We start from the raw sequence: 144,179 nt of genomic DNA on the forward strand, positions 1-144,179 counted from the left end.
GCTATAACTAACACATTAGTAAACCCACTACAATCATGCAGTACAGTGTACAGTCAGCAAGCAGTTACACCGGTGGCAATAAATTAATAAAACCAAAAGCTTACCTTGACTTGGAAGAATTCCAGTGTTGGATAGCCATAGCAAGCTAGGTAACATAGCATCCCTCTCTGATTGAGCCAGGTGTTTGAGTAGGCTAAACTAGCTATCTGCATTTGCTAGCTAAGTAAGGGAAAGTGGGAAAAGAATACAACAAAATATAGCTAGCTTTCTCTCTCGCTCTTGTTTTATCTTCATTTTTGAAGAAATTAATTTGTTAAAAACTGTTCAAACTATTGTCTTTCTCGGAGTCAACTACCCACCACATTTTAAGCTCTGCAGTGCTAGCTAGCTGTAGCTTATGCTTTCCATACTAGAATCCTTCTCTAATCCTTTGATTGGGTGAACAACATGTCAGTTCATGCTGCAAGAGCTCTGATATGTTGGAGGACGTCCTCCGGAAGTTATAATTACTGTATAAGTCTATGGAAGTGGGTGAGAATCATGAGCCTCCTAGGTTTTGTATTGAAGTCAATGTACCCAGAGGAGGACAGAAGGTAGCTGTTCTCCGGCTACAACATGGCTCTACCCTACAGAGTTCTGTTTAGGCTACTGTAGACCTTCATTGCAAAACAGTGTGTTTTAATCAATTATTTGGTGATGTGAATATGTTTAGAATAGTTTTATCTAGAAAGGGAAACTTTTTTTAATGTTTCACTATTTTTATTTTTCACAAATTCACTGAAGAGTATGGTCCCCCTCTTCCTCTCTGAGGAGCCTCCACTGGTGCAGATAATTTGAACTATTGGCCTCACCTAGATTTAATTGGAGCAATAGCACTAATATTTTACCTGACTGCACACTTTGCTGCAGAAATATGGAGATTTAATCATGTGAGATAAAATTGCGCACATCCTGTACAGTACATCTTAGTGGCTCGTAATATTTTCTGGAGTTCTGTACCTTCTAGTTTGATCATTGAAACAATGTGTACTGTGCAGTATGCAGAAACATACTTCCCACCCAGATGGTGTTTTGGTATCAATAGATGTTTTCCTCCGCACAGTGTGCCTTATGCAAAGGTTTACTATGGTGTCAAACTTGTTAAGACCATATGAGGTCCATTTGTGCTTCAAACAGCCCACCTCAGGGTATTCCATATGATGGGGAAAGGAAAGTGGGTGTTGATGAATGGAGTTCACAGATTGAGTATGACGGTTGGAATACAAACAATCCTCAGATGAATTACCTCGCTGATGACTGATGGCATGGCAGAGTCAACATGCAACAGCAACATAGTGTTTCTGGAATGGTGGGCCAGACTCAATTATTCAATTTTTGTAAATTATTTGTTTCCACCACTGTATTTGGTTAGGAACACCACCATTCCAGATAAGCGTGTCTTAGTAGATTGTGGAAACCCATGGTCATTTTAAATGTAAATGTTAATGAATAATAATCAGATATACCATACAAGTAAGTATATTTTCAGTAGGTGGTTATTTTAGTTGTTCAACAGAATTATGGCAAAAACAACATCCCCCAATAGGCCGTAACTGTCCCTGTAAGTAATAACCCTCTATTTGCAGAGAAGGATAGTATTTGCCTCTCATCCAAAGGCCAATAGTGACAGACAATTATGTAGGTTACTATTTCTAATACCAGCAGTCATGTCTAACAGAAGCATGGAGAATGTCTTTGCCTTAGCTCCAGTACCACTGTAGCTGTCAGTCAGCATGGGAAATTACAGCACTCCAGCCTTGGTCTATGTAGTAGAACAGCTCATCACTGTTTGATTCCCCCAACTACTTACGCAGAGGGGGATCAAATGAAATACATGCATGTGACATTCTGCATTCGTCCATGGTCTACTTTTGTAGTTAAACGTGTGTCTAATCAATTTGCACAATAGGAGAGTGTGTAGCTACAGAATACAGTGCTGTCTGAAAGAAAGACAGGATTCAGGAGCAACAGCAGCTAGTCTTATGATAGAGAGGGAGGTAAAGTGACAAGGGCTGTAAAGTAGTATACATTTCTAAAATCCCCCAGGTAAACAACCTCAGAAACCCTGACTATTTTAAGCTTGTGGCAACAATGGCAAGTTGTGTTCCATGCAGAAAATATTTTTTATATGATTTATAACACCTTGCCTTCATCAAGCTAAACATTTGTTTTAGTATAATATTTTACCCTGTAAGCATTCTATGGACAAGGTATGAAAGCAATCCATGCTTTGGTTTAGTTTCCCTGGCACTGTTTCCACATGCTAACGTTTTAGCATTTGTGGCATAAATCCCGCGCATTATGTCCACATAATCAGAAAATTGACTGTGAAGCTCAACAAAGTCACTTATAGATGATTTGAACATGATGTGTGAAAAATGCTATTATCAGTACCATGACTTGAATGGGATTTGTGCCACAAATGCTAAAACATTAGCATGCAGAAAAAGTGCCAGGGAAACTAAACCAAACCATGGATTGCTGTCATACCTTATCCATAGACTGCTTACAGGGTTAGAAAACCAATATGATATTTTGTCATTTGGGCGAACTATCCCTTTAACAGTAGGCCTATTAAAAAATGGCTACTATTCTACTCATTGGATCTTAAGCATACAGCCAAAGCTGTAGTATGGCAGGGACACCTTTGGGATGAATTGGAATGCCGACTGCGAGCCAGGCCTAATCGCCCAACATCAGTGCCCAACCTCACTAACGCTTGTGGCTGAATGGAAGCAAGTCCCCGGAGCAATGTTCCAACATCTTCCCAGAAGAGTGGAGGCTGTTATCGCAGCAAAGGGGGGGACCAACTCCATATTAATGCCCATGATTTTGGTTTTGGAATGAGATGTTTGACGAGCAAGTGTCCACATACTTTTGCACATGTAGTGTATATTCTTCAAGAATCATTGGGTACATTACTTTATAAGTCCAAACATTGATGTAGCAACTGATGATAGACCCTTTAATTCATGAGGAAGTACAGTATATAGCATCATCTAACGCTAAGATACAGGAATCTATACTGTATTAGAACGTATTACCTGGGATTCACCAGGATACTCGTTTTATCATCAGCTCTTTGATGATCCCACAACCTTAAAGCAAAATTGTCATAACAGTTCATCTGGTGGGTTTCCTTTATGGGTAAAAGGAACTGGACAAGTAATCACATTTGTGGAGGCCGCAGAGATGCTATTTACCCTCCATAACCTTTAAACATCCTTCTCAGATAGAATGCAATTATATATATATAGTAATGCATTATTCATAATCTAACAACCATTATGGCAACAGAATTATTCTTTTTTTGGGGGGGGGTCACAGTTGTCTCCCTTAATTATCTTGCTGTGAATAAGCAGCACAGTAGGAATGTTTGCAATGCAGCTTATTGTGTATTATTGTAGGTGGGTGTGGAATAGTCTTATGGGCTGTTTAGCTGTATTATCATATTAAATGAAATGAAAGTAGTGTCATGACACATTATCATTTCAATATGATATATAAGACATAGTGCGAGTTAATGGATAAGATCTTACTTGATTATCATTATTCCTGTTTTATGTGTATTATAAGAACATGAAACCATGATTAATATTGTATTGTAAAAATAGCCCAGTAATTCAAATAGAAGTCCCCTCATCGCCTGTTATTATTAAAGACATTAAGGAACGATTTATTGTTGCTTTTTTTATGGAGCTCTCCTGGGAATTGATCAAGACTGAGCGGGAAACAAGACCTTTTCACAGCTGATTTATAAATCCCCAGGAAGTAATAAAAAGCTGTACACCAAAGCATTTGGATCCAATTATCATTCATAGAATGGTGTTGTTTCCCAATTAAAAGTTGCTCTGCTCCTCTGATGTAGTTTTGAGGAGCTGTACACAAATTTAAATTGGTTAACTAAAGAAAGAGTTGAAAGACTGTTGGTTACTGTTGTAGGGCACATATTCAGAAAGCGTCTCAGAGTAGGAGCGCTGATTTAAGATCAGTTTTGCCTTTTAGATCATAATGATCCTGATAATATGGACTGACGGGACCTACCTGATCATATATCAGTAGTCGTACTCTGAGATACTTTATGAATACTGACGCAGAGACTTACCACATTGGTACTAAGGAGACAACGCCTATGGAACCGGACACATTATACATCATGACACATAACTTGCATATTAATTCACTTATCCGGAATCATTGAACTTTATTTATAAATAAAAATATACACTAGGGAAAATAGTTTCCTTTTTAAACAACTTCATAATTTTTGGGGTTTGTTTTTCTCCAAAAATGTTAATACTTTCCCCCACTTCACTTGTCAGAGCCCAGCGTAAAATGACAGTCAATTCCACAACAAAACGGAACAAGTTCTATAACTCAAATAGCTCTGTATTGTTAGGTTAACCTTTAACGGGATTGAAGAGGACAGATGTTTTACGGGGCTATGGTCTGTTCTGTCTCAGAGAGTTCTGTCTCGAACAGTCTGGACAGTGTGTGACCCTCCGGCTCCCAGTCCTCCAGGTCACTGTAGCTGATCTCTGGGGGCAGGACCTGGGCCAGCCCCAGAGAGCTGACCGACCCCGTGAGAGAGCCACGGCCCTCGTACGAGTAAGTCTGGAGGGAGTCATAGGGCGGCCCGCTGGTGTCCCTGTCAGCTTCCACCACTTTCTGTCTAATGACATGATGCATATCCTCTGTATCCAGCAGAACCAGGGACGGGCTCTGGGGCCCGCAGGCCACCAGCCAACCCTCCGTCCCCGGCCTTACCTCCCGCCGCAGCCTCCTCCGCTCCGCCCCGGCGGGGTTCCGCAGTGCTGCGATGTCAAACGCCTCTGTGTCCTCCTCGCCCCCACCCTCGTCATCGTAGGTGACCACGTTCTCCCGGACGTCCTCCTCAGAGATGATTAACGGCTCCTTCTTGCCCTTTTTGCTCCGCAGGATGACAAATAGCACCACGATGGCTACAGTATAGGACAGAGGAGAGGGGACAAGACCACAGCGACTTACAATATGTCATTACAGGCTCAAAATGCACACCCTATTCTCCAATGCATTGATTTGAGAGTGGAATTGTGGCCTTAGCTGCTGGAAACAAATCAGCCAGAGTTACTCCTCCAGCTGGTGTGAAGCCTTTCATTATCTCTACCTCAAGGCAAGAAGGTCTCTCTCTCTCCCCCTCCCCCAGCTCTGGAGTGTGGCTCTAAGCGGTTGACTAAACACACACAGGCAGGAATATCTCTTCCTACCCATCTCTATCCCTTCCTCTTTCTCTCTCCCTCCCTCTGTCTCTTTCCCCCTTCTCTCCCATCTTCTCTTCCCTACCATGACATCTCCCCCCCTCTCTTGTCTCTTACCCAGCAGGATGATGATGCAGAGCAAAATGGCGATGAAGGCCCCGGTGCTCAGGCCTGCTGTGGAGAGGAAGGCCGGGACTCGGCAGGCCTTCACCCTGCTGCTGCCACCTCCTCCTCTCTGGCAGACACACACCCGGAGGTTCAGGGTGGAGGTGCTGCTCAGGACAGGCTCTCCTCCATCCCTCACAACCACAGGGAGTTGATAGAGATCCTGCTCCGATTGGCTGAACTGACGCCTCCGCGCCACGATGCTGGCAGTGTTGTCTGGAGCAGAATGACAAAGTTTAAAATACACTGAATGTACCGTATAATTGTATTGACAAATAAGTATGGATCCAAACATTACTACAAAATGTGTATTTTCATCATTTTATTTACTTTTCCAAAATATACCATCTAAAGGAACGTTGCCCTGACCTGTTTTCCCCCTGAAATAACATATGCAACCACGGAGAACAGGGAGAACAGAAGACCAGTACAACAAATAACTTGCCCTGAGATATGAGGAGTGTTCTCCAACATTGCAGAGGATGCCCATAGTTCCCCACTGCTATCTATTAGAAAAGACTGGGGACAGATAGCGACGGCCTCTTCAGGCTTTATTAAAACCGGCCAACAGTATTCTATCCAGCCCAGCACGGCTGTTGCCATAGTTTTTCTCATTCTGGAGAGGCTCCAGCAGATTTTCATTTTCACGGCCCAGAGCCACACTTTTGTATGCACAATCACGGCCCTCCTCTTCACAATACAGATTCATTTTCCCCCAGGCGCACAGAGCCATGATAAAGCATGTCACTTGGGATGGTAAGAGACAGGGAAAGAGGGGTGGGGTGGGGGGAGGAGGAGGGGCCAACCTTCTGGATATCAACAAATGTATTCCAACAGAGCGAGCCCATGGGAAGGTGCATTGGAGGAATCGTTCATTTACATAGGATTCCTATTGGCATGCAGGGGCGCTGGCCCACAAGCTTCAAGTCAAAATTCATTACTGTACCTCCTCGCCCACTGAGAGGAAACAGGTAAACAAAAAAGAACCAATATATCTCTCATTCATCCTCCATTTGGGAGACAATAGAATATAAAGCCACCTCCCAGCTTCTTTCTTCCTCCAAATGATTATGATTACAGCAGAGGAAATCATAGATTATTATCTTTCTCTCTAACACATCCTGGAGCGTAAGCTGCTGTAGGTCTGTAAAATTCTACTGCATTCACAAGGCATTTCTGGCAATATCAATCATGACTATCAGTTGGTGAACGTCAGGAAATCATCCAGATTATACCACAGGGCACTGATTATATATTAAATAATTTTGGAAATCAAAACCTTCCAAAAGCAAAACATAACAACCACATCTACTAGATTCCACAGCCTGAGGGAGCAAGAGTATCCTACTACCACCCAATCAGTGCACTGATGCAGCAGTGTTCCTTTTAGCTCTAGCTGAGGAGTACTACCTGGTGCTCCTGTATGTGTAAACATAGGCATAATGCACATCAGTGAAAATGTGGTTTCACTGAACAAGCGCCTGAGGGAAAACAGGGCCAGTCGGGGAGGGGATAAAAGCTAAGTGTTAGGCTATACCACCACCGAGAGCACAGAGCGCTGATACAAAACTCAGTGGAAGCTCACTGCCTCTGTCTGGCATCTTACATGTTTTTGTCATCCGTCTTGGAAGTCTACCTTAATCTCGAGATTTTCCCTGATCTGCCAAAGGAGCTATTGGGTTTTCAGACAAGGGAAAAAATAAAAAAACAGTGTTCTCTCTGAATTCAGCCAAGTAGCCTTAAGCTAATATAAGTGTAACCGATGTGAAATGGCTAGTTAGTTAGCGGTGGTGCGCGCTAATAGCGTTTCAATCGGTGACGTCACTTGCTCTGAGACCTGAAGTGGTTGTTCCCCTTGCATTGCAAGGGCCACGGCTTTTGTGGCGCGATGGGTAACGATGCTTAGTGGGTGTCAAATGTTGATTTGTGCAAGGGTCCCTGGTTCGAGCCCAGGTTGGGGCGAAGAGAGGGACGGAACCTACACTGTTACATAAGGACGAGGAAAATGATTGTCTGTTACCAAGGAAACACCCTTGCAGGTCCTTCCCTTTTATATTAAAATATGTCTCAAAGGAGGAGAAAGTGTAAATGGGGCTGTTAGACAACAAACGCCACTAGATATATTTGTGTTTGTAATGCCACTCCAGAGTATCTGCCACAAATATCTGTCCACACCCAGAATCCCTGGTGGTGGTTGATGTTGTGCACATTTTTTTCATTGCCACACAAAACCACAATAGCCAGCCTACCTTCGTTATCCATCAGGGTGAAATTAGGATTGATTGGAAGGTCAATTGGCAGGGCAAACGAGAATCGTCCATTTGCAAAGTTGTCCTTGTCTGATGGCCTCACTGTCTGGATCACCTGTCAGAGAAGAGGGAGAGGAGTTTGGGGAAGAGAGGGAGAGGGAAATGGGGGTGTGTATGTATGTATGTATGTATGTACAGTATGTATATATATCTATATATAGTACCAGTCAAAAGTTTAGACACACATATTCATTCAAGGGTTTTTCTTTCTTTTTAATATTTTCTACATTGTATAGTAAAGACATCAAAGCTATGAAATAACACATATGGAATCATGTTGTAACCAAAAAAGGTGTTTTAAAAAAAATCTAAATATATTTTATATTTGAGATTCTTCAAAATAGCCTCCCTTTGGCTTGATAACAGCTTTGCACATTCTTGGCATTCTCTCAACCAGCTTCATGAGGTCACCTGGAATGCATTTCAATTAACAGGTGTGCTTTGTTAAAAGTTAATTTGTGGAATTTCTTTCCTTCTTAATGCGTTTGAGCCAGTCAGATGTGTTGTGACAGGGTAGGGGTGGTACACAGAAGATAACCCTATTTGGTAAAAGACCAAGTCCATATTATGGCAAGAACAGCTCAAAAAAGCTATGAGAAATGACAGTCCATCATTACTTTAAGACATGAAGTTCAGCCAATGTGGAACATTTCAAGAACTTTGAAAGTTTCTTCAAGTGCAGTCGCAAAAACCATCAAAAGCTATGATGAAACTGTCTCTCATGAGGACCGCCACACGAAAGGAAAACCCAGAGTTACGTCTGCTGCAGAGGATACGTTCATTAGAGTTACCAGCCTCAGAAATTGCAGCCCAAATAAATGCTTCACAGAGTTCAAGTAACAGACACATCTCAACATCAACTGTTCAGAGGAGACTGCGTGAATCAGGCCTTCGTGGTCGAATTACTGCAAAGAAACCACTACTAAAGGACACAAATAAGAAGAGACTTGCTTGGGTCAAGAAACACGAGCAATGGACATTAGACCAGTGGAAATCTGTCCTTTGGACTGATGAGTCCAAATGGGAGATTTTTGTGAGATGCAGAAAAGGTGAACGGATGATCTCTGCATGTGTGGTTCCCACCGTGAAGCATGGAGGAGGAGGTGTAATTGTGTGGGGGTGCTTTGCTGGTGACACTGTGATTTATTTAGAATTCAAGGCACACTTAACCAGCATGGTTGCATCAGCATTCTGCAGCGATACGCCATCCCATCTGGTTTGTGCTTAGCGGGATTATCATTTGTTTTTCAACAGGACAATGACCCAACACACCTCCAGGCTGTGTAAAGGCTATTTGACCAAGAAGGAGAGTGATAGAGTGCTGCATCACATGACCTGGCCTCCACAATCACCCGACCTCAACCCAATTGAGATGGTTTGGGATGAGTTTGACCGCAGAGTGAAGGAAAAACAGACAACAAGTGCTCAGCATATGTGGGAACTCCTTCAAGACTGTTTGAAAAGCATTCCAGGTGAAGCTGGTTGAGAGAATGCCAAGAGTGCGCAAAGCTGTGCAAAGGGTAGCTACTTTGTAGAATCTCAAATAGAAAATATATTTTGATTTGTTTAACACTTTTGGTTACTGCATGATTCCATATGTGTTATTTCATAGTTTGAAGTCTTCACTATTATTCTACAATGTAGAAAATAGTAAAAATAAAGAAACAACCTTGAATGAGTAGGTGTCTCCAAACTTTTGACTGGTACTGTATATATTATATATATACACATAGTACATTATGTAGTGCTCCACAAGCAGCTAAATATAGTAGGAATAAGTTAAGTAAGTCAACGCACAATATACTTTCGTATTATAGTAAAGACAATCTGACTGGAACACGTCTTTTCCCTCCCTCCCTTTCTGTTAGCCATTCCATTAGGACATGCCATTGTTCCACATGCAGCCTTTTTCCAGGCAGGAGTATAGATCTGAGCTAGGGCATATGACCTGTCTCAAACAGCATTGTCCCTGATGTATTGTCAGTTCATTAAAAAAAACTGGCTTCCGCCAGCAGGTGACCTGAGTGAAAAACTCTCATATGGACAATTCACCAATTATAGTGGTTACCAGGTACATGCACAGATAGGAGTCTACCTGTGCCGAGCACATGCCCCTTTGCCCTCCCACTCGCCAAGTGCCCTTTTAGGTGGTGGTATATATGTATATGTGGACACCTGCTCGTCGAACATCTCATTACAAAATCATGGGCATTAATATGGAGTTGGTCCCCCTTTTGCTGCTATAACAGCCTCCAATCTTCTGGGAAGGCTTTCCACTAGGTGTTGGAATATCGCTGCAGGGACTTGCTTCCATTCACCCACAAGAGCATTAGTGAGGTCAGGCACTAAATTTGGGTGATTAGGCCTGGCTCACAGTCGCCATTCTAATTCATCCCAAAGGTGTTCGATGTGGTTGAGGTCAGTGCTCTGTGCAGGCCACAGCTCCAGAGTCCAATGGCAGTGAGCTTTACACCACTCAAGAAAGACGCTTGGCATTGCGCATCGTGATCTTAGGCTTGTGTGCGGCTGCTCGTCTATGGAAACTAATTTAATGAAACTCCCGACGAACAGTTATTGTGCTGAAATTGCTTCCAGAGGCAGTTTGGAATTTGGTAGTGAGTGTTGCAATCAAGGACTTTTTTTTTTTACGCATTTCAGCACTCGGCGGTCCCGTTCTGTGAGCTTGTGTGAACTACCACTTCGCCGTTGTTGCTTCTAGAAGTTTCGACTTCACAATTACAGCACTTACTGCGATAATGCCTGTGTGTAGCTGGTGTAGAGGAGTCAGGCGTAGGACAGCAGAGATGAGTAATAAACGTAGTTTTACTCAGAATTCACAAAACAAAACACAATAAATCGAGCCCACAATAACGGACCGTATCACAAATAAACAATTACTCACAAACAAACATGGGGGAACAGAGGGTTAAATAATGAACAAGTAATTGGGAAATTGAAACCAGGTGTGTAAGACAAAGACAAAACAAATGGAAAATGAAAAGTGGATCGGCGATGGCTAGAAGGCCGGTGACGTCGACCACCGAACGCCGCCCGAACTAGGAGAGGGACCGACTTCGGTGGAAGTTGTGACAACTTACAGTTGACCCGAGGCAGCTCTAGCAGGGCCGAAATTTGACTGACTTGTTGAATGGTGGAATCCTATGACGGTGCCACGTTGAAAGTCATTGAGTTCTTCATTAAGTCCATTATACTGCTAATGTTTGTCTATGGAGATGGCATGGCTGTGTGCTTGATTTTATACACCTGCCAGCATCGGGTGTGGCTGAAATAGCCGAATCTACTAATTTGAAGGGGTGTCCACATACACTATATATACACAAAAGTATGTTATGAATTGCAGCCTTTTTTTCATTTCAAGCACCTGCCCTCTGAATGGTCTCTGCGCGGCCCAGGTGGCAGTGGTGGAAAAAGTACCCAACTGCCATACTTGAGTAAAAAATGTCTAAAAGTACTTTTCAAGTATCAAAAGTAAATGTCATTTCAAAAATATACATAAGTATCAAAAGTATAAATCATTTCAAATTCCTTTTTTATTTTACGGATAGTCAGGGGCACATTCCAACACTCAGACATCATTTACAAATTAAGCATTTGTTTTTGGTGAATACGCCAGATCAGAGGCAGTACGGATGACCAGGGATCTCTTGACATGTGTGTGAAATTGATCATTTTCCTGTCCTCTTAAGCATTCAACATGTAACGAGTACTTACGGGTGTCAGGGAAAATGTATGGAGTAAAAAGTACATTATTTTTTTAGGAATGTAGTGAAGTAAAAGTAAAACTTGTCAAAAATATAAATTGTAAAGTAAAGTACAGATACCCCCAAAAAACTACTTAAGTAGTACTTTAAAGTATTTTTACACCACTGCCTGGTGGTTAACCACCTGGCTACTGTACCTACACTCCACTGTGCTATAGCATTGTCAGTCTATAAGAAGCATTCCTGAACTTTTGGTAGGATACAATAATACACTAAGCTTTGGAAATACAGAATTAGCTGTCGAGGCAACGATTGTGTGTATCCCTAAAAAAAGTACAATTAGTTCTCAACTAAATTATAATTTACTTCCTTTCGATGAACATAACAGCATAATTTACCATACATCAAGACACATTTCCTGAAAGTTACTTTAATTTAATGTAATTTGTTGCAGTTTCGGAAAAAGAGCCTCGACATCTTAGCATGCATCATCTGTCGCCTTCAGCCAGCTAACTGATTATATGCTGCAGCCTGTTTAGTAATCTTCATTCAAGGGGAAAAATATGAAGAGAGAATGCTATTGCGATGTGAATCTGAGTAGTCGTGGTTTGCTGGACACGGACCAAATTTGAATGAGAGATGATAAACATTTTCTGCAATCTGGCTCTGTTGCGCTTAATGCAGCTCCTCTCTGTTTGTGGAGAAATTGGTACATGCTGAATAATTTATGGGTTCAAGAGGCTGCAAAAGTCTGCAGCACCACAGATAAATCCATTCCTGATGGTGTCAAACACACAACAAAGGCCGAGAGGGTATGTGTGTGTACTGTGTGTGTGTCTGTGCGTGCATGTCTGTGGGAGAATGTGTGTGACTGCATGCATGTGAGTTCGTGATAAGAGGTTTTAAAAGACAACAGTTGAAGAAGGGAGAATATGATCTCACGGGAGAGAAGGTGGGAGAGAGAGGGGGAGTAAAGTGGAAAAGAGCTGAAAAGATGGAGGGAGGTGTGTTTAATGAAAGATACTCACCTGTCCTGCCCTGGAGGTTTCACACACAATGATCTCATCATCTCTTGCTATGTAGGGAGCGTTGTCATTTACATCCAACACCTGGATTGTTATAGGAATATGGCTGACGAGACTCGGATTGTCTGAAAATAACATTTAAAAAAACTGAATTAAATAGAACACTTTTATATTGCATAGCTACTGTATGTATAAAAACATCTAATAACCCCCTATGTAAAACAAATCTAAAAAGCACATCACAAGTTACGTTACAGCCTTATTCTAAAATGGATTAAATAGTTGTTTTCCCTCATCAATCTACACACAATACCTCATACTGACAAAGCAACAAAAAAAAATTTTTTTGCAAATGTATTCAAAATAAAAAACGTATATTCCGTTTACATAAGTATTCAGACCATTTACTCAGTACATTGTTGAAGCATCTTTGGCAGTGAATACAGCCTCGAGTATTCTTGGGTATGACGCTACAAACTGGGCACACCTGTATTTGGGAAGTTTTTCACATTCTTCTCTACAGATCCTCTCAAGCTCTGTCAGGTTGGATGGGGAGCGTCGCTGCACAGCTATTTTCAGGTCTCTCCAGAGATGTTTGATCGGGTTCAAGTCCAGGCTTTGGCTGGGCCACTGAGGGACATTGAGACTTGTCCCGAAGCCACTCCTGCTTTGTCTTGTCTATGTGTTTAGGGTCGTTGTCCTGTTGGAAGGTGAAACTTCGCCCCAGTCTGAGATCCTGAGCGCTCTGGAGCAGGTTTTCATCAAGGATCTCTCTGTACTTTGCTCCGTTCATCTTTCCCTCGATCCTGACTAGTCTCACAGGCCCTGCCGCTAAAAAAACATCCCCACAGCATGATTCTGCCACCACCATGCTTCACCGTAGGAATGGTATTGGCCAGGTGATGAGCGGAGCCTGGTTTCCTCCAGACGTGACACTTGGCATTCAAGCCAAATACTTCAATCTTGGTTTCATCAGACCAGAGAATGTTTCTCATGGTCTGAGAGTCTTTCAGGTGCAAATTCCAAGCAAGCTGTCATTTTCCTTTTCCTGAGGAGTAGCTTCCGTCTGGCCACTCTACCATAAAGGCCTGACTGGTGGAATGCTGCAGTGACAGTTGTCCTTCTAGAAGGTTCTCCCATCTCCACAGAATAAACCTGGTGCTTTGTCAGAGTGACCAACGGGTCACTTCCCTGACCAAGGCCCTTCTCCCCTGATTGCTCAATTTTGGCCGGGTGGCCAGCACTAGGAAGAGTCTTGGTGGTTCCAAACTTCTTCCATTTAAGAATGATGGAGACCACTGTGTTCTTTGGGACCTTCAATAATGCAGACATGTTTTGGTACCCTTCCCCAGATCTGTGCCTATACACAATCCTGTCTCGGAGCGCTACGGACAATTCCTTTGACCTCATGCACTGTCATCTGTGGGACCTTATATAGACAGGTGTATGCCTTTCCAAATCATGTCCAATCAATTGAATTTACCAATGGTGGACTCCAATCTAGTTGTAGAAACATCTCAAGGATGATCAATGGAAACAGGATGTAACTGATCTCAATTTCGATTCTCGTAGCAAAGGGTCTGAATACTGATATAAGTAATGTATTTCAGTTGTGTATTTTTGTACATTTGCAAACATTTCTAAAAACCTGTTTTCGCTTTGTCATTATGGGGTAGTGTGTGTAGATTGATGAGAAAAAAATAATATTTAATCAATTTCAGAATAAGGCTGTAACGCAACAAAATGTGGAAAAGGTGAAGAGGTCTGAAAACTTTGTGAATGGACTGTATATACAATTGAAGTCGTAAGTTTACATATGCCTTAGCCAAATACATTTAAACTCAGTTTTTCACAATTCCTGACATTTAGTCCTAGTACAAATTCCCTGTCTTAGGTCAGTTAGGATCACCACTTTATTTTAAGAATGTGAAATGTCAGATTAATAGTAGAGAGAATGATTTATTTCAGCTTTTATTTCTTTCATCACATTCCCAGTTGGTCAGAAGTTTACATACGCTCAATTAGAAATTGGTAGCATTGCCTTTGAAATTGTTTGACTTGGGTCAAACGTTTCAGGTAGCCTTCCACAAGCGTCCCAGAATACGTTGGGTGAATTTTGGCCCATTCCTCCTGACAGAGCTGGTGTAACTGAGTCAGGTTTGTAGGCCTCCTTGCTCTCACACGCTTTTTCAGTTCTGCCCACACATTTTCTATAGGATTGAGGTCAGAGCTTTGTGATGGCCACTCCAATACCTTGACTTTGTTGTACTTAAGCCATTTTGCCACAATTTTGGAAATATGCTTGGGGTCATTGTCCATTTGGAAGACCCATTTGTGAGCAAGCTTTAACTTCCTGACTGATGTCTTGCGATATCAATATATCCACATCATTTTCCGTCCTCATGATGCCATCTATTTTGTGAAGTGCACCAGTCCCTCCTGCAGCAAAGCACCCCCACAACATGATGCTGCCACCCCCGTGCTTCACGGTTGGGATGGTGTTATTCGACTTGCAAGCCTCCCCCATTTTTCCTCCAAACATAACGATGGTCATTATGGCCAAACAGTTCTATTTTTGTTTCATCAGACCACAGGACATTTCTCCAAAAAGTACAATTCTTGTCCACAAGCTACTTGCAATTGCAAACCGTAGTCTGGCTTTTTAATGGCGGTTTTGGAGCAGTGGCTTCTTCCTTGCTGAGCAGCCTTTCAGGTTATGTCAGTATAGGACTCGTTTTACTGTGAATATAGATACTTTTGTACCTGTTTCCTCCAGCATCTTCACAAGGTCCTTTGCTGTTGTTCTGGGATTGATTTGCACTTTTCACACCAAAGTACGTTCATCTCTAGGAGACGGAACGCGTCTCCTTCCTGAGCGGTATGACAGCTGCGTGGTCCCATGGTGTTTATACTTGCGTACTATTCATTGTACAGATGAATGTGGTACCTTCAGACGTTTGGAAATTGCTCCAAAGGATGAACCAGACTTTTTCTGAGGTCTTGGCTGATTTCTTTTGATTTTCCCATGATGTCAAGCAAAGAGGCACTGAGTTTGAAGGTAGGCCTTGAAATTCATCCACAGGTACACCTCCAATTGACTCAAAATGTGTCAATTAGCCTATCAGAAGCTTCTAAAGCCATGACATCATTTTCTGGAATTTTCCAAGCTGTTTAAAAGGCACAGTCAACTTAGCGTATGTAAACTTCTGACCCACTAGAATTGTGATACAGTGAACTATAAGTGAAATAATCTGTCTGTAAATAATTGTTGGAAAAATGACTTGTGTCATGCACAAAGTAGATGTCCTAACCGACTTGCCAAAACTATAGTTTGTTAACAAGAAATGTGTGGAGTGGTTGAAAAACGAGTTTTAATGACTCCAACCTAAGTGTATGTAAACTTCCGACTTCAACTGTATATTTCTGTCCAGGCACTTTAGCGCATGTGATGTTCGTCCTTCTTTTGTCAGAGTATCTCTCAATCAATTAAGGTTCCATTTCCACTGAGCCTCCATCCATTGGTATATCTCGTGTTTGTCTGTGTCCTGAGGTTCGCCATGTTACCGGGCGACACTTGAAAGGTGACCTGGTCACTTAACTATACTATACTCCCTTTCATCATTGGATAAGAACTGCAAGCTGCCACTTCACATATTGTCACTTGTGGATTACATATACACATCTGATCCACTACCACACAGACTTAAGGGTTCCTTGAGGATCAATGTTATTTGTCACATGTGCCAAATACAGATGCTGACCTCACAGTGAAATGCTTCCTTACAAGCCCTTAACCAACAATGCAGTTTTAAGAAAATAGAGTTAATAAAATATGTACTAAATTAACAAAGGAAAAATAAAATAAATAAATAAAGGAACACAATAAAATAACAATAACGAGGCTATATACAGGGGGTACCGGTACTGTGCGAGGGTACAGGTTAGTCGAGGTAATTTGTACGTGTAGATAGGGGTAAAGTGACTACGCATTGATAATAAACAGCGAGTAGCAGCAGTGTAAAAACAAAGGGGGGGGGGGGGTTCAATGCAAATAGTCCGGGTGGCCATTTGATTCATTATTCAGCATTCTTATGGCTTGGGGGTAGAAGCTGTTAGGGATAGGGGGCAGTATTTGGAAGTTCAGTTGACTGACATGCCTAAAGTAAACTGCCTGTTACTTAGGCCCAGAAGCTAGGATATGCATAGTATTGGATAGAAAACACTCTGACGTTTCTAAAACTGTTAAAATAATGTCTGTGAGTATAACAGAACTGATATGGCAGGCAAAAACCCGAGGAGAGTCCATACAGATTTTTTTGTTGTTGAGGTGACCACCCATTAAAATGCCTGTCTATGGGAAAATCAAAGGAAATCCTCCCAGATTTCAGTTCCTATGGCTTCCACTAGATGTCAACAGTCTTTAGAAAGGGTTTCAGGCTTGTTTTTTGAAAAATGAGCTAGAATTTGTAGTTTTTCAAGGTGGCTCTCATTTTGACTTTAGTCTTGTGGTGTGTGTGGATGAGGGAGCGCACTTCGTTATTTATCTCCGGTATTGAACACACTGTTCTCCGTCTTAAATTGTATCATTTATTTACATATTAGGGTACCTGAGGATTGATTAGAAACATTGTTTGACCTGTTTGGACGAAGTTTATTGGTAACTTTTGGGATTCCTTTGTATGCATTTTGAACGAGTGGAACAGGTGGATTACTGAATCAAACGCGTCAACTAAACTGACTTTTTTTGGAATATAAAGAAGGACTTTATCGAACAAAACAACCATTTGTTATGTAGCTGGGACCCTTGGGATTGCAAACAGAGGAAGATCTTCAAAGGTAAGTGATTTATTTTATCGCTATTTCTGACTTTTGTGACGCCTGCTGGTTTGGAAAATGTTTTTAATGCTTTTGTATGCGGGGCGCTGTCCGCAGATAATCGCATGGTATGCTTTTGCCGTAAAGCCTTTTTGAAATCAGACAAAGTGGCTGGATTAACAAGAAGTTAAGCTTTTAAATGATGTATGACACTTGTATTTTTATGAATGTTTAATATTACGAGTTTTGTATTTTGAATTTTGCGCTCTGCAATTTCACCGGATGTGGTCGAGGTGGGTCGCTAGCGGCACGTCTAGCACAAAGAGGTTTTAAGGAGCCTTTTGGACCTAGACTTGGTGCTCCGGTACCACTTGCCATGCGGTAGCAGAGAAAACAGTCTATGACTTGGGTGACTGGAGTCTTTGACAATTTTGTTACGTACTGGGCCATATGCACTACCCACTATAGCACCTTACGGTCGGATGCTGAGCACTTGCCATACCAGGTGGTGATGCAACTAGTCAAGATGCTCTCGATGGTGCAGCTGTAGAATTTAAAAAAATATATTTTTGTGTACTTTTCCCCCCTTTTTCTCCCCAATTTCGTGATATCCAATTGGTAGTTGTCCCATCGCTGCTCCTGTATGGACTCGGGAGAGGCGAAGAGCCTTGCATCCTCCGAAACATGACCCTGCCAAGCCACACCGCTTCTTGACACACTGCTCGCTTAACCCGGAAGCCAGCCACACCAGTGTGACGGAGGAAACGCCATACAACTGGCGACACGAGTCAGTGTGCATGCGCCCGGCCCGCCACCAGGAGTAATATAACCTAAAACACAAGGTTTTGACTTATATTGGCTTGAAAATCTATGGCAAGACTTGAAAATGGCTGTCTAGCAATGATCAACAACCAACGTGACAGAGATTGAATCATTTTTTAAAGAATAATGTGCAAATATTGTACAATCAGCCGTAATCGCTGCCACAGGTCATTCTAACATGTATTGACTCAGGGGTGTGAATACTTACGTACATTTGATATTTCTGTACTTCATTTTTAATACATTTGCAAAGATTTCTATAACCATGTTTTCACTTTGTCATTATGAGGTATTGTGTATAGATGGGTGAGAGAAAATCTATTTAATGCAGTTTGAATTCAGGCTGTAACACAACAAAATGTGAAATAAGTCAATGGGCACTGTACACTATGCACTATATGTATAGTGTTTATGTAAGTCATGAATCCCTCATTAACATACACCAGTCTCCAGAAAGGTGCGGACTGGTTTTCCCATTAATTATGGTGACTTAACATCATCAGCACAGTGTCAGCTGACATTTATCAATGGCTAGTTCAGTCCATTAGCTGAACAGTATTGTGCGGAAAAGGGTAAAGGAAAGGGTAATTGCTTAGATAAGCATCAGTGGAAAAAGAGACGGAAAAGAAAAATTGATTGACCCGACCACCTTCAGCATCACACTATGATGTTACATGCAGCCCCTGCATCAATCCCAGAAGCCACTGCTGGCTGTTCATTTTAGTGAGCCATGTGTTTAATACTGATACATATTATTAAAGTGACATCGTTAATGCATTCATGCAGGGTCATGAGCATATTTTATCCTCCATTTTGAAAGCCATTATTTGAAAGCGAAATAAGGGAAGATCCTCTGTGTATTATGGTACTTACCAACCTCTGATGCCATCACAGTGATGTTGTGCCAGGCCACATCCTCTCTGTCCAGACTCCGGGTGGTTTTGATCACCCCGTTATTTAAACCAATGGTGAAATACACCTGCTCCTCTTCATTGTGGTCTATAAAATACCTACATGTAGCAGAGGGAACAATTAAAATAGAATTAATTAAGTTATTTGAATTTAATTTAATTGAAAATCAAATGATGCTGTTGAATCTCTCATTCGAAACATATCTGACTTTCAACATGCATAGGTAGAAGCTTTGTGTACCGTCTGCTTCCAACTCACACCCTCAAACACCTAGATCCCCTGAACGCAGCTCACTTTCCAGCTCACACTCTCAAACACCTAGATCCCCTGAACGCAGCTCAATCTCCAGATCCCAATCACCTGAATTCTAATTACCTGTTCACACAACTGGATGTCATTATCACACACTGTTTAGTTCAGTTCTTTGCACCCCATCACTGTGAGGTATTGTTTGTTTTGTGACACGTCTTTCGGAGCCCTGGTTTTCCCGTGATTTACTCCTCCCGTGAATGATAGTTTTTGCCTGCCTCACTAACGACGCCTATTCCCTATTGGATTTCCTGTTATCTTCATATTGTCTGATCTCCCAGACTACGTTACTAGCCTTTTCCCTGCCTGTACTGTTGACCTTTTGGACCCACTGTGTAAGACTTTCTGCCTGCCCCTGGACCCAGCTACCTGCCTCCTCCTGTAGTCCTTTGCAATTAACACCTGCTGAGCCCTTCTCTTGAAACCAGCTCTCTGTCTCCCCTCGTGTTCATTACACTTTGATTCTTGTGATGGTGTTTTAAATGGCCACTAAATGTCAGCCACATGCATGTAATTTACCTTACAGGGCTTTTGGTACTGTCAGGGTCCTGAGCCATCACTGTGCCGACCTCTGTTCCCACGGGGGAGTTCTCGTACACGTCCATGATGTAATAGTCTATGGAAAAGACAGGCGGCTCATCCACGTCTCCAATGATGATCCGGAGGGTGGTGGTGTCTTTGAAGGTGCCCAGGTGGGAGAAGCGTGGGTCCAGGTGTGTGTTCACTCCTTCTATGTGAAGCGTGTGGACTTTCCTCTTCTCATAGTTCAAAGGCTGCGGAGGAAACCGGCAAGCAATCCTCTTTTCAAAGTAGTGCTTTTTTGTCCTGTTTCTGCTAGTATTTCAGAAAGTACATGGTAACAATGGGTACTTACTAATAGTATTTAACATTTGGTAACCTCCTGGCATATTTATTAGGCAATTATTATGTAATTACCATATTATCTGATTTCCCAGGATATCCTTAACTAACCTGTACCCCTGCACATTGACTCGGTACCAGAACTCCCTGTATATAGCCTCGTTATTGTTATTTTATTGTGTTACTTTTTATTTATTTTTTACTTTAGTTAATTTAGCAAATATTTTCTATTTTCTTAAAACTGCATTGTTGGTAAGCATTTCACAGTAAGGTCTACACCCGTTGTATTCAGCGCATGTGACAAATGTATATCTATTTTTAAATGATTTGATATCCATCTTTAAAAGTGGACTATTACATGAACCGTACGCATAGGTGTTGTTGTGATGGAACGAAGGTGAGCATCAGCACTGTACTGTACCAGTCTTAGTGATATGATGCCTTCCCTCTGGTCAGTGTCTGTAGTGATGGAGAACATGGCCTTCCCCTCTGCGTTGGTTATGCTGTACCTCATCTCTGCATTAACGCCCAAATCTTCATCATTGGCTTTGATTTTACCCACAGATTGTCCAATCTGAGCAGACTCTGGAACGTACAGCTGGTAGTTTTCTGGAATGGGATGAGCACATGAATAAGCAAGACGTTATTATCTTAGCATGTACGATAAAGCATTTATGAGTAGATGGAGGAATAATTAGCCTACTGTTTATGCATACCAGCTAGCTGTAAATGTGAATTAATGGGTTAATTAATTCCATTTCCTGCCTGCTTGCAATTCAACGATCATCTACACACTACATCATGTTTGTATCACTTATAGCCACTCCCACATTAGCAAAACATCTATTATAGGCTACAATTTTAGAAGTTGTTTTTAAAAAATAACATTTGGCTGAGCATTACACATCAACAGAATCACTGATTCTATGATTCTATTGATATCGTACATTACTCACAGTACAAGCATCTTTGTGTTTTAAACTCCTATATAGCATTCGATATAGCGCTATAAAAATATTGTGTTTTATTACAGCAGAGAATCAATCTGTAAGGACAAACAGTGAGGTAGAAAAAGAAACAGTAAGACGTCTGTCTACATACTCTGGGGGAATTTAGGAGGATTGTCATTGACGTCTGTCAGTGTGACATTGATGGTGGTGGAGCCTGACAACCCACCCACCGAGCCGGCCATGTCTTTGGCTTGGACCACCACAGAGTAGCGTTCCCTGGCCTCTCTGTCCATGTTGGATAGGGCTGTCCTGATGACACCTGGGTAATGGTAAGACAAGAATGCTCATTATATCACACAAATAACCATAATTAAACATTGTCTGTTAGAGTAGACACTGTATGTCTTGATGATAATAACAATAATCATTTGGTGGGTGCTTATTATATTTGTCCTATTTCACACGTGTATGAATACGCATATATGAATTGTAAATGAGTTTTTTGCATCTCTCCCTGAGACACCCTCAACAGCATCATTCCAATCTTGGATGGATAAGAGGCCGGTCACTTTAATTCAGTTTGAAGGCAGGAAAATACAGTCTGACTTGTTATACAGGAGAAGGAACATTGATTTCTTCAAATTGAGTATCACTTCACGTTAATAAATCATTCATAAAGGGTTTCTAAATTCAGCCATAATTACAACCAGCTTTAAAATAATGTTCGCCAAAACCCCCTAATGTCTCCATCCCCATGCTTCACCCCTGTGCTGGCTCATTACCCCATTTGATATGCTAACACGTAAGCAAGCTTGGCTTGCCCTGCCCCTCTCTGAACTATCAGCTTGCCACCCCCTCCTCTCCTACCTCCTCTCCTACCTCCTCTCCCACCTCCTCTCCCACCTCCTCTCCCTTCAGCTAGACCCGCACCTAAACACCGTGCTCTGGCCAGAGGCACTGCTATGCTGCATTACTCGCTTCACAGCGTTACCATGGAGAATCCCATCTGCCCTAATCTTACCCTGAAGACTGAACAAGGGCTAGAAGGAAAAGAGAACAGATTGACCATACTGTACATTGTGCACCTGTACAAGAGGAAGGCCAAGGGGAAAACAGCCAGGACATAGCTCACTCAGTACTGAAAGCAAGGTGTCCTCGGTGGAACATCGGTTGGAACAACCACCGCTAAACGGAAGAACACAGGGTCTGACATGCAATAGTTAACTGCGGGCGGTGTCACACTGTGGGGGTTAACTAGTTATTCCGGAACACTCAGGCATTTGTCAGTTATTGGGATCCCATGGATTACAGTAAGACGACTCGTCACAAAGAAGGTTATTTCCCAAGCTTTTTGAGATGTGATAACCTTAATTGAAAATACGAGTCAACCCATCCCCCACACATTGAATCAATGAATGTGTGGATTAACCAGTCAGGACATATTGGTTCTGTGCCTTATATGTTTATCAAGATAATTAGTGCAGTATGTCTTGTCAACGAGTACAGTGACATTCAATGAACAGACAAAGAGCAGGATAGGTTTACTCAGAACATACAGTTGAAGGACATAACATTTTAGAGCACCTGCGTGAAATGGCTTCACTCCAATGTATGAAGAGTCCTTGTAACTTATTTGATACTGTAGTGGTTACATCAGTCTGTTTTTACCCTATGTATCCACACTTCAAAAGACCAAGGTTAGCCTACAAGTACATACTTATAGACAAGCTCCCAGTCATTTATTGGGTAAACCATCAACGTTTCGGTATCACTGTGGCTTCTTCAGGGTAATGTCACGAATGCTTGAACCAGGTTATGTAGACAATAGTGAGGGGTGTGTCATAGTCATTAGGGTGATGCTAATGAAAACAATGTAACTGTTAAAAGACAACATTTACAGAATGTTGAATATATTAGGCCATTGTTATCATATTGCAATAATTAGATATTGTACATAGTAATAGCATCAACATACATTATTATTTACATACCAATTATTTAATTTAATATACATATTTCATTGTTTCCATTTCATTTTTGTTACATGTAATCTTTTGGTTCAGCCGTAGTGCATGATAATTGTTGATGATGCTTGTTATGCATTACGCTTTAATCAAAAGATCACATGTTACAAAGAGGAAATGAAATGAAAACAATGTAGCGGTATGATAACAATAGCCTAATATCTTCAACATGCTGTAAACTATTGTCTTACTATGGTGATGAGAATAAAAGAAATGTAACAATGACACACCCCTCATTATTGTCACTGGGTGCACTAATTGCACTGTTTGTCTCCATAACCTGGTTCAAGCATTCATGACATTACCCTGAAGAAGGCACAGTGATGCCGAAACATTTACATTTTTTTAAACTAGGCAAGTCAGTTAAGAACAAATTCTTATTTACAATGACGGCCTACCTCAGCCAAACCCTAACCATGCTGGGCCAATTGTGCGCCGCCCTATTGGACTGCCAATCGCGGCTGGTTGTGATACAGCCTGGAAACAAATCAGGGTCTGTAGTGATGCCTCTAGCACTGAGATGCAGTGTCTTGGATTGCTGAGCCACTCAGGAGCCCATGTTGGTGGTTTACCCAATAAATTACTGGGAGCTTGTAAAAGAGAGTCGCCCACTCTAGAATTTATTTCTATACCATACAGTTTACTCGCCGTTAGTCAGCACCTCTACCAGCGTTTTTGGGGTGTGCGCCAGCTCATGCTTTTTATCAGTATAGTTATAATTTTTTTTTTCACCTTTATTTAACCAGGTAGGCTAGTTGAGAACAAGTTCTCATTTACAACTCCGACCTGGCCAAGATAAAGCAAAGCAGTGTGACACAGACAACAACACAGAGTTACACATGGAGTAAACAATAAACAAGCCAATAACACAATAAACAAGTCAATGACACAGTAGAAATAAAAAGTCTATATACAGTGTGTGCAAAAGGCATGAGGAGGTAGGCAATAAATAGGCCATAGGAGCGAATAATTACAATTTAGCAGATTAACACTGGAGTGATAAATGAGCATATGATGATGTGCAAGTAGAGATACTGGTGTGCAAAAGAGCAGAAAAGTAAATAAAATAAAAACAGTATGGGGATGAGGTAGGTAGATTGGGTGGGCAATTTACAGATGGACTATGTACAGCTGCAGCGATCGGTTAGCTGCTTAGATAGCTGACGTTTAAAGTTGGTGAGGGAAATAAAAGTCTCCAGCTTCAGCGATTTTTGCAATTCGTTCCAGTCACTGGCAGCAGAGAACTGTAATGAAAGGCGGCCAAATGAGGTGTTGGCTTTGGGGATGATCAGTGAGATATACCTGCTGGAACGTGTGCTACGGGTGAGTGTTGTTATCGTGACCAGTGAACTGAGATAAGGCGGAGCTTTACCTAGCATAGACTTATAGATGACCTGGAGCCGGTGGGTCTGGCGACGAATATGTAGCGAGGGCCAGCCGACTAGAGCATACAGGTCGCAGTAGCGGGTGCTATAAGGTGATTTGGTAACAAAACGGATGGCGCTGTGATAGACTGCATCCAGTTTGCTGAGTAGAGTATTGGAAGCTATTTTGTAGATGACATCGCCGAAGTCGAGGATCGGCAGGATAGTCAGTTTTACTAGGGTAAGTTTGGCAGCGTGAGTGAAGGAGGCTTTGTTGCGAAATAGAAAGCCGATTCTAGATTTGATTTTGGATTGGAGATGTTTAATATGAGTCTGGAAAGAGAGTTTACAGTCTAACCAGACACCTAGGTATTCAAAGTTGCCCACATATTCTAGGTCGGAACCGTCCAGGGTGGTGATGCTAGTCGGGCGGGCGGGTGCGGGCAGCGGACGGTTGAAAAGCATGCATTTGGTTTGACTGGCGTTTAAGAGGAGTTGGAGGCCACGAAAGGAGTGTTGTATGGCATTGAAGCTCATTTGGAGGTTAGTTAGCACAGTGTCCAAGGAAGGGCCAGAAGTATACAGAATGGTGTCATCTGCGTAGAGGTGGATCAGGGAATCGACATCAGTGATATACAGAGAAAAGAGTCAGCCCGAGAATTGAACCCTGTGGTACCCCCATAGAGACTGCCAGAGGTCCGGACAACAAGCCTTCCGATTTGACACACTGAACTCTGTCTGCAAAGTAGTTGGTGAACCAGGCGAGGCAGTCATTAGAAAAACCATGGCTATTGAGTCTGCCGATAAGAATACAGTGATTGACAGAGTCGAAAGCCTTGGCAAGGTCGATGAAGACGGCGGCACAGTACTGTCTTTTATCGATGGCGGTTATGATATCGTTTAGTACCTTGAGCGTGGCTGAGGTGCACCTGTGACCGGCTCGGAAACCGTATTGCACAGCGGAGAAGGTACGGTGGGATTCTAAATGGTCAGTGATCTGTTTATTAACTTGGCTTTCGAAGACTTTAGATAGGCAGGGCAGGATGGAAATAGGTCTGTAACAGTTTGGGACTAGGGTGTCACCCCCTTTGAGGAGGGGGATGACCGCGGCAGCTTTCCAATCTTTAGGGATCTCGGACGATACGAAAGAGAGGTTGAACAGGCTGGTAATAGGGGTTGCAACAATGGCCGTGGATAGCTTTAGAAAGAGAGGGTCCAGATTGTCTAGCCAGCTGATTTGTACGGGTCCAGGTTTTGCAGCTCTTTCAGAACATCTGCTATCTGGATTTGGGTGATGGAGAAGCTGGGAGGCTTGGGCAAGTAGGGAGGGGGGGAGCTGTTGGCCGGGGTTGGAGTAGCTAGGAGGAAGGCATGGCCAGTCGTTGAGAAATGCTTATTGAAATTTTCGATTATCATGGATTTATCGGTGGTGACCGTGCAGTGGGCAGTGGGAGGAGGTGCTCTTGTTCTCATTACAGTGTCCCAAAACCTTTTGGAGTTAGAGCTACAGGATGCAAATTTCTGCTTGAAAAAGCTAGCCTTTGCTTTCCTGACTGACTTATACAACCATGAAGGCACTGAAATACAGCCTCCCAAGGTTACAGTTAAATTACTGTATAATGTAAAAAAAAAAAGAAGATGTTTTTAGAAAACCTTGCCAATGCTATGGTGTATCTTATGGGCAACAATTCACAGGGTTGTTTTCCTTTCAGAAACTAAAATACTCTGTTGCTGAATGCTCAACAAATGTCTCCCTGTTCTTTAATGAACAAATTAATGAATGAACAAATGAATGAATGAATGGATGGTGAGAAAACGAGAGAAAGAAAAACATGCTAACAGATAGCTCAACCTGCCAGAACAAATGAATACAGAGAAGTGTTCCGCCCCAGAGAATGTCATAGAGATTGCACCAAACACATTGTGGCCACAAACCACCTGCCTGGACAAGTAAGTTCAGCTGTCAACACACCAAAAGCACAATAATGCTTAAAAGCCTCTCAGTATTCAGCCAGTGGAAGAAGAAAAAAATTGTCTGAACATGAATACACTGAATTTAGCCCGACCAAATAACAGAATTCAGCAAATGGATTATACTCCGCTCTCTCTCCATTCTCATTCTGTCCAGGTTAAGGCATTACCATAGAACCAATTTGTTCAGCTTCCATTCTCATTATATGGGAACAATTAGTGCTGGGAATTGCCAGGGACCTCATGATATGATATTATCACAATGCTTAGGTGCCAATACAATATGTATTGTGATTCTCAGAATTTTATATGTATTGTAACACAATACTGTTATTTTATATGCGATTCCATGGTCCAAACATATTGCTCACCATATGTCTGCTGTAGAGGGACAAGAGAGAGCCATGAGAAAATGAGTTTTGATCAGTCATGAAAATAAAAGTGCTGAAAACAAACTGGCTCCCTATTAAAAATATGATGGAGAACAAGCTATGAAGGAAAAATATGTTTTGGTGCAGGTACCGCCAACTAGCGCAAAAATAATATTGCGATATTGTCAAAACAATATGATACGATATATCATAAAAAATATTATTACGATATGTCAATGTGCTTATCCCCCCCCCGTCACTATGAATAATGTAGTGCCACTGTGACAAGGGATACAAGGCTGTTAGGGCAATGTTGTTGTGTTGTTTGCTTTCCAATTGACCTTGGGATTCCCCAGTCATTTTCCCTCAGCTCTCAGGACCAGCCAGAGTGGGTGATGTGATGTCTTTGACTTTGCTCTTGACCCAGGGACTCTCAAAGGCACAGCCAATACTGTAGTCCATTTGCCTCTCTGAGGCACAGCCAAACTACTGTACTACAAGTCCCTTCTCTGCTCATTTAGCCAAGGCAATTCAGAGTTCAGGCATGTTGTTCATTATACAGTAAGAACAATACCAATGATTGATGCAAAGCTGACATTTGCTAACAAGTATTCTAGTGCAATCTGATAAAATAACGTAATATTACATACAAACTGTCAGGCATTTGCCTGTTGTTCCTTACAGCATCTTCTGGAGATATTTATTTAAAGATCAATATGGCTCAGTATGTTGGCTATAATGCTTTGCCAGATGGCTAGCTTCATTGGAGGGGGTGGGTGGTGAATGAACTACATATTATTAGAGAAGACTGACTGTGAAAATGTAAATATCAATCAAATCCAAAAGGACAGCAGGCAATTCCTTCAATTGATCAAAAGTTAAAAGTTGTATAATCCCTGCTCACTTTAAAATGTATACACGTGTCAGCCTTTCAGTCAGTGGAATGGACGGTATCCCTGACTGCATGAAAACAAACAAAAAACCTATTCTACTTGAAAGGCAAACAGGAAAGTTGCTGTCCTCCGTACTGGCTACCAGTGGTGTAAAGTACTACTAAAGTAGTTTTTTGGGGTATCTGTAATTCATTTTACTATTTATATTTTTGACAACTTTTATTTTTACTTCACTACATTCTTAACGAAAATAAAGTACTTTTTACTCCATACATTGTACCTGACACCCAACAGTACTCATTACATTTTGAATGCTTAGCAGGACAGGAAAATGTCCCAATTCACTCACTTATCAAGAAAACACATTGTCATCCCTTCTGCCTCTGATCTGGTGGACTCACTAAACAAAAAAACATATTTTGTAAATGATGTCTGAGTGTTATATTGTGCCCCTGGCTATCCATACATTTTCCAAACAAGAAAATGGTGCGGCCTGCTTTGCTTAATAGAAGGAATTTTAAATGATTTATACTTATACTTTTACTTTTGATACTTAAGTATATTTTAGCAATTACATTTAGTTTTGATACTTAGGTATATTTAGAACCAAATTATTTTACTCAAGTAGTATTTTACTGTGTGACTTTTACTTTTACTTTTCTATTAAGGTATCTATATTTTTACTCAAGTATGACCATTGGATACTTTTTCCACCACCGCTGTCTATATAACTCCTAACAGGAGTATAATGGAGGAAACACCGGTAGCTTACTGTAATTATGTTAGTCAGATCAGGGATGGGTTATCAATGCCATTAAATGCAGGTCTTATTATGAAATATTCCTCTGGGTCCTTTATTTACACCAGTCAATATTACCTGCCAGACTTTTGTTGTCTATTGGAAGATACAGGTAAACTGTTCATGCTGTTTTAGTATCATATCCTTTCAGGTCTTTTATTCAACCTCCTGATCCATGTCAGATTGATTATGCTAACAATCTAGCTTTTTACAGCTGTATAAGGGTCGATTATACATAAGAAAGGCTTCATATTTAATTTGCATGCTCACTACGTCCAAATATTGCTTTTTGTATGGGTTATGATTAGCTATGTCTGAAAAGGAAGCTTTTTTGTAAATGTTTGTGTGTGTGTGTGTGTGTGTGTGTGTGTGTGTGTGTGTGTGTGTGTGTGTGTGTGTGTGTGTGTGTGTGTGTGTGTGTGTGTGTGTGCATGCATATGTACGTGTGTGCATGTGTGCTTTTGTGCGTGTGAGTGATGATCACTGGTCAGGAGCTGAACACCTCACTCCCTGATCACAGACAGATGATTGTAGTGTAGAGGCAGCTCTGATTCTGCTCTGATTATGGGCTGAGTGACCGGGTCTCCTGCTGATGGGGCCCCAATAAGCTGCTGGAGAGAGGCAGGAACAGCTGGCATGGCCACAATCCAGCCAGGTTTTTCACATCTATGCCTCAAACCAAATCAGGACCACTCACTCAAGTAGCTAAGCAGTGCAACATGGACATCGATAAAACATACTTTTAAGATGATCCAATGACAAAACTAGACCCATCATTGCAGTAATACCAGTGCTTGGTTACATTCATGGCACATGGGGTTGATGTGTGTCGATAGCACTTGAGCATATGTGAGCAGAACATGGCTAGGACTATCATCTTGAGTATTGACAGATGGCATATAATACAGTCTCACTGCTAGATTCACTCTGCCTTCTCAACACACATTGACACATTGACTGTTGAAGCAAAGAAAACAACTTATGTCTATATTTATACCTTGTTCTCTTTAGGTATGCAAATCACTGTAACACACACTTTAGTCATTTAGCAAATGCTCTTTTCCAGAGCAACTTAAAGTAGTAAGTGCATAAATATTTCATACTTGCCCCAAATGGGAATCAAACCCACAACCCTTTCATTGCAAGCACAATGCACTACCAACTGAGCCACATGGGACCCAGGATCAGGATGCACTGCACACAGACACACACCACAGACACACAAACATTTAGCAATTTCTAATCTAACTATTGTTATTACACAGCCTCAGGGATTACATTTCTTTGGTCTCTACTAAGTTAGGTAAATCAGCTTTTAGTTTTTTTACACCCTATTTGTGGAACAATCTTCAAAATGTTCTTCAATTTGATGTTTTGGTGCCTCTAGGGCAATTCAGAAAGCTGATTGAGGACCGTATTACTGACGAATGTGTTTGTTTGTACGACTGTGTTTTCTTTTTGCTTGCATTTCGTATTTGTATTTAGATGTGTGTATTTCTGTATTAACTGTAATTCAGGGCTCATCTGTAAAATAAACATTGATCTCAGTATGACTACCTGATAAAATAAAGGTGAAATAAAACGTTTTAATATTACATTGACTGGAATCCTTTGAAAAGCATCCTCACAGAATATGTGGACACTCCTTCAAATTAGTGGATTTGGTTATTTCAGCCACACCCGTTGCTGACAGGTGTATACAATCGAGAACACAACCATGCAATCTCCATAGACAAACATTGGCAGTAGATAATTCTGTGCGTCCAACGTTTTGGCAACAGTTTGGGGAAGGCCCTTTCCTGTTTCAGCATGACAATGCCCCCGTTCACAAAGCAAGGTCCATACAGAAATAGTTTGTTGAGATCTGTGTGGAAGAACTTGACTGGCCTGCACAGAGCCCTGACTTCAACCCTATCTAATACCTTTGGGGTGAATTGGAATGCCAACTGCAAGTCAGGCCTAATCGCCCAACATCAGCGCCCAACCTCACTAATCCTCTCGTGGCTGAATGGAAGCAAGTCCCCGCAGCAATGTTTCAACATATAGATGTTGTTATAGGAGCAAAGGTGGGACCAACTCCCTATTAATGCCCATGATTTTGGAATAACATGTTCGACAAGCAGGTGTCCATATACTTTTGGTAATGTTGTGTAATTTGTCATGGGTGGATGTTTTTTTTTAAAGTTATTCAAGGCTTTTTTATTTCTCTTATGTCTTCAAAGCAAAGAACAAGATGTCTGAGAGCCTTTATACAATGAGCAGGAGGGGGATTAAGAATGCTAGAATACAGAACAGTTGGCAGGTATCTCTTTTTAAGACCAAGGAACACTATTGCTGTCTTTTTCCTTCGACTGTGTAATTTATTGAACCGATATAGTACCGCAGCCTTCTCTAAAACTAGACCCAATTTGAGCTTATTGCCTCTGTAATCAGCTGTGTCATTAAACATCATCATGAGGCACTTTGGCCCTTTTCACAGTTTAACAGCCTGATTACAACAATCAACATCTAATAAAACATATACTGTAGAACAAAGCTATTTTCACTTGGCAGAAGCAATTGACACATGCAGTGTTATATTGCAGTGAATGTTAAGTAGAAGGAAGGCGTCTCACCGGTTTTTGGATCTACAGAGAAGTAAGGCTGTCCCTGTAGTATGCTATACACAATCTTGGCACTGTTCCCATAGGTGGGGTCGTCTGCGTCTGTGGCTGTGAGCTGAAACACTGATGTGCCTGCATGGAAGGAAAGGTTATATCAGTACTGTATTTCCACACAAAACCCATACAACTACAACCACACAAACTCACAGACAGTACAAGTACAATGTGCCATGATCAATGTAGAAACTACAATGGCATACTGTAGCACAACTCACTATATTGTCAGGGTTTTCTTATAGTAAAACTACGTGCAAATCTAAAAATACCACAGAGAGTTTCTGTATCGCATAAAGTGAGGCCGAAATCTGTTATCGCCCAATTAATCCAAACCCATTTATCAGGACTGTCAAAATCCATTTACAGAGTTGTGCATTAATGCCTGACTGCCTCTGGATGCAGTAGGGATCTGTAGCAATACTGATGACCCAGCTAATGATGTGACTGCTCTCACAGTCAGGGTACAAAGCCAGCTCCCTCCAGCCAGGTGCACCCAGCATTTCAAAAAAAGATGTTGTCAGTATTCTGCCTTACCAACATCGGCCATCTCGGGAACAGCAGCAGCAAAAGGGCCATCTGGAAACTTCGGTGCATTGTCGTTGACATCCTGGACCTTGATAATGAATTCGGACTCAGGCTCTAGAGATCTATTGGTGTAACGATCGATGGCCTGGGCATGTAAGACATAGTGGCCCTTCTTCTCCCGGTCCAGGCTCTTGCTGGCATGGATGTCCCCTGTGACCTCATTGATGACGAATATAGTGCCAGCGCCCTCTCCCGTCAGCAAGTATCTGACGGAGCCGTCTCCTTTGTCTGAGTTGGAGTGCAGCTGGGAAGGAAATTACAGACATTTTACACACAGATATAACAATACTAATTTGAACATAGAAAACTATACCCATGGATTTCAACACCATGGTTGACCATGTGTTGGAACCGGTTCAGGGAACAGAACCAAATACCCGGAAAATAAGGACATTTTTCAATGAACAGAAACGGAACCTGGAACGAAAATGATCAATACTGTTCCGGAACAGAACCATTATTTTAAAAGCATGGGAACCGTTTAATAGCGTTATTTTCCCTAGTCCCATAACAAAACGGAACAAAGCTCTAATGCAAAGCCCTCACTTTGTCACTCAAAAATGTATTCCAGTGTCTGCCTTCTGCAAGCAGAAAATCTTTGCTTGTGTGTTAGGCTACCTGCCCCTCCCCCTCTGAAGCATAGGCTACCGTACCTATCTTAGAAGCTTGGTTCAGAAGATAGAGATTATTTATTAGCTACAGAAGAATGGATAAACTTTTTCAATGCTGGTTAAGGATACTATAGGCATAGTTATCGTATTTCGTTGGATGTATTAACAACAAGAAGGTAAGATGTGTCCCCTGTGACCTCATTAATTCTGGTTCCGCTCTGCACACACAAGCTTGTTAGCTAGCTAGCTCAAAGGACATTCAAATTTCGTCCATAGAAGCCATTCCTCCTAGGTATAATTCTGTGGACCTAATTCAGATAATGCATGTCATAACAAGATGCCCAGTGCTCAACCCTCTCTTGCGCTCTCCCCACCCGCAAAATTACAGTCGCATCTTGCGCCATAGTCCATCATGCATGTAAACAACTAGATTGCCTGCTCTATCTGCACTGATTGGTGAAGTAACTTAATAAGCTAAATGTAAAAAACTTGATTTTACAGGTTAAAAAGGAACAGAAAGGAACGATATAAACAAATACTTTTTTGGGGTTCGAACTGGTTCAGAACTTTATTCTGCTGGTCGGAACAGTGTAACGGGAACAAATATATAGTGGTTCTGTTCAGAATGAAACGATTGGAAAATAATTTTGGTTGCAACCCCTGGGGTTGAGGTCGATTCTAGTTCAGTCACTTCAGGAGAGGAACAAAAATTCTCTCTCTCTCTCTCTCTCTCTCTCTCTCTCTCTCTCTCTGCCCTAGGACTCCTTGCTGTCCACCTGGCCGTGCTGCTGCTCCAGTTTCAACTGTTCTGCCTGCGTTAAACCACCTCAAGTGGCAGTTCAGAATTAATCTCCAATATAAATGTATCTAGGTTTAAAGTGAAAATTAAATTTAGATTAGAGGAACGATTTAATATTACTAGTGTTCATTTAAAACTAGGTTTAACATTTGGTGCAACAAGATGAATAGATAAACCTTGATTTAACCCAGTTTAAGAAATCCATGTTGGTGCAACCCACCCTTAGTGTACAAGCAGCCTGTGTACCTGACTGTTTTTGCATTCACTTAAATCAAAAGCAGACTGGCAGAATTTTTCTTTTTTAATTTCACATAGCTGAATAACGCTATCACTACATGCCATTTTAGTGTTCAGAGGTTAAAAAATCATCTGTTTCTAGTGTAGACATTACTAATTCATACATATCCTGAATGGGAAAGTCTCTGCAATACAGCTGATACAGCTCTCTGGCCTCTAGGTCACCAGGCTGCTCGTTAGGGCGCACACCTGTCACCAGCGGTAGGAGCATAATGACATTCACCTGGACTCCATCACCTCCTTGATTACCTGCCCTTTATGTGTCACTCCCTTTGGTGTCTTACCCAGTCGTCATTGTTCCTGTTTCTGTTCCATGTTGGTGCGCTGTTTGTGTTACATTTATTTATTAAATGTATTCAGTCCCTGAAATTGCTTCTCGATTCGCAGCATACATCGTTACAGAATGACGACTCAACAAAGGGATCGTCATCTTGGTCGGTGTCCTGCGGCTGGAGCCACATGTTGGGGAGGGGGTACTGTCACGTGTGCTCCCTCTCCGGCCTCACCAGGCTGCTCGTTACGGCGCACACCTGTCACCAGCGTTAGGCACATCATGACATTCACCTGGACTCCATCACCTCCTTGATTACCTGCCCTTTATGTGTCACTCCCTTTGGTTTCTTACCCAGTTGTCATTGTTTCTGTTTCTGTTCCATGTCGGTGCGCTGTTTGTGTTACATGTTTGTTTCATTTATTTATTAAATGTATTCACTCCCTGAACTTGCTTCCCGACTCGCAGCGTACATCGTTCCATAAACAAATCATGCATCATTGTTGTTGTGACATATCACATGCAGCCTATGTTATGCAAAGAAAATCCACTCTCTTTTAGCTAGTCTAAATCATTGGGGTGTCATATGATACTGATATATATAAAAATGCTGTGTCAATTCTGATGTAAAACGTTGAAAACAAGAACAAGAAGAACAGTGTTTCTAACTGCCTTGATATTTTGATACTAATGTATCCCCCTTCGTAGCCTAGCAGAACAAAGCCAATGCAATGTGTGAACACTCAAACGGGTTAATCCAGCTCTATCCAGATTAGTTGTGCTACACCGAGTTGCATCATTGCAAATTAAATCTGTTGTACCTTGTTGACGTGTCGTCTGAATATTTCGGGGTTGTGCCTGCGTGCCTGGCACATGGCTTTTTACAAACACTTAACAGGTCAAGTGGCATGGAAGGTCGTTTGAGAGAGGTGTAAAACACCCCCATTAGCTTTAAAATGGAACTGATAGAATATCATAAATATAGCAACCAGAGTATGACTTCTCCATTCATATCAATACACCACTTCTTAAGACCATGGGCTGAATCGCAATAATCACTTGTTATTCACTTGCCCTCATGCATAAAAAAGATGCTGGTCTATGGAAACTCCCTCTAGCCCATGCCTTCACCAATCCAATGCTTTTACATTTTGGGGGAGTAGTGAACAAGTGCACACATCAGGAGGAAGGCTAGATTATTGGGATGCACCCAAGCCTCCATGTTTCCAGACAGCTGTGGTGCTGATGCTGAGGGTGGTTCTGTAAGGATGAAAGTGAATGATGGATAACAAACCATTAAAGAAAAGCTGTGAATCCCTTGACAGCACCAAAGCTGTTGGAGCTGGCTTGCATCATCTGTATAACAACACAACTGGCCAGCCAAGTCAGTTATCCTATTATGAATGCAAGTGTTTGCTCTTCGGCAGAATGCTATTTTCTCTACAGACTCTAAGGGGAAATGTCCTGAATGAAGAATAAAGCCAACAGCTGTTGGCAGTTACAATCATAAAGCTGTATTTTATACATTCCTCAGTGTATGGTTTTTATTGCCTCCACCTTCAACCCTTCAGACACACACACACACACACACACACACACACACACACACACACACACACACACACACACACACACACACACACACACACACACACACACACACACACAGTCTTGTACAACTAACCTTGTGGGGACGCACAATTCAGTCCTGTTCAAATCCTATTTTACCTAACCCCTAACCCTAAACCTAACTCTAACCTGTACCCTTACCCTAACTTTAAACCGAAAATCTAACCTTAACCCTAACCCAAGTTCCTAACACTAACCCTAAAACTAACCCTCTGGTCCCCACAAGTATAGTTAAACACACACACACACACACACACACACACACACACACACACACACACACACACACACACACACACACACACACACACACACACACACACACAGAGCTCTTAATTCTTGGCAGTGAGTGTAATCCCTTAGCAGAGAGCAATTAGCAAAGACAGTGTTCACCTCCACACCGCCTCCCATGTCTGAAGAGGGTACACGCAGCAACCCTGTTTGCTACAGAATCATATGGAGGGTGTCCAAGACCCATAAAGGACCAAATTTACAACATGTGCGTTAAGTAGTGGACTTTATTGTCCTCTTAGGACACTCCAAAACACAGTGTAATAGGCTACGACACAAGAATAAATGTTATTACGTAGTACGCAGTAGGTGTAATATACAGTACATAAGAATCCAAGGCCGATGTCATTCAGTGGAAGTTGGTGGAACTACTGTGATGATAACCTTGGCTTTCTCAGGAAGGTTGGGCTGGCGCAAGCATTTACACTGGCCCAGAATACTGCTCTCACTCACAGAACACGCTGCCTGCAGTGAGGGAGTAGCATTCATTTATCTTTCGCTATGGTGCCTTTATTCACTAGCAGGGTAATGGGAGTACAGCTCATGACTGATGCTTACCCGAGGCCCTGCATTATCAAAGAGATGAAAGGATAAAAAAGAGCCGTGGGGGAAAAAAACCCAAACAGATAAATAGATAAATAAATATATGGAACTATCCACTTTGGTAATATATCACCAGGGGCCGGGTTGCAGAATGGATGCAGAGCAGGATCTGATTTCACGATATGCTGTCCACTTTTTCCATATGGTGAGTTTTTTGTCACTTTTTGTGTAAGAATGAGTTGTGCTTGGTACGCCTTTACTTCATAGAATTTCACATAAGGGAAAATGCTAAACTCAGCAAAAAAAGAAACATCCTTTTTTCAGGATCCTGTCTTTCAAAGATAATTCGTAAAAATCCAAATAACCTCACAGGTCTTCATTGTAAACGGTTTAAACACTGTTTCCCATGCTTCTTCAATAAACCATAAACAATTAATGAACATGCGCCTTTGGAACGGTCATTAAGACACTAACAGCTTACAGACGGTAGGCAATTAAGGTCACAGTTATAAAAACGTAGGACAGTAAAGAGGCCTTTCTACTGACTCTGAAAAACACCAAAATAAAGATTCCCAGGGTCCCTGCTCATCTGCGTGAACATGCCTTAGGCATGCTGCAAGGAGGGATGAGGACTGCAGATGTGGCCAGGGCAATAAATTGCAATGTCCGTACTGTGAGACGCCTAAGACAGCGCTACAGTGAGACAGGATGGACAGCTGATCGTCCTCGCAGTGGCAGACCACATGTAACAACACCTGCACAGGATCGATACATCCGAAAATCACACCTGCGGGACAGGTACAGGATGGCAACAACAACTGCCCGAGATACACCAGGAATGCACAATCCCTCCATCAGTGCTCAGACTGTCCACAATAGGCTGAGAGAGGCTGGACTGAGGGCTTGTAGGCTTGTTGTAAGGCTCTTCACTGACGAGTGGCGGTTTTGTCTCACCAGGGGTGATTCGCGTTTATCGTTGAAGGAATGAGCATCACACCGAGGCCTGTACTCTGGAGCGGGATCGATTTGGAGCTGGAGGGTCCGTCATGGTCTGGGACGGTGTGTCACAGCATCATCGGACTGAGCTTGTTGTCATTGCAGGCAATCTCAACGCTGTGTGTTATAGGGAAGACATCCTCCTCCCTCATGTGGTACCCTTCCTGCAGGCTCATCCTGACATGACCCTCCAGCATGACAATGCCACCAGCCATACTGCTCGTTCTGTGCGTGATTTCCTGCAAGACAGGAATGTCAGTGTTCTGCCATGGCCAGCGAAGAACCCGGATCTCAATCCCATTGAGCACATCTGGGACCTGTTGGATTGGAGGGTGAGGGCTAGGGCCATTCCCCCCAGAAATGTCTGGGAACTTGCAGGTGCCTTGGTGGAAGAGTGGGCTAACATCTCAGAGCAAGAACTGGCAAATCTGGTGCTGTCTATGAGGAGGAGATGCACTGCAGTACTTAATGCAGCTGGTGGCCACACCAGATACTGACAGTTACAGACCCCCCTTTGTTCAGGGACACATTATTCCATTTCTGTTGGTCACATGTCTGTGGAACTTGTTCAGTTTATGTCTCAGTTTCTGAATCTTGTTATGTTCATACAAATATTTACACATATTAAGTTTGCTGAAAATTAACACAGTTGACAATGAAAGGATATTTCTTGTTTTGCTGAGTTTATATCTACCGGGAGGAAAAATAGGCTCAGTTGCTATACTGCAAGATTTCACTGTAAAGTCCCTCTACTACTACATCCAGTTATAGACTTTCACAGGCGTACTGTAGATACTTCCAGTTTTAGAAGCAGTTTTAGAAGCGTTTTTTGGAATAAGAAGTTTGTATGCACAGGGAGGCAATAGCCTAGTTTGCAAACAAAGACTGCATAGCCTACACATTTATTTTGTAGGATTTGATTGAATTACACAATGATGCCATTTAGAATGCACTTAAATAATGACACAAAACTGTCTTCCCATACACTGGCAGCTATCCACTCACTAAATTCCCATGGAGCCCAGTTCACTGGTATAGGCTTGTACAGAGGCTGATAAACTGACTAGCTCCAAGAACCTGCCGACTGATTAAATCAGGAATCTACCCCCTCTGCTAACCACAAATTACATGAGGCACTCTGATGGAAAGGTCAATTTTTATGCTGCAGCAAGAGCTCACTGACAATAATTGTTTTATACCCAGTCTTGGTATTAGTGAAAGAAAGATTTTATGTAATATTTGTCTCTGAGGTCTGATAAGGGATATTTAATCATACTATCTAACTCTACACTTAGAAAAAATGTGCATTCTAGAACCAATAAGGGTTCTTCAGCTGTCCCCATAGGAGAACCCTTTTTGGTTCCAGGTAGAACCCTTTTTGGTTGTATGTAGAATGCTTTCCACAGAGGTTTCTACATGGAACCCAAGAGTTCTATCTAGAACCAAAAAGTGTTTTACCTGGAACCAAAAAGTGTTTGCCTATGGGGACAGCCGAAGAAACCTTTTGGAACAATTTATTCAAAGAGTGTAGTGAGAGGTGATGGCACTGCTGCCTGAGAGACTTGGTAGTACTAACGGTGCGCTACTATATCAACCATCTCTGGCCTCCGCTGCACCAACACCACCTCTACACGTCAATCCCATTGATTGATAAGAGGTTGGGATGTATGTGGACTGGGGCTGTAACCTTGTTATCTAAATCAGAGGAAAGTGTAGTTTCAACACTCAGTGTGCAGTACATGTCTAGCCTATACAGAGAACAGCTAGCTATATATAGTAGGTGTGATGTAGGAGAAGGTTGTATAGCTAATTAGTCACAGCAGAGCAGAGTTGAGAAAATTCAGATACATGTAGCCATTTTTCATCCTTTCATCATGGTGACACATCTGAAGCTGTGAAAAGTATAACACAGTTTTCTAGGTCAGGCCCAAATCGGTGCGCCTGACACCTACTACCATACCCCGTTCAGTATTTTCCAAAATGGCATAGCAGTTCAGATGTGTTTGTCTTTGTCTTGTCGTGTCCGGTGTATATATCTTTTTTTTCTTTGTATACATTTTGTATATATTTTTTTTATTTTTAACCTCAATTTCAACATACTCTCCTGCAACCCGCCTCACCCAATGTGGTATGGATCTGCTATTTTCAATACTTTAGAACCGGAATTCCCAACAGAAGCTAGCCAGCTAATAAGCTAGTAGTCAGTTAGCCAATGCTAGCGTTCATCAGCTAACCATAGCCCGGTCAACTCCTGCCAGTCTGCAAAGCGCGATTCAACCCAGAGCATACCGGACTGCTTTTTCTCCACATCTCCGGATTCCTACCGCAAGCTCTGAACCTTTTCACCTGGACCATCGCAGCTAGCTAGCTGTTATCCGAGTGGCTACCCCTGGCTAATGTCTCTGTCCCGAAGCAAGCACCAGTTAGCCTGGAACTAGCCTCGTGCTAGGCCTATCTCCCGGCTAGCTGAAGAGGTCCATCAGCCACTCCTTGGGCTACAATACCTATATTGCCAAATTGGCCTGGACCCCTTTTACTGCCGACATGGAGCCCTGACGATCCATCACGACTGGTCTGCCGACGTAACCGTCCAAGGGGGCTACAACAGACTCTTCCGTCGCGACATCTCCCTAAGGCCCTTCTGCTAGCCTGCTAGCCCCGGCAAGTTAGCTGTCTGAGTAGCCGTGTCTCCAGCTCGCCAAACTTCCCACTGGTCCCTATGATCACTCGGCTACGCATGCCTCTCCCTAATGTCAATATGCCTTGTCCATTGCTGTTTTGGTTAGTGATTATTGTCTTATTTCCCTGTAGAGCCTCCAGCCCTGCTCAATATGCCTTAGCTAGCCCTTTAGTTCCACCTCCCACACATGTGGTGACCTCACCTGGTTTAAATTATGTTTCTAGAGACAGAACCTCTCTCATCATCACTCAATGCCTAGGTTTACCTCCACTGTACTCAGATCCTACCATACCCTTGTCTGTACAATATGCCTTGACTCTATTCTTCCGTGCCCAGAAACCTGCTCCTTTTACCCTCTGTTCCGAACGCACTAGACGACCAGTTCTTATAGCCTTTAGCCATACCCTTATCCTACTCCTCCTCTGTTCCTCTGGTGATGTAGAGGCTAATCCAGGCCCTGCAGCACCTAAGTCCACTCCCATTCTCCAGGACCTCTCTTTGTTGACTTCTGTAACTGTAAAAGCCTTGGTTTCATGCATGTTAACATTAGAAGCCTCCTCTCTAAGTTTATTTTATTCACTGCTTTAGCACACCCTGCCAACCCAGGACGTCCTAGCCGTGTCTGAATCCTGGCTTAGGAAGGCCACCAAAAATCCAGAAATGTCCATCCCTATCTATAACATTTTCCGACAAGATAGAACTGCCAAAGGGGGCAGAGCTGAAATCTACTTCAGAGATAGCCTGCAGAGGTCTGTGTCCAAACCAGGTCCGTGTCCAAACAATTCGAGTTTCTACTTCTAAAAATCCTTTCCTGAAACAAGTCTCTCACCGTTGCCACTTGTTATAGATCACCTTCTGCCCCCAGCTGTGTCCTGGATACCATATGTGAATTGATTGCCCCCCCATCTATCTTCAGAGCTCGTACTGTTAGGTGACCTAAACTGGGACATGCTTAACACCCCGGCCGTCCTACAATCTAAGCTAGATGCCCTCAATCTCACCCAAATTATCAATGAACCTACAGGTACAACCCCAAGTCCGTAAACACAGGCACACTCATAGATATCATCCTTACCAACCTGCCCTCTAAATACACCTCTGCTGTCTTCAACGAGGATCTCAGAGATCACTGTCTCATTGCCTGCGTCCGTAATGGGTATGCGGTCAAACGACTACCCCTCATCACTGTCAAACGCTCCCTAAAACACTTCAGCGAGCAGGCCTTTCTAATCGACCTGGCCCGTCGGGTATCCTGGAAGGATATTGACATCATTCCGTCAGTAGAGGACGCCTGGTTATTCTTTTAAAAGTGCTTTCCTCACCATTTTAAATAAGCATGCTCCATTCAAAAAATGTAGAACCATGAAAAGATATAACCCTTGGTTCACTCCAGACCTGACTGCCCTTGACCAGCACAAAAACATCCTGTGGCGTACTGCATTAGCATCGAATAGCCCCCGCGATATGCAACTTTTCAGGGACGTTAGGAACCAATATACACAGGCAGTTAGGAAAGCTAAGGCTAGCTTTTCAAACAGAAATTTGCATCGTGTAGCACAAACTCCAAAAAGTTCTGGGACACTGTAAAGTCCATGGAGAATAAGAGCACCTCCTCCCAACTGCTCACTGCACTGAGGCTAGGAAACACTGTCACCACCAATAAATCCACGATAATAGAGAATTTCTACGGCTGGCCATGCTTTCCACCTGGCTAACCCTACCCCGGTCAACAACCCTGCACCCCCCACAGCAACTTGCCCATGCCTCCCCCATTTCTCCTAAAATCTGGACCCCTACAAATCAGCTGGGCTAGACAATCTGGAATCTCTCTTTCTAAAATGATCCGCCGCAATTGTTGCAACCCCTATTACTAGCCTGTTCAACCTCTCTTTCGTATTGGCTGAGATCCCAAAGATTGGAAAGCTGCTGCGGTCATCCCCCTCTTCAAAGAGGGAGACACCTTAGACCCAAACTGTTATAGACGTATATCCATCCTGCCCTGCCTTTCTAAAATCTTAAAAAGCCAAGTTAACAAACAGATCACCGACAAAAATCGAATCCCACCGTACCTTCTCCACTATGCAATCTGGTTTCTGAGCTGGTCATGGGTGCACCTCAGCCATGCTCAAGGTCCTAAACGATATCATAACAGCCATCGATAAAAGACTATACTGTGCAGTCGTATTCATCGACCTGGCCAAGGCTTTCGAATCTGTTAATTACCACATTCTTATTGGCAGACTCAACAGCCTTGGTTTCTCAAAAGATTGCCTTGCTTGGTTCACCAACTACTTCTCAGACAGAGTTCAGTGTGTCAAATTGAAGGGCTTGTTGTCCGGACCTCTGGAAGTCTCTATGGGGGTGCCAGAGGGTTAAATTCTTGGGCCGACTCTTTTCTCTGTATACATCAATGATGTCGCTCTTGCTGCTGGTGATTCTCTGACCCACCTTTACGCAGACGACACCATTCTGTATACTTTTTGCCCTTCTTTGGACACTGTGTTAACTAACCTCCAGACGAGCTTCATTGCCATACAACTCTCCTTCCGTGGCCTCCAACTGCTCTTAAATGCAAGTAAAACTAAATGCACACTCTTCAACCGATCGCTGCCCGCACCTGCCCGCCCGTCCAGCATCACTACTCTGGACGGTTCTGAGTTAGTTGTCCACATATTCTACAAATACCTAGGTGTCTGGTTAGACTGTAAACTCTCCTTCCAGACTCACATTAAGCATCTCCAATCCAAAATTAAATCTAGAATCGGCTTCCTATTTCGCAACAAAGCATCCTTCACTCATGCTGCCAAACATACCATCGTAAAACTGACTATCCTACCGATCCTTGACTTCGGTGATGTCATTTACAAAATAGCCTCCAACACTCTACTCAGGAAATTGGATGTAGTCTATCACAGTGCCATCCGTTTTGTCACCAAAGCCCCATATACTACCCACCACTGCGACCTGTATGCTCTCGTTGGCAGGCCCTCGCTTCATATTCATCTCCAAACCCACTGGCTCCAGGTCATCTATAAGTGTTTGCTAGGTAAAGCCCCGCCTTATCTCAGCTCACTGGTCAGCATAGCAGCCACCCGTAGCACGCGCAACAGCAGGTATATTTCACTGGCCACCCCCAAAGCCAATTCCTTCTTTGGCCGTCTTTCCTTACAGTTCTCTGCTGCCAATGACTGGTACGAATTGCAAAAATCACTGAAGCTGGAGACTCATATCTCCCTCACTAACTTTAAGCATCAGCTGTCAGAGCAGCTCACAGATCGTTGCACCTGTACATAGCCATCTATGAATAGCCCATCCAACTACCTCATCCCCATATTGTTTTTGTTTTTTTGGTCCTTCGCACCCCAGTATCTCTACTTGCACATTCATCTTCCACACATCTATCACTCCAGTGTTTAATTGCTGAATTGTAATTACTTCGCCACTACAGCCTATTTATTGCCTTACCTCCCTAATCTTACCTCATTTGCACACACTGTATATAGATTTGTTCTATTGTGTTATTGACTGTATGTTTGTTTATTCCATGTGTAACTCTGTGTTGTTGTTGTCGTACTGCTTTGCTTTACCTTGGCCAGGTCGCAGTTGTTAATGAGAACTTGTTCTCAACTGGCCTACCTGGTGAAATAAAGGTGAAATAAAAAAAGACACTTCAATCTTTTGTCTTGCATATTTACCCTCTGAATCGCACACATAAAAAAATCCATGCGTCAATTGTCTCAAGGCTTAAAACTCCTTCGGTAACCTGTCTCTTCCCCTTCATCTACACTGATTGAAGTGGATTTAACCAGTGGCCTCAACAAGGGATAATAGCTTTCACCTGGATTCACCTGGTCAGTCTATGTCATGGAAAGGGCAGGTGTCCTTAATGTTTTGAATACTCAGTGTGCCAACAAGAATCAAGCTCATAAATGTAGACTTATATGCTGTTGAAAATGGATACTTGATACTTCATTACCTGCTGTTTTCCTCATGGTCGAATCAATACCAAGATATGTGCCATCTTAGTGGAAGAAGAACACACAATTCAACTATCACAGCATCTTTGAGGAGAGTGAATCACGCACTCAATACCCCCCCCTCAGGGGATGTGTGTGTGTGAGCCATCTCTTACCAGCCTTTCCCTTCCCACATCTCTCACAAGCCCAATTTTAACCCTCACCTTTGGTACATACTGTAGTGTCAATGTCATACAATGTCAGTTTCACAGTGGATTAGTTCCCCCACTACAACTTGTGCATTTCAAGAAGCCTCTGCTACACAATATCAAAAGATGTGGTTCCTGTGGTAAGCTGTATCATAAAGCAGTTAGGTAACACTGTGTCGTGTCTTTGGCATCATTAAAACTGAAGACATATTTATCAAATAACTCTCTCTTATTATTATTACGCGATTAACCTGATTAGTCATGTAACTGTAATTAACTAGGAAGTCAGGGCACCAAGGAAAATATTCAGATTACAAAGTTATCATTTTCCTAATATAACTTTCAGATATTTTAAAATCTGATCAATTAGTCTTCGAATTAGTGAATTATTTTTTACCTCACGCCACTCTCATTCCAAACGTCGTAAATTGTTGGTTATCTGCACGAACCCAGTCTTCACTATGAGTCATCCATACATCAATTGTCTTAAAATCATTTATTTACTAACTAAGTAATTCACAGAATGCATAACAAACAGTAGATACGTTTACAAGGAAATGATAGGAGAATGTGCCCTAGTGGGCTAAACCGGTATGGCGGCTTGTTAGACAAAAGGGGGGGTCAACTGAGAAGGCACTACAGAGTTGATAATTATAACAATTGAAATGCTAATCCTTTGCACATGAACGCTCACTCATTCGGGAACAATTGCAATCAATATATATATTTATGCTCAGTGTGTCATCGGGATCTCTGTTGAAAGGTTTGTTTCTGTTGGAGAGTCTGTCCGCCCTCTCTCTCTCTCTGTCGTGGTTAGAATGGAGAGTTCAGAGTAACATTCATTCATGTCGTTATAGATAGATGTTTTCGGCGGTTGTCGGTCTTCGCGTTCAATGATACCGAATTCCTAGCCGCAGACTAGTAATTCATATCAAAGACTTGTTCTTATTCTCTCGGTATCGATAGTCTAAGAGTTTAACCACGTGGTATGGTTAAAGTTCAGAAAGAGGAATGCATGGTCAAACCTTGGCCCTCTCGTTATCAAGGTAAGCTGGTCTCCAACTGTTAGCCATTTTGTAATTGAGGTCAGCTCAGTCTGGTGATAGAAAACCAAGGTGGGGGTTTTATTCGGGACATAGAAAAAGGCTGTCTCATGACGCCAGGTCCTGTCTGTGTCTCTGGGGGCGTGCCAATGACTTAGTTAAGACTCCAAAGGGAATTGGAGTTTCCTTCATTCAACAGTCCAAAATCACATTACACAATTTCACAAACAGTTCCATCCTTATTCATTCATTTTATACAACCATTTAGATGTAAGTCTCATACCTGAGACTCTTCAATAAACATGATTATGGTAATGTGGCCATATTGTCTCTCATGAGTTTCACAAAATTGTACCAAACGGACCAGTTCATTGCTGGATTCTTCACCAATCTTTTATACCTTCTCCAGAACATAAATGTCATTCGGTTCTCCAGTTCTGTGAGGTGGAAGAACTCATTTGTTCTCTCTATACTGGGGCCGTGAGGAGAGGGTCTCCTCGTAGGAATTTACGACCGTGCTTACAGAGCCTGGTGTCAGAAGTATAGAGGTCGGGGGATGGTGCTCGCAGTGTCCAAAGAGGGCAACGTCATGACATACCCCCCCTGGTGGTTTGGATCTTGTTTATCCTGCAAGTTACAAATCAACATAAAATCATGACCACGTGATGTCCTGTTTGTAGATCATCGTTGCAGTCCCCTCTAGTGGTCGAACTTGGTAGGCTTCTGAAAGTGGAGCAGTCCACCACAAGGATGGGCAGTTGATGTCCGGTCGGTGATCGCCGTTGCGATCCCCTCTGGTGGTTGAACTTGGTAGGCTTCATGGAAGCTGCAAAGTAACCCAGGAAGGGCCAGGGGATGTCCTGGTTGGTGATTGCCGTTGCGGTCTCCCCCTCTCGTGGTTTACCTTGGCAGGCTCTCTGACAGCGGGGCATGCCGCCACAAGGATTGGCCATGGGTGTCCGGATTTGGGATCACCATTCCGGACCCGTTGTCTGGTCATCGTCCAGACTGGAAGATCTGGGCAGTAACTTAGGCAGATGTTAACAACGCACACACACTCATGAAATATATATAATTACATTCATTCCCCAATGAGTGGCGTTATGGCACTAAGTGATGGTTGTATGGGGACTTTGTTTACGGCTCAATCACTTCCTAAGTGTCAAAGGAACTGAACCGAAAAGGAATGAAAGCATAAACAAAAGATATACAAAATTTGTTCTCACACAAAAATCATCTAATTGGACTGTATTCCTTTATACGTCCAATATTCTGGCAAAATGATTATCATGGCATTGTCTCTAATGCCATATCTAGGGTTTTCCTACTTGGTGTGTTGCTTAGGTACTATCCTAAATTGATAACTATATGATAAGTCTACAGCTGTAATGCACTAGTTTTGGGCAGTCTACAGGGATGACCTATGGACTTCTGGGAAGAAAACTGGTGAGTGCTGTAGAGTCAAAGGCCTAGAAGTAAATGTTCAACTTTACTAAGGCTGGTATTTTGCTTGGACCCTTAAGTGATCCTAGCATAAATCCTAATTGGATGTTCCGTTGTGCATGTGCGTTTATGCTTACACAAGCGTGCATGTCAAGAGAAGAAAACCAAGTATCCTGGCAGATTACAACTTGTTCAGAATGAGTCTGATGTAGTGAGGTAATTTTCAGGTCAATGCCAGGAGGTCAGTCATAAATGGTGTCAAGGGAGTCTGTAGTAGTTTTTCTACTAGTCACTATGTCTTCCACTATTGTAGTGGCGATAGGTATGAAGTCTATTTCATAGCTATGTTATCCACGGAGGAGCTAACCTCACGACGGAAAAACTCTTTAAGTATTGGACCAGTCGTACGTGGTGTGATCATGGTTTATGACTTCTAATAATTTTCCTCCTGAATGGAGGATTCTATTTATTAGTGACATGTGTGTTAACCATTGGAAGAGTGCACTGGAGATTCCCTTCCACGTGTTGCACTCTGAGTGACTCCTATGTCGCTGTTGTCAAGGGTAATTTGATTGGTTAGGTCTCTAACCTTCTTATTGATTATAGCTGGGCTGACTGTTGCTGGTATTGGTACTGGTACTGAAGGCGACCAGTTATCCTACCGATTTATTCTGAAATATTATACTACCGGAACACATGATTGGAGCATTTTACCAGTTGTATTGTAGTTGAACCTACACAAGGAATGATTATTGTTGCCATTTGTTTTGGAGGTGGACAAGTCCACTGGACTTCCTTTACGACCAGTGTAGTACACCTCAGTACTATCTTAGATGTGTTCTAAGATAATCCCCATCTAGGGGCCTGTCTGCTCCTCACTGTTCTCATAGGGGAGTTTACAACTAGATTTGATTTATGCTCTGGCGGCCTCGTGCGGTGTTGTCCATAGTCTCGACCCCCCCACCGGCCTTGATGAAGGTGGGATACATGTTCGACAGAAACATTTGTTTGAATGGTAACAGCTCTTCCATTCCTGTTTCAGTGAGTAGGCCAAAGTAAGCTGAACGAAGCCTATGATAGTAAGCTTGTGGGTGTTCGTTCCGAGCCTGTTTGACGTGTTAGCAAGTGAGCTATCGTGTTTGCGAGTCGCAGAACCACTGAATTCTAATTTCAAAGCTGTGGCAAGTTTAGCGTAGTCATTTAGCACGTGTTGCTGTTGTAGACGAATGAACCTTGTCACGTGTCTATTTGACGTTCGCTTCAACAGGTAAACCCTGTCAGAACCCGTAGCGTTCAGGTAGCCATCCAACGCATCCTCTATGTCAGCTAGGAATGTCTCAGCATCGTTTGGCTGACCTGGAACGGGGTCAAAGGTGGGGAAATTCTTGACGGATTTGTATTCCGCGCCAAGCGGGCGGAGAGGGTTGGCTTCATCCTGTGGAGCGATTGGGGCTGAAAGGCCAAGAGGAGAAGCCAAGCCTTGTTGTTGTTGGCCAAGAGGCGCCATATTACTCAGTGCCGAATGGCCAAGAGGAGAAGACTGAGGGACACCTGAGGGAGGCAAGGTCTGAAACCTATCGTCTTTACTCCTGTGAGTACAGGGTTCCGGTTGCTTGGATGGGTAGTTGCGCTGTAGAGCGTGACCATTCTGGATTTCCTCCAGATGGTACCTAAGGGTGGTATTCTGCTGCATTGCAGAGTCCACTCGAGCGCTTAGAGTACTGATTTTGGACACGTGAGTGTCGCACTTGCTCCTTTCGGTCTCAAACCTATCTGTCATGGTTTGCAGATAGAGGTCTTGAGTACGGAGCAAGAGATTCAGTGATGAGATTTCCTCCGCTTGCTTAGAAATCAATATTTCCATCCTCATCACCTGAGTTCTCTCATCATTCATTTGGTCAGCGACTTCAATAAGTTCTGCTGATTTGTCCTCCAACTTTGTCATTGTGTTCATTAACTGATCGTCTTTGGTCTGCAGCGCTTTGAGGAGAACCGTGTTATTTTGAGTAACATTCAACAAAACAGCATGCATGTTATCAAGATGAGAGCTCCTGTTTGTAGGTAACTCTTCAGATTTATCTAGTTTGGCATGGACATCATCGTATTTAGTTTTGGCTAAATCGAGTTGTTCCTGTAGCATATGATTTTGTTCCTGTAGAAGACGATTTTGTTGAAGAGCTTGTGCTTGTTCATCGTCATACGTTTTTGCAATTACATTTAATTGTTCAGTTTTTATGCGCAATTCCATAGCTAGCAGAATGTTTCCCTTTTCTGCATTTGTCATTGGTTTCCCGGTTCTCTCCACCTGTCCCTTTATGTCTACCATTACCTGCTCGTGCTTCAGCTGTGCACTGCGGTATTGGACGGATGCCAATCTCGGATGGCAAGACATCAGGGCTAGACTGGAGAGAACCTTTACGAGGCCTGCACCTGATGGTTGATTTTGGAAAGCGTTGTTGTCTGCTTTTCCACTAATGGCATAATTAGGGTTGGTATCGCTGCTGAGGTCAGAGATCAATCCATTTACTGGTGGAGGTTCACTAATTAGCGGGTGAGTGGGGACTACCCCCTCTGATAGCTTGCACATTATTAGAACATTTGAAAGGAAAAATGTTTTTCCTAATTTTCCGAAGTTTGGTTTTGGAATATGTTGGGAGCTGCAAAGACGATTTTAATCTATTTATAGACGTTAATGAACCATCAGTACTGTACAGTACTGTGGGAGTTGGACGTGAATGAATTTGCAAAAGCAAATTGAAATAATCAATGATAATGATTAATCATACCTGGATAGGCTATCTGGGAATTAAACTTTAAATTAACCTGGGAAGTTGGTTCATCTAGGTTACTATTGCAAAGTTTAAGATGTCTCATTTAATTGGAAGAACCTAGAAAGGTATGTTCGACAATTTAAATAAAAAAATTGGATGAGACGATGATACCCAAACAATTGAGATTGCTGGATTATCATAAAAGTAATGTTAGGTACATTCACCACGATGGTACACTTTCCCCTCCGGCCACAGCCATATGGGATTCACTCCCGTCAGTAATGGGTTTTACTGAATGTGCTTTGCTAAAGCAGATTTTACTGATTAATCTATTTATGATAAATCAAACTTGTATAGGCTATCTGGGAATTAAACTTTCAATTAACCTGAGAGCTTTGCTTCATCTAAGTTAAATGTGGAAAAAGTTCATCTTGTCTCATTGTAGAAGCCCAATCAATTTGGATATTATTTAAAAGAGCCACATATAAAGTAAATCTGGCAATTTCACTTGTTAGTTAAATTGAATGAGACGTCGATATCTAGTCAATTGCGATTGGCTGAATATCTTACCGTGATCCACGTTTGGATTTCCCCTACTTTTCCCAAGAGATGTACTGGCGATTCTTCACCACCAGTGACGCAGAATGCTGAAATCAAACGGAAATACAAAGGGCGGGACTTCCGTCGCACCAGGCGGAGGAATTTAAACGGGTCACAGGAAGAGGAAAATGTTCCCCCTTTTGTTAGCTTAGCATCACGTGCAAGCTAATCCTACTTTGTTCAGAAATCTCACTTCCAAGCACAAAATAGGGTCCTCTCACCATGGAAAGGGTGGGTTTAATAGTGACGTCTCACATTAACCCATTCGGCATACATTGCTAGCGTTATGTTGACCAGAGCGACACGGTACATAAATACAGATACGCCTGTGGTCTGCCCACACTGTCTTAGTGCGGTAGGCGGATAGAATACTTCGGCCCGGTCACCGAACAGATATCTCCTAATTTCTAACCTTACTGGCTCTATACCCTTGCTCTAGAAGTTAATATTGACCGACAGAAATAGTACCGTTTGGCCTAACGGACTAAATCTGGAATTTATCCCTCATTGCTATCGACACACGACCGGAGGCACTCTCAAAATAGCTTGTTCCAATGGGAATACACACACAACCAATTTGTATAGAAAGCGGTCTGTTTGTACAATTCTGTTTGCAAAATTGATATATAGAATTCCACAGCAAAGTCCAATTCTATCTTAGATTCCTCGCATGGGGGCGTCATAAATGTCGTGTCTTTGGCATCATTAAAACTGAAGACATATTTATCAAATAACTCTGTCATTATTATTACGCGATTAACCTGATTAATCATGTAACTGTAATTAACTAGGAAGTCGGGGCACCAAGGAAAATATTCAGATTACAAAGTTATCATTTTCCTAATATAACTTTCAGATATTTTAATATCTGATCAATTAGTCTTTGAATGAATGAAATATTATTTACCTCACACCAGTCTCATTCCAAACGTTGTAAATTGTTGGTTATCTGCACGAACCCAGTCTTCACTATGAGTCATCCATACATCAATTGTCTTAAAATCATTTGTTTACTAACTACCGTAAATTCCGGTCTCTAAACCGCAACTTTTTTCCCAGGCTATGAACCTCGCGGCTTAAACAATGACGCGGCTAATATATGGATTTTTCCAGCTTTACATTTTTTTTCTTCCAAAAAAACTAATTCTGTGACGTGCTCAGTTTTTTGGCGGCATGAAGCTTTCATTAGACCAATGAAATTGCCGAACGGGTTAAGGTCAAACAACTTTTTTGTTTACTGTTTAGATTAAATCGAGCGCTCTCAAACTTCCCATCATTCTGATTACGGTAGTCATTTTGTCACCCTCATCATGACAAAGACACAGAGAAATGCATATGATGCAGCTTTCAAGTTGAAGGCGATTGATCTGGCTGTTGGAAAAGGAAATAGAGCTGCTGCACGGGAGCTTGGTCTTAATGAGTCAATGATAAGACGTTGGAAACAGCAGGGTGAGGAATTGACTCAGTGCAAAAAGACAACTAAAGCTTACTGCTAATTTAAAAATGTTTGTTACAAGCCGTGTTTCGTTAAAGCCTATTTATTTTTGTTACAAGCCGTGTTTCGTTAAAGCCTGTGTAAAGTTTATTTGTTTCAATGTACCGGTAGGCACCTGCGGCTTATAGACATGTGCGGCTTATTTATGTTCAAAATAATATATATTTTTTAAATTCAGTGGGTGCGGCTTATATTCAGGTGCGCTTAATAGTCCGGAAATTACGGTAAGTAATTCACAGAAATGCATAACAAACAGTAGATATGTTTACAAGGAAATGATAGGAGAATGTGCCCTAGTGGGCTAAACCGGTATGGCGGGTTGTTAGACAAAAGGGGGGATCAACTGAGAAGGCACTACAGAGTTGATAATTATAACAATTGAAATGCTTATCCTTTAAAACATGAACGCTCACTCATTCGGAACAATTGCAATCAATATATATATATTTACGCTCAGTGTGTCGTCGGGATCTCTGTTGAAAAGTTTGTTTCTGTTGGAGTTTGTTTCTGTCTGTCCGCCCTCTCTCTCTCTCTCTGTCGTGGTTAGAATGGAGAGTTCAGAGTAACATTCATTCATGTCGTTATAGAATAGATGTTTTCGGCGGTTGTCGGTCTTCGCGTTCAATGACACCGAATTCCTAGCCGCAGACTAGTAATTCATATCAAAGACTTGTTCTTATTCTCTCGGTATCGACAGTCTAAGAGTTTAACCACGTGGTATGGTTAAAGTTCAGAAAGAGGAATGCATGGTCAAACCTTGGCCCTCTCGTTATCGAGGTAAGCTGGTCTCCAACGTTTAGCCATCTCGTAATTGAGGTAAGCTCGGTCTGGTGATAGAAAACCAAGGTGGGGGTTTTATTCGGGACATAGAAAAAGGCTGTCTCATGACGCCAGGTCCTGTCTGTGTCCCTGGGTGCGTGCCAAGGGCTTAGTTAAGACTCCAAAGGGAATTGGAGTTTCCTTCATTAAACAGTCCAAAATCACATTACACAATTTCACAAACAGTTCCATCCTCATTAATTCATTTTATACAACCATTTAGATGTAAGTCTCATACCTGAGACTCTTCTATAAACATGATTATGGTAATGTGGCCGTATTGTCTCTCATGAGTTTAACAAAATTGTACCAAACTGACCAGTTCATTGCTGGATTCTTCACCGATCTTTTATACCTTCTCCAGAACATAAATGTCATTCGGTTCTCCAGTTCTGTGAGGTGTAAGAACTCCTTTGTTCTCTCTATACTTGGGCCATAAGGAGGGTCTCCTCGTAGGAATTTACGACCACTGTTACAGAGCTTGGTGTCAGAAGTATAGAGGTCGGGGGGATGGTGCTCGCAGTGTCCAAAGAGGGCAACGTCATGACAACTGCTTTCAGCTCATAATATTGCCATGTTTACATATTCAATAAGAATGAATCATCCTGACCATGACCATACAAACAATTGATCAAATGTATCCCCCAAAAATGTAGTCTTCATTCAAATTCATACAGAAAATTATTTATTTAGATACCTTCTTCAGGTTGTATCGTTGTATAATAGGTTTACCAATTTGGGTTATTTATCATATAAAGTAGAAATATATGTTTTTTTTGCTGAAAGTAAGCTCAAAATCTTTTCCAAAAGAAAGAAAAGTGCTCGAAACTTTCATGAACGTACGGCTCAAATAACCTGGTACAAAATTGCTCTCAAATGACTATTACTGTGCACCCCCAGGCGCAGTGACAATCATCAACTTTGTATCATGCAAAAACACCTACAGACTGCAATATGTAGGCTTACTGTTTTCTTCTCAGCATGCAAATACCTCACATCAAAAGAACGGCATTAAAGGTGAACATGAATAGCATACCTTTCCAACATGCTGTGCTTCCGGTCCAATATGTTCTTCTAAAACGAAGAACTGGTTCCATATCCAGCCCCTCTTGGGCCGGTGGTGCACGTCTGTCTCTCCGTCTGGGTGTTTGGTTTGGTTACTGGGTGCTCTGACGTTGGGCCTGAGCTGGGACGTCCCATAGCTCTTCTGGATAAAGCACAGGCAGATCAGCAAAGGGCAGAGGCAGGCTGTGGTAGCAGGAATTCTCATGGTAGAGAACGTATGCTTCTCTAAGTCCTCCACTGTACCTTAGGCACACAGTGTACCCAGAGGCCACAACGACGTCTCAATAGTAAGACAGTACTAGGTGTAGATAAAACCAGTCCAGAGGTTTCTCTTAAATTCCATGGTTTATTTCAGTCTGTCCATTAGGGAGTAGAACCAAGGTCCATTTCCATGTCGGATGGAGGCGGAGGGGAGAGGCCGGTTGTTAATTTGCTTAAAGGATTCTCAGAAGATTTCACCAGTGGTCTGGTCTGAGCAGGTTGCCATGCTGTTTCCCCTTGAAAGATAAGAAGAAAGAACATTAAGGAAACACAGATAATGAGTCATGTTTTTCTTTCTGTGAAATCCCCCGATGCAATTTGATGGAACGGGTACTCTGAAATTACACGTTGACTCATTTTTAAAAGCACAATGTTCTTTCCTGACGAAAACTGTCATTTTGACTTGTTTTCTGAGAGGCAATTTCCGCTGTGTGCATGAATTGAGTATTTCCGTCCACTTCGGATGCAAACCAGAGGATTTAAAAACTACATTGCTGAGTCTGAGCTCAAAAGGCTAAGTCGTCTTTGACATAACTCACAACTGAAAGACATTCAATTTAACATGGTTTCATGAAAACAGGAGAGCCATAACTGTACCTCCATAGGCCATAATAGCATTTTGGGGACATTCTTTTGTGCGTTCTTTGTCAGTCTATCACAATGATAAGCTGCTTTTGATCATGTGATTCTCACAATCTATTACACTGTTACAGAATGTGTGTCACTTGGTAAACACCCTCACACAAGCAGAGCAGTGGTTCTATCTTCCAGTTTCTGTCAATATTGTACTTGAAACACTTTTGAATAATTCAGTTCTTTGGATATTCTATGAGAAAACAATAAAAAACCTTTAATCACTGTTTTTAAAAAGGATACTGCCATGGCATGTGAGAAGACGTGTTATCCATCTACTACTCAGCAAAGCAGTGGAGGCTGGTGGTAGGAGCTATAGGAGGACAGGCTCATTGTAATGGCTGGAATGGAATAAATGTAATGGAATCAAACATGTGGTTACATATGTTTAATGTGTTTGATACCGTTCCAATAATTCCAATCCAGCCATCACAGCTTCCTTTAACCCCTCCCACCATCCTCCACTGCAGCAAAGCATTTTGTGTTTTCCTTTCCTTTTGATAAGACCAATATCTCAATATACAGTTAACATATTTGTCATACAAAAGGGCCGAAACTCTGAGTGATGTTTCAAGTGTTTATTCAGCAAAGATGTACTAGCTGAATACATCCATTCTATACAGTGCAGTGTCCACTTTCACCCTTAGCTCTCTCCCTCTCCCTTCCACAAAGGTCCCAGACCTCCGGGACGTATGTCAAATGTTTATCTGTTCACACAAAAAAAGGAGGAGAGAGTAGAGACGTTGAGAGTGTCGAGCACAAAACTCTGAGTCACATGCAAAAAAAAGAAAAAGACTTGGAGATAATTGGTTACAGTAATCAAATTCAACATATCACAACAGCTTGAGTGTAGACTTTCAATAAACCGGTAGACCATACTTGGCTAAGCTTCCAGGTGATGAACTTAACCATTTCATCAGTGTTGTTGACATGAGACCACAGATACAAGTAGCTTGTTAGAGGCTGGAGTGTACAACAGGTCCTTCTCTCTCGACCTTGGAGGAAACCCTCCCTAACTTAGACTCAATAGATTCTTACCAAGATTTAATCCATTTCAGAAACCACCCGCAAGATGACCCCCTATTCTATGATAACACCCCCCTTGGCAGTATAACTTAATATTACCTCTGAATAATAAAAGAAATCTGAACAAATATAATTAATTACCCACGCCGAATTAGAATTACAACCCTTAATAAATTCATGAGGAAATAATTTTTCATCCATAAAGGAATTCAAGGAATAATCAAATAGACTAGATAGAGGTTTCTCTCACACCTCTCATATGCTGTTGTGAGTAATGCACCCGCCCCTCCCATTGTGATTTCTTAATCGTTCAGGGGCAGCACTCTGTCTCTCCTTCTTGCCTGTCCAAAGAGGAATTAAAACTATTGCTAAATTATCCAACCCAAATTTAGAATGACAGTCCCTTATCCCCATGCACAACATCTCAATCTCCTTATATACATCTGGTATTCCCAGAGCGGGGGCTTCGCACAGCGCTTGTTTTAACTTGACACTCCAGTCTACTGGGTCATGTCCCTGCTTCCCCCCTTCCGTCAAAACATTCAACTTCGTAGCCATTGATGAGAATGACTGAATAAAACTACGGATGTAGCCAAATACTGTAGACCCAGTTCTTAATTTAACTGTCACACAGCCGAAATCAATGAACCCCATGAAAGGGTGCTTCACGTTGAGTTTATCATTCGATTTAGCCCTAACAGACACTATAGCAGAACATATATTTACAAGACGGGAGACATTTATCCTGCTAACGTTAACATAAACTTTATTCATGTTATAGTTCTATCATTCTTTTTTCTCAGTATGGTCCCCATTTGTCCTTGTTTTATATTGTCGTGAGTGGTATCGGTATCTCAATGCATTTTTTGAAGTGTAGATTACTATACATTTCCCAGTGTGAGGACCCCCACAATCAACCCAATACCCCAGATAAACTATTTTGGCAATTCCAAATCAATTAAGGGCAAGGTTGAGCCCCCCCCCCACATTCTTCTGATAGCTTTACAGTTTATAGTCACAATGGCACACATGTAACTCATGCCTGTCAAACTGGGTGGCCCTTGATGATGTCCCAGTATCTGGGGGATAGTCAGATTTTCTCAACCAGACAAATCTCTCACCTTAGCCGCCACAACCATCCTTTACTGTCAATTCTGTCTCGCCCATTTTTTTTTATTAGTGCCCCAGCAGCATGAGAGAAGTTTAGAAGTGATCTCTCTCCATGCTCACTCCACGTGCTCGGTCTCAGGACTCATGCCGCACTCCTGATAGAAAAGGCAGTTGATATATGTTTGAATGCTGTACACAGGTTGCTGGCTCGGTCTCAGGTAGAAGTGCTGAGGGACAGGGCTGCAGTGGACGCCATTGCCGCCATTACTTCAGCCGGTTATAAGGGCTCACACTGATTTCAGTCAAATTATCCCTTCCATGCATCTCGATTCCATCCAGGGTCACAATCGCCATAACCTCGAGAGAAGAAAGACCAGAACAACAGTTAAGGGCATTTCTGATTCAAGAATTCAACTATTCTTCAACCGACTATTCACTGTATGACTAATTTTTACATTTTCCAACATTATTAATACAAAAGTGAATACTAAAACACTTTTGAAACCATTTTGCAGGTTGGCTTATACTTCCCTATCATATTTGGCGATCTCACCGTGGAGATACAGGGTCAGGGATTTAGAGGGCTCACCTTGGTGAGAAATCTTAACCGTACAGCTGTCACGTCCTGACCATAGTAAGATGTGATTTTCTATGGTAGAGTAGGTCAGGGCATGACAGGGGGTGTTTTGTGTTTTTCTATGTTTTCTATTTCTATGTTTAAGTTCTAGTTTTTCTATTTCTATGTTTTTTTGGGGGGGGGGGTTGATCTCCAATTGGAGGCAGCTGGTCCTTGTTACCTCTAATTGGAGATCATATTTAAGTAGGGGTTTTTCTTCCTGGGTTTTGTGGGTTACTATCATTTGAGTAGTGTTTGTTTCTCTCTGCGTCACGGTTTGTTGTTTTGTAAATTCAATTATTTATGTTTTGCAAAGTTTCACGGATTTAATAAAATATGGAACTACAACCACGCTGCACTTTGGTCCGATCCTTTCGACAGCCGTGACAACAGCAGACCCAATCTGGTGAGATTTGTATTGAAGCAAAGACAGTAAACAAACAAAACAACAACAGCAAGACACTTCTTCATAATTATCAGCATTTACATATTATATTTACATTTCACCCAGTGTCTATAATCTTTTTAGTGAGGGTGATCAGGCCTCCCCAGAAAGTCACAACAGAGGCCCACAACATTAAATTAGTCTGTTCTTTCCCTTTTTTTCCCCTGTACTTCAGACTTATTGTTACAAACATACTCTGTACCAGGTACTATTTTCTACATTGTAGAATAATAGTGAAGACATCAAAACTATGAAAGAACACATATGGAATCATCTAGTAATCAAAGTTTAAAAAAAATCAAAATATATTTTATATTTGAGATTCTTCAAAGTAGCCACTCTCTGTCTTGAGAGTTTTGAACACTCTTGGCATTCTCTCAACCAGCTTCATGAGGTAGTCTCCTGGAACGCATTTCAATTAACAGGTGTGCATTGTTAAGTTATTTTGTGGAATTTCTTTCCTTTTTAATGCGTTTGAGCCAAGCAGTGTTGTAGTGAAGAGAAAGCCCTATTTGGTAAAAGACCAAGTCTACATTACGGCAAGAACATCTCAAATAAGCAAAGAGAAATGACAGTCCATCATTACTTTAAGACATGAAGGTCAGTCAATCCGGAAAATGTCAAGAACTTTGACATTTCTTTCAAGTGCAGTCGCAAAAACCATCAAGCGCTATGATGAAACTGGCTCTCATGAGGACCGTCACAAGACAGGAAGACCCAGAGTTACCTCTGCTGCAGAGGATAAGTTCATTCGAGTTACCAGCCTCAGAAATTGCATCCCAAATAAATTCTTCAGAGTTTAAGTAACAAATAGATCTCAACATCAACTGTTCAGATGAGACTGCGTGAATCATGCCTTCATGGTTGAATTGCTGCAAAGAAACCACTAGAGACAAGAGACTTGCTTGGGCCAAGAAACACGAACAATGGACGTTAGACCGGTGGAAATCTGTCCTTTGGTCTGATGAGTAGGTGAATGGATGATCTCTGCATGTATGGTTCCCACCATGAAGCAGAGGAGGTGGTGTGATGGTGTGGGGGGTGCTTTGCTGGTGACGCTGTCAGGGAGGGCTATTTGCCCAAGAAGAAGAGTGATAGAGTGCTGCATCAGATGACCTGGCCTCCACAGTCACCCGACCTCAACCAAATTGAGATGGTTTGGGATTAGTTGGAACGCAGAGTGAAGGAAAAGCAGCCAACAAGTGCTCAGCATATGTGGGAACTCCTTCAAGACTGTTGAAAAGCTTTCCAGGTTATGCTGGTTGAGAAAATGCCAAGAGTGTGCAAAGCTGTCATCATGGAAAAGGGTGCCTACTTTGAAGAATCTAAAATCTCAAATGCATTTTGATTTGTGTAACACTTTTTGGTTACTACATGATTCCATATGTGTTATTTCATAGTTTTGATGTCTTCACTATTATTCTACAATGTAGAACATAGTAAAAATAAAGAAAAACCCTTGAATGAGTAGGTGTGTCCAAACCTTTGACTAGTACTGTATGTGCAACCAAAATTCAGTCACTAGATACTAGAACATTTTATTTGTGTCCTTTAAGGTGCATCCTTTCTCACCCATGAATAACCAACTAAATCCAAATAAAAAGACCACACACAATAAATCAGACATGGTATTAACACTGCTAACAAATGTTCCCTTTGTAAATTGGTGTGTTGTGTGGATGCAGTTGTGGGTGGGGGGATAAAACGTAGGGGCAAAAAACGAATTTGGGAGCTCCCTTAACGGCCGGATTTGGGTACCTTTACACTTGTAGAATTTCACTAACTGCTCTCACAAGACAGCAGGCTTCAGGAAGTATTTCAAAGGGAGAGATAAATAATCATTGTTAAACTCTTGATAGGGGACACCCCATCCTCTCTTGGAAAATAAAATAAACATTTTGTTACTTTTCCTTATGCTAAATCTTAAATCATTCCTAGAAGTGTAAAATCAGTCCTAAAAATGTAGTATTAGGTACTACTCGGCCTATGTACAGTACCTTCCTCTATTTTCCAATCAAGCTGATTGCATCTTGGCAGGAAGCCTTTATGAAACCCACTCTTTTTGTTTCACAGCCCTTTTATTTGAATCTTCATAATTTAAATTTTGGTTTCACGTAATAGTTTCACGTAATAGGAACATATTATTTTATATGAAATGACTGTCTTATGTAAATCACTGGTGTTATTCAAACTCTATTTCAGGTGACATTTGTGCAGAGATGAGGACGGAGTCAGGCGCAAGACATAGAACTGAATAAAATAATGTACTTTACTCTGGAAAATAATCAGCCGAATAAATCCACGCAGGGATAACAAAACCCTAACACAAAAGACTAACACAAAACCAGGAAACATTCACGCACAAAACATAATGAGAACCAGAGGGTTAAATAGGGAAATAAAATAACGTAATGGGAACCAGGTGTGAACAATCAAGACATAACAAATGGAAAAAGAAACGTGGATCGGTGGCAGCTAGAAAGCTGGCGACGACGACCGCCGAACGCCGCCCGAACAAGGAGAGGCACCAACTTCGGCAGAAGTTGTGACACTGTCTAATTTGAGAAATAATAATTAGAATTAAATGATTCATACCTCTGTTCCAATTTTTCTACTGTCTCTTATAGCCTGTTTATGTTCACAACACAAAGGGCACATCTTATCTTTAACCCAAACACCAGATGTGCTGGGGAGGGGCAATAATGGTGAGCTCGGATTTAATATCAGTCCCTAAACTCCATCCCTCTGTTCACTTAGGAGCATATCAAACAATAGAACGCAGATGATGTCAACGCTCGTATTTATCATGTGACCTTGTATTGAGAACCTTAGCTTCAAATTGCTAAGATATTGTATCATTAGAGTGTTGACTGAAAGCTACTAGTAACATACTATTATGAACTATACTGGCAATTCTCATTACAATACCATGAATCTTTCCATTTTACTTTCCATGTCCTTCCTTTCTACTCAGAATACACTTTCTTTATGTTACTTTCACTAGTCTACATGTCTGGTTCCGTCAACTCAGACTCTTCCACTATTCCCAAAATGAAAGCTCTCTCAATCCCTATCACCCAGTACATTTCTCTTCCACTCTAACACTTGTTTTACTAGGTGAAACAATGTTTTAATTACAGACAAAACATGATAACTTCTAATCACAGGGAGGCAACTGTCCCCCCTTTATTTTCTCGTTATTGGAAGGCATCGTTTGTATTTTAGTCTACCCTAAAGTTTTTACTGTATATATTTATTACCAATCTCCATTGGATATTCAGCATTTGCGTCACACTCATTAATGTCTATTATTTTGAGATAAATGTTATGTACCCAAATTATAAAATACATCAGCCAGATACCAATGCTAACCAAATTAAAATGTACTGTATCGATTGAACTACTCTTTGCAGCTTTCTGCATCGTTTCCTATTTTGTTTTAGTCTCTTTTATCTCTTGGGTGAAGTGGTGTGTTGTTTTAATTGAGGACTGTTGTTTAACAACAAAAAAATTCTCAAAAAACTACTTCTCAAAGGTTTAATGTATAGGTTCAATGAACTGAATAGTCACCACATCTACACAATGTCTCTCATCCCATCGTATTCATAAATTGGAACCCACATTCTTTACTCCTTTTTCTAAAACAATTATATGTTAATTTCAAATTGTGGGTTATATTGTGCTGGTTTTATAGTGTATCCTTTGATAATACTTTGATCGTTGCTCACTAACTGTGTTTTTTGATTCATTAATTAATTTAGGAATATTTTGTATATGCACAATTCCCACTCCAGAACCATACGTTGTTAAGTTCTAAATAAACAGGCTACTTCACCCCCCCCCCCCGCCCACAACGGCACATACCAAAACCACCGCCTACATTTTTATGTAGGGATCTACGCTGAGTGAACAAAATATTAGGAACACTTGCTCTTTCCATGACATTGACTGACCAGGTGAATGTAGGTAAAAGCTATGATCCCTTATTGACGTCACCTGTTAAATCCACTTCAATCAGTGTATATGAAGGGGAGGAGACAGGTTAAAGAATGATTTTTAAGCCTTGAAACACTTGAGACATGGATTGATTGTGTGTGTGCCATTCAGAGGAAGAATGGGCAAGACAAAATATCTATGATGCATCCACTGGTCACACACAACTGGGATTTTCCTAAATGTCCATATTGAATTCGCTTAAAAATGTGAAACTTCACTCTTAGCAGATACTTTGATTCAGCAGTCTCAAGGCTCATGACGGGTTAATAGTGGAGTAATATTTGATATGTGCATATTATATTGCATCATCGCACCTCACATGCGATGATGGAATTAGCCCATTAAATTAATTATCTGACTACATAGTATAACTAGCAATATGCAAGAGACTATGTAAACCATGTGCAATCAAGTATTATGTGTTTAGCTGACTAAGATTAAAGGATGGTCATGAGAATGGAATTCAAGTGTATTAGTTAGTTACAAGGCCATATAGACATTAACAAAGAATTATTCTCGGCATATAGAAAGGTCGCCCTTCCCAGCAGTCAAATGACCTAGTGGCCTCATGGGTGGAATGTTATAAATATTTTTCATAATTTCATAATCAACATTATAAAAAACAAAAACACTGAAAATCTTCTGTGATGTACACTGAGCAAAAATATAAATGCAACATATAAAGTGTTGGTCCCATGTTTCATAAACTGAAATATGTTCCATATGCACAAAAAGGTATTTCTCTCAAATTTTGTGCACACATTTGTTTACATCCCTGTTAGTGATCATTTCTCCTTTGCCAAGATAATCCATCCACCTGACAGGTGTGGCATATCAAGAAGCTAATTAAACAGCATGATCATTACACAGGTGCACCTTGTGCCGGGGACAATAAAAGGCCACTCTAAAATGTGCAGATGTCACAACGCTACCACAGATGTCTCAAGTTTTGAGGTAGTGTGCAATTGGCAGGCTGACTGCAGGAATGTCTACAAGAGCTGTTGCCAGAGAATTTAGTGTTCCTTTCTCAACAATAACCCGTCTCCAACGTAAGACCTTTAAACAGGTCAACATTCACAAGGCCGCAAGGCCAGACAGATTACCAAGATAATCCGAGCATTCGCTGACCAACTGGCAAGTGTCTTCACAGACATTTTCAACCTCTCCCTGTCTGAGTCAATAATACCAACATGTTTCAAGCAGACCACCATAGTCCCTGTGCCCAAGAACACTAAGGTAGCCTGCCTAAATGACTACCGACCCGTAGCACTCACGTCTGTAGCCATGAAGTGCTTTGAAAGGCTGGTCATGGGTCACATCAACACCATTATCCCAGAAACCCTAAACCAACTCCAATTTGCATACCGCCCCAACAGATCCACAGATGATGCATCTGTATTGCACTCCACACTGTCCTTTCACACCTGGACAAAAGGAACACCTATGTAAGAATGCTTCATTGACTATAGCTCAGTGTTCAACACCATAGTGCCCTTAAAGCTTATCACTAAGCTAAGAACCCTGGGACTAAACACCTCCCTCTGCAACTGGATCCTGGACTTCCTGATGGGCCGCCCACAAGTGGTAAGGGTCGGTAACAACACATCCGCCACGCTGATCCTCAACACGGGGGCCCCTAAGGGTGCGTGCTCAGTCCCCTCCTGTACTCCCTGTTCACTCATGAATGCACGGCCAGGCATGACCAACACCATCATTAAGTTTGCCAATGACACAACAGTGGTAGGCCTGATCACCGACAACGATGAGACAGCCTATAGGGAGGAGGTCAGAGACCTGGCCGTGTGGTGCCAGGACAACAACCACTTCCTCAACATGATCAAGACAAAGGAGATGATTGTGGACTACAGGAAAAGGAGGACCGAGCACGCCCCATTCTCAGAGAGAGCCTTGCGGCCTCCGACCGCAAGGCACTACAGAGGGTAGTCTGTACGGCTCAGTACTTCACTGGGGCCAAGCTTCCTGCCATCCAGGGCCTCTATACCAGGCGGTGTCAGAAGAAGGCCCTAAAAATTCAGCTATCCTAGTCATAGACTTTTCTTTCTGCGACCGCACAGCAAGCGGTACCGGAGCGCCTAGTTCAGAAGACTAATGTAGGTCTTCTGAACAGCTTCTACCCACAAGCCATAAGACTTCTGAACATGCAATCAAATGGCTACCCAGACTATATGCATTGCCCCCCCTCCTCTTTTACACTGCTGCTGCTACGCTCTTATCTATGCATAGTCACTTTACTAACTCTACCTACATGTACATATTACCCCAACTACCTCGACGAAATGGTGCCCCCGCACATTGACTCTGTACTGGTACTCCCTGTATATAGCCTCACTATTGTTATTTTACTGCTGCTCTTTAATTATTTGTAACTTTTTTTTGCTATTTTTCTTAAAACTGCATTGTTTGTTAAGGGCTTGTAAGTAAGCATGTCACAGTAAGGTCTACGTATTCAGCGCATGTGAGAAAGAACATTTTTATTCGATTTTTCGATTTTTAGAATTTGGCAGTACATCCAACCGGCTTCACTACTGCAGACCATGCGTACAGTGTCGTGTGGGTGAGCGGCATGCTGACGTCTACGTTGTGAACAGAGTGCCCAATGGTGGCAGTGGGGTTATGGTATGGGCATAAGCTACGAACAAGGAAAACAATAGCATTTTATCGATGGCAATTTGAATGCACAGAGAATTTCAGCATGATAATTCATGGTCCTATGTCGCAAGGATCTGTTCACAACTCCTGGAAGCTGGAAATGTCCCAGTTCTTCCGTGGCCTGTATACTCACCAGACATGTCACACATTGAGCATGTTTGGGATGCTCTGGATCAAAGCGTACGACAGCGTGTTCCTTGTTCCAGCGTGTTCCGATATCCAGCAACTTCCCACAGCCATTGAAGAGGATTGGACAATATTCCACATGCCACAATCAACATCCTGATCAACTCTAAGCGAGAAGATGTGTCACGTTGGCATGAAGAGTTCTGGGAGACAGGCGCAGGAATGCGTAATCGTTTTTTTTATTAAGCCACAAATTACAGCGTGCCGTGTAAAGGCACGGTGACGAAGACCAAACAAACACGTACACGAAACACAGGTTGAAACCCAAACATAAGAATGAGGAGTACCTCGGATAAATACACACGCGCACAATGATTAACACACGGGACGAGACCCGTAATAATCTGCGCAATCGACAAGGGCACGAAAGCCCAAAACACACAGCACAGGTACTCGCACGTACCAACGGACATTGTAACAATAATCGACAAGACCATGGTGAACAAAGGGCACATATATACAAATACAATCAGTGGGAATAGGGTCCAGGTGTGCACAATGAAAGTTCCGTAGGGACAAGATGTGTTGCACTGCATGAGGCAAATTAAATCCATAGATTAGGGCCTAATGAATTCATTTCACTTGGCTGATTTCCTTAAGAACTGTAACTCAGTAAAAGCTTAGAAATGATTGCATATTTTGCTTTGATATTTTTCTTCAGTACATATAAAGTATAATATTGGGATGCAAACTCAAATTGTAATACATTCCAATACATTCTGACATGGTACAGGTATGTTATGTTTTTAAGCCCATAAACATGTGTGAAGTGTATAATTTTGTTTCAAAGTAGATCTGTTTAAGACCACCAAAAAAACACTCTGTGTGACCCTGATTTAGCCCACTGCAGTACAATATTAACTTACAAGACAAAGAATGAACAAAGAAATGCCTACTAGGCCAAAGGCCTAGAAGCCTAGGAAATGAGAATTGATCATACAACCTTCCTCCATGGACTGGAAACAGGATAAGAGAAATAACAAAGGCATTTAATTCCATTTATAGCATCTGACGGTGTAACCTTTCAACCCAAAACCAACCACCATAACCTGACCATCAAGGCCCAATCTCCACAGGGTGACACAGCATCTAAGAGCTTGTGTGGGGGATGAGACCAAGGTAAATTAGACTTCTGAGAGGACCATAACATAGTTATTTTGAGTTCACCCTGTACATTAACACAGAGATCAGAGATAGCATCGGAGTTATCCTCATTGAGCAAGATTGAGGTAGATACCAAACATGGATACAATAACATTATTCTATCACTCAATAGTCAGTCCTCTGAATACCGTAACAGAGAGATACATTTTGGCCCCTCAGAGGGGGAAGGGCAGACTAGTCCTTGGGCATTGTCCTTTGTGCTTTCCTTGTGTTCCTGGACCATTTGCCATTTGCTGTCCCGATTTCCGCCGAAGTCGGTCCCTCCCCTTGTTCGGGCGGCGTTCGGCGGTCGATATCACCAGCCTTCTAGCCATCGCCGATCCACTTTTCATTTTCCATTTGTTTTGTCTTTGTTTTACACACCTGGTTTCACTTCCCCAATTACGTGTTCATTATTTAACCCTCTGTTCCCCCATGTTTTTTTGTGAGTGATTGTTTGTATGTTATACGGTACGTTATGTGGGCTTGCTTTATTGTATTGTATTTGCCTATTTTGAGTAAATTACGTTTATTTACTCATATCTGCTGTCCTGTGCCTGACTCCTCTACACAAGCTACACACAGACCTCATTACAGAATCACTCACCTAAACGAATGGAGTAAGCAGGAGCAGATGCCTTCCCTGTGGCGGTAGAAGAGCGCGTCCAGCAGCACGCGACCATTTTGCAACGTCTGGGCACCGCCATGTATCGTGTGCTGCAGACGATGGATCGTTGGGAGAGAGGAGGAGGATTTCCAGCGCCTCCACCAGCCCCAGTATTGTTGACCTCACTGTCCACCCCTCCTTCACCCAGTCCCAGCCGGATTTGGCTCGCGCTCCCGAGGGAGTATGATGGGACAACTGCCGGATGCCAGGGATTCCTACTACAGCAGGAGCTCTACCTGGCGACCGTCCACCCGGCTCCTTCGGGACATGAGAGCGTGTCCGCCCTCGTCTCCTGCCTCTCAGGAAAAACCCTGGAGTGGGCCGAAGCCGTATGGAATGAAGGAGACGCGGCGTTGGACCATTACGCAGAGTTCACTCGCCGCTTTCGGGCAGTTTTCGACCACCCGCCTGAGGGTCGAGCGGCGGGTGAACGACTGTTCCACCTGAGGCAGGGGACGAGGAGCACGCAGGATTTTGCATTGGTCTTCCGGACCCTGGCCGCCAGCGCGGGATGGAACGACAGGGCCCTGATCGATCACTAGCGGTGCAGTCTGCTCGAGGACGTCAGTCGGGAGTCACCACCCTCACGTTGGACCAGCTGGTGGAACTGTCCATCTGGCTGGACAACCTGCTGACTGCCCGAGGACGTCCTGATCGGGGCCTGTCAGTTCCATCCCGCAGCACCTCCGCTCCGACGCCCATGGAGCTGGGAGGTGCTGCACTTTGGGCGACCAGAGGAGGGGCCATTCCCTGCACCATCTGTGGCCGCAGAGGGCACACTGCTGGTCGGTGCTGGGGGGATTCCTCAGGGAGTCGAGGCAGCATGCAGGGCACTATCGTGTCACCCCAGGTGAGTCGGCACCAGGCTCACCCAGAGCCCCCTGTTGCTCACATGTATGTGTTTATCAAATTTCCTAAGTTTTCCCGCATGCCCAGAATAAGGCTCTCGTAGATTCAGGCGCAGCTGGGAATTTTATTGACTGTTCTTTTGCCCATAGTTGAGGGATTCCCCTGGTTCCTGTGGCTATGCCCTTCCCTGTGCACACCCTAGATAGTCAACCATTAGGGTCAGGACTGATTAGGGAGGCCACCGCTCCACTAGTCATGGTTACACAGGAGGGTCACAAGGGGTCTCTTTCTTATTGATACTCCTGCGTTTCCCGTGGTGCTGGGCCTACCCTGGTTGGCCTGTCATGACCCCACTATTTCGTGGGAACAGAGGGCTCTCAAGGGGTGGTCACGAGAGTGCTCAGGGAGGTGTGTAGGGGTTTCCATCGGTGTGACTACGGTGGGAAGTCCAGACTAGGTCTCCACCGTGTGCATCCCCTCAGAATATGCTGATTTGGCTCTCGCCTTCTGTAAGAAGAAGGCGACTCAATTATCACCTCATCGACGGGGGGATTGTGCGATTAATCTCCTGGTAGACGCAGCACTTCTCAGGAGTCACGTGTATCCTCTGTCACAGGAGGAGACGGCGGCTATGAAAACATATGTCTCCGAATCCCTGGGGCAGGGATACATCCGGCCCTCCACTTCACCTGCCTCCTCGAGTTTATTTTTTGTGAAGAAGAAGGATGGAGGTCTGCACCCGTGTATTGACTATCGGGGTATCAATCAGATAACTGTGAGGTACAGCTACCCACTGCCTTTTATCGCCAGTGCGATTGAGTCAATGCATGGGGCGCGCTTCTTCACAAAATTGGATCTCAGGAGCGCTTACAAACTGGTGCGTATCCGGGAGGGGGACGAGTGGAAGACGGCATTTAGTACCACCTCAGGGCACTATGAGTACCTCATCATGCCGTATGGGTTGATGAATGCTCCATCAGTCTTCCAGGCCTTTGTTGACAAGATTTTCCGGGACCTGCACGGGCAGGGTGTAGTGGTGTATATCGATGACATTCTGATATACTCCGCTACACGTGCCGAGCATGTATCCCTGGTGCGCAGGGTGCTTGGTAGACTGTTGGAGCATGACCTGTACGTCAAGGCTGAGAAATGTCTGTTCTTCCAACAGTCCGTCTCCTTCCTAGGGTACCGCATTTCCACTTCAGGGGTGGAGATGGAGAGTGACCGCATTTCAGCTGTGTGTAATTAGCCGACTCCCACCATGGTAAAGGAAGTGCAGCGGTTTCTAGGGTTTGCCAACTACTACCGGAGGTTTATCCGGGGTTTTGGTCAGGTAGCGGCTCCCATTACCTCACTGCTGAAGGGGGGACCGGTGCGACTGCAGTGGTCGGCTGAGGCGGACAGGGCTTTTGGTCACCTGAAGGCTCTGTTTACCTTCGGCTCCTGTGCTAGCTCATCCGGATCGCTCTTTGGCGTTTATAGTGGAGGTGGACGCGTCCGAGGCTGGGATCGGAGCCGTGCTCTCTCAGCGCTCGGGCACGCCACTGAAGCTCCGCCCCTGTGCTTTCTTTTCAAAGAAGCTCAGCCCTGTGGAGCGTAACTATGATGTGGGGGACCCGGAGCTGTTGGCTGTTGTCAAGGCTCTGAAGGCGTGGAGACATTGGCTTGAGGGGGCTAAACACCCTTTTCTCATATGGACTGACCACCGCAATCTGGCGTACATCCAGGTGGCAAGGAGACTGAAACCTCGTCAGGCAAGGTGGGCCATGTTCTTTACTTGTTTTGTTTTCACTCTGTCCTACCGACCAGGTTCCCAGAACGCTAAGGCAGATGCACTGTCCCGGATGTATGACACAGAGGAGCGGTCCATGGATCATACTCCCATACTTCCGGCCTCTTGCCTGGTGGCACGGGTGGTGTGGGAGTTGGACGTGGACATCGAGCGGGCGTTACAAACAGAGCCCACTCCCCCAGTGTCCAGCTGGGCGTCTGTACGTTCCGTCTGCTGTCCGCGACCGTTTGATCTATTGGGCCCACACATCACCCTCCTCTGGTCATCCTGGCATCGGTCGGACGGTGCGTTGCCTTAGAGGGAAGTACTGGTGGTCCACCTTGGCCAAGGACGTGAGGGTTTATGTTTCCTCCTGCTCGGTGTGCGCCCAGTGCAAGGCTCCCAGGCACCTGCCCAGAGGGAAGTTACAACCCCTCCCCGTTCCACAACGGCCGTGGTCGCACCTGTCGGTGGATTTCCTGACGGATCTTCCTCCCTCATAGGGCAACACCACGATCCTGGATCGGTTTTCTAAGTCCTGCTGTCTCCTCCCTTTGCCCGGTCTCCCTACGGCCCTACAGACTGCAGAGGCCCTGTTCACTCACGTCTTCCGGCACTACGGGGTGCCTGAGGACATAGTCTCTGATCGGGGTTCCCAGTTCACGTCCAGATTATGGAGGGTGTTCATGGAACGTCTGGGGGTCTCGGTCAGCCTCACCTCAGGTTTTCACCCCGAGAGTAACGGGCAGGTGGAGAGAGTAAACCAGAATGTGGGTAGGTTTCTGCGGTCATATTGCCAGGACCGGCCAGGGGAGTGGGCAGCGTTCATCCCCTGTGCAGAGATGGCCCAAAACTCACTCCGCCACTCCTCCACTAACCTCTCCCCTTTCCAGTGCGTACTGGGGTATCAGCCGGTTCTGGCACCTTGGCATCAGAGCCAGATCAAAGCTCTTGCGGCGGACGAATGGTTTAAGCGCTCGGAGGAGACCTGGGACGCTGCTCATGTGCATCTGCAATGGGCCGTGAGGCGACAGAAGGCGAGCGCCGACCGCCACCACAGTGGCTGGCTCTTGACCCGAAACCTGCCTCTCCGCCTGCTGGAAGCTGGGTCCGCGGGGCCATTCAAAGTCCCGAGGAGACTTAACGAGGTATGCTAGAGGTTTACAGCTTCCCCCAGATTACCGTATTAATCCCTTGTTCCATGTGTCTCTCCTCAGGCCGGTGGTGGCTGGTCCACTCCAGGAGTCTGAGGTGCTGGAGGTTCCTCCACCCCCTCTGGACATCGAGGGGGTCCCGGCGTATGCTGTTCAAGCCATCCTACATTTTTCTTTTTTTTTGTCATTTAGCAGACACTCTTATCCAGAGTGACTTACAGTAGTGAATGCATACATTTCATACAATTTCATACATTTTTTTTTCTGTGCTGGCCCCCCGTGGGAATCGAACCCACAACCCTGGTGTTGCAAACACCATGCTCTACCAACTGAGCTACAGGGAAGGCTAGACTCGAGGCGTCGGGCGAGGGGCCTTCAGTACCTCGTGGACTTGGAGGGGTATGATCCGGAGGAGAGATGCTGGGTGCCGGTGGAGGACGTCCTGGACCCTTCGTTGCTGCGGGAGTTCCACCGTCTCCACCCGGATCGCCCTGCGCCTCGTCCTCCAGGTCGTCCCCGATGACGGTGTCGGCGCGCTACTGGAGCCGCGCGTCAAGGGAGGGGTACTGTCACTACTTCCGCCAAAGTCGGTCCCTCTCCTTGTTCGGGCGGCGTTTGGCGGTCGACATCACCGGCCTTCTAGCCATCGCCGATCCACTTTTCATTTTCCATTTGTTTTGTCTTTGTTTTACACACCTGGTTTCACTTCCCCAATTACTTGTTCATTATTTAACCCTCTGTTCCCCCATGTTTTTTTGTATGTTATACGGTCCGTTATGTGGGCTTTCTTTATTGTATTTGCCTATTTTGAGTAAATTACGTTTATTTACTCATATCTGCTGTCCTGTGCCTGACTCCTCTACACAAGCTACACACAGACATCATTACATTTGCCATGAAGCTCATTTGCCATGAAGCTCCAGGTGACAGAGAGCACATAAATTACAGTTGGTAAGAATTGGTAAGAAACAGAATTGGTAACAAACAAGCTTACCTTTAATTTTTGCCCAGCCTCTTCTAGTACCGATTGTCCTCCAAAATATGTTCCTTAAGTGTGAATTCCTGTTCGGGATGCCAATTTATAATAACAATATCTTAATACGCAATAAACATATTTATCAATCAAAAGAGCCCAAACTCAGAGTGAAGTTGAAAATGTTTACTCAGCGAAGATGTACCAGCTGAATGCATACATTCAATACAGCACAGTGTTCACGTATACCCTTAGCGCTCACCCCTCCCTTCCACAAAGATGTACTTCAGTACTTTTCCATCACTCAGGACTTCTCCGTGCTCCTCCTGTCATATCTCAGGACTTCTTATCAGTCAGGAGACACTTTGAGTTATTTGAAGTACACATTATTCCTACAGTCCACTACAGTCCATACACAAAGAGCTTAAACCTAATACTACGTTCAGTCTGTTAATACTAAGATGATATGATATAAAACAGAAAATATATAAAAGGGTAATATAAAACAGTAATTTACAATCTCTCACTTTTCTAGGGCTTGATTGGTAACTCAACTGTGTTATTTTCTGATGCATTTCCAAAAACCTTCCAAATAAACCAGTCAGCAGAGTGCCAGCCATGCACCAATAAACAATTTGCAAGTGATAAATGTTTAATGTGAGGCATCATAGAGGCTTGTCTGAGGATGCTATTGTTATGTCTTCCTTGTTTCTCTGTCTACATTGCAATAAGCCAAATTGAGATGTCAAAGATAAATAAAAACAGATTGAGAAGCAAAGTTAACTGTGTGACCATCCTTTGAAATGATTTATGGCTTAGCAAGTATTTGGATATTCTTCTTTGAAAATACTAACCCATTCATAGACACTAACTACCTTTAGCGCCTATTGACGATAGTATCTTCTGGCCAGGGGAGTTTTGTTGAGTCCGACGCTCGTTCGGAATGTTAAAACACATCACTTGCAGAATATTTTTGGAAACATAATAATCATTTTCAAAAGGTTAAATGACTACACACCTTTACAGGGTTAGGGTTAATATTCCCACACGGCAATATCTCCATGTTACACTGCTTGTTTACAGAAGACAGAAGGAATAAATAAGTGGCCACCTTTGATAATAAGTTATGTAACGTGCTCCAAACACCTGTGTGTAAGCGTAACAGGGGACTTATAGTAAGTGTCTCTTTTTCATTTGGAAGATTATTTCTCACCGATATGAAATATTAAGAGGTATATCAGCATATGTTTCGAAATCCGTTTAGCAAGCGATGATTATTGATGTTTATACACGTTAAAACACAGCGTCAAGATTGTAATTCAACGTAGCTAGCCATGGGCGAACTTAACCTCTGAAAACCCTACGGATAAGAAGGGTTATGAGTAGTTGAATATTGGAATGTATTTGGAAATAAACTTGGAAAGTATTTAAATATTAAAATACTCCATGCTTTTGAACCCAGATCTGTATTTGGAAATAAGTATTTGAAAATCGTTTTGGATATTCATAGGAAGTTTTTGAAAATAGAAGTAGCTGATTTGCCAAATTATTTGAAAATACTGAAATAGACAGAAAATAAGTATTTAAATAACAAATACCTAAATACGGATTTATTTGAACCCAGGTCTGCTTTACTTAAGTGTTTGTATGTTTTTCTACAATACCACCCACCCACCATACATCCAGTATAGTATTGTAGATACAAATTAGGACTTCTCTGTGATGGGAAGTGAAGAGTGAAAAGCAGGTATAGGTGCACTGCTATATAACATTCCTAGCCTTCACAAATGCATGATCCCATTCCCAATAAACACACCAGCAGCAGTCCATGTCTATAAAATGTCCATGTTATGAATGACTGCTGTCTTCATTTTAATTACTGCAATTATAATAATACATTTGACAGTTCTGCTACTCATGCCTTATCTTTACATTAGGTTACATTTTAAGCGTAATTTATCCAGTGAGCATGAAATGAGCACTAGTGGGTCAGTGATAGTGCCTTTCGATCAGAGGAGGCTCCTCAGAGGAGGAAGGGGAGGACCATCCTCCTCTGTGAATTTCATAAAAATAAAAATAGTGAAACATTAAGAAAGTTATCCTTTTTAGATAAAACTATACTAAGTATATTCACGTAACCAAATAATTGATTAATACACACTGTTATGGAATGAAGGTTTATAGTAGCCTCAACAGCACCATGGTGTAGCTGGATGAAAGCTAGTTTCCATCCTCCTCTGGGTACATTGACTTCAATACAAAACCTAGGAGGCTCATGGTTCTCACCCCCTTCCATAGACTTACACAGTAATTAAGAAAACTTCCGGAGGACATCCTCCAACCTATCAGAGCACTTGCAGAATGAACTGACATGTTGTCCACCCAATCAAATGATCAGAGAATGAATCTAGTACTGAAAGCATAAGCTACAGCTAGCTAGCACTGCAGTGCATAACATGTGGTGAGTAGTTGAGAGAGAAAGACAATAGATGAACAGTTTATTATTAAGGCGCAAGTGAGAGAGAAAGAGAGAGAGAGAGCTACATGTTGTTGTATTTTTTCACTTTCACTTGGCTAGCGACTGCAGCGAGCTAGTTTAGCCTACTCAAACAACTGGCTCAAACAGCAAGGGATGCTATAGCTGGCTGACTATGGCTATCCGTCACTGGAACTCTTCCAAGTCAAGGAAAGCTTTTGTTTTAATTAATGCCACCGGAGCCCGCCAGTGTAATTGCTAAACTGCTTGCTGGCTGTACACTGTACTGCATGATTGTAGCGGGTTTACTAACGCGTTAGTTCTAGTAGCTATGTTGACTATGACGTTAGCTAATATGGTGAAAACGATGTAGGCTGTGTGTAGTGGTTATCGGTTATGATATGAAGGTTTGGAAAGGTATTTTCGCCTGGTCACAGACAGTTGATGCATTGTGCATTGAAGTCCACAAGCGAAGGGAAAAGGTGAGAGGAGGAGAACGTGTAGATGCTAGAAGGAATTATACAAGCAAAGTGATCATGCTATTTGTATGTAGCTGCTATGAAAGTTAACTGTGTTTGGGTGTGAACAGAGGTGTATTCACATTTTAGCCGATTGTGTTGAAAAACGTTTCTTAAACGGAAGCAAATGGGAATGAAACGGGGATAAACATACCTGAATTCATACAATAGAAACACTTGTTTGCAACTGTTGGACCAATGATTACACCCTAGATCAGCTAGATGCAGGCAAGAGTGTGTATGGCGGTATTGAATGTGTCACTGTCTGTCACCTTGATTACAAAAAATGTTCCTCTCGACCTGTGCACCTACGTTGTAAACTTCATTCATTGGCTAGGTTGTAGCAACCTCATAATGGGTATAGGGAAAATTAGAGTATCATGTAACAGCCTAAATCTATCTGTGTTACATTGAGATGGTTGAATGGAATATAAATGATAGTCGCCCAATATGCTTTAATAGAAATAAGGCCATGCTCATTAGAAAAATTATCATCCTCCCTTGTCTGCTTTCCATGTTACTTGGATGTACTATACCAAGCACGTAAATTACAGTATCTGTGTTTTGCAAGTACTGCATTCATAAATTATGTAGATACAGCTTTTAATTTTCTAATCATTAAATACAGAAAACATTTCATTTCAACTTGGCACACCATTAGGTTGATGTACATATCAATCAATAATTTTCTATGTGTGGGGCTTCATGCGTCAAGAGTCAGCGTTGTTTTAAGGGCTCATTATGGGCACAGTATCACCTGAATTGCTCCACAATCTCTTCTTATGTGATTATTTACATTTATCAACATCCACAATCATAGATCTTCTGACATCCAGGTAGCATTTGCTCTATGAGATTATAGCCATAGGAAATTATTGCTATAAGCAGTAGGTTCACGTAGGATATTCCTGTCACGACTTCCGCCGAAGTCGGCTCCTCTTCTTGTTCGGGCGGCGTTCGGGCGGTCGACGTCACCGTCTTTCTAGCCATCGCCTCTCCATTTTTCATGTATCCATTTGTTTTGTCTTGTTCTCTGCACACCTGGTTTTCATTCCCCAATCACACTACATGTATTTATTCCTCTGTTCCCCCTCATGTCTTTGTGTAAGATTGTTTGTGTGTTACGTGTTTTTGTACGCACTAAGCTTGCGTACGTTTTCTCTCATGTTATTTCACGAAGCCAGGTTATATACATTTGATGGTTGTGACTATTTTTGCGCTTTTTACACTTTGCCTTGTTGGTTGGAGGTTTATAGACACAGCTGCGTCCCTCTGTATATTCTCTCCTGCAGAAATAAAGTGTGCGCCTGTTCACAATTCTCTGCTCTCCTGCACCTGACTTCAGCACAAGTACGCAGACGCCTGACAATTCACTCTATCGCTACATCCCTCAACATGGTTTTGTTTATTAAGAATGACAGCAGAAATGCATGTAGCTATAAATAACAGTCAGTGAGATATAGTGGATATTGCTCTGCGGGTTCTCTCTCTGTAGTAAATTTCAAAGGAAATATATAACTTATACCATGAAAACACCCACATCTGTGTTGTACGGTATAGCTAAACATGCTTCCAGGCTATCAGCGTATAAATCAAATATCCAATGTTTCCAAGGTAAATTGATTGTCCTTGTATGAATTACAAGGGTGTTACAACTATTTGTTCTGGGTAGTTGAGGGCCACTCAACAAATGAACAATTGATAAGTATTTAATGTTGCTAATTGGAGAGAAAAACTATGTGGACCTTGAGACCACATCTGAGGCCTTGACTTACATTATGACCAGTTGTGTACTGTAGTTTAGACCCATGCATATGCCTCCCATTCTCCCCTGCACTAAGTTTAGGAGTCATGTTGGTAAAACTTGTTTTACATAATTAGCCATGCTGTACAGTTTAGCCAAGCTGTAGCCTGTCTCTAGCAAGCTTGCTTGCCGGCTAAATTAGCTTTTAGCTTGAAACCTATGAAAATTGTGCTTTTAGCATGCAGCGTAATCTTACCCTAGAATTTACATTATGCCAAGCCAGCACAATACAGTTAGATTTATGCTAGAGAAATTCAATTACTGGTCACTGCACTACAGTGTCTATGTCTTTTGAGAAGGCTGGCCTTACACTTCACTATCAAGTCACTAGCTAACACAGCTTTGGGCATGTCCCTCAACACTAGGCTACTGGGGGATACACCAGATAGCTAGGCTTCAACCTCACATACATAAACTCAACGTGCTACTTCTATGCTACCAAGCTTGGACCCTTGCATTGCTGGAAGTCCAGGAGTAGGCTAGCTGAGACTTCTCAACTCCACAATATATACATCACATCTCAATGGAATTGAGTGGCGACAAGTTTGGCATTTCCAGCCCTCCGTTGAATTTCGTAATCCTAATGAGGCCCTCGAGCCAAAAGGTTTGCCCACGCCTGCTGTCAGTGTAGCTTTATTCACATTTACATTTTATATTATGAAGTCTATACTACAGGTCTTTTCGACACCACGGTCTGTCATGTTCTGTTCATCAGGCCATTTGCTAACAAATCTGCTAACAACTGCACTCAGCCAAGACACAATTTCTAAAATGCTGCATCCTGCTTGGTGTTTGACAACAATGACATTTATGTAGACAATGCATTAGCTATCTTTACTGACAACACATACACTATATATACAAAAGTATGTGGACACCCCTTAAAATTAGTTGATTCGGCTATTTCAGCCACACTGGTTGCTGACAGGTGTGTAAAATCGAGCACACAGCCATGTAATCTCCATAGACAAACATTGGCAGTAGAATGGCCTCACAGAAGAGCTCACTGACTTTCAACATGGCACCGTCATAGGATGCCACTTTTCCAACAAGCCAGTTCGTCTAATTTCTGCCCTGCTACAGCTTCCCCGGTCAACTGTAAGTGCTGTTATTGTGAATTGGAAATGTCTAGGAGCGGCAATGGCTCAGCCGTGAAGTGGTAGGCCACACATGCTCACAGAACAGGACTGCGCTGAAGCACGTAAAACTCATCAGTCCTCGGTTGCAACACTCACTACCGAGTTCCAAACTGCCTCTGGAAGCAACATCAGCACAAGAACTGTTCGTCGGGAGCTTCATGAAATGGGTTTCAATGGCCGAGCAGCCGAACACAAGTCTAAGATCACCATGCGCAATGCCAAGCGTCAGCTGGAGTGGTGTAAAGCTCACTGCCATTGGACTTTGGAGCAGTGGAAACACGTTCTCTGGAGTGATAAATCACACTTCACCATCTGGCAGTCCGATGGACGAATCTGGGTTTGGCGGATGTCAGGAGAACGGTGCTTGCCCCAATGCATAGTTCAAACTGTTAAGTTTGGTGGATAAGGAATAATGGTCTGGGGCTGTTTTTCATGGTTTGGGCTATGCCCCTTAGTTCCAGTGAAGGGAAATCTTAACGCTACAGCGTACAATGCCATTCTAGATGATGCTGTGCTTACAGCTTTGTGGCAACAGTTTGGGGAAGGCCATTTCCTGTTTCAGCATGACAATGCCCCAATGCACAAAGCAAGGTACTGTACATACAGAAATGGTTTGTCGAGATCGGTGTGGACAGAGCCTTGACAACCCTATCGAACACATTTGGGATGGATTGTAATGCCGACTGCGACCCAGGCCTAATCGTTTAACATCAGTGCCCGACCTCACTAATGCTCTTGTGACTGAATGGAAGCAAGTCCCCGCAGCAATGTTCCAACATCTAGTGGACAGCCTTCCAAGAAGAGTGGAGGCTGTTATAGCAGCAAAGGGGGGACCAACTCCATATTAATGACCATGATTTTGGAATGAGATGTTTGACAAACAGGTATCCACATACTTTTGGTCATCTAGTGTAGCAGGTTACAGTGAGAGTAAAACATTATGGGACCACCATGAATTCCCCACATAATGGTCAAATGGGATTAGCCCAGACATGTCTTTCATAAGACTCAACTCCCAGTGTTTGAGATCTGCAAAACCTAGCAGGTGGTTTTTGCTCTCCACAAAGAATCTCACGTGACTTTGCTTCCGGTAGAGGAAAGGAGGAAAGACCACCCCATGTGGTGTTTTAGTAAGGCTCAGGAGATGATGGTGAGAATGATTGCTCATTACTTATTATAGGATTAGCAGTGGCCAGAGAATGACTCAAGGGAGGGATTGACGTGAGTCTGGCACATTGAAATCCCCACTGCATAAAGAATTAGTGAAGAGGTATCTAGCTAGCCCATTTAGTTTTAAACCTCCCCCCTCTGGATCAAATGGAACTCAGGAGAATTGCTTTGGCATTTCAAATGGAGGGAATTATACATACATTTAGCATGGATCTGTCTAATCATAAAGTAATGAGCAGCAGCTGACAAATGCACTGCATTACATTTTAGAATAGAATTCTATACAAATCAGCACTTGCAGAAACTACAGCTCTTCCTCTACTTATTAGGTAGACATTTCTTGCAGAAACACCACATATTTTCCAGTTCTTCAGCCAGCTACACCTAGTGAGGCACTAACATACAATAGCTAATTGCTAGACTGCAGTGAACTGAACTTGTTTCTACAGGATTTCACTCTCCTGTTTAGTTCCATCTTAGAGCTGGAGCTATGAGTGGCTATGAGAGGTCCAATTGTAATTTGATAGATACATACATTGGTGATAATAAAAGAACAACACTGCTCATTAAAGCTCAAACAATAAAACCATTTAACATGTGGTGGCAGGGCTTTCGCAGTCCCCTGGCCATATAGAGAGGCTCTAAAGTACCGTGAATGAAACATAAATTAACTCACACTTTTTCACATCAGCAGTGCTCACCACAGGCAAAAGCAGCTTCAGAAGATCCAACAGCAGAGGTAGTAGCAGCACAAACAGTGAACCCCATCTGTCTACTGGAGCTCAGTGGTGTCATCTCCCAATCCGCCAGGTTGCTGCAGCTCTGGGGTGGGGCTCTACAGTAAGTGGCTGACTTTTTTCTTGTTCTCTCTCTCTCTCTCTCTCTCTCTCTCCCTCTCTCCAGATGTTGATCATCCTTAAATCTTCCCCAAATTGGATACCAGCCCTTTTGTGTGTATTTAATTAGTATTTGCGAGTTTACAGTGACTTTTTTTTACTCATCCTTGTTTTCTTAATTGATTTGTTATAGACTCCTCCCCCTCTGCTCAGAATGACTCCCTGCATGCTTTCGTCTAACCTCTCTGTCGCCTGCACAGGACTGGATGCCACAGATGCTTGATGATAACAGACAATGAGGAACGACTGTCAAATGAACAAACAAACAAACAAACGTACCAGCGGCAGATGAGCAACTGATGTATGGTTGGCATGAATGCTTGTGAACCAGATATTGTTTTATTAAACACTTAACCTGTATAATCTTGTCTGTGTGGCAGGCTGGGATCTCAAAGAAACCTGTTTTTGACACTTGGCGTAGTCAGCAGTATCCCAGCACCCAACACACTTTTAATTTGCTGTTACTCTGTTCTTTATTTTTTCTTTATTTTACTTGTATTATTTATCCTGATTCGTAATGTCTTTTTTATTTTTGTTTTTACCTTTATTTAACTAGGCAAGTCAGTTAAGAACACATTCTTATTTTCAATGACAGCCAAGGAACAGTGGGTTAACTGCCTTGTTCAGGGGCAGAGCAACAGATTTTTACCTTGTCAGCTCAGGGATTTGATCTTGCAACCATTCTAACCACTAGGCTACCTGCCTTCATGTACATATCTACCTCAAACACCTCTTACCTCTGCACATTGATCTGGTACTGGTACTCCCTGTTCTGTATATAGCTTCATTCTTGTGTATTTCATTTTATTGTTATTTTACTTATTTTATTTTTCAATTCTGCTTTGTTGGGAAGGGCTCGTAAACATAAAGTCTACACCAGTTGTATTCGGCGCATGTGTAAAATACAATTTGATTCAGAATTTGATTTGATTTAGATTTCTAGATGCCTGGTAGCAGTATTTTAGGCCTAAGCAAAACTAATTGTAGGCGTATTTTAGTGGAGGGAAATGTCAGCGGTGCTAACCAGTTATTTGTGAATTTTAATAAACCTTTTTTGTGTGATATTCTTAGTTTGAATTGCAGTAACTATTGTGCTTAATTGTACTATGTGTGATCGCTTTTGGTTTCCTTTTCTCTTTGTGTTTTATAATTTATTTATTTTCTTCTCCTTTTTGTCTGGTCTCCTTGGAGACTGACTTAACCCTGGCTGGGCGCACCTGTGTGCAATCACTTTAACGAGCAATGGATTGCTGAAAAGGGAGCAGAGAGCTCAGTTCCAAAGGCGCTACTACTGTGGAAACACAACTGCCACAGAGCTGCAGCTGCTGCCATGGAGCTCTTCTCCCACCATTACAGCTGCCTGGACCCAGAGGGAGAGCACAGAGCTGGACTGAAAGATGTGCTACGACGCAGAGATGCTGCTGCAAAGCACGTCACTTTCCAGATGGGGACGAACGATTACCTGTATGAGTGAGACTGAATGATAAGGCGAGAATGGCCTACTCCTTACCCTTGCTCTCTTCCACTCATCTGTGTGTTCAGTATCCATTGAAGTGGCGGGCGGCCAAATTCAGCATTGGTGTGGGAGTTGGGCGGCAGTGGCAATGCCCAAATGGACCCGTACCGAGCCACGACAACAATGCCGCCTACCAGGACAAATGGACTGTTTTGATTGTACTGTACTATCTGTTGGCCTTTGTCTTGTAAATGTTTTGGGTGGTTCTGTGTTGTGTTGCCTGTAATATAATGTGAATGTCCAGTCAGTACTTTTCTAGATAAGTTATTTTAATGCACGCCTCACCAGAATGCCTCAACAAAGCTGCTCTACGAAATCCCAAAACACTGTTGTGCAATACTGACAATTCCCCCTTTAACTTTAACACACGTTTTACTTTTAACACCTTCTACAAGTTAGTGTAACCATAATGAAAACAACCATACTTCAGAATAGCGATAAACATAAACAATGTTACAGTAAAGGTTTTTCAAAGAACACTAAAGCAACGCAACATTTCAACGCCCCCCCCCCCCCGACAGTCTATTGACCTGTAGTGTCTCTTTCCAATGTCTCTTGGTTTCTATAGTTGTTCTTTACAGGTACAGTACAGTCTGACAACTGGTTTGTTAACCCTACCAGACCTGGTAAGTAACAGTTCTTGACCACTAGTCTGTGCTCTCACTCAAGGTAGGTGAAACAGTCTCTTGTTGACCATTGTCTGAAAGTACACTATTTTATTTTCTTTCAGGAGAGGCAGGTGTAATGCCTTTAGTTGGGGTAGGCACTGCCTGGAGGTGGCGACGGTTACGTAGTGTTCCTCCTTTCTGCATCTCGATGTCGTAAGACCTGGTTGTGGTGCTTTCACCTGTTACCATTGCAGGTGTAGTCCACTCTTTTTGGTGATCGAGCATAGTGAGCATGGTTTCTCCCGGCAGTAGCAACAGTAATGGTCTCGCTTGTCACGACTTCCGCCGAAGTCGGTCCCTCTCCTTGTTCGGGCGGCGATCGACGTCACCGGCCTTCTAGCCATCGCCGATCCACTTTTCATTTTCCATTTGTTTTGTCTTTGTCTTCCACACCTGGTTTCAATTCCCCAGTTACTTGTTCATTATTTAACCCTCTGTTCCCCCATGTTTGTTTGAGTAATTGTTCATTGTAAATCGGTCCATTATTGTGGGCTCGCTATATTGCTTTGTGTTTGTGTAGTTTGAGTAAAGTACGTTGATTACTCATATCTGCTGTCCTGCGCCTGACTCTCCACACCAGCTACACACAGGACCATTACAGAATTACTCACCAGAAATGGAGTCATCAGGAGCAGACGGCCCCCCTTTCTCGGTCGAAGAGCGCGTCCAGCAGCATGCGACCTTGTTACGTCTGGGCACCGCCATGGATCGCGTGCTGCAGACGATGGATTGATGGGAGAGAGAAGGAGGTTTTCCAACGCCTCCACCAGCCCCACTACAGCAGGCTCCACGGTCCACCCCTCCTTCACCCGGTCCCAGAGGGATTCGGCTCGCACTCCCGAGGGAGTATGATGGGACGGCTACCGGATGCCAGGGGTTCCTCCTCCAGCTGCAGCTTTACCTGGCGACCGTCCACCCGGCTCCTTCGGGACGTGAGAGCGTGTCAGCCCTCGTCTCCTGCCTCTCACGCAAAGCCCTGGAGTGGGCCAACGTCATATGGAATGCGGGAGACGCAGCGTTGGACCATTACACAGAGTTCACCCGCCGCTTTCGGACAGTGTTCGACCACCCGCCTGAGGGTCGAGCGGCAGGTGAACATCTGTTCCACCTGAGGCAGGGGACGAGGAGCGCGCAGGATTTCGCTTTGGACTTACGGACCCTGGCCGCCAGCGCGGGATGGAACGACAGGGCCTTGATTGATCACTACCGGTGCAGTCTGCACGAGGATGTCCGTCGGGAGTTGGCCTGCCGAGACACCACCCTCACGTTGGACCAGCTGGTGGACTTGTCCATCTGACTGGACAACCTGCTGGCCACCCGCGGACGTCCGAATCGGGGCCCGTCACTTCCATCCCCCAGCAGCGCTTAGGGTGACCGGAGGAGGGGTCATTCCCTGTAGCCGCAGAGGGCACACTGCTGTTCGGTGCTGGGGGGGTTCCTAAGGGAGTGGAGGCAGCAGTAAGGGCATTATCGTGTCACCCCAGGTGAATCAGCACCAGGCTCACCCAGAGCCCCCTGTTGCACACATGTATGTGTTTATTACATTTCCTGAGTTTTCCCCGGATTCCCAGCATAAGGCGCTCATAGATTCAGACGCAGCTGGGAATTTTATTGACCGTTCATTTGCCCATAGTTTAGGGATCCCCCTTGTTCCTGTGGCTATGCCCTTCCCTGTGCACACCCTAGATAGTCGACAATTATGGTCAGGGCTGATTAGGGAGGCCACCGCTCCACTAGTCATGGTTACGCAGGAGGGTCACAAGGAGAGAATCAGTCTCTTCCTTATTGATTCTCCTGCGTTTTCCGTGGTGCTGGGCCTACCCTGGTTGGCCTGTCATGACCCCACTATTTTGTGACAACAGAGGGCTCTCAAGGGGTGGTCACGAGAGTGCTCAGGGAGGTGTGTAGGGGTTTCCATCGGTGCGACTATGGTGGAAAGTCCAGACCAGGTCTCCACCGTGTGCATCCCCTCAGAAGATGCCGATTAGGCTCTCGCCTTCTGTAAGAACAAATTCTTATTTTCAATGACAGCCTAGGAACAGTGGTTTAACTGCCTTGTTAAGGGGCAGAACGACAGATTTTTACCTTGTCAGCTCAGGGATTCGATCTTGCAACCTTTCAGTTACTAGTTCAATACTCTAACCACTAGGCTACCTGCCGCTCCAGTTGTGTAGCCGTGTTTGCCTGAGGACACACTTCTCTGTTCAACTTTAGTTCGGTTAACTCAATCTTCTGCGGGACTCTTTTTATTCACTCGTTGTGCTCCTCCGTGGTATTCGCATATACCAAAATGTCATCCATAAAAACGGAGACTCCCTCAAGGCCTTGCAATGTCTCCATTTTCCTTTGGAAGAATTCTGGAGAGCTCGAGATCCCAAACGGAAGACAGCGGAAACAGTACCTGGTGTAATAAAGGTTGTCAACTTTCTGTCACAGGGTAGGGGTATTTGCCAAAATCCACTTGCTGCATCCAATGTTGAGAATACTTTGGCTCCACTCAGCTTTGCGAGTATCTCTTCATAGGTGGGTAAGATAAATCGATCTCTTATATCGCTTCATTAATCTTCTTCAAACCCACACATACACACTTTCCCAACAAACTTCCAAGATGGCGTAGCAGTGGGATGTCTGTTTTGATTGTCTTCTCCCGTCCCTTGTATATACCGTTTTTTTTCTCGTATATATTTTTTATCTCATTTTCCATCTTCGGACTGAACATACTCTCCTGCAACCTGCCTCACCCAATGTGGTATGGATCTGCAATTGTTTACACTTTAGAACCGGAACCCCCTTGAGTAGCTAGCCAGTTAACTAACTAGTAGTCAGTTAGCCACTGCGAGCGGTCATCACCATTAACTCGGACATCTGCCAGCCTCAGCCCGGTCAACTCCTGCCAGCCTGCACAGCACGATATCAACCCAGAGCATATCGGACTGCTTTTCTCTACCACATCTCCGGATTCCTACCACAAGCTTTGAACCTTTACTACGGATCGTCACCGCTAGTTAGCTGCTATCCGAGTGGCTACTCCTGGCTAACGTCTCTGTCCCGAAGCAAGCACCAGTTAGCCTGGAGCTAGCCTCGAACTAGGCCCATCTCCTGGTGAGATCCATCAAGCAATTCCTGGGCTTCAATTACCTCTTTTGCCAATTGGCCTGGACCCTTTGCTGCCGACACGGAGCCTCGCCGATCCATCACGACTGGTCTACTGACGTAACCGTCCGAGGGGGTTTCTGTCCCGACGCAAGCACCAGCTAGCCTCGAGCTAGGCCAATCTCCCGGCTAGCCGAAGAAATCCATCAGATAATTCCTGGGCTTCAATACCTCTTCTGTCAATTGGCCTGGACCCTTTGCTGCCGACACAGAGCCCCGCCGATCCATCACGACTGGTTTGCCGACATAACCATTCAATGGGGTTTCAACAGGCTCTCCTGTTGCGACGTCACCCTGAGGCCCATCTGCTAGCCTGCTGCTAGCCCCAGCCTGCTAGCTGTCTGAATCGCCATGCCTCCAGCTTGACTAGCTACTCACTGGACCCTATGATCACTCGGCTACACGTGTAATTTTTGTCTCATTTTACTGTAGAGCCTCCAGCCCTGCTCAATATTCCTTAGCTAGCCCTTATGTTCCACCCCCCACACATGCAGTGACTGAATCTGGCTTAAATGGTGCCTCTAGAGACACAACCTCTCTTATCGTCACTCAAAGCCTAGGCTTACCTCCACTGTACTCACATCCTACCATACCCTTGTCTGTACATTTGCCTTGAATCTATTCTTCCGCGCCCAGAAATCTGCTCCTTTTACACTCTGTTCCGAACGCACTAGACGACCAGTTCTTTTAGGCTTTAGCCGTACTCTTATCCTACTCCTCCTCTGTTCCTTTGGTGAGGTAGAGGTTAACCCAGGCCCTGTAGCCCGCAACATCACTCCCATTCCCCAAGTGCTCTCATTTGTTGACTTCTGTAACCGTGAACACTTTGGTTTCATGCATGTTAACTTTTTATGGATAGGGGGCAGTATTTTCACTGCCGGATAAAAAAACGTACCCGATTTAATCTGATTATTACTCCTGCCCAGAAACTAGAATATGCATATAATTATTAGCTGTGGATAGAAAACACTCCAAAGTTTCTAAAACTGTTTGAATGGTGTCTGTGAGTATAACAGACCTCATTTGGCAGGCCAAAACCTGAGAAGATTCCAAACAGGAAGCGCCCTCTCTGACCATTTCTTGGCCTTCTTGATCATCTCTATCCAAAACAGGGGATCTCTGCTGTAAAGTGACATTTTCTAACGCTCCCATAGGCTCTCAAAAGGCGCCAGAATGGTGAATGATGACTCTGCAGGCCATGGCTGAAAAACAGTAGCGCATTTGGATAGTGGTCGATCTGAGAACAATGAGACTGGGGGCGCGTGCACGAGCCGACACCATGTTTTTATTTTTTCGTCTTTGAACGAAAACAGGGTTTCCCGGTCGGAATATTATCACTTTTTTACGAGAAAAATCGCATAAAAATTGATTTTAAACAGCGTTTGACATGCTTCGAAGTACGGTAATGGAATATTTTGAAATTTGTCACGAAACGCGCCGGGCGCGTCACCCTTCTTTACCCTTCGGATAGTGTCTTGAACGCACAAACAAAACGCCGCTATTTGGATATAACTATGGATCATTTGGAACCAAACCAACAAGTCCTGGGAGTGCATTCTGACGAAGAACAGCAGAGGTAATCCAATTTATCTTATAGTAAATCTGAGTTTGGTGAGGGCCAAACTTGGTGGGTGTGGCGAGCTAGCCCGTGATGGCGAGCTATCTACTCAGAATATTGCAAAATGTGCTTTCACCGAAAAGCTATTTTAAAATCGGACACCTTGATTGCATAAAGGAGTTCTGTATCTATAATTCTTAAAATAATTGTTATGTTTTTGTGAACGTTTATCGTGAGTAATTTAGTAAATTCACCGGATGTTTCGGTGGGTATGCTAGTTCTGAACGTCACATGCTAATGTAAAAAGCTGTTTTTTGATATAAATATGAACTTGATTGAACAAAACATGCATGTATTGTATAACATAATGTCCTAGGAGTGTCATCTGATGAAGATCATCAAAGGTTAGTGCTGCATTTAGCTGTGTTTTTGGTTTTTGTGACATTATATGCTAGCTTGAAAAATGGGTGTCTGATTATTTCTGGCTGGGTACTCTACTGACCTAATCTAATGTTTTGCTTTTGCTGTAAAGCCTTTTTGAAATCGGACAGTGTGGTTAGATAAAAAAGAGTCTTGTCTTTAAAATGGTGTAAAATAGTCATATGTTTGAAAAATTGAAGTTTTCGGACTTTCGAGGACTTTGTATTTCGCGCCACGCCCATCATTGGATATTGGAGCAGGTGTTCCGCTAGCGGAACGTCTAGATGTAAGAGGTTTTAATTAACATCAGAAGCCTAAGTTTGTTTTATACACTGCTTTAGCACACTCCGCCAACCTGGATGTCCTAGCCATGTCTGAATCCTGGCTTAGGAAGGCCATCAAAAATCCTGAAATTTCCATCCCTAACTATAACATTTTCCGACAAGATATAACTGCCAAAGGGGGCGGAGTTAGCCTGCAGAGTTAGCCTGCAGGTCTGTGCCCAAAAACATCGAGCTTCTACATCTAAAAATCCACCTTTCCAGAAACAGGTTTCTCAGCTGTGAAACCAGCTGTGCCCTGGACACCATATGTGAATTGATCGTCCCCCATCTATCTTCAGAGTTTGTACTGTTAGGTGACCTAAACAGGGACATGCTTAACACCCCGACCGTCCTACAATCTAAGCTAGATGCCCTCAATCTCACACAAATTATCAATGAACCTACCAGGTACAAACCTAATCCGTAACCATGGGCACCCTCTTAGATATCATCCTGACCAACTTGCCCTCTAAATACACATCTGCTGTCTTCAACCAGGATCTCAGCGATCACTGCTTCATTGCCTGCATGCGTAATGGGTCCGTGGTCAAACGACCACCCCTCATCACTGTCAAACACTCCCTAAAACACTTCAGCGAGCAGGCCTTTCTAATCAACCTGGCCCATCGGGTATCCTGGAAGGATATTGACCTCATCCCGTCAGTAGAGGATGCCTGGTTGCTCTTCAAAGGTGCTTTCCTCTCCATCTTAAATAAGCATGCTCCATTTAAAAAATGTACAACCATGAACAGATATAGCCCATGGTTCTCCCCAGACTTGGCTGCCCTTGTCCAACACAAAAACATCCTGTGGTGAACTCCATTAGCATCGAATAGCCCCCACGATATGCAACTTTTTAGGAAGTCCAGAACCAATATACCCAGTCAGTTAAGAAAGCTAAGGCTAGCTTATTCAAACAGAAATTTGCTTTCTGATTCCAAAATGTTTTGGGACACTGTAAAGTCCATGGAGAATACGAGCACCTCCTCCCAGCTGCCCACTGCACTGGGGGATAGGAAACACTTTCACCACCGATAAATCTACGGTAATTGATCATTTCAATAAGCATTTTTCTACGGCTGGCCACTCTTTCCACCTGGCAACCCCTATGCCGGCCAAAATCTCAGCACCCCCTGCAGCAACTTGCCCGCCTCTTTCACCCAAATCCAGACAGCTGATGTTCTGAATGAACTGCAAAATCTGGATCCCGACAAATCAGCTAGGCTAGACAATCTGCACCCTCTTTCTAAAATGATCTGCCTAAATTGTTGCAACTGCTTTTACTAGCCTATTCAACCTTCTCTTTCGTATCGGCTGAGATCCCAAAGATTGGAAAGCTGCCCCTATTCAAAGGGGGAGACACCTTTGACCCAAACTGTTAAAGATGTATATCCATCCTGCCCTGCCTTTCTAAAATCTTCAAAAGCCAAGTTAATAAACAGATCACCAACCATTTCGAATCCCAACGTACCTTCTCCACTATGCAATCTGGTTTCCGAGCTGTTCATGGGTGCACCTCAGCCATGCTCAAGGTCCTAAACGATATCATAACAGCCATCGATAAAAGACAATACTGTGCAGCCATCTTCATCGAACTGGCCAAGGCTTTCGACTCTGTCAATCACCGCATTCTTATTGGCAGACTCAACAGCCTTGGCTTCTCAAATGACTGCCTCGCGTGGTTCACTAACTACTTCTCAGAGAGAATTCAGTGTGTCAAATCGGAGGGCCTGTTGTCCGGACCTCTGGCAGTCCCTATGGCGGTGGCACAGGGTTCATTTCTCAGGCCGACTCTTTTCTTTGTGTGTATCAATGATGTCACTCTTGCTGCTGGTGATTCTCTGATCCACCTCTACGCAGATGACACCATTCTGTATACATCTGGCCTTTCTTTGGACACGGTGCTAACAAACCTCCAAACGAGCTTCAACGCCATACAACACTCCTTCCGTGCATGCTTTTCAACCGATTGCTTCCCGCACCCTCCCGCCCGACTAGCATCACTACTCTGGACGGTTTTGACCTAGAATATGTGGACAACTACAAATACCTACAGTTGAAGTCGGAAGTTTACATAGGTTTACTTAGGTTGGAGTCATTAAAACTCATTTTTCAACCACTCCACAAATTTAGGGCATCTAATTTGTGCATGAGACAAGTAATTTTTCCAACAATTGTTTACAGACATATTATTTAACTTATAATTCACCTTATCACAATTCCATTGGGTCAGAAGTTTACATACACTAAGCTGACTGCCTTTAAACAGCTTGGAAAATTCCAGAAAATGATGGCTTTTGAAGCTTCTGATAGGCTAATTGACATCATTAGAGTCAATTGGAGGTGTACCTGTGGATGTATTTCAAGGCCTACCTTCAAACTCAGTGCCTCTTTGCTTGACATCATGGGAAAATCAAAAGAAATCAGCCAAGACCTCAGAAAAATTAATTGTAGACCTCCAAGTCTGGTTCATCCTTGAGCAATTTTCAAATGCCTGAAGGTACCATGTTCATCTGTACAAACGATAGTACGCAAGTATAAACACCATGGGACCACGCAGCTGTCACACCGCTCAGGAAGTCTCCTAGAGATGAACGTACTTTGTTGCGAAAGTGGAAATCAATCCCAGAACAACAGCAAAGGACCTTGTGAAAAAGCTGGAGGAAACAGGTACAAAAGTATCTATATCCACAGTAAAATAAGTCCTATATCGACATAACCTGATAGGTCGCTCAGCACGGAAGAAGACACTGCTTCAAAACCGCCATAAAGCCAGACTACGGTTTGCAACTGCACATGGGGAAAAATATCATACTTTTTGGAGAAATGTCCTCTGGTTTGATGAAACAAAAATAGAACTGTTTGGCCATAATTACCATCGTTATCTTTGGAGGAAAAATGGGGAGGCTTGCAAGCTGAAGAAGTAGTGATGATTCACCGGAAGTTTTGGGGGAAATACATTTTCTTAATCTAACTTATCTAACTTTATGCTATCGCTGTAAAGCCTTTTTGAAATCAGACAACGTGGTTGGATTAAGGAGAGGTTTATCTTTCAAATGGTGTAAAATAGTTGATTGTTTGAGAAATTGAAATTATTAGATTTTTGCTATCTTGTCAAGCAATCCCGTTACCGGGATGAGAACGGGAAGGGGGTTCCCTAGATGTTTTAAATGGGTCTTCCAAATGAACAATGACCCCAAGCATACTTCCAAAGTTGTGGCAAAATGGCTTAAGGACAACAAAGTCATGGTATTGGAGTGGCCATCACAAAGCCCTGACCTCAATCCCATAGAAAATGTGTGGGCAGAACTGAAAAAGCATGTGCGAGCAAGGAGGCCTACAAACCTGACTCAGTTATACCTGCTCTGTCAGGAAGAATGGGCCAAAATTCACCCAACTTATTGTGGGAAGCTTGTGGAAGGCTACCCAAAACGTTTGTCCCAAGTTAAACAATTTAAAGGCAATGCCACCAAATACTAATTGAGTGTATGTAAAATTCTGACCCACTGGGAATGTGATGATCATTCTCTCTACTATTATTCTGACATTTCACATTCTTAAAATAAAGTGGTGATCCTAACTGACCTAAGACAGGGAATTTTTACTAGGATTAAATGTCAGAAATTGTGATAAACTGAGTTTAAATGTAGTTGGCTAAGGTATATGTAAACTTCCGACTTCAACTGTAGGTGTCTGGTTAGACTGTAAACTCTCCTTCCAGACTCGCATTAAGCATCTCCAGTCCAAAATTAAATCTAGAATCGGCTTCCTATTTTGCAACAAAGCCTCCTTCACTCATGCCGCCAAACATACCCTCGTAAAACTGACTATCATACTGATCCTTGACTTCGGAGATGTCATTTACAAAATAGCCCCCAACACTCTACTCAGCAAACTGGATTTAGTCTATCACAGTGCCATCCGTTTTGTCACCAAAGCCCCGTATACTACCCAGCACTGCGACCTGTATGCTCTCGTTGGCTGGCCCTCACTACATATTCCTCGCCAAACCCACTTTCTCCAGGTCATCTATAAGTCTTTGCTCGGCAAAGCCCCGCCTTATCTCAGCTCACTGGTCACCATAGCAACACCCACCCGTAGCACGCGCTCCAGCAGGTATATTGCACTGGTCATCCCCAAAGCCAACACTTCCTTTGGCCGCCTTTTCTTCCAGTTCTCTGCTGCCAATGACTGGACCAAATTGCAAAAATCTCTGAAGCTAGAGTCTTATATCTCCCTCTCTAACTTTAAGCATCAGCTGTCAGAGCAGCTTACCGATCACTGTACCTGTACACAGCCAATCTGTAAATAGCACAACTGACTACCTCATCCCCATATTATTACTTACCCTCTTGCTCTTTTGCACCCCAGTATCTCTACTTGCACATCATCATCTGCACATCTATCACTCTGGTATTAATGCTAAATTGTAATTATTTTCTCCTCTATGGCCTATTTATTGCCTAACTCCCTACTCTTCTACATTAGCACACACTGTACATAGATATTTATTTTGTGTTATTGACTGTACGTTCGTTTGTGTAACTCTGTTGTTTTTGTCACACTGCTTTGCTTTATCTTGGCCAGGTCGCCGTTGTAAATGAGAACTTGCTCTCAACTGGCCTACCTGGTTAAATAAAGGTGAAATAAATAAAATAAATATATATATATATATTTCTTTAGACAGGCACCATGGGTGCACACCAATCTTTTGGTTGTCACCTTCTCCACAATGTCATTTTCCTCCATCCTGCACAACTCCTCTTTCACCTTCTGCATAAGGGGTTTTGAAATTCGGTGCACTGCGTGCACTGCTTATGACTGTTCTCTTTCAGTTGTATTTTCACTGGTTCTGTGTTGAGCAAGCCATGTTCTCCTAATGCGTCATAAACCTATTTGATGCGTTTCACCAGGCAAATCTTGGCTGCTGTTGACCGGCTGAGTTAGTTGTTCACAAACGGTCCCTGAACACATACTGGGAAGGAGTAGTGCTTTTCTTTGTATATGGTGGTCGCTTGAAATTGCTCTGAACAATTCAACTAGCCCCTGGGACTTCAGAGTAATGGTAGACGGCTGGAATGAGCATGTCAAATGTTTCTTCGCACATAACACTAGCGTCTGTTCCAGCACAAATTTTTCATTTTCAGGTGTTGCACCACTGAGAAATTGCACTGTCCGTTGGTCATCACGCCTATCGGCATTGCTAACGGATGCCAAAAAATATGCTTGGTCGTAATATTCTGTATCTTCACTAACCAATTTTGTGGCACATTCTTTCCCAATATCCTGTATATGACACTTGTTTGCATGTTGACTTGAAAGCTGGACATCTCCTGCTTTTTATGTTGCATTTTCCAACACAGGGTTGCATTTTCCTTCTGCACGCTCGGTGTCCCTTAAATCTCTGTTTTCATTGCATTTTATGCGCCATTTTGCCCCCTTGTGATCTCCTGCACATCACGCAGCTTCTCCCTGCTGGCTTAGTTGCATGCTAACTTCCTCCAACAGACTTTTTGTACAATAGTTGCTAACGTGAGATCTGCAGTTTGTGAGACGGTCCTTTATCCAGTATGCCCATGACAATTTGGTCCCGAATATGCTCATCTCTATTCGCACCAGTCACAATGCTCTGAAAGCATGTAAAGAGGTCTGATAAATGCCTCTGTACTCATTGATTAAAAACAGGCACGTTCTTGAATTAACATTCTGTTTGTGGAGAAAAAAGTTGTCATTATAATTCCTTATGCCAATTTCAAAGTCTTCTTTCTCATCCTCCGATGCAAAGATGAATGATTTGAAAATGTTCTTTGCCTCGCTGCCCATGGAATATAAGGGAATGACCTGCACATTGCCATCTTCCTGATCCAATTTGGACACGGTTCTGAATCTCATAACCTTGTTTCCAACCTGTCCATTCTGTCGGTTTATCAAAGCTAAAGTTTTGCGGTGGGTCAAACTTCGCCATAGTCAACTTTCTTAGTAGGATGTGAGCCTGTCATCCCGCTTCTGACACCATGTAATATAATGTGAATGTCCAGTCAGGAGTACCTTTTCTAGGTAAGTTGTTTTAATGCTTCACCAGAATGCCTCAAGATAACTGACATACTGCTTTAAGACATCCCGTAACACTGTCGTGAATACTATGACATTGCCCTGAAGTCCTTTTTATATACAGTAATTTCGTTTCAACAAAAACCTTGTCTGTGTGGTGGCCTGGGACATTTAAAACCTGATTGGCACATACAGTCATCTCAGCATTTTCCTTAAATGTTTTACTTTCGCACACAATCTCTTTTTCTCTCTGTCAGCTGCATAAGGGACAAACTCAACGCAGAGGGCTGAATTCACTTTAAGTCGAGTGTCGCTCCTAAAGGAATCCTAATAAATAATATAAGACTGACGAGAGTGAGGGAAGAGTGATGTGACATAAAAAATAAAGGCTAGGAAGTGTTGCGCCTACTATTGTGGAAGAAAGCAGATACATTTGTATGATACAACAAAGGGTTTATGGGTGGAAAGAGGTTTACATGCTAGAGCCCCAAAGTCATTAAACCTTCAGTTGACTCATGCCATCCATCACTGATCCCGATCATCATTGATTTTGACAAACAAATCGGTCAATCTGTGCGGCCCTCTGACATTCAAAATCCTGATGAGGCCCGCGAGCCAAAAGGTTTACCTCTGCTGTAACTGCAGCTTTATATTTTGAAGTTTATACTGTAGGTCTTCAAGACCAAGGTCTGTCATGTTCTGTTCATCTGGCCATTTGCTAATACATCTAACAATTGCAATCAAGAAACACTTTCTTGAATGCTACATCCTGCTTGGCAATAATGACATTTTGAGATTTCGGGAGACATTGCATTCGCTATCTTTACTGGCAACACATACTGTCACTGGTTATAGTGGGAGTAAAACATTATGGGACCACCATGGATCCACCACGATGGTCGAATGGGATTAACCCAGAAATGTCTTTCATAAAACTCATCTCCCAGGGTTTGAGATCTACAAAACCTAGCAGGTGATTTTTGTTCCCCACAAATAATCTCATTTGACTTTGCTTCCAGTTTCCTCTTCCCTCTGTGGAGACTGGAGTGAGAGGAAAGGAAGAAAGACCACCCCTTGTTTTAGTAAGGCTCAGGAGCTGAGGGTGAGAATGAATGCTCATTACAGGATTAGCAGAGTCCAGAGAATGACTCAAGGGAAGAATTGACGTGGGTCTGGCACATTGACATCTCCACTGCATAAAGCATTAGTGAATAGGTATCTAGCTAGCAGAGACGGGCTGTCCCAGTAAGTCTTAAACCTTCCCCTTCTAGATTAAACGGAACTCAGGAGAATTGCTTTGGCCTTTCAATGGAGGGAATTATACATACATTTAGCAAGCATCTCTCCAATCATAAAGTAATGAGCAGCAGCTGAGAAATGCATTTTAAAATAGCAGCTTACATACACGCTTATGTATTCTATACAAATCAGCACTTGCAGAAACTACAATTCTTCCTCTACACGTTAAGTGGATATTTTTTGCAGAACCACCACATCTTTTCCAGGTCTTTAGCCAGCTACACCTTGTGAGGCACTAACATATCCAATTGCTAGACTGCAGTGAATTGATCATGGAGCAGTGAAATTGTTTCCACAGGGTTCCACTCTCCTGTTTAGTTCTATCTTAGAGCTGGAGCAATGAGTGGCTAGGAGAGGTCCAATGGTAATGTGATAGATACCTTGGTGATAATAAAAAGGACACCACTGCTCATTAAAGCTCAAACAATAAAACCATTGAAAATGTGGCGTCAGGGCTCTTGCTTTAGCACACCCCTGGCCGTATAAAGAGGCTCTAAAGCAGCGTGAATAAAACAAATTAACTTGCACTTATTCACAGCAGCAGTGCTCACCACAGGCAAAAGCAGCTTCAGAGGATCCAGCAGCAGAGGCAGCAGGAGAAGAAGCAAAAACAGTAGCAGATGTGAAGGCTATGACAACAGAGATGGATTGAAAGTGCTGAACAATTTCCCTTTACCTTTCCTCTCCAAACAGATGATAAGGTGTGTGAACAGTGAGCTGTGATCAGACTCTCCCTCTTCATTTTGCTTCCCACCCCATCTGTCAACTGCTGCTCCCAATCCACCTCAGTGGAGTCATCTCCCAAATCCGCCAGGTTGCTGCCTTACTTGTCTGCTGCAGCTCTGGAGTGGGCTTCTGATTGGCTGACTAAACACACTCACTCTCGCTCTCTCTCTCTCTCTCTCTCTACATCTGCTGCATCAGTGACTAAGGTGGAACAAGCTCAAAGCAGAGGGTTGAATATGCTTTAAGGTGAGTGTTGCTCCTAAAGGAATCCTAATGAATAATATAAGACAGAGTGAATGGGAGGGAGGGAAGAGTGATGTGCAGCAAAGATCGTGAAGCCCCTCCAGACCATAGGGCATTTTTAACTGAGATGAAAGCGAATGTGTCGGCACATAAAAAAATAAAGGAGAGGAAGGTTTGCGCATAGTATCGTGGAAGAAAGCAAAGAGATGAGAATGTGATAAAACAAAGGGCTTATGGGAGGAAAACTAGGTTTACATACCAGAGCCCCAAAGTCATCAAACCTTCACAGTTGACTCCCATGTCATCCATCATCTATGCCCGGTATCCACCCACATCTTCAAAGAATAGGGAGGTGATTTATCTTTTCAGACTCATTTATTTATTTACCTCTGCCAACATTACGAGTGGCCCTGTTGGTGGGCCCCAGGTTGAGTTATGTAACACTGTAGGGGAGACCGGGGTTGGTTGTCACACTGTTTACTCTTGTGTGTATTTCTCAGCACCAGTGTAACTTACAAGACTATTTTCAATATTAGGAGAAATACCAAGAAATACTCCAACATGGCGTTATAAGCCATCAAATACAATCTGTCCACTTGTGACAACCAGCCCAATCGCGGGGTTGGATATCACACAGTGCGTTGTTGGTTGTCACAATGTTTATTAGTAACTTATTACTTTTGTAACAGGAAATGAATCAATAAAGTATACAATGTTTAGAAATAGCTTTTCTCTGACAAAAAGCAGCATTTTATGCCGTGAGAATAAATTTGTGTGTTTGCACACACACATACTATTCAACAAACATAATTGTTCATGGATACTCCCATAATTCAAAGATTTACAAAGAAAATACAGAGATTTTTATTTTTACCTTCACCTATGAAAAGCACACTGAGTGTACAAAGCATTAAGGACACCTGCTCTTTCCATGACATAGACTGACCAGGTAAATCCAGTTGAAAGCTATGATCCCTTATTGATGTCACTTGTTAAATCCACTTCAATCAGTGTAGATTAAGGGGAGGAGACAGGTTAAAGAAGGATTTTTGTGTATGTGTGCCACTCAATATTAGGAAGGTGTCCTTAAATTCCCCTCACCTCAATGTTTTGTCATGCTGACATGAATTGACCAGGTGGATGAGTTATTTCAAAGAATTCACAGATTTTAGTCATGCTCGAAAATATTTCATCCACGATGATGAGGCGTTAGGCTGTAACTGCAACAAATAATTGAATGAGAGGGTTATACTATTGGGAGGCCCTTTTTAAAAGCATTTTCAATGTATGGGGATACTGTATGGCATCTACATCAGCATATCACAAAGCATGATTGCTCATCAAATAAATCAATGTTTAATGCAAACTGGTTTAGCCAAGCCCTTGAGACAGTAATTCCTTTAAAATAAGTGGACCTGACAAGGTCCTATTATTCAATATCTTAATTCAGCATCAGTGTTACATGGTGTCAGGGAGTATTTTTCCTAAGAGGAAGACATCAATTACATTAACTGACTTAAATATCACAATTTCAAATAATTTGAATTTGACGAGACAAGTTACAGAAATTTCGAAAAGAGAGAGTGTATGTAATATCTTCCAAATGGAACATTGGAACTATAATACGTGATATTTGCACTGTATGGCCCATAGTTTTCCTGATCTCATAGTCAGCAAAAAAAAACTCCTGGCCTTGGTTATTATATGCAATACGCCCGTGTCTCCATACCATGGTTCATGTCTTATTTGTCTAAACTTTGACAAGGGTTTTAGTAATTTAAATGAATGCATTACAATGGGTTTAGTGATGAAAGCCTTCCCTCATGCTCATTTTCCATCCATAAATGTGCTCTCTTTCCAGGCAGCCAGGCAGCTAGGCAGCTGGCAATTTAGAAGAGGAGGGCATGCACATGGTGGAGCCTTCTCTTATCTTTTGAAATTGTGAATAAATGTCACATTGCAATTCCACAGTTGGGCATTAGTCAAAGATGACGAATGGGCACTGATACTAGTCATTTATTTTCATGGCTGTGGTAGTGGTGGTGTGTGACTGAGATTACAAAAGGGGTGGCATTAATCTAGGTGAGGCAGTCACTTTAGTGGGCCAGAACTACTGCAAGGTCAACATCATGGGACGCTCATGCATGCAGGGGTTCAAGAAGGCACAAGCTGGGCTCTGATATAGGGGGCTACAAGAAAATCATATCTACTATATTGAGTTCATAGTATAGCACTAATAACCGTTATTTGAATGGCAAAGTTGAGCAGGGCAATATATTATTAAATCTTGGAACTCTATTTGATTCTCTACAAAGTTTAAAGGAGAGCAACTCATTTTCCTCTCCCTGTGTTAACATACTAACATATCTCCGGATAAACATTTACTACAGTATCTTAGAACATAATCTATCTGACGGGTCATTGTAATGTTAAAATTGTTCCAATTTACCCTTCCCATGAGATAGGTTGTCGTCTGAGATCATTTCTCTCTCTCTCTCTATTTCAAGCTAAACTAGGAAACGGCATCAGGCATTTGATGGAAACTTCTTTTAAAGTTTCTTTCTTCTCCTCCACTGATTCTGAGCACTTGAGTGTGCCACTTACATCACATAGAGTTCCCATCGTAACTTCCCTCTCTTTCTTCTTCACTCAACTTCGTATGCTTTGTACTTCTCTTTGCACATAAAAGTGTGCTCGCTCTAGGTTTCTCCTCAGGAGCTAGCTACCAACTTATAACCCTTCCGAATCCACCAAACTGCTCTCAACATTTGGGGACTGTTATACTATTTCCAATTTCCTGTCACCCTACATTCCCTCATCCTCTGACACTGGGGTGTCAGATAAATTAGGAATGGAGCAATGGAGCCTTGCAGAGACTTGACAGTCTTCTATCTCATCAGCTTGTTATTTCTGTGGCCACATTTTCATCGCTGTCTGGGATCACCGGTATAGGTCCATCAAATATTCCTGTGGACATTCTCAGTGACAGGGCGCCTTTCTGAGTAAGTGATAGAGTGGCTAAAGAGCAGATAACTGGCAGGCGGCATCAGCATCAATCTGTTGTTATTCTGACTGGGTGCCTGGGAAGCTGTGGGTGTAGTGGTGCTGAAGCAAGGGAGTTATTTTTTTATCTTCCTGTTGCTCTATTCTCAATGTGTTCTCACAGAATGACCTGATGTCTGTTTGGTTTTGTTAGAGTTTGTTTTGGAGTTTGATGGGTGGCTGTGTTAGTTTTGTTAGACCTGTCTAAAAACATGAGTACTAATCCACATCATTCTAGTAAAAATCATTCCACTAGATGTGTCAAGACGTGCCATAGGGAGATAAGTCATAGTTTTGGGACTATGTGAATGGAATATAATCATGTATACCTCTATACACATGCATTTATATGCTAGTAACCGACACACAATTCGACAATGAAGCTTTCCTTGAAACATCCAAGTCGAATATGATGCACTATGCATTCAAGTTGCACACAGTATCTATTCTTAGACCACACCACCGTTGGTTTATCCTAGGGAATGGGAAACGTGTCTTACATAAACACCATTTTGGATTGTTGCTGAAATGACCCGATTGGTTTGGGATTGTCTGTTGTGTAAATGTTACCTCTGCAAATTCTTACTTTTGCTGAGCACACTCCTGGTAGACCATAATTGCCTGGAATACTCTGGAGAGCATGCCTTAAAATAATATAGGAATGCCAGTGGAGCTGCCAAAGCTGGACAGAAACAGGGCAGCCAAAGTAACAGGTCATATACCAACTACAGCAGTACGATAAATAATATTAAGTACAAAATTGCATATATTGGTATCTGTCAATATCAAAATGGTCTTCCAATTTTTGTAACATATCCCATAACAGCACATAATAGATATCAACTGTATGGCAGACCTTTCATGTTATGACTGATAAGTCTGACAATTATCCACACGTCATGATGTTAACATGAAAGTGTTATGAAAGTGTCTAGCAATTATCCCCAATGCAATTACCTTCGGTCATTAGGATTTGGGGCTTGAGTACAATGCCAGTCTGAGCCTCATCACACATAGTCATTACTCAACTGCAGACCCTGATGAGACAGTGCTGTAAAGATGGATGTCTGCATATCAGCATACTGTAATATTGAGATGTCCACGTTTGTGTTTGTGCCTTAGCCTACCCTCTCCTGAAGGACAGCTTCTGAACTACTTTGTGAGCTAAATGACAGTGGAATTGTCCCCATTATAAACATATTTAAAGAACAGCTGCTGTTCTTTAAGGGATACTTCGGGATTTTGGCAATGAATCCTTTTATCTACTTCCCCAGAGTCAGATTAACTTTTTTATTTCTCTGTGTTCAGTATGAAGGAAGTTAAAGGTAGTTATGCGAGCCAATGCTAACTAGCGTTAGCGCAATGACTGGAAGTCTATGGGTATCCGCTAGAAACTACCTTTAACTTTCTTGATACTGGACACAGAGACATACATATTGTATCCACTAGTTCAGCTGGGGAAGTAGATAAAGGGCCTCATTGCCAAAATCCCAAAGAAACCCTTCAACAAAAAGACAGCTGCTTGATGGGTTCTGGAGAGAAGATGGGACTCTTTAGTGAGAGACAGCTGATAAAAGGTAAGATTGAACCAAACCTGATAAGACGGGAGATGAAAGCTGTTGAGATGCTAATCTCCCAAAATGTGCAAAACTAGTTTATTATGGTGGGTATTTCTCTGGACTGCCAGTCAGTTGCTAGAGTTCCTCCTCAGATGTCAGAGGGAGATTTACACTCTAAGCTGTCATGCTGAGAAGCTGCAACTGAAGTCAAATAAAAACCACATGAGATCAAACCCACAGCACTTTTAATGGTGGACAACTGCATTAACAGTCAGTTAGGTCAGGTCAGAGAATCATCACTATTTGAATACTTTTTGAATATTCAATGAGGGGTGTTGACATCAACCGCCTGTGTTCAATGGAGAGTGAGATGCTAGCCACATGAATATGCATAGACGTCTCGAACTTCAACAGGGACAACTCCGATATAAAGTGTTTTTTCTTAAAGGTTTCTGGGATGTCACATGTTCTACTTATATCAGTACACTAGTAACAACCTAATCATTATGAAACTTCCATTAGATCAAATAAGCCTCACATATCAAAATATAAATATTTGTTTTAATCATGACTAAATTCAACACTCTCTTATTGCCCCCCATATAAAAAATCCTCATTCACTTAACAATGAATGATCTGCTTAACGTGGATAGATTTTGGGCAGAGTAAAAACCCTCACGCTTCGCCTCTTCCTCTCTGGGTATACTGCCTTATGCTGTGTGAAAAGCGATTCACAAGCCAGCTGCAGCTGTCAGTGCTAGTGCATCCACTCTAAGAACCTCAACAGACAGAGGATCACTCCATACCTGTTTGGAATAGAGGTTATTGATGCCCCAATGAGTCATACCTGGCTGTACCATTAACACTTAGGATACACTTTATTCTGAGGTATAGTATTTCCAGGATATTGCTGAGAAACTAAGTAAGCATAATTAAATGTTGCCTATATATATTCACCAATTATTTTGTGTTTTCACACTGTGAATGAAGGTCCACACATGCATACATTATAATGAAATACATAAGTGTGTAGTACACCACCCTGCCAATACACACACATGCCTGGTCGCACGCATGTGCACATACACGCACACATACACACCTATCGACAGCCTCAGAACCTTGAAGTTATCCAGCCATGCAAACTGAAACTGAATTATGTGAGCTATCCGCCCTTACCCTCTGATGTTTCTTTTTGATGTGCTCCTCACTAGTCTGTCAGTTCATGTAAATGGCTGTTTTCACTTCAATTGCTTCATCACTAAAGACCCTCATTGTGCACAGATTGTACACAGCATTTCTAAATACTTTTTACTGCCTCTTCTGAATTTCTCTCTTACGTGTTATTGTCAGTCTTTTCCACTGCATCCTCTGTACATTCCATGCCTATCCGGTGTATGTGACAATAAAACATATTGTTTCTCCTCTCAATGTCTCTTATAAGACAACACAACAAAAGCCATCCCTTATGAGTGAAAATTCCCTCAGCCGGAAATAGCTCTCTTGACAGTCACACACAAAGCATTCTTTAAAAGTAACTGAAAACAACATTTTCTATCAACTAGAACATCTCAGGAGTGTTCCGCCCTACCTGTTTCACTTTAATTGAAATCTCATGGCTCCATCTCAAAGGCGCGTGACTCAGGTACAGAAACCACATGCAGAGAGAGGAATGCAATGCACACGCTGCATTCCGGATGCTATAAAGAATGAACAAATCCAGAGCTCCAGTCACCCACGAGACCTAGGGATGTGCATTGTCTTCATTTGAGCACCGCCACAAACAGGAAAAAATGTCCATTATAAGAAAATGTTTAAATATACAGGGGAAAAGAAGAGTATGACAGCACATGACTCTGGCAGTCTGCTCTCTCCCCCTCTTGCTCTTGGTTCTCCTCTTTCTCACTCTCTTTCTTTCTCCGTCGCCCCCCCTCTCTCCTCTCTATTGCTCTATTTTTCTCTCTCTCTGTCCCTCTCTCTAACCCCCCCTCTCTCTCTCACACGCACACACACACACACACACACACACACACACTCAGACTCTGCTGTGTTCTTGCACTCCCACTACTGTTGTGTAATCAATTGGGTCTGATGGAAAATACTGTTTTTTTAATCGCTTTGGTGCAATTTTCACAAGTATGTGGTACATTTTCACAACTCAGTACAAAACTGAAAATAGATCATCAAAAAGGCAGTTGACTAAGTACAACACATAAAACATACAGTCATCTAGAAATACTGTACATGTTTCACATTGCCGTACATGTTTGTATGATGTAATTGTCCTTCACAATGCAATGCACACATTTCTTTTGATTTGATTCTCTTCTCCTTTGTTAAAAGACATTTTACTATTACTTAAGCCGACTGCTGTTAATTGATGATCACTTAAACATTTGGTAAACCTAGAGATTTCACATGTAAACTGCTTTGTCTACTACAAACTTTGAGAACTACACTGAACAAAAATATAAACTCAACATATAAAGTTTTGGTCCCATATGTCCTATTTTCCATACACACAAAAAGCTTATTTTACATCCATGTTAGTGAACATTTCTCCTTTGCCAAGATAATCCATTAAACAGCATGATCCTTACACAGGTGCACCTTGTGCTGGGAACAATAAAAGGCCACTCTAAAATGTTCAGTTTTATCACACAACACAATGGCAACAATCACGGTTTCAACTGTACCGGACAGATGGCAGACATGGCGATGTGTGGGTGGGTGGTTTGCTGGTGTCAACGTTGTGAACAGAGTTCCCAATGGTGGTGGTGGGGTTATGGTATGGTTAGGCATAAGCTACGGACAACAAACACAATTGCATTATATCAATGACAATTTAAATGCGCAGAGATACCGTGACGAGATCCTGAGGACCATTGTCGTGCCTTTCATTTCCTGGCCATCACCTCATGTTGCATGGCCCCATGTTACAAGGATCTGCACAGAATTCCTGGAAGCTGAACATTTTCCAGTTCTTCCATGTCCTGCATACTCACCAGTCACCCATTGAGCATGTTTGGGATGTTCTGGATCTAAGTGTACGACAGCATGTTCCAGTTCCCGCAACTTCGCACAGCCATTGAAGAGGAGTGGGACAACATTCCACTGACCAAAGTCAACAGCCTGATCACTTCTATGCAAAGGAGATGTGTCGCGCTGCATGAGGCAAATGGTGGTTACACCACATACTGACTGGTTTTCTGATCTGCGCACCTACCTTTTATGTTTATTTAAAAATTCCCCTTTTTCTCCCTAATTGGTAGTTACAGTCTTGTCCCATCGCTGCAACTCCCCTACAGACTCGGGAGAGGCGAAGGTCAAGAGCCATGCGTCCTCCAAAACACAACCCTGCAAAGCCTCACTGCTTCTTGACACACTGCTCGCTTAACCCTGAAGCCAGCCGCATCAATGTGTCGGAGGAAACATTGTCCAGATGGCGACCGTAGTTAGCTTGCAGGTTCCTGGCCCACCACAAGGAGTTGATAGAGCACAATGGGACAAGGCAATCCCGGCCAAACCCTCCCCTAACCTGGACGACGCTAGGCCAATTGTGCGCCACCTCATGGGTCTCGCGGTCATTGCCGGCTGTGACACAGCCTGGGATCGATCCCGGGTCTGTAGTGACTCCTCAAGCAATGCGATGCAGTGCCTTAGACCGCTGTGCCACTCGGGAGGCTCACCCTACCTTTTCTTTTAAGGTATCTGTGACCAATCATGTTAAATCCATAGATAGGGCCTAATGAATTTATTTCAATAGACTGATTTTCTTATATGGATTGTAACTCAGTAAAATATTTGAAATTGTTGCATGTTGCGTTTATATTTTTGTTCAGTGTACCTAATGAAAATGTATGTCTGTAAAGTAGAAACATAAAAAGTATAATGTACAGTACCAGTCAAAAGTTTGGACACACCTACTCATTCAAGGGTTTTTCTTTATTTGTATTATTATTCTACAATGTATAAAATACTACAAATAAAGAAAAACCGTTGAATGAGTAGGTATGTCCAAACTTTTGACTGGTGCTGTATGTCAGATATGGCTTTTCCCCAGGTGCATGAACAATGAAAATATTTACTGCAATTCTGATGCAGACTACTGGCTGCTAAACATTGTTTCTTTCATTTCTTTCACTTGATTACAGTGTGAAAGATTATAACACCTTTGATCACACCTGGAATAGAAACGATGGAAATGTGATGTTCACTCATTTTTTATGAGTAGTGCCTAATGTGAAAACGGTGTGATGTACTGTAATTAATAGTACTGTAGCATACTACATTCAAAAGGCAATTTTGGAACATGTTTTGCTATTGGATGAAATGGTTTTTAAAATGAGAAGATATAATAACATTATGTTGTGTTTTGTGATTAAACCAATGTACTCATTATATTTCACATCAAACGTATATTTTGGATCAAAGGTTGTGTGGTGAAAGATGTCTACAAACAAAATCAATGCACAATTAAAGGTTGTGAATGTACTATTTGTACTAAGAGTTTTTTTTTTATTCATCACATACTTGTGAAAATTGTACCAAAGCGAATAAAAGAACTGTAATAGGACTCAATTTAACAAGAAAATCAATATGAGGCTGCTGCTACTGTACTGATTGGATTACATTACACCAATTAGAAATTTGGCAGAGACGTTTGGCACACCCCCTCACCCCCACCCCCAAAAAACCTGCACCATGTATACCATTGAGACCGCCCAAATTTATGCATATGAGCTTCTAGAAAAATCTATTTAAAATGCAAAGGGTGTGAAGGGGACTGACTGGCACCTTCCTTAGGGAATACTGTAGTCCTCCCTAGGGAAAATAGTCTTGAAATCCTTCACCGTTTGATACAAAACAGAATGTAACTCCCCACTGTGTGCCTTCAGGTCATTTCGAAATTTAGACAAATATAACAATAAGCCCATACAAACATTGATGCGCCTCACGTTCTTCATAATTGTTTACCCATGAACAAGCTAAAGGTGTCTGAAAACAGCAGGAGTAAAACACATTACTATGACTGTCTCCGGTTTGTTTTCGCTTGGTCTGACTTCCTCTGCTACCTCCATGAATACATAACGAATCAAAAGAAGGCACAGCAATACATTTTCTAAATCCTGTTTCTCAAACTGAGGGGGCTTTATCATTTGCCCTTTTTTGTCTCGACAAAGTACATTACTTTCCCCTGGAAGCTAAAACTACAAATTATATACTTCACTTGGGAAGAAGAATGGGGAAAGGACTTTAATGGGGGTATAGGCTACTGTGTATGTGTACTGTAGCATATGCTCATCTAAAAGCACTTAATCAATGTCTTGTCTGGGTCATTATTTTTGTTCAAAAATCTAATACAGTAGAGTAACAGGATTTGACCTGAATCATTATTACATGAAATCTCTGAAAATAACCTTGAAGGAGTATTAAAGGGTTCTTCAGTTTATAATAGCATTAACAATAAAAAATACTTACAGCACTAAGACATTATGCAACTGTTCATATATTTAAGGCTACAGTATTTCCAGATATTTTATCAGATAGTGAATTATCCATGTGTAAATGAAGTATTAAAAAGTAGGAACCCCAAGAGATACACAGCTTTTCCCCCCAATGAACCTTATATCTCAAAGCTATAAACTGAGTCAACATGCAACAATCGTCTTCACAAGATAACTGAGACATTAAGATGTCAAGATTCAGCCCCTGCTTTCCATAATTATTCTTATTGAGCTGCGTAGTTAAAAGAAGAATTCTGATGTTGTGCTCGTTATGCATTGGAAATGACAGTTTGCCAACAAGTGGACAAAATAAGTGGTTTTGTGGAGAAAGAGAACGAAAGCACACACGTAATTAGCATCTTGGAGGATGCATCAAAGAGGACCTTTTTATGATCTATCTATTTCAACATAGAGATGGGGATTCCTCAGAAAATGCAATTTCAACTGCCTGAATAAAACAAAGTAATTCTAGACCTCTGCTGGTGGTTATAGTGTTGGGTAAAAAGAGATTTTCTTAAATAGCCACAATCAATGTCTGCACGGAATTAGAATGGCCAAGTTAGGCCCCAGCATGTGAGCAAGGAACATAATATTGTGCAGTGGGGGGTATCGGTAGTTTAGCAGCCTGATGATGATGTCTTCATCCATGTTCTCACTTCCAGAGGTGTGGGTGCCTCTGGCCTGGGGGCTGTGGGTTACTGCTGTATATGTGAATAACATAGCAATGATTTAGTATGATGACATGTTGATTAGGGTCAACATGTATGTCATGTTGCTCTCTGGGAGTAGAATAAATACGCCGTGTGTGGATATTGGATTTTTGTTGAGCCACACACTTACAAATCATCCATATTGCTTTACCAGTACAATAAAAAAGGTATTACCGTAAATCTTTTTATGTCACCTTCAAGGTGCGACAATAAACTGAGTGTACAAAACATTAAGAACACCTTCTCTTTCCGTGACATAGACTGACCAGGTGAATCAAGGTGAAAGCTATGATCCCTTATTGATGTCACTTGTTAACTCCATGAATCAGTGTAGATGAAGGGGAGGAAACAGGTTAAAGAAGGATTTTTAAGCCTTGAGACAATTGAGACATAGATTGTGTATGTGTGTCATTCAGAGGGTGAATAGGCAAGACAAAAGATTTAAGTTCCTTTGAACAGGGTAAAGGAGCACCGGTTTGAGTGTGTCAAGAACTGCAACACTGCTGGGTTTTCACACTCAATAGTTTCCTTTGTGTATCAAGAATGGTCCACTGCCCAAAGGACATCCAGTCAACTTGACACAACTGTGGGAAGCATTGGAGTCAACATGGGTCAGCACTCCTGTGGAACGCTTTTGACACCTTGTCCATGCACAGACAAATGGAGGCTGTTCTGAGGGCTTAAGAGGGTGCAACTTAATATTAGGAAGGTGTTCCTAATGTGTTGTACACTCAGTGTAGGTTAACAATATATTTGCTTACTTCAACAAATAAAACACACGCTAAAACAATTAACTGTTTATCACTTGCCTACTCAAGGAGTGTGTGTTTAGTATTATAACATAGGAGATATGAATCAAAACTCAAAAGGAAACATGATGTTCTTTGTTAATACATGCATTTAGGTAGATCAACATAGGCCTACATTGAACATGTTAAACATATTGTAGATGAACAAAGCAAATAATGCACTGAAACTGTCTGAGCTTACTCTGCTGACTTGCTGTAAAGTAAACGTATGAGATGTAAACATCTGACTGCTTAATGCAGTTTGTGTGTGGTTAAGTCGAAAGCTTTTTATTTCTCCAGATAGTCTTATCCTCATGGTCTTTAACATAATTAATGCAAGAATTGCATTACAATAAAAGATGCCACTGCAGTTGACATTTAAAAATCACTTGACATTTCATTTGACAAGAATAGAAGGGGATGAAAACGTGTAGCTCCTCACTGACGCACAAGACAAACAAGTCACATTGGTTGGGTCTTGTTTTCGATAGAAACTATTTGCCTATTGTGATTAGCAATACCGTCAATTCGAGCTTGGTCATCAGAATCCAAGGATAAGAGTTTTTCACAATTGCATGCTTTTGAAGGTTTATTGTCTAAAGGCCAAGTTTAGCACAATTGTGTGAGTGCAGCTGGCCTATGTGAGGATGGTTGAGAGGGGATCTTTTAAATATACTTTTTTTTAAAGACATTTTGTAGATTCTGGTTATTCGGACAAAAATGTTTAGTTACATACAAACAGAGCAGTTCCTGAGGCACTGAGAGGTTTATCAAGTTTATTTTAATAAAACATTTCAAATGTTCTGCCTTCTAAATAAACAACAATAACAACCACCACAAAATATGATTAAAACTGAACTGAAACGCTTGATTTTATTCCCATTGTCTTTAAAAACAAATCTACCATAAAAGTAACACATTAGTCTTTTCTGCTTTTCTTGTCCTCACTCTCGGCTTTCCTCCACTTCCGCCACGGGAGGATCTGCTTTGTCTAATATCCCCGCTACAGTTTTAAAGGGCGGCCCCCACTCGCTGAGGTATTTGAAATCTTCTCCACCATCTGCCATCCACGACTCGATGGAGCTTAGCGACTCGCCCACCGACCCATCCCCCTCGTAGGCATACGTGACCAGTGAGTCATACGGCGGAGCAGAGAAACCCAGGTGGTTCTCCTGGAGATGCTGGTGGATGTAGTCCCTGATGATGTCCGCGCTGCCCTCTGTGGTGGGGGTCGACTCATTGATCTCAGTTTGGGCGGTGACCTCTGACCCTGTGCCCCAGCGGAGCATTTTTTCCTTGATGGCTTTGGTGTTTCTCAGAGTGCCCATGTCGAAGGCGTGGGTGTCCTCCTCGCCGCCCCCCTCGTCATCGTAGTGGATCACGTTGTCCCGGATGTCCTCCTTGGACGACATCAACGTCTCCCTCTTCTTCTGCCGTCTCAGGCCGACATAGAGTGCAAAGATCGCTACAACATAAAAGAACCAAGCACACACAGTGTGTTATCTTTTACATACATAGATGTACTGCAGTGAAAATATACATTAATGTGCATTTCAAGAGCCTTTCAAGGTACTGTAGGAGGGTATGGGAAAAGAGACAGTGGGATGTCATGTGTTAGGAGCCATTAGCTAATTTCCTTATTTCTCCGGACATTCTTTTTTTCAGCAGGAGAACTTCAAATAATCACAGCCTGAGGCCAGCCGTGATCCATTTCTGACATGCTATCTGTCACTATTGTAGTACTGAGACAGGATGAAAGGCTGTTTCACCTGGCTTTCATCTCCCCCTCCCTCCCCTTTTCCTCTTTCCCAATGGCAGACAGTAGAGACTACAGCACAGCAGCCTACTCTATACTACTGAAGTGCTCACTGTGTTATGCAACAGCAAGAGACTATACTTTAGTAAGAAAAAGTAGGGGGGAATGGCCAGACCAAGATAAGTGAGCTAAATCGACCTATAAGTATGATTATGATTATGGGACTGTTTCAAGGGCCGTTTTTCAAATTGTGACGTCAATTTAATGAAGTTACTGTAAGTTAGGACTTCAGCTCCCTCTAGTGTAAAATGATACACTTTAACATTCTCATTATTTGCATTTACAGAGTCTATACTTTGAAATTAATACTTGGGGTAATCATTATTACTCCCATTCTCAAGGTGTCAGATGAAAAGTTCAGAAATACTCTGCTTGTGCACCAGGATTGCAGTCTGAATGATAGACAAGACTTACCCAGGAGTATGACCATGCACAGTAAAATGGCCATCACTGCCCAGGTGCTGAGGCCCATTGGTAGGAAGACTGCCTCTGCCGTGCAGGACAGGAGTGACCCGTCAGTCACACAGGCACACACTCGGACAGTGAGGGTGCCGGTGCTGCTCTGGGCTGGATACCCATTGTCCTCCACCACCACAGGTATCACATAGTACTCCTGGACCCGCCTCTGGAACCCTACACGCTTGGTCACTATCCCCGCCGTGTTGTCTGGAAACCAAATTACACAATCATTAACCCGACATGTCTCAAATCAATCAATAAATCCATCCTGGAACCCTAGACATCTGGTCACTATTCCCGCAGTGTTGTCTGGAAACCAAATGACAACCATTAACCCAACCTGGCTGAAACCCCACACGTCCATTAACGATTAACTCTAAATATCTGACTGAAATCCTATACGTCTGTCTGGTCACGATCCCCGCAGTGTTGTCTGAAAACCAAATGAGAGACCATCAGAGAGTGTTCACTTGTAATGCAACTGAGAGTACATACATGCAGTACGTCCTTAGTTCTTATTTAATCCTCTTCATTCCAGGAGGAATATAGGGACCTGTACTAAAGATCTACATCGCTGCCGGTCTTGGGCTACATGCATTTGCTGATGTCTAAGCCCGACCTTTATCAAGCCCAATTTTTCTTCAGGGGAGATCTTGAATTGTATCTGAAATGTCACTTTTACCGCTTTTGCTTTTCGGCTTATTTGAAATAAGGTGAAGGTGTGTACTTAGAATGTACAACAGAAAACAAATAGGGCCAGCAGCACAATGCACGGCTCTGAGAAACAAACACAGGCCTGCCGTTTTTACGGCTATAAAGAGATGAAGTGTCGAGATGTGCCCTGCCTCCTCTCCTCTCCTCTCCTCTCCAGCACCAGGATAGTGGTTGTGAACTGACTCTGTACAGCCTTCCCTCTGCCTGGCTGGACAAAGATCTCACTTGACAAGTAGGAGCCATTAAAGCACACCTTGTGCCTGTTTTCTGCGATTGCCATGAGCGCTGCTGTCCCTCTGAATCAAGCCTGATATTTATGCGTTATTGTGTTAGAAAAATACTAACAGAGGTTGGTGAGATGGTAAGGCTCTAGGGCAGGGGTGTCAAACTCATCTTGCCCTGGGGGCCGCATTCGGTCTTCAGTGAGGTCCGGAGGGCCGCATTGAAAATGTGTTGTATTTCCTCTACATCAAAATTGGAAAATAATTGTTCTCTATCCATCGTTCTGGGAATTTTCTATGTTTAGGTTTCATTCTGGTGATTATTAGCAAGCTGGGTACAATCTACAAAAGTTTCAATTTGATTTGAGTCATTTTAAAGTATACTGAGTTCATTTAATTTTTTACTCAAACCACACACGGGCCTGATCGGAACCCTCGTGGGCCGGATGTATGCACCCTGGCATCAGTGGCGTAGTGCAGTTTTGAAAAAAGAAAATGTCAAGCTATTTTACACATATTGCCATGAGGCTGAGAGAAAATGTTGTTGTTTTAGAGATCATTTCCTAGGAGGGTGGGGGGCTTGTGGGGGCTGCATTGCCTGATATCCCCTGGGTCGTGACAAAAACTCTAAACAATACCAATTGTTTGTGGATATTGTAGGGAGCTAGTATCAAGAAAACAGATTTGCAGTGAGTCACTGGCACTGCATCATAATAGATAGTCTCTGTATAATATTATTGTATAAAGACCCTTTCCACCAAAATATCCTTATTGAACGTGCCACAACTATTATATTTCCCCTCTCTCTCCACTTCTCTCTCTTGCTCGCTCTCTCTCTCTGAATTTCCCTCTCTCCCCTTTACTCTCTCTCCATCTCTCTTGATCTCTTTTCTGGAGGGAAAAAATATGGCTTACTTCCAAAGTCTCGCACGGTGAAATTCCTGTTTCTGATTTCCCTAGGGGACTTGAAGAAGAACCTCTGTCCAACAGCGGGAAGATCCTTGTCCGTAGCACTGATGGTCTGAATTACCTGGCAAAGCACAAAGAGCTTTCAACTTTAGGTGTAGAGCCAAGTGGAGAAACTATTCATCAGAATTATTCTCTTTCATTCTCTCTCACACACGCACGTGCACACACACGCACTCCACGTACGCGCACACACACACGCACTCCACGCGCGCACGCACACAGCCTTTCTCACAGTGGAACTGTACTTGCCTGGCCTACTTCTGCATTTTCACAGACAAAAGTGTCAAAGGGAACGGCAAGCTCCGGAGGGAACTCGTTGACATCCAGCACATTGACTGTGACTGTGACCTTGTTGGATAGGAGAGGGTTGTCTGCAGAATTGAAGAAAAGAGTAATCATACAACACATAATAAATACACCATGCACATAGTGGACCTCAGTGAGCATCACAAATGAGTGAGCAATGCAAAAGCCCTTTCTCTTGTCATGTCTGAACTGCTTTTTCAAACAAACAGTATTGTGGTTTATTGGGCACATGTTAATTCTAGCTTGATAAAATATGCAACAGTGACACTATCTGTTTGCATTTGGAATTGCATGCCTCATTCAATCAATATGAAATTGACAATGAAATGACAATGAAATAACAATACTTAAAAGTCATTGAAAAATAGAAAAAAAATAATAGAAAAACAAATGGCAGCACAGACAAATTATAAGATATTAATAATATGTGTTGATTGTATTGGGTGATTTGCTTATCATGCTAATTATTTTTTTCCAATTGAAAAGCTTCCCATATAAAAAGCCACCCTTTCAGTGGAGAAATAGCATTAGTTCATATAATCTGTCAGTCTGGATTACAATGAGTAGAAGTCAATTCCACTAGATGGTGCCAAAAGAATGGAACATTGTGTGTCTAGGTGAACTGCAAACTGCAAACTCCGTCCAAGTTATTTGCTCCAGGACGAGTATTAACAACGCGTCTTAGAGAAGTACTGATCTAGGATCAGGGCCCTCCTCTTGTTCATGATGATTTAAAAGGAAAAAAAGTATCTTATATCAACACTTCTACTCTGAGAGTCTTTGTGAATACGGCCGCAGGCGGATAAAAACAGTTTTTAGAAATGTTTGCAAATGTATTAAAATAAAAAAACTGATATCACATTAACATAAGTATTTAGACATTTTACTCAGTACTTTGTTGAAGCACCTTTGATAGCGATTACAGCCTAAAGTCTTCTTGGGTATGATGCTACAAATTTGGCACACCTGTGCTTGGGGAGTTTCTCCCATTCTTCTCTGCAGATCCCCTCAAGCTCTGTCAGGTTGGATGGGGAGCGTTGCTGCACAGCTATTTTCAGGTCTCTCCAGAGATGTTTGGTCGGGTTCAAGACTAGGTTCTGGCTGGGCTATTCAGAGACTTGTCCCAAAGCCACTCCTGCGTTGTCTTGGCTGTGTGTTTAGGGTAGTTGTCCTGTTAGAAGGTGAACCTTCACCCCAGTCTGAGATCCTGAGCGGTCTGGAGCAGGTTTTCATCAAGGATCGCTCTGTACTTTGCTCCGTTCATCTTTCTCTCAATCCTGACTAGTCTCCCAGTCCCTGCCGCTGAAAAACATCCCCCAGCATGATGGTGCCACCACCAGGCTTAAGGATGATGCCAGGTTTCCTCCAGATGTGACGCTTGGCATTCAGGCCAAAGAGTTCTATCTTGGTTTCATCAGACCAGAGAATCTTGTTTCATCTGAGCTCAATTTCGTGCCTTTTACTGAGGACTGGCTTCTGTCTGGCCACTCTACCATAAAGGTCTGATTGGTGGAGTGCTGCAGAGATGGTTGTCTTTCTAGAAGGTTCTCCCATCTCCACAGAGGAACTCTGGAGCTCTGTCAGAGTGACCATTGAGTTCTTGGTCACCTCCCTTAGCAAGGCCCTTCTTCCCCCGATTGCTCAGGTTGGCCAGGCGGCCAGCTCTAGGAAGAGTCTTGGTGGTTCCCAACTTCTTCCATTTAAGAATGATGGAGGCCACTGTGTTCTTGCGACCTTCAATGCTTCAGAAATCTTTTGGTACCCTTCCCCAGATATGTGCCTCGACACAATCCTGTCTCTGAGCTCTATGGACAATTCCTTCAACCTCATGGCTTGGTTTTTGCTCTGACATGCACTCTCAACTGTGGGACCTTATATAGACAGGTGTGTGTCTTTCCAAATCATGTCCAATCAAATGAATTTACCACAGGTGGACTCCAATCAAGGTGTAGAAACATCTCAAGGATGATCAATGGAAACAGGATGCATCTGAGCTCAATTTCGTGTTTTATAGCAAAGGGTGTGTAGACTGACAAGAAATAATGAATATTTAATCCATTTTAGAATAAGGATGTAACGTAACAAAATGTGGAAAAGTCAAGGGGTCTAATTACTTTCCAAATGCATTGTATATTAACCAGAGAGGAGGCTGGTGGAAGGAGTTATAGGAGGACTGGCTCATTGTAATGGCTGGAATGGAATAAATTAATGTTACCAAACACATCAAGCACATGGAAACAACATGTTTGACTCCATTCCATTAATTCCATTCCAGCCATTACAGTGAGCCTGTCCTCCTATAGCTCCTCCCACCAGCCTCCTCTAATAGTAATATATTATATATACATATTAACTCTTTGTCCCAATACTTACTAACTTTAGTGGCCACTACAGAGATATTGTGCTGCCTATTACTCTCTCTGTCCAACATCTCGTTGGTGGAGATGGTCCCTTCCACAGTATCAATGTCAAAGCAGCTGTCCACAGGCCTCTTCCACTCAATAGAGTACCTACAAAACATGCAGAAAACATCTAATAAACATATACATATGATTCCTTCAACCTCACATGGCATCTCTCAATCAAGACTTACAGCTGAACTATTCTTGCCATACCTTCTCTACGTAATAGATCTATAGCTATAGATACATATTTTATTGGTCCCCAAGGAGAAATGTCAGAACGATCAATCAAATAAAGACCAAGGCTATGACAGAAAACATTACGCAGAAGAATAACCATTTTCTTTTCATGTAGAGACAAAGGATTTGTCCCAAATGTCATGCTATTCCCTATGCACTGCACTTCTTTTGACCAGGGCCTGGTCAATAGAATTGCACTACATAGGGAATAGGAAGCCATTTGGGATGCAGCCTGGTTGTGTTCTGATCAGTGTTTTAGTACGTTTAAGTGTTCTATATCCAAAAAGAACGATGACAAATGTAATGCTCTAAAATATTAAGCAGCCATCACGAAGACTGCCTTTCAAGCAAGGTGAATTACTGCCTATTCCATTTGTAGTAAGCCATGAAATATTCATAGACAACAAAAAACACACAGCTGGGCTACAAAGTATTTTGATGGTCTTGTGCAAGACATGTCCTGTGTCGCACATTCCCGCTCTCAACACTAAGAGAGTGGAAGTCAACTGTACTTGAAAAACATTTGAAAGATGAAGACAAACAACAGGCCAAATGTGATAGTAGATGTCAGTGTTGATTTATACCTCTGAAGAGCAGAGCGACAGGTGGGTTTTGTTGCCGTTTAAGATGTCAGAGATAGGTGCCCAAATGTAAAGTAACTCAGCCCATGATGGACCCGTTCCTCAACCCCAGCCTTGATGGATCTCACCTTTAAGTAAACATTCAGTAGGCAAATAAAACGTATTATATACAGTACCAGTCAAAAGTTTGGACACACCTACTCATTCAAGGGTTTTCTTTATTTTGACTATTTTCTACATTGTAGAATAATAGTGAAGACATCAAAACTATGAAATAACACATATGGAATCATGTAGTAACCAAAGAATTGTTAAACAAATCAAAATATATTTTATATTTGACATACTTCAAAGTAGCCACCCTTTGCCTGGATGACAGCATCGCACACTCTTGGCATTCTCTCAACCAGCTTCATGAGGTAGTCACCTGGAATGCATTACAATTAAAAGGTGTGCCTTGTGAAAAGTTAATTTGTGGAATTTATTTTCTTCTCAATGCGTTTGAGCCAATCAGTTGTGTTGTGACAAGGTAGGGGTGGTATACAGAAGATAGCCCTATTTGGTAAAAGACGAAGTCCATATTATGGCAAGAACAGCTCAAATAAGCAAAGAGAAACGACAGTCCATCATTACTTTAAGACATGAAGGTCAGTCAATCCGGAAAATTTGAAGAACTTTGAAAGTTTCTTCAAGTGCAGTCGCAAACACCATCAAGTGCTATGATGAAACTGTCTCTCATGAGGACCACCACAGGAAAGGAAGACCTAGAGGTACGTACCTCTGCTGCAGATGATAAGTTCATTAGAGTTAACAGACACATCTCAACATCAACTGTTCAGAGGAGACCACGTGAATCAGGCCTTCATGGTCGAATTGCTGCAAAGAAACCACTATTAAAGGACACCAATAAGAAGAAGAGACTTGCTTGGGGCAAGAAACACGAGCAATGGACATTAGACCGGTGGTAATCTGTCCTTTGGTCTGCTGAGTCAAAATGTGAGATTATTGGTTCCAACCGCTGTGTCTCAGAGTAGGTGAACGGATGCTCCGCATGTGTGGTTCCCACCGTGAAGGATGGAGGACGAGGTGTGATGGTGTGGGGGTGCTTTACTGGTTACACTGTCTGTGATTTATTTAGAATTCAAGGCATACTTAACCAGCATGGCTACCACAGCATTCTGCAGAAATACGCCATCCCATCTGGTTTGCGCTTAGTGGTACTATCATTTGTTTTTTAGCAGGACAATGACCCAACACACCTCCAGGCTGTGTAAGGGCTATTTGACCAAGAAGGAGAGTGATGGAGTGCTGCATCAGATGACCCGGCCTCCACAATCACCTGACCTCAACCAAATTGAGATGGTTTGGGATGAGTTGGACCGCAGAGTGAAGGAAAAGCAGCCAACAAGTGCTCACCATATGTGGGAACTCCTTCAAGACTGTTGGGAAAGCATTCCAGGTGAAGCTGGTTTAGAGAATGCCAAGAGTGTGTAAAGTTTTCATCAAGGCAAAGGGTGGCTACTTTGAAGAATCTCAAATCTAAAATATATTTTGAATTGTTTAACACTTTTTTGGTTACTACATGATTCCATATGAGTTATTTCATAGTTTTGATATCTTCACTGCTATTCTACAATATAGAAAATAGTAAAAATAAAGAAAAATCATTGAATGAGTAGGTGTGTCCAAACTTTTGACTGGTACTGTATATATAATGTATAAATGTATGCATGATGACAAACCTAACTGCACTGCTGCTTGCGTCTAGGTCCTGTGCAGTAACTGATCCAATAATTGTGCCCACAGGAGTATCCTCATACACATCTATGGTGTAAGAGGTCTTAGTGAACACAGGGGGTTCGTCCACATCCAGCACATTGACCTTGACTGTGGCAGTGTCTTTGAAAGGGCCCAGGTGGAGGAACCGGGGGTCCAGGTGAGCGTTGGAGGCCTCCACTTTAAAGGTATACGACTTTTTGCTTTCGTAGTCGAGATGCTGAAACATAATGAGTGAAGGAGTAATCAGCAAAGTGAAATGCATTTATTATTCAGAAATATCAATCAACATAGAATGGTTGAATTAACACCTTCAAAAAAGCAAACATTTTACATGAACACTGAATATACTGTGCAATGGTCAAATATAAAGCTTAGGGGGACATACTTGTCTTGGTTCAGTTTGTTAACACCTCTGTTCAGTTTAGTATGCTCAATAGACACGGAAGTCAAGCACTTTGATATGGAAATGTCACCATTAACTGCACCAACCAAGATTGATTAATCTAAAATTAACCAAAAGGGTTGGTTTCCATGTGCTTTTACCAAAACAGATTCATGCTCTTCGGTGTCTCAGCCTTTAAGCAATTTGAGACTTGAAAAGTGAGTGCTTTGGTTTGAGAAAAAGCTTTCTAACCCTATGTTACAGTCTTACATTATCTCAGCTGGGTCCCTAGTTTGTGCTTGCAGCTAAACAGTTCTCACTGTCAACACACACACTGCAGTCCCTGTCTGAGGCACATGCATGCAAACATCTGGTCATCTGTGAAAATGGCAGCCAGCCTGCTGACTAGATAACAACCAGACAGACAACAGGACTGGGCCGGTGATGCAGGAGGACAGACACCACAGCATGTGTGCTATCCCATCCCAAAAGCGCCGTTCAGTGTTACATGCAGGGAACATAATTCCTGCAACACTGCATACATGTAAATTAGCAGGGAAAATATAAATGATCTGGAAATTGAACCCACCCTTTGTTAGTTTGGGTATCCTCCTACTCTACCTTCCACCACAAATCCGCAACCTGGTGAAATGTCTTATCATCGGCACAGAGGTGTCAATTACAGTATTTGTAGCAGGAGGCTCCTGCTGTTTTCACTTTGCCCTCCTGTGTGCCTGACTCACCTCCCTTGTCTCATCATCTAGGAGATCAATGGGATAGCAAAGCGCCTCGACCTACTACTTAAAATGAGGGGGGAGACTTTTTAAATTCACTGATAATCCACATGGTAGTAACAACTTTTGTAATATACCAGAGCTCAGCTTGGAAAGAGATCATATTATCGCAAATCAATCAAAAGAGGTTGATAGTCTAACGTATAAAGGTTGGAACCTTACAGATAATAACTAGTGGAGTCTTGAAGCATATCTTAGATTAGGTTGTGCTTTCAGACCGAAACTAAATCCAGCAAACTGTCCAATGTAGAAAGACCCTGATATCTTGACACATAAATACATGTAGAGGGCATTCAAATCCCACAGACGGTTTACCTACCATTTCACTATAATCTTTTATTTTGACCGATTATCCCTTGAACCCATTATTCCAAATCCTCTTATCACACTGTGGCAAACCTTTGCTGAGCCCTCCCTAAGTCAGAGATGGGAGTAAAATAACCTGTCTCAGCAATTTTCTATACTTTCCTCCAACACCTGGGCTTTCACAGTGGGTGGTCAGGTGCTGTTATAGCAAATGTACACACATCAGGTATATGGTTTGTCATTTTGGGCTACTTGTCAGGACCTTGTAGATGTCTTACAGTTAGAGAGTGGGAGCAATAGACAGAGCAATAAGACGGATGGCTGTGATACAAAGAGCTACAAAATGATGGCCCTATAATAATTTCAATTTCAGAAGGCAACGGTGCATTTATATATAATTCCCACTATGTATTTGCAAGAAAGTGCCGAATGCTTTGAAGTTTCATTGTCACACAAATGCAAGTGGCACTTCGGGAAACTTCTATCTAACCAAGGATGTCCTCCAGATACAGAAAACACAGTATTTGCGAGGTAACTCACATAGCTGCAAGATACAGACCCCATCTGTGAACAAGTAATAATATCATCCCAGACCAAACGAGAGGTGCACTCAAACCCAGTACAAAAGCTTTTGGTGCAACTATCCATTTATGTGAAGATAAGAGTTTGGAAGTCTGTGGGTCACAGAGAGAAGAGCTGCTGTAAAGAGGATGTCTGAAGGGATTCCTGCTTGTCACATCCCATCAGGAGGTGTGTTTTCTGATCCTAGCCTTGGAGGCATTTATTTATTCATGTCAGCTAAATCCAAAAACATTGCCCACTGGGCACACACTTGTTGAATCAACATTGTTTCCATGCAATTTCAATGAAATGATGTTGAACCAATGTGGAATAGACATTGACATGACGTCCGTGCCCAGTGGATGGGCACTCTCCTGCGAAAAATATCACAAAACTGTTTTAGACTTCCAGAAAATAGGGATCATCAAGTTCTCCATACTTCCTCCTGGTTAGGTTCTGAGGGTGGTTTGTAGCTGTGATAAGAGGAGGTATGCAGAAATAATCTATTAATATTCCAAGGCCCAAGTAGTACATTCTTTTAATCATCTAAGTGAGCAGCATTGCTCTTGGTGAAGGGTTGTGAATTCCTACCTTTCTAAGGACTATGATTCCCTCCTGACTGTGCCCATTGGAAGTGATGTCAAACATGTTGCCTTCATCACCAGGAACTATAGAATATTCCACCTCTGCATTCTTCCCAGAGTCCAGGTCATGAGCTCTGATCTTCCCTACTGCTGAGCCCACAGACGATGATTCTGGGACCCTGAGGTGGAGAATACCTGCCGTAAAATAAAGACGGACAAGAAAGTTTAAAATACAATCTGTCATTGGCTGATTATTGTATGTGTCAAGTCCCGGCGGTAGTGTTAAGTAAGGACAACAGACTCACATTATCCTCTGTGCAGTTATCACTTCTCTGGTCATTTTAAACAATTGATTATGTATAGACAGTGCATAACCTCATTGTAATTGATTTACACTAATTAACACGAATTAATCATTAGATTAACATAAAATTGCCTAGAGATATAAGGTGACATTCAGCACACACAATTTACACAGGCATTCAACGTTCATACTAGTTAGACTTACTAGATTTATTGGCTAACAGCAAACAAAACTGTTGTCATTTAAATGCAATGTGGCACACTTTTTGAAAACCTGGGGGGGTTGTCGTTGACGTCGCTGAGGGTGATGTTGATGGTGGTTGTTCCGGCTAGTCCCCCCAGCTGCCCGCCCATATCCTTGGCCTGAATAAGGACTTGGTACAGCTCCTTCATTTCACGGTCCATGTTGGGTAAAGCAGTCCTTATCACCCCTGTTCAAGGTCACAGAAACAAACAGGGAAGTTGTAAGTGTGTGTGAGGGAGAGAGAGAGAGAGGCAGAGAGAGAGAGAGGGACCACAGGGGTAGAAAGAGAGATGAGTTGTGACTATAAGAGATCATATCCTCTTTGATGTTACTGGAGAGAATTAAGAAGAGGGGGATTTTGTGTGAATAGTGAATAGAAGATGTGTGAATAGCGAATAGAAGATGTGTGAATAGTGAATAGAAGATGTGTGAATAGTGAATAGAAGATGTGTGAATAGTGAATAGAAGATGTGTGAATAGTGAATAGAAGATGTGTGAATAGTGAATAGAAGATGTGTGAATAGTGAATAGAAGATGTGTGAATAGTGAATAGAAGATGTGTGAATAGTGAATAGAAGATGTGTGAATAGTGAATTGAAGATGTGTGAATAGTGAATAGAAGATGTGTGAATAGTGAATAGAAGATGTGTGAATAGTGAATAGAAGATGTGTGAATAGTGAATAGAAGATGTGTGAATAGTGAATTGAAGATGTGTGAATAGTGAATAGAAGATGTGTGAATAGTAAATTGAAGATGTGTGAATAGTGAATAGAAGATGTGTGAATAGTGAATAGAAGATGTGTGAATAGTGAATAGAAGATGTGTGAATAGTGAATTGAAGATGTGTGAATAGTGAATAGAAGATGTGTGAATAGTGAATAGAAGATGTGTGAATAGTGAATAGAAGATGTGTGAATAGTGAATTGAAGGTGTGTGAATAGTGAATTGAAGATGTGTGAATAGTGAATTGAAGATGTGTGAATAGTGAATTGAAGATGTGTGAATAGTGAATTGAAGATGTGTGAATAGTGAATAGAAGATGTGTGAATAGTGAATAGAAGCTGTGTGAATAGTGAATTGAAGATGTGTGAATAGTGAATAGAAGATGTGTGAATAGCGTTTGATCAGGAGTCAGTCCATCGTACAGGTACAACGGGGTCACAAGTTGCCACCGACAATGAGTAAAAAGGTAAAGGAATTGAACTGTTGTCAAGCAGGGTGTTTCCCTATACTCTCAGTTCAACTTTATCTGCACAAAAGGCTATATCAGGGTACACTATATATACAAAAGTATGTGGACACCCCTTCAAATTAGTGGATTTGGCTAATTCAGCCACACCCGTTGCTGACAGGTGTATAAAACCGAGCACACGGTTTGCTCGGTCTCCATAGTCAAACATTGGCTGTAGAATGGGCTTACTGAAGAGCTCAGTGACTTTCAAAGTGGTACCGTCATAGGATGCCACCTTACCAACAAGTCAGTTCGTCAAATTTGTGCCCTGCTAGAGCTGCCCTGGTAAACTGTGAGTGCTGTTATTGTGAAGTGGAAACATTTAGGAGCAACAACGGCTCAGCGGGCCACACAAGATCACAGAATGGGACTGCCAAGTGCTGAAGCACGTTGCGTGTAAAAATCGTCTGTCCTCTTTGCAACACTCACTACTGAGTTCCAAACGGCCTCTGGAATGATGAAGAGCACAAGCACTGTTCATTGGGAGCTTCATGAAATGGGTTTCCATGGCCAAGCAGCCGCACACAAGCCTAAGATTACCATGCACAATGCCAAGCATCGGCTGGAGTGGTGTAAAGTTTGCCGCCATTGTACTCTGGAGCAGTGGAAACTCGTTCCCTGGAGTGATGAATCACTTAGTGTATAAGAACTTGACAGGCCTGCACAGAGCTCTGACCTCAACTCTTTCGAACACCTTTGGGTTGAATTGGAACGCCGACTGCGAGCCAGGTCTAACCACCCAACATAAGTGCCCAACCTCACTAATGCTCTTGCGGCTGAATGGAAGCAAGTCCCTGCAGCAATGTTGCAACATCTAGTGGAAAGCCTTCCAAAAAGTGTGGAGGCTGTTATAGCAGCAAAGGGGGGACCAACTCCATATTAATGGCCATGATTTTGGAACGAGATGTTCGATGAACCGGTGCGCCATACTTTTGGCCATGTAGTGTATCTACAAAAATCAAATACATCAAAATAAGATATTGCAGTGGTCAGGGCTCTAAAGTGTGACCAATTTGGTCGGACATTTTTGTATATTGCTGTGCAACCTGGAGTTTTAATTTAACACCAGTGGTACAGCTTTACATTTTGCCATTGTAAAAGCCAGTTACACATTTGGTTTTCAAATCTCTCCATGTGACATTGTGGATGTGCCTTGATTTGAACTGTGTTGTGATCTCACCAGTTTTGGAGTCGACTGAAAAGTAAGGCTGTCCATGTAGGATACTGTACACGATCCGTGCACTATTCCCATAGGTGGGGTCGTCAGTGTCTGTGGCAGTCACCTGCATAACAAAAGTACCTGTGTGTCAGACAGAGACAAAGGGAAGGAAATTGTTAGAAGTACTGTTCTTTTTGTGACTTCAAGCATTACGTTTTAAGAATATTCGTATGGTTTTGGAGTTATCAAGAAAAATGTAATGACATAATTTGACACATTCTGGCATGCATAGCCTATAGGATTTCTGATGTAATTCAAAGCAAGACAATTTAGCTGGACTTTTTGGATGAATGCTGGTATCTGAAGCTTTCACATGGTTTAAACGTTATGAGAATTAAGAGATTATGGCGTTAAAACCTCATCGTTAACTTTAAGTAATTGTATTTACCAGACAGATGGAATGGCCTAGCCGCTCCATCCCTAATTTAACCTTCTTATGTAAATCAATGCGTAGGCCTTGTCTATTCATTTCACCCTGTAGGCTAAATAATGTATTTATCATTCATTGACACTTTTCTAAGACCTTACCCAATACTTTACAGCACAGTGTTTTGTTAAATTACATGGGTTCAGTTCGCTACTATTACCGAAATGCAAGTGTTGTTTTGTGTCATACTAACATTTAGCCATTTCGCTCCTTAGAATGTGTTTCTTTCATTGTTCCATGTCATTCATCTGTTGCATTTTCCTGTGTATGCAGTGTTCATGACCTCATGAACATTTGTAAACACTTAAGAGGTATATGTTGTCTTTATTGAATCTCGTTTTTCTTTTGTTTGTGTTCCCTCACTTCCATCGACTGGTCGTGTGCTCTCTGTATTGGTGCCAGTATTTGAGGCGAGAGGGGCGCGAATGTGAAATACCTGTGTGTAATGTTTTGTTGGGTTTAGCTGGTTATGGGCAGAGCCTGGTACCCCACCTGTGCTCAGTGATCGAGGTAGGAGAACCTGCTTAGGCCTTACTTCGATTTGATATGAATTCAGGGGAGTCATTTGAGGCCTAGTTAAAAGTAGTACATCGTTAGCAATGTTGTTGAGTTGACTTAATGTTTTGTTATTCATCTCCGGTTGCAGTTTAGGTCTTTAAACAACTGCTCATTTCATTATGTTCAGCATGCGATGCACGCGTTTAGAAAACGGTGTGGTTTGTTCAAGATGACCAACATTGGGTGAGTCCACTGCAATTTACTGAAAATGAATGTTGCTGGCTTTTAATGTGTTTTTTGTGGCAAATAGTGTACTTTATTCCCTTCAACTGCAAAAACATTTAGAACGGAAAACATCAAGGCCACCTGCCTGCAATGACATTAAACCGACCTATGCCGGTCTCAATCATATGATTCTATGAAGATGAAATCATAGAAAGTATAACTAGGCCTGTACAGTAGTCCTACAGGAAACCCGTCAAATATCATAGTGTGGCGCACTGTCCAACATTGTCATAGTAGCTTTACCCCCATATGGATTTGTACAAGCCAAAAAATACAGTATAGGTGCCTTTCTTACCTCCTGGTGACATCTCTGGGACACTGGCTGTATATGGACCCTCTAGAAACTTTGGTTCATTGTCATTTATGTCTTGAACTTTTATGATGAATTCAGACTCAGGCTCCAGAGGCCTGCCTGTGTGCATGTCCATAGCCTGAGCTCGTAATGTGTAGTAAGACTTCTCCTCTCTGTCCAAACCCATCAAGGCATGGATGTCGCCCGTCGTCTGGTCTATGGTGAAGATGGTGCCTGCTCCTTCTCCTGAGAGAGTGTACTTCACCTCACTGTCATCCCTGTCCAGGTCTGTGTGAAGCTTAATAGAGAAAACATGTTGCATTTGTCAATTAATCAAAGTATGTATATATATACTAGGCCTAGTTATTTATGTGACTTTAGTTGTATTCACATTTCCCCAACCTTCTCCATGAGCTAGATTTCAGCCATGTCACAACTGTGTTGTACCGCTGTTATTCAACATTATGTTATTCATGTAAGTGAGGAATCTCAGGGTAATTTACTCCCCTAGAGATGATATAATTAGACCATTAGTAATTACTGTGCTTGTTTGATGGATGACAACAAGATGCATAGGGGGACTGAGTTTTCTTGCTGAGCTGTGTCTATTTCCTGCTCCTACTCCTTCCTTTTAACTGTCACTTACTTTATGAAAATGCTGAGAACATGTTCTGCCATTGATAGATACATAATGGGGCAGAGCACAGTTCCCTCGAGTTAATAAATACATCCTTTAGTTGACCTGCGGCTAGGCTATCCTATAAAGGGATTCATTACTTGGCTGGATAGTTTTACATACAGACATAGGATGCCACCTTTTCAACGCGTCAGCTTGTCACATTTCTGCCCTGCTAGAGCTGCCCTGGTCAACTGTAAGTGCTGTTATTGTGAAGTGGAAACATTTGGGAGCAACAACGGCTCAGCCGCGAAGTGGTAGGCCACACAAGCTAACAGAACGGGACCGCCGAGTGCTGAAGCGCGTAGCAGGTAAAAATTGTCTTTCCTCGTTTGCAACACTCACTACCGAGTTCCCAACTGACTCTAGAAGCAAAGTCAGGACAAGAACTGTTTGCCGGGGGCTTCATGAAATGGGTTTCCATGGTCAACAGCCGTGTGCACACAAGCCTAAGATCACCATGTGACTAAGATCACCATTTGACTAAGATCACCATGTGCAATGCCAAGCGTCAGCTGGAGTGGTGTAAAGGTCGCTGACATTGGACTATGGAGCAGTGGAAACACATTCGCTGGAAAGATGTATCACGCTTCACCATCTGGCTTCGGTGGATCCAGGAGAACGCTACCTGCCCGAATGCATAGTGCCAAATGTAAAGTTTGGTGGAGGAGAAATAATGGTCTTGGGCTGTTTTTCATGGTTTGGGCGAGGCCCCTTTGTTCCAGTGAAGGAAAATCTTAATGCTACAGCATACAATGACATTCTAGATGGTTCTCAAATCAAATGTTATTTGTCACATGCGCCGAATACAACAAGTGTAGACTTTACCGTGAAATGCTTACTTACAAGCCCTTAACCAACAGTGCAGTTCAGAAGAAGAAAATATTTACCAAGTAGAATAAAATAAAAAGTAATAATAAAAGTAACACAATAAAAATAACAATAACGAGGCTAGATATAGTGGGCACCAATACAGAGTCAGTGTGTGGGGGTACAGGCTTGTTGAGGTAATCTGTACATGTAGGTGGGGGCAAAGTGACTATGCATACAGTAGGTAACACACAGCGATTGTACAAAAGGGAGGGGGGGGGGGGGTCACAGTAATTTGTCCGGTGGCGATGTTATGAATTGTTCAGCAGTCTTATGGCTTGAGGGTAGAAGCTGTTGAGGAGCCTTTTGGTCCTAGACTTGACGCTCCGGTACCGCTTGCCATGCGGTAGCAGAGAAGACAGTCTATGACTTGGGTGACTGGAGTCTGACAATTTTATGGGCTTTCCTCTGACAGCGCCTATTGTATAGGTCCTGGATGGCAGGAAGCTTGGCCCCAGTCATGTATTGGGCCGTTAGCACTACCCTCTGTTGCTCCTTATGGTCAGATGCCGAGCAGTTGCCATACCAGGCGGTGATGCAACCTGTCAGGATGCTCTCAATGGTGCAGCTGTAGAACCTTTTGAGGATCTGGGGACCCATGACAAATCTTTTCAGTCTCCTGAGGGGGAAAAGGTTTTGTCATGCCCTCGTCACGACTGTCTTGGTATGTTTGGACCATGATAGTTCGTTGGTGATATGGACACCATGGAACTTGAAACTCTTGACCCGCTCCACTACAGCCCCGTCGATGTGAATCGGGGCCTGTTCGGCCCGACTTTTGTGCTTCCAACTTTGTGACAACAGTTTGGGGAAGACCCTTTCCTGTTTCAGCATGACAATGCCCCTGTGCACAAAGCGAGGTCCATACAGAGATAAAACATCGGTGTGGAAAAACCTGACTGGCCAGCACTTAGCCCTGACCTCAACCCTATCTAACACTTTTGGGATAAATTGGAATGCCGACTGTGAGCCAGGCCTAATCGCCTAACATTAGTGCCCGACCTCACTAATGCTCTTGTGGCTGAATGGAAGCAAGTCCCCGCAACAATGTTCCAACATCTAGTGTGAAGCCTTCCCAGAAGAGTGTTATAACAGCAAAGGGGGAACCGACTCCATATTAATGCCCATGAGTTTGGAATGAGATGTTCGATGAGCAGGTGTCTACATACTTTTGGTCATGTAGTGTATTTACATACTTGGCCTACTGCCATAATCAGTTTAATATTGAATTATTAGTGTGCATGTAAATATACTCATTGTAAAGGAGCATGAAAGATGCGATGCATTGTGCCAGTGTCCAGCACATACAGTTGAAGTCAGATGTTTACATACACTTAGGTTGGAGTCATTAAAACTAGTTTTTAAACCACTCCACAAACGTCTTGTTAACAAACCATTGTTTTGGCAAGTCAGTTAGGACATGTACTTTGTGCATGACACAAGTACATTTTCCATCAATTGTTTACTGACAGATTATTTAACTTATAGTTCACTGTATCACAATTCCAGTGAGTAGGAAGTATACATACACTAAGTTGACTGTGCCTTTAAACAGCTTGGAAAATTCCAGAAAAGATGTCATGGCTTTAGAAGCTTCTGTTAGGCTAATTGACATCATTTGAGTAAATTGGAGGTGTACCTGTGGATGTATTTTAAGGCCTACCTTCAAACTCAGTGCCTCTTTGCTTGACATCATGGGAAAATCAAAAGAAATCAGCCAAGACCTCAGAAAAAAAATTGTAGACCTCCACAAGTCTGGTTCATCCTTGGGAGCAATTTCCAAACGCCTGAAGGTACCATGTTTATCTGTACAAACAATAGTACGCAAGATTAAACATCATGGGACCACGCAACCGTCATATCGCTCAGGAAGGAGACGTGTTCTATCTCCTAGAGATGAACGTACTTTGGTGTGAAAAGTGCAAATCAATCCCAGAACAACAGCAAAGGACCATGTGAAGATGCTGGAGGAAACAGGTACAAAAGTATCAATAACCACAGTAAAACGAGTCCTATACCGACATAACCTGAAAGGCCGCTCAGCAAGGAAGAAGCCACTGCTCCAAAACTGCCATAAAAAAGCCAGAGTACAGTTTGCAACTGCACATGGGGACAAAGATCATACTTTTTGGAGAAATGTCCTCTGGTTTGGTGAAACAAAAATAGAACTGTTAGGGCATAATGACTTTCGTTATGTTTGGAGGAAAAAGGGGGAGGCTTGCAAGCAGAAGAACACCGTCCCAACCGTGAAGCACGGGGGTGGCAGCATCATGTTGTGGGGGTGCTTTGCTGCAGGAGCGACTGGTGCACTTCACAAAATAGATGGCATCCTGAGGGAGGAAATTTATATGGACATATTGAAGCAACATCTCAAGACATCAGTCAGGAAGTTAAAGCTTGGTCGCAAATGGGTCTTCCAAGTGGACAATGACCCAAAGCATACTTCCAAAGTTGTGGCAAAATGGCTTAAGGACAAGTCCAGGTATTGGAGTGGCCATCACAAATCCCTGACCTCAATCCCATAGAAAATGTGTTTGCCCCAAGTTAAACAATTTAAATGCAATGCTACCAAATACTAAATGAGTGTATGTAAACTTCTGACCCACTGGGAATGTGATGAAATAATTAAAAGCTGAAATATATAATTCTCTCTACTATTATTCTGACATTTCACATTCTTAAAATAAAGTGGTGATCCTAATTGACCTAAGAAAGGGAATTTTTACTCAGAATAATTGTCAGGAATTGTGAAAAACTGAGTTTAAATGTATTTGGCTAAGGTGTATGTAAACTTCCGACTTCAACTGTAAGTCCAAACATTGATTTTAATTTATGTGAATGACGGAATCTGCAGGAAGCAGTGCAACAGCTAGATTAAGGATTCAAGTTCTCTGTTAGTGTTTTTACTTTGTAATTTACATTGCATGGAGGTTGTGACATTCCTGCATTTCTAACAACTGCATACTAGAGAATAAAGAATACTTGTCATATTACATAATCAAGTAGATTTGCTGTCACCTCTTGACAGAAGGAAATGCAACCTGTATTCAAAGTTTAAAAAGGATCTAAAGTTTGTAATTTCCACTTTAAAATATCAGACTTGGTTTGCCCTAACAAAAAAATGTATCAACCCCTATAAACAATGTCTGTTAATTATAATCCACATAATAATTCACATTTCCTGTTGCCGCACGATCATTTTCCTAATGTAGCAAATTAAGATCCTACATCTGTAGCAGATAATCCATGAGCCACAACAACAGAGCAATAAAATGCCCCACTCTTTTCGCTAAATGGCACTCTATTCCCTATATAGTGCATTACTTTTGACCAGTACCCTATGGGCCCTGGTCAGAAGTAATGCACTATATAGGGAATAGAGTGCCATTTTGGACATAACCACTGTGATTCAGTTTCAGTATGCAGGGGACCATAAAACCTTTTCCATGAGATTAATGGTTTAATTATAAAGTCACTGAATTGAATGTAATTAAATCAGAGGGAGAAATCTCAAGACACATTTGCTCATCACATTCTTTTATGTCCATTTACTGTCTGATGTACCTAACGCATTCAGCAGGCGGAACACGATTTTTTGGACAGTGAGTTTGGATATAATGAGTTTTAAAGTGAATCAAAAATTGAGGCCATTTGTGGTAAAAACAATGAGACCTCCACAGGAATAATGTCTGGTTTAAAATAAATCGGGAGGAAATACATATTTGAATAGAATTATTAGAAGTATCCATCCAGTGCTTTTATGCAGAGGAATAGCTTGTGCCCTGAGTACAAATCAGTGTTGGGATGGAGTAACTGTCGGGCATTAGCGCGGTTATAGAATAGAATGTGGTGTTGATATTTAGCCGAATCCATACATTCTGATGCATAATGTGGTTATTTGAGTGTCTGAAAGTCACGCACAGGGGCACCTGTAAGATAAATGAATGTGTCATTGTAAAAGGTTATCCAGCAATAAGGAATAGGGGGCAAAGGGGTGATATATTCTCCTTCAAAAGGGCATGAGAGGTGTGCTCTTTTCATGATTAAAACAAATGATGATCAGTTTATCATCTCCTGCAGCAATGGATAGTCATGGACATGGGCAAAACTTTTGTTTTAGAAGTGCGGGGGGACATATATTTTTAGAATTATTATAATTTTTTTTATCCAGTCGGAAAACACTCCAAACAGCCTACCCGACCGCTCGGAAGCGTCTGCATGGTCCTAAAGCACACGGTCGCCTTGTTTTGTCTCACATTCCAATTATAAAACTGGGGGAATACTTGGGGGGGGGGGGGGTGCATGCCCCCATCTCCAGTGAAAGTTGCCCCCTGGTCATGGAGGCCTGTGGTGCTGCATACATATACTTAAATGCTAAATGATACGATAGCTGAAGTAAAATGTTGTAGTTTAAACTGAGAAGTGGCTGTCCTTGAGAGACTCAACCAGCATGCTATAATGATTATAAGCACTACAGACAATTTAACCCAGTGATTTAGACTAGAGAGAAGCTTAGTGTGTTTTAGCTGAGACCAGACTAGCCCACTAGCCCAGTCTTCCTTGCAGATGGCCTTTGCTCAGTATGGAGGCCAAAAGTAGATTGTTTAATTGTACAGAGTACAGTTGCACATAGTTGTCTTCCTCTAAAGCTTGCTGAATGTCAGATGCAGGAGCATAAGGTAAACTGGTGTTTAAATGTGGGTCTTTCACTCTGCTGCTCAGCTGTGTCTGTCTGCCTCTACGGTTGCATAATGCATGGGGACAAACCCAGCAGAGGAGCTTTTGGCAATGTGGAACAGTGGTGCAGCCATTTTCTTTTTAAAATGTTCACAAAATGTTATGGAAGAAAATGCTTGTTTTCCTGTTTTGCCAGCAAAGCTGTGGTCATTACCTGTTGGTAAATACAAAGTTGTCCATTTTGTATCTGTTTATAAATAATAGTATTGCCTCGCTAAATCTCAATACAAAGGTGATATTTAGAAACAATAACCAAAGCAATGGCTGAGAAAAGTCTTCATGTGCAAATTATCATTATATACAATAATATGCCTCCATAGAGTTATGGATGCCATTAGACAGCACTCCCTAGCTGAATGCGAATCCATGGGAGAATCTCAATTGCATACTCCTTGCGTCCTCTCGTCTTGCATCCTTCTCAAACCCATTGGTCTCTCTCCCCTCTGACCTTCTCCTCCAATGGGTTTAGAGAAGGAGGCGAGGCAAGAGGAGTATGCAATTAAGATTCTCCCAATGACCTGGCAGTCACACTGTTTCCAAGCCAGATTTGATCTATGTTCCCATTTCCAAAAATATAGCTCACAGTGATAATCAAGGTCCTGATCCTTCACACTGTCCCCTATTAACTGGCAGCAGATTAATCTGTGGTCTCGGGGCTGGCCATGCACGGCTCGATGCTGTCGTCCTCATGCTCAACACAGAAACTGAGTATGTCCCAAATGGCACCCTTTTCTATGTATGGTGCACTGCTTTTGACATGAGCCCTATGGGCCGCCCTGGTCTAAGGGAGTGCCCTATGTAGGAAATAGGGTGCCATTTGGGGGACACACACTGTGAGGAGTGAATCACTCAGTAATTTTAAAGCAGCAGCGGTAGCATCAGTTTGACAATGTGTCCCATCCCTCCTTTCTCAGCCAACGGAAACACATCCAGCGGGACCGTGCGTACTGAGAAAGGCCGTAGTAGATTGCCTTGGCATCAGCAGCTGACAAGTCAATCTAAAACATTATCCCATTTGAGCTGGAAGTGCCAGATTCCAGGATGGTTCTTAATGCCTCTTGAAATTTGATTTAGAATGGCACAAAACACTCTTTAACCTCCTTTGTGTGTGGATAATTAGAGATGATACTGAGAAAATTGCAAAAGTCACAGCCAGAACCGATCAAGTAGCCCAAGCAATTAGATGTGATTTGTGTCGTGCTGCTTATTGGTATATTCTTTATGTCTTAACGAACAGATGCCCAAGCCTTTGAACTCCTCTTCTGTTTGATTTTTTACCTCAAACTCTCATCAGAGGAGTGAAGGCAGAGGTTAAACAGAGGTGTACAGTTGAAGTCGGAAGTACATAGACCTTACCCAAATACATTTAAACTCAGTTTTTCACAATTCCTGACATTTAATCCTAATAAAGATTCCCTGACTTAGGTCAGTTAGGATCACCACTTTATTTTAAGAATGTGAAATGTCAGAATAATAGTAGAGAGAATGATTTATTTCAGCTTTTATTTCTTTCATCACATTCCCAGTGAGACAGAAGTTTACATACACTCAATTAGTATTTGGTAGCATTGCATTTAAATTGTTCAACTTGGGTCAATCGTTTCGGGTAGCCTTCCACAAGCTTCCCACAATAAGTTGGGTGAATTGTGGCCCATTCCTCCTGACAGAGCAGGTGTAACTGAGTCAGGTTTGTAGGCCTCCTTGCTCGCAAACGCTTTTTCAGTTCTGCCCACACATTTTCTATAGGATTGAGGTCAGGGCCACTCCAATACCTGGACTTTGTTGTCCTTAAGCCATTTTGCCACAACTTTGGAAGTATGCTTGGGGTCATTGTCCATTTGGAAGGCCCATTTGCGACCAAGCTTTAACTTCCTGACTGATGACTTGAGATGTTGCTTCAATACATCCACATAATTTTCCTTCCTCATGAGGCCATCTATTTTGTGAAGTGCACCAGTCCCTCCTTCAGCAAAGCACTCCCACAACATGACGCTGCAACCCCCGTGCTTCACGGTTAGGATGGTGTTCTTCGGCTTGCAAGCCTCCCTGTTTTTCCTCCAAACATAACGATGGTCATTATGACCAAACAGTTCTTTTTTTGTTTCATCTGACCAGAGGACATTTCTCCAAAAAGTACGATCTTTGTCCCCATGTGCATCTTTGTCCCCATGTGCAGTTGCAAACCATAGTCTGGCTTTTTCATGGCGGTTTTGGAGCAGTGGCTTCTTCCTTGCTGAACGGCCTTTCAGGTTATGTCGGTATAGGACTCGTTTCACTGTGGATATAGATACTTTTGTACTGGTTTCCTCCAGCATCTTCACATGGTCCTTTGCTGTTGTTCTGGGATTTATTTGCACTTGTCGCACCAAAGTACGTTCATCTCTAGGAGACAGAACATGTCTCCTTCCTGAGCGGTATGACAGCTGTGTGCTCCCATATTGTTTATACTTGCGCACTATTGTTTGTACAGATGAACGTGGTACCTTCAGGCATTTGGAAATTGCTCTCAAGGATGAACCAGACTTGTGGAGGTCTACAAAAGGTCTTGGTTGATTTCTTTTGATTTTCCCATGATGTCAAGCAAAGAGGCACTGAGTTTGAAGTTAGGCCTTGAAATTCTTCCACAGGTACACCTCCAATTGACTCAAGTTATGTCAATTAGCCTATCAGAAGCTTCTAAAGCCATGACATCATTTTTTGGAATCTTCCAAGCTGTTTAAAGGCACAGTCAACTTAGTGAATGTAAACTTCTGACCCACTGGAATTGTGATACAGTGAATTATAAGTTAAATAATATGTCTGTAAACAATTGTTGGAAAAATGACTTGTGTCATGCACAAAGTACATGTCCTAACCCACTTGCCAAAACTATAGTTTGTTAACAAGAAATTTGTGGAGTGGTTGGAAAACTAGTTTTAATGACTCCAACCTAAGTGTATGTAAACTTCTGACTTCAACTGTATATTGATCAGTCTTAGAGAACCAGTACCCTAAAATGATGGTGCCTTACCTTCCCAACGTACTGTGGTTCAGATCCCATATATTCCTCCAGTACAAAGAACTGGTTCCACACCCATCCTCGCTTCACCCTCTGAACCACTGACACCCCATGTCTCCTCAGTCCCAGTCCTGCCATGCCCCTCAGGTGGTGCTCTCTTCCCATCCTGCTTTGGGGTGGAGAGTGAAGGGGAGCCAGGAAGCCTTTGTCCAAGAGAAACCAAAAGACCAGCAGGAGACCGTTCCTTGTGATCATTGGCAATCTGGGCAGTGGAGGATCTCTGTTGAATTCCAGTGAGAGACTGTGAGTTAGACAATAACAACTGGGTTGTAGACCCAAGGAAGAAGGGGATTGGGGGATGTTGTGGTGACATTGTTAGATTTGCCTCCAGGATCTTTGGTTTCTCACTCAACTAGTCCTCATTGACCTTAGTCTGCTGGTGGAAAGAGGAGTGACATGGTCTTACTTTACACTGCATTTAAGTAGTTACAAGGCAACATGGAAAGTAATCTCATCCACCAACTGACTCTCTCTGTCAAACCTGTCTCTCAGTCTATGCAGTAATAGAGCCTAGGATGAGGCTACATAATACATTGTAATACATTGTTATAAGCAGCAGTACTTCAAACAGTCCTCTCTCATAACTGCCCGATCAGCAACTCATCAACATTATTAACAAAATCTGTTCAGGCTGTGTCTACTCCGATTTATTTCATAATTGAGGTCATAATACACTTTATATGTTTGTCTAGTCAAGCTTGACAATATCTTACTGGAGGGATTTTACGGATCATGATTCAGTGAAAACGAAACATGAGCAAATTGGTCCTCAGGAGTGCATTTAACTCTGCAAGTCAGGCAATGTGAATTTAGTGGAGCAGGAGCAAACATCAAACACAGTCGCACACACAGAGGAAAGGTAGATCAGATAAAAGAAAGAGACTCCCTGTGCACGGTTAGATACACACAAGAATACAATTATTGTGCATAGTCAGATTAACATAAAAGTTTGTTTAAAATGTTTAAATGCTTCGCAAAAATAATGATTTCCCTTTTCATCTTGTTTGCATGGACTCATCTGAAATCAGGCTACCTGATGGAACTTTTGTAAATGCAGAAAACTAGCAATCAAAATAAACATCCTACCACAGTGGCCATGTTATTTTTGCGAAACCTATTTGATTCTAAGTTCGGACATATAAAGTTTGAATGTGAAAACATTTTGTAAGATGATGCGTACTTTCAGTTTTTCCGAACTCACTTCACTCGCGCATAAGAGGAAGCCTTGCACTACTGGTGCTGGCACATGCCCAGATCAAATACACCGCTGGAACGCCAATTAAGCGGTGTATTTGATCTGCACATGTCTTAGTAATACAAAAGATTGCTCAGAAAACCAGGTGTTTTAATCGGCATATGCTTACTTCGATTTTGATCTGGAGGAAGCAGTGCAAAAGCTAGATGTCAAGGATTCAGGTTCTCTGTTAGTGGTTTGAATTTGTAATTTACTTTGCATGGAGTATGTGACATTCCTGCATATCTAACAACAACTGCATACTAGAGAATAGAGAATACTTTTCATATTGCATAATCAAGTAGAATTCTTGTCACCTCTCCACTTACATACAAATGCAGGATCTTAATTTGATCACTCTTTTGTTGATGAGAAATGCAAACTTGTGGTGTATTCAAAAAGCGTTCTAAAGTTTGTAATTTCCACTTAAAAATTTCAGACCTGATTTGCCCCAACATAAAATGTATCAACCACCCTGCAAAAAAGAATACATGAGTTATAATCCACATAATAATTAATAATTCCTATTGCTGCAGGATTATTTTCCTGCTGTAGCAAACTGGCTCAAATTAAAATCCTACATCTGTACTTTGTAGTCACCCTCAGACATTCTACACTAGTGTTAGTTGTTTACAGTGCAGTGTTTGCATGCATAGTACTGAATGATAGGTACTGTATAGGCCCACATTCACTGATCCCGCCCCTCATCCCTCTTTACTTCAATCCTTCCCCCTCCAAATCTGCTTCAACAGATCGGTTTATTTTTAGCATCAGGTTTATACAAATTTACAGTACAGTTTCTCTCCTTCATTGTGCTCCCAATCTGAATGCATTCTTCCTGTGTTGTCTGTTGAAAGGCGATGGTAGGCTACACTCCTTGGTTGACAGGTTATTGTGCATCCATTGCTGTATTCTCTGAGGGCTAAACCCCCGCCATTCTTATCCCAAGATTGAACAAAATGTCCTTGTGTCGTGTCGCACTCGACTATTCCATATCCCAGTTTCCTAAGTTTAGTGGTCACCGAATGATGACCACAAAAAATAAATTGGGGCGGTATGTATCCTAGTGGTTAGAGCGTTGGGCCAGTAACCAAAAGGTTGCTGGAACAAATCCCTGAGCTGACAAGGTAAAAATGTGTCGTTCTGTCCCTGAACAAGGCATTTAATCCACTGATCCCCGGTAGGCCGTCATTGTAAATAAGAATTTGTTCTTAACTGTCTTGCCTGGTTACATTTTTTAAAACTGACTCATGACATGTGTTGGAGGACCTTGTTGAATATAGTACCTGCATCCATATGACTTTTTTATTGTTGTGTCCTATAAACTATTGTTTGTCCTAATCAGCAGGCCATCATCAGTCATCAGTGTTATTTTACAGTTAATGTGAGATGTGTCCTGTAGTGTCTGCCCTCAGAGCAGAAGGCCTTATGGGAACAGACTAGTTTGTGTATTGCGGGAGCCTGCACTGCACTAATACTGGCCAACGAGGGCTCAACCAACCCCCTTACTGCACAAACATGTGACTTAACAGAAAGCCACCCCTAATCCAACAGAATTATCCTTAAACTCCCAGACAATGTCAGACTGGGTTAGATTGAGGTCTCCAGAACTGTTTCTTGAAAGATGTGTTGATAGATCCTACAGCATCCCGTGAGAAAGGCAGAAGGCAAAAATTTTGTACTGGCTGAACTATATTGCATTTAATACATGTAAAAGACAGACTTGTAGTTTTTGTATGTGCATCCTTTCTCTACATTGAGAGATGTGTTAAAACTTTTAGATAAAAATGAAGAACAAGTTCGCAACGACAGGCGTACAAGAACACAGATAATTACAAAGCTTAAACTATCACTCACAATGGCTTTTTTCTAGGAGACATCTTTGTGCTGTATAACACAATTTCATGTAATTTTGTTGCTGCATCAATATTCCGAGACAAAGGAAATGGTTTTGCTCGACTGCAATTTTGTTACATAAGAGCCCGTTTGTCATATGAAGTAGAACCCAATATGAACCAGCATAGCCTAGACGAACAGTGTTTGCGGTAGTGCACCAACATATGAACCTCAGGCTTGTATGTACTATACAGTAGCCTCTGAGCATAATCATATCTTTAAGTCATGGCCAAAGGCACAAACATCACCAGAGGCATGAAGGGATGGTCTGAGATGCCCTTATGGTACATTAAACAATCTGTACTGTATGTTCCTATATAATTATCACACATACACACATACATGTACACACACTCCTTGACTTACATGGATTGTGGAAACAGGTGCAAATCCCCCCAAACACACATCAATCTCCCTATAACGCAAAACCTGCTCTGATACCCAAGTTGTATAATCATTTAGGGATTTTGCTGAATGTTCAATATTTTATAGAATGTGGCCAATTATCTTATGGTTTGACCAACTTTATGTTGTGTGGACATGTTAGGCAATTAACTCCATGACATACTGTATGCATAGAGCTGAGGCAAGTCATAAAGAAATGCACACATCATGTGTCAGTGATGTCTGTGCTAAAAACCGGCCTTTGCAAAAAGTAAATAAATACATATTTTTAAAGAAAAGTGGAGAGTCAGATATTCCCCAGCTAGCACATAACGTTCCGAGAACCATATGTTTCTTAGAGCTTGGTGAGAGAGTGGTTGTCCTATGATTATTTTGCATACAACCTTCTAACAAATTTCTGGGAATGGTGCAGGATAGTTGCTTGGCTTTGGAACATTCTCATCTATGGAACTTGACAAAGAAACATTATTTTCTTGGTATTTAATTACTTTAACAGAATGTTTCCTAAAAGTTAAAACATGGTTACACTTAATTTCAATGTTGATAATGTTCTAGGAATGTTCTCCAACTGGTTTGACATTGGGAATGTTCTCAAATAGTTCAGAGAAAGTTATGAAACGATGTTCTTGAACCAACTTTATGTTGGTTTCTGCAGGTATCCTCATGGTTCTATTTAAAGTCATGTTCTCAGAACGTTAAGAAAATGTTCCATAAAACCACAAGAAACATTAGTAACGTTCAAAGAACGTTTTAAGATTGTCATTTAAAAACATATGCATTCTGTTCTCAGCGTCAACAAAACTCTCTCTATCCTCTATCTTGTTACGCGTGTTCAGGTGTGTTGGCCTCGCCCACTAATTGGCCACACCTGATCTTAATGAGTGCTTGTTTCCTTTGAAATGGGGTCTGTTTGAATAGACTAAAATTAGCAGCTTTGTATGAGTAAAAGAAACATAGGATGCTAGCTCCATCCTGGTGGCTCAGTGGACTAATCCCATGGAGAGAAAATGAAAGATAATACGTTTGAATCTCACCGATATCGTGCCACAATAAAAATATGTGTTTGCATGATTAATGCATAAGCAAATTAATTGTCCTGTCTGTGCTTGGAGTTCAAAACAGTTAAAATACAGTAAGCTAGCATTATTGAAATATTCAGTTAAAATGTTAATTTCTGTTCTCAGAACATTAATAAAACCTCCCTGTAAAACTTCCAGGGAACCATTGTAAAACGTCCTCAGAACTTCCCTGCAACGTAAAAAAAAAAAAATGTTTGCTAGAACAGGGAAAATGTTCACTTCCATTCTCAGAACATTTAAAAAACGTTCAGTTCTACAGGTCAGGAAACATATCACTTTGTTCCCAGAATTAATGGGAAACCATAAACTTACGTTCCTACAACTTCCAAATAACTAAATGTGCTAGCAGGGTCTATTGTAGCCTACTCTCATATTTTATTAATGCAGTGAAGGCAAGAACCAATGCTTGGGCACACAGTGTGTTCATACATCTTAATCAGTGGAGGCTGCTGAGGGGATGACGGCTCATAATAATGTCTGGAACGTTGCAATTGGAATGGCATCAAACCATGTGTTTGATGTATTTGATACCATTCCACCTATTCAGCTCCAGCAATTACCACGAGCCCGTCCTCAACCAATTAAGGTTCCACCAACCTCCTGTGATCTTAATGTTGCTTGACCCCAGGAAGAGTAGATGTTGCCTTGGCAGCAGCTAATGGGGATCCTTAATAAATACAAATAAATAGAAAGTAAAGATAAAAGATCCAAACTCAGGTTAGCATTTTTCGTCATGAATATTGTTCTGGAGGCAGCTCTGCAGAGTGGTCACTAGCTGGCATAGCCACAAAGTCATAATGTCTGATTATAAAGATAACCTTAACCCTAACCTTAACCACACTGCTAACCCTATTTCCTAACCCTAATCTTAAATTAAGACCAAAAAGCACATTTTTGTTTTCATGAATTTTTACAATATTGCCAATTTTGACTTTGCAGTTGGCCTATCTAAGGGGACATTGCTCAGTTCTGCCTCCAAGACAAGACTCAATAAATGTCAATCTGCGCTAAAAACAGCAGAGAAAGGAAAGAGAACTGAAGCAGTTGTCTTCTTTGCATATACAGATGAAGGGTCTTATTTTGATCCTGTTGCAGGAGAACTTTCCTGCAATGCAGGAAATGTAAAACTTTTAGTGTATTTGAGGTTTAAAAAGGCTGTCAAAAAAATGTATCAACCTTACAGAAATGTGGATTAATTATAATCCAAATAAAATGTACATTTACTGCTGTAGCAAAATGGCTCAAATTAATATCTTACATTTGTATTTGTGTTTACCATTTAAATATACACAGAGAGAATACCAGCTTTAGAGCTTAATATGGAATTCAGTGCACTCTATTTGAATACCTGCACCATTTGCATCAATTTCATCCAGTGCAGATCATTGAGCTCAATGCCTCTGACTGAGCTGCTGCATGTTTTCCCTTCAAATGCAATAAATCTCCAAATTAATTCATGTAGGCGCACTCCATGTGGGCTAGATAGAGTTAGTAGGCTGTATGTCCTATAGTGATATGGACAGAATTGATTTGCTACTGTACAGGTAATTTCTTATTTAATTACTTTCACATCTTTTCTTTATATATCTTATCTTTGTAAAGATAAAATATTTAGTTCAATTATTATTTTAATGAAACAGTGAAATTAACTGGAACTCTCTTAAACTAAACATCAACCTTCAGCATCTACCCCAGCGGGTATAACTACTCCTCTTCTCTGTTACCTAATACTTTTTTTTTATCCCAAAAAAACAACAACAAAACAAATAAGGACACTAACAGTGACACATACCTTGACTGTCTCTCCCAGGCTCTCCGGCTGGTGCGCTTTAAGACCAGATTAATCCAAATGTCTGATGGCAAAAGCAATGCAACTCCCTTGCGAGCAAAGAACACATTCAGACTTACAGCCCTTCAAACACATTCTCTCTCTCTCTCTCTCTCTCTCTCCAACACTCTTTCTTCTCACTATCTCGCAGCAGATGAGTGTGGAGGAGAGATGAAAAATGAGAGATTGAGTATCAGCTGTATGTAGTACTATTGTATTCAGGAGTGCTCAGCAGTGCACAGAGCGTCAAGCCGAGCTGCAAGCCCAGCACTCTGATATGCTCCTGTTCCGTGGGTTGTGAATATAGTTGAAGTGGGTATCAGAGAGTCTCGATCCCCTAAGGTCCCCATGCTGGTCTGGAATCGTCCTCCCACCTCTAGTTTCCTGGATTAGTAGAGGGGAGGAACCCACTCCCTGCTGGAGCCAGCCAGTGATGTGCTCTGTTGTGTTCATAATTTGAGGAGCTTGCTAGAGCCATGAGACTTTGATGGTAAAGACCCAATTACTGACACAAGGGTTGATGAGGCGCTGTCATGTAGGGGGTGTGTGTGCATGTGTGTGTGCGTGTGCGTGCGTGCGTGCATGCGTGACTAAAGTGGGCTACATGCTCGTTAAGAAATGAAATGTTACATATTCTAGTCTTCAGAAATTGATAGATTAGAGAAACTCTCATATGAATGCACTTTATACATTTTTTATAGAAAAGCTCCAGTTCTCAATGTTTTAAAATAGCTTTTGATGTATGATGTCCTTCATTATGGGCTGACCTATTTTGGATTCCACATTTTTCTCTCATCATTTCCTCCTTGTCTAGGTCTGGCCTCTCATTCGTTGGTTGGATTTCTGAGAGCTGTTTTCTCCAAAATCAGGGAAGAGATAATGAAAAAAATGCTGTCGTTTGTAAATGGTGTAATTTCTAAACGGCTCAGCAAGGCATGTCATCTCACACACTGTAGCCTATGACAAGCAGCCACAAAGATAAAATAAAAGATTACCCAACAGTGAAGTTTAAGGTAGCAACAATTGTAAGCAGGGTAATGAAAACAACTTAACAAAGTAATTCCATGAAAATAGAATTGGTCAATAAAGCACAAAAAATGACATGTATAAAACTGTAAATGCACTGAAGGGGCTAAATGTCATGTTTTGTTTGAATACTGAGCCTCCCAAACAAGAGTTTAAATGGTTTACAGTTTAGAGCTAGAGTGATGTGGGTGGATTATGGGTTAGGATGCTGACAGAAAAGAGGGATTTAAACCCTAGCTCAGTTCCCACAGTAATGGAACAAAAGTACTTTAGCATACATGGCTGGGAAGCAATTAAGACATAGCATACGACCACCAGATCACACAGGGTGTGCCCCAAATGGCACCCTATTCCCAATGTAGTACAGTACTTTTGACCATGGCCCATACTGTGAGGGAAAAAAGTATTTGATCCCCTGCTGATTTTGTACGTTTTCCCACTGACAAAGAAATGATCAGTCTACAATTTTAATGGTAGGTTTATGTGAACAGTGAGAGACAGAATAACAACAAAAAAATCCAGAAAAAACGCATGTCAAAAATGTTATAAATTGATTTGCATTTTAATGAGGGAAATAAGTATTTGACCCCCTCTCAATCAAAAAGATTTCTGGCTCCCAGGTGTCTTTTATACAGGTAACGAGCTGAGATTAGGAGCACACTCTTAAAGGGAGTGCTCCTAATCTCAGTTTGTTACCTGTATAAAAGACACCTGTCCACAGAAGCAATCAATCAATCAGATTCCAAACTCTCCACCATGGCCAAGACCAAAGAGCTCTCCAAGGATGTCAGGGACAAGATTGTAGACCTATACAAGGCTGGAATGGGCTACAAGACCATCGCCAAGCAGCTTGGTGAGAAGGTGACAACAGTTGGTGCGATTATTCGCAAATGAAAGAAACACAAAAGAACTGTCAATCTCCCTTGGCCTGGGGCTCCATGCAAGATCTCACCTCGTGGAGTTGCAATGATCATGAGAACGGTGAGGAATCAGCCCAGAACTACACGGGAGGATCTTGTCAATGATCTCAAGGCAGCTGGGACCATAGTCACCAAGAAAACAATTGGTAACACACTACGCCGTGAAGGACTGAAATCCTGCAGCGCCCACTCAAGAAAGCACATATACATGCCTGTCTGAAGTTTGCCAATGAACATCTGAATGATTCAGAGGACAACTGGGTGAAAGTGTTGTGGTGAGATGAGACCCAAAATGGAGCTCTCTGGCATCAACTCAACTCGCCGTGTTTGGAGGAGGAGGAATGCTGCCTATGACCCCAAGAACATCATCCTCACCGTCAAACATGGCGATGGAAACATTATGCTTTGGGGGTGTTTTTCTGCTAAGGGGACAGGACAACTTCACCGCATCAAAGGGACGATGGAAGGGGCCATGTACCGTCAAATCTTGGGTGAGAACCTCCTTCCCTCAGCCAGGGCATTGAAAATGGGTCGTGAGTTGGTATTCCAGCATGACAATGACCCAAAACACACGGCCAAGGCAACAAAGAAGTGGCTCAAGAAGAAGCACATTAAGGTCCTGGAGTGGCCTAGCCAGTCTCCAGACCTTAATCCCATAGAAAATCTGTGGAGGGAGTTGAAGGTTCGAGTTGCCAAACATCAGCCTCGAAACCTTAATGAATTGGAGAAGATCTGCAAAGAGGAGTGGGACAAAATCCCTCCTGAGATGTGTGCAAACCTGGTGGCCAACTACAAGAAACGTCTGACCTCTGTGATTGCCAACAAGGTTTTGCCACCAAGTACTAAGTCATGTTTTGCAGAGGGGTCAAGTACTTATTTCCCTCATTAAAATGCAAATAAATTTGTGGGCAAACGTGGGCAAATGTACAAAATCAGCAGGGGATCAAATACTTTTTTCCCTCACTGTATGACTTTGGTCAAAGTCAGTGCACTATATAGGGAATAGGGTGCCATTTGGGATGTAGTCAGAGGGTTGAAGGGGTTTGTTCGTCTCTCCCAGTGGCATGGTATCTGTGTACTTTGTGTCATCGCAGACGGTCAAAGATATTATGTTTTCTCTGCTCTCTCAGAAGTAGTAGTGGAATACATGGTCTTGTCCATCATTAAGCCAATTTAAAAGGCCCACTGCAGTCAAAAACATCATTTTTCTGTCTTTTATATATACACTCACCGGATAGTTTATTAGGTACACCCATCTATTACCTGGTCGGACACCCCTTTGCCTCCAGAACAGCCCGAATTCTTTGGGGCATGGATTATACAAGGTGTCGGAAACTTCCGTTGAAAACATTCCCCACACCAGTACACCATCGCCACCACCGTGTGCCAGGCAGGATGGGTCCATGGACTCATGCTGCTTACGCCAAATCCTGACTCTGTTATCAGCATGACCCAACAGGGACCCAGATTTGACGGACCAGGGAATGTTTTCCCACTCCTCAATTGCCCAGTGTTGGTGATTGCATGCCCACTGGAGCTGCTTCTTCTTGTTTTTAGCTCATAGGAGTCGAACCCGGTGTGGTCGTCTGCTGCAATAGCCCATCCGTGACAAGGATCAACGAGTTGTGCGTTCCGAGATGCCGTTCTGAACACCACTGTTGTGCTGCACTGTTATTTGTCTGTTTGTGGTCCGCCTGCTAGCTTGCACGACTCTTGCCATTCTCTTTTGACCTCACTCATCAAAGTGCTGTTTTCACCCACAGGACTGCCGCTGACTGGATGTTTTTTGTTTGTCACACCATTCTCGGTAAACCCTAGACGTGCGTGAAAAGCCCAGGAGAGCAGCCGTTTCTGAGGTACTGGATCCGGCACGCCTGGCGCTGACGTTCATACAACGTTCAAAGTCACTTTTGCCCATTCTAACGTTGAATAGAACAGTAACTGAATGCCTCAATGACCCCTCTGCCTGTTTTATACAGCAAGCCACGGCCACATGACTCACTGTCTGTTGGAACGACCCATTTTCGTGAACGGGGTGGTGTACCTAATAAACTGTAAGATGAGTGTATTTCCACACTATGAGGTTGGGATAATACTGTGAAATTGGGAAAGTGATGATATTGCCCTTTTAGTGTAAGAGCTGTTTGAAAATACCGCCTGAAATTTCAGCCTGTTTTGGTGGTATGGAGATTTTTCCTACCTGGTGATATCACCAGGCGGTAAATTAGTTAATAGATCAATAAGAAAGGTAGTTCATAACCTTTCTGCCAATAACAGCTAGTTTTCAGTTCCCCCTCCCCACTCTGACCACTGCCAGACAGTCCTAGTACAATTCTTACTTCATAAATGTATATTTTCTAAGAGGCTATTTTTGTTTCTTTTTGACCATTTTAATTAGAAACAATCACAGTAAGGTACTTAATTGTTCCCAGACATGATTTGATATTGAGATAAAAACTGCTACACTGGACCTTTAAAAACTCCCCACAGACTAAGCCAAAGCAACTGTTAGAAGTGGTGTGTAGCACACTTTGATAATAACATTGCATGATTTCTCTGTGAGTCTGAACCTCTGCCTTTCTCCTAACGTGGTCTTAATTTGATTGTTGTTCATGGAGTAATGTGAATCCCCTGCCTGCTCTGTTCAACCCCTGTCCAGATGGCATGGTGTTCCCCCTGAGAAACACAATTTAATCCTCCTAACACATGGTGGGCTGAGTCGTGCTCTCTCTCTGTGTGTGTGTGTGTGTGTGTGTGTGTGTGTGTGTGTGTGTGTGTGTGTGTGTGTGTGTGTGTGTGTGTGTGTGTGTGTGTGTGTGTGTGTGTGTATTTGTAAACAGGATAATCAGAGAGGGTGGAAAGATAATGTACATGTAACAGGTCTGGCAAGCAACCTGCGGAAGTAGTTGTGACTGTACTTTTGCAGATTTTTAAATTACATTGCCAAAACCTGTTAATGAAGAATTTGTGTACTGTTGATGCATTCTGAATAGGAAGAACCATATGTTCTGATAAACTGAGGTAGCTACAAAACACTCCCCACACCCTCCTTGGGATGTGACAAGCTACCGTACCGCTTATAAGCCCTACCACACACTGTGACCATATAATGCAGATCCTTTATTTCCTTTTCCGTGTTACACTTTGCAGTCAGAACAAATAAAACAGGCATCGCATTACAGGTTAAAGTAGCTCCAGATGCCTGATTAAGGATTTGCTGCTTTGCCTTAAGGAAATGCAGAAGCTTAGAGGCCCATTTTTTTTTAACTGCTTATGTTCCCTACTGTACCAACTGTGGATTTGCATGCCATTGTGACAGATGGGGGGTGGCTGTCACTAAAGTGAAGATAATCCAATGCAATACAAAGGAATTGTGCAAAGATGCTATGAGATTTCATGAAATCACAAGGGAATTGAAT

At 42.4% G+C, this 144,179-nt stretch overlaps 2 protein-coding genes across 6 annotated transcripts; both read right to left on the minus strand.

Annotated features, from left to right (window-relative positions):
- Positions 1 to 4,214: 4,214 nt before the first annotated feature.
- Positions 4,215 to 94,643, minus strand: LOC115169735 (cadherin-18). 5 transcript variants are annotated; one of them, XM_029725649.1, is made up of 14 exons: positions 94,519 to 94,643; positions 94,394 to 94,408; positions 56,393 to 56,738; positions 53,323 to 53,848; positions 31,783 to 32,077; positions 31,204 to 31,323; positions 21,318 to 21,485; positions 20,638 to 20,825; positions 19,875 to 20,128; positions 19,008 to 19,144; positions 12,501 to 12,622; positions 7,691 to 7,805; positions 5,394 to 5,657; positions 4,215 to 5,000 (listed from the first exon to the last, which is right to left on the minus strand). In XM_029725649.1, the coding sequence occupies exons 4-14, from the start codon at positions 53,554 to 53,556 to the stop codon at positions 4,474 to 4,476; spliced, it is 2,424 nt and encodes an 807-aa protein (XP_029581509.1). In that variant the 5' UTR covers positions 53,557 to 53,848; positions 56,393 to 56,738; positions 94,394 to 94,408; positions 94,519 to 94,643; the 3' UTR covers positions 4,215 to 4,473. The 5 variants fall into 5 exon arrangements, with proteins under 5 accessions (XP_029581509.1, XP_029581511.1, XP_029581508.1 ...); XM_029725651.1 differs by lacking the exons at positions 94,394 to 94,408; positions 94,519 to 94,643 and adding an exon at positions 78,660 to 78,748; XM_029725648.1 differs by lacking the exons at positions 94,394 to 94,408; positions 94,519 to 94,643 and adding an exon at positions 78,635 to 78,748.
- Positions 94,644 to 107,142: 12,499 nt separating this feature from the next.
- LOC115169736 (cadherin-12) lies at positions 107,143 to 139,317 on the minus strand. The gene is made up of 12 exons (XM_029725653.1): positions 138,779 to 139,317; positions 132,325 to 132,592; positions 123,035 to 123,329; positions 121,491 to 121,610; positions 119,098 to 119,265; positions 118,539 to 118,726; positions 115,868 to 116,121; positions 113,276 to 113,412; positions 110,846 to 110,967; positions 110,543 to 110,657; positions 108,648 to 108,899; positions 107,143 to 107,882 (listed from the first exon to the last, which is right to left on the minus strand). Exons 2-12 carry the CDS (start codon positions 132,565 to 132,567, stop codon positions 107,362 to 107,364), a joined length of 2,415 nt encoding a protein of 804 aa, XP_029581513.1. The 5' UTR covers positions 132,568 to 132,592; positions 138,779 to 139,317; the 3' UTR covers positions 107,143 to 107,361.
- Positions 139,318 to 144,179: the final 4,862 nt, after the last annotated feature.

The sequence above is a fragment of the Salmo trutta genome, chromosome 31 (assembly GCF_901001165.1).
Source record: "Salmo trutta chromosome 31, fSalTru1.1, whole genome shotgun sequence".
NCBI lineage: Eukaryota > Metazoa > Chordata > Actinopteri > Salmoniformes > Salmonidae > Salmo > Salmo trutta.

Coding starts and splice junctions, on each gene's coding strand:
- LOC115169735 (XM_029725649.1), bottom strand. CDS start 53,556: ATGAGAATTCCTGCTACCACAGCCTGCCTCTGCCCTTTGCTGATCTGC. Junction 7,806..12,500: donor AAACCTCCAGGGCAGGACAG/GTGAGTATCTTT, acceptor CTTCTCTGACAG/GTGATCCAGACAGTGAGGCC. Junction 5,658..7,690: donor CACCCTGATGGATAACGAAG/GTAGGCTGGCTA, acceptor ATTCTGCTCCAG/ACAACACTGCCAGCATCGTG.
- LOC115169736 (XM_029725653.1), bottom strand. CDS start 132,567: ATGATCACAAGGAACGGTCTCCTGCTGGTCTTTTGGTTTCTCTTGGAC. Junction 121,611..123,034: donor CCCAGAGATGTCACCAGGAG/GTAAGAAAGGCA, acceptor TCTGACACACAG/GTACTTTTGTTATGCAGGTG. Junction 107,883..108,647: donor GTGCATGGTCATACTCCTGG/GTAAGTCTTGTC, acceptor TTTATGTTGTAG/CGATCTTTGCACTCTATGTC.